Source organism: Capricornis sumatraensis, chromosome 21 (genome assembly GCF_032405125.1).
Source record: "Capricornis sumatraensis isolate serow.1 chromosome 21, serow.2, whole genome shotgun sequence".
Lineage (NCBI taxonomy): Eukaryota > Metazoa > Chordata > Mammalia > Artiodactyla > Bovidae > Capricornis > Capricornis sumatraensis.
In genome coordinates, this window is record NC_091089.1 from 61,741,493 (window position 1) to 61,885,671 (window position 144,179).

The following is a 144,179-nucleotide window of genomic DNA, read 5'->3' on the forward strand; positions in this document are numbered from 1 at the left end:
AAAAACCCCCAAACCCCAAAATACCCCAAATAGTTCTTTAAGACTGTTACACCGATTTATAGCTAGTGTGAGGTGCTGTGTAATTTATTACTTATACTCCTAGCCAGAATCAATCTTTTTCATACATTTAAGGCCATTAAGGAATATTTTATATAATTCCAGTATCTTAAATTATTTTACTGTTGATTCAAAGTTTAGATTTTTTTGTTATACACAGAAAATGTATTAACTGATAGAAAGTCTTTAAAATGCTATGACAGTTTCTCAGAATCCTTGTAATTATTTATATATAGCATAGTTTTTAATAGAAGAGTTTTGATCTTGCCTTTAGGCTACAAATTGGAGTTGTTCCCAGGAAAGGTTGAGAAGGAACTGATGGTTCAACTAAGCCTCAAATCTATCAGAAAATGAATTTTGGGTGTTATGTTGGCTCTTTACCCAGAGTTTTTTGCTTGCATATATTGAAATTCATTTATATTAGAATTTTTTTTTTTTTAAAGCAGGGACTTTTTCTTCTGCTGTAATGAGAAAAAGTTCAGACACTTCATTTTCACCTCCTACTTGGGGACTTTCTTAGTTATGATCATCACTTATATATAAAGTTTTGAGAATGTACAGCTCTTCCAATTAAATGCCAGTTGCTACATTAGGCTGTTTATTCATCTTGCAAAGCATTAAAAGCTAACCATAAAGTGATGATGTTGGTAATAAGCACAACCTCTATTATCACATGAATGCATCAATTTAATCTAATTTATGACAAAATAAACAAAATGATGATTTAGTGATGATTCAGTGGCTCCGTGGATGATTCAATGATCATTCAATTAAATGTGTTAAGAAAATTGGCAAGTGAACTGTGAAGGAAGTATTTAATTTTTTTTTCTCTCTCTTTTTTTTGTTCATACCCTATTTCAAAATCAATTCAAGATGCATTAAGTAGTCAGATGTTTAAAAAAAGAGAAGAGAGAAAAAGCAAAAATTCTTTGAAAGATGAAATTTTATCTTGAGATAAGATGCTATTGCCTAGATCATTTTCTTTGTGATTTCTTCCATTGTGCTTATGTATTTATATGTGTGACTGTTTACTGCATTAGAGATTTTCAGATAAGCAGAAGGAAAAGGGTGTGTGTGTGTGCATTTTTATATACGTGCATCATACATATAATATAACATATAAAATGGTGAGTAGACTCATTAAATGATTGTCAGTTCAGGTGCTCAGTCGTGTCTGACTCTTTGCGACCCAATGGACTGCATCACGCCAGGCCTCCCTGTCCATCACCATCTCCCGGAGCTTGCTCAAACTCATGTCCTTCTAGTCAGTGATGCCATCCAACCATCTCATCCTCTGTTATCCCCTTCTCCTCCTGCCTTCAACCTTTCCCAGCATCAGGGTCTTTTCCAATTAGTCAGAAATGATCATAGAGGCTGTGAAATCCCAAGATCTGCTGTCTATAATCTGAAGACCCAGAAAAACACTGGTGTTATTCAGTTCAAATTCAGTGTCCTGAGAACCAGGGAAATCTCAGTCCAAGGGCAAGAAAAGAAGAGATGAAATGTTCTAGCTCCTGCAGTGAGACAAGAAAAAAGGTTGAATTCCTCCTTCCTTTGACTTTTTTCCAGGCTTTCAACTGATTAGATGATACCCACCCACCCAGGGAAGGGAAATCTACTATGGCGAGTGTTCAAATGTTGATCTCATCTATAAACATCCTCAGATACCTAGAAACAATATTTAATCAGGGCATCACGTGGCAGGTCAAGTTCACTCATAAAATTAACAATCACACTTACCAAATGGAAAATTCACGAAATTAAAAAATCAAAAATATCTGATTGAAATTTTGATACAAACATGGCATACAATTTAGGAGGTTTACAGCTTTAATATATAAATGGTGCAGATAAAATTGATTTTCTTATTCAAAATATATTAATGGACGATAATTAGGACATAAGGAAAGAAACATACAAAAGAGGAAACACAAATGCAGAGAAACCTATGAAAACATATTTAAGCACCCTAAGAAATCAAGGGAATGTATTTCCAACTGTTATTTTTGATGGCTGTTTTGTTTATTAAAATGGCACCTTTGAATGAGATGGTTTCAATCAATACCAGTGAGGTTATTGACTGAAACCATCAACCTCTTCATGTTCTTCCTATGGAAATGTAAATTGGTCCAATCTTTCTGGAAAGCAATTTGCAAGATTATCAAGACACTTTAAAGTGTCTGTAGACTTTGGTTTCCTCTTTTGTACATTTTGTCTGAGGAAATAGTTTATGATAAGTCATAATTTATGTATAAAAGTGTTAATTGCAGTGTCATTTGTAACACCTCTAAACTTGATAAACTGCTAACTGAGAAAATAGCTCAGTACATTACTGTGTGTTCATATGATAGGATATTGTGAAGCTACTGAATCTGCCGCAAATAAAATTTGCAAAAGAATGTGATAAACTAAGTGGGAAAAAACAGTATAAATTTATGATAACATCTGCTAAGTGTTGACCGAAACCCACTTCCTCCTTTTTTTCTGGTGATAAATAGGTTATGTTTGTAGCTGGGTAGGGTCGAGTGGTAGGCCTCCCTGGTGGCTCAGAGTCTAAAGAATCTGCCTTTAGTGCAGGAGACCTGGGTTCGATCCCTGGGTTGGGAAGATCCCCTGAAGAAGAGAAAGGCTACCCACTCCAGTATTCTTGCCTGGGGAATTCCACGGATAGAGGAACCTGGCAGGCTGCAGTCCACGGGGTTGCAGAGAGTCAGATATGACTGACCGACTAAGACACACAGGGTTAGGTGACTAAATTCTAATGGAATATTTGTAGAAATTTCCTTATCCCAAAAGACATCCCAGGAAAGATGATCTGTGCTTGTCCCCCTTCCACTGAGTACGGCCGTGGTGACATTAGAATGAACTGGTTAATGACTCAGAAACTTCTCCCTGAATGAACACTCTCCCCATTCCTAAAGCACACACGTGCAGTCACGCAAAACTCAGAGTGAAAAATACACTTTATGTGGTTGTTACACATTTATGTTTTGCTTTTGTTTAGATAGCACTGGTTTTGCTAAAACTTACCAAGGATACACATGGGGAGATAACATTAAGAATAATAACATAATTCTCATGGATTCTTTCCATAACTGCACATGAAAAGTAGGATGCTGCTCAGGCCTTTTTTTAAGTCTCCTGGAGCTGTCCTCCCCTGTGTCTTGTGCATAAGCTGATCCTTCACCTGTAGTAGCATCCTCCATTTAGGCCCTTTCTGGAGTTCTGAGAATCCTCCAGTGTGCATCGCCATGGCTACCAGGTACCCTCCTCTCTCTTGGCGCATCTCTGAGGTCCAAGAGAGTGAGAAAAACTGAAACGATACTCAAGCAAAATCTGTTTTATTCTTTCAGTGTCAACACTGCAAATGAAAAAAGAAGTGTTTACTTTTTCGAAGATGTATCTTCTTTGGTGCAGTGAGATGTTCCCTTTGTTAAGGAATTAATTTTGCCATATAATTATTTTAATCAAATTAGGCTGCTCAATTAATATAGTGTGGTGATTTCATGGAAACATATCCAAGATTTCATTATTTCTACTTGAAATTAAAATGATAATTAAAAAAACATCAGTATTAAAAGTCCTTTTAATGAAGTGGGATGAGAAAATTTTATTGTGTTCATTTTGTTCTTCATGTAATTAATATCTATGTTTTATTACATTTTATCACATTTGATCTGTATAATCAAATTTGGCAATATTACAATATTAATTTTATATATTCCTAATGATAATATATATAATACATTAAAAAATTTTGATATTTATTATAACTTGAATAACCATATTCTTCAGCAGCACAATTATTCATATTGTTCACATTTCATAGAGAACCAAAGTCAAATAGTTTTTTACTTAACCAAGGCCGTGTAATTTTGGTGAAGTCAAGACATGATCTGTATTGTCCAGGCTCCCAAGAGGAAGCAGTTGGCATACTTGGAATAGGGTAATTCACAGAGAAGTTAATCATTAAAGAGGCTTTTTACAAAGACCTGCGCGTGGATAATGCAGGAACTGGCATTGTTACTTACTGGAGACCTGCAGGGATAATAGGAGGGAAGAGTTACCGGAGCCTGGAGGGCCAGCTTCCTAAGGGGTCAGCTGCCTTGAGAGAATCACTGACTTTTAGAGAAGACAACTAGTTCACTCTCACAGGGAAGGGGGTGGGAAATAAGTGTGCAAACCTCATCTCCTTCTGTCTGATCTCCTGCCAAGGTGGTCTTTGACCAAACCCAGCCAAAGCCAAGGGGAGCTTTCACAGGGTTCCTGGAAGTTCGCCCACCGACCCAGGGGGCGCAAGAAGCAGGGCGGGCATCCGAGACTGGAGCTCCGGCTGCTTCTGACGCGGTTGCTCCTCCTGCCTTCCCAGCAAGGAGGACTTGTCTTGTTCACTCTCAGAGATTAACTGATGACTCAGAAACGCTCTATTTCTGTCCTTTCTCCTCAGCGCGTTACTGCTCAGCCGTTGGTAGAAGAGGAGATGGAGACTAAACTCGTGGTTTCTGAGGATTCTACTGAATCCAGCGAGTTATAAATAAAACTCAGGAACTAGAGATTGAAGAGAACTCTGTGCGGTCTATTTGTTATCTGACAGCTCTGCCTAGGGCCTCCCTGGTGGCCTCCCTGGCTCCCAGTGCGGAAGACCCGGGTTCGATCCCTGGGTTGGGAAGGTCCCCTGGAGAAGGGAATGGCAACCCACTCCAGTATTCTTGCCTGGAGAATCCCAGGGACACAGGAGCTGGTGGGCTATAGTCCACGGGATTGCAAACAGTCAGTCATGACTGAGCGACACACACACAGTCTATTGTAAGTCAAATACATGTTTCCACTTAGAGTCTACAACTGAAGGAGGAGGACACACACACACACACACACACACGCAAACCCCACTGCAGTGGAGTCAGTCCTGCCAGTTGCTGTGGCTGTGCAACGATGTTCCCACCAACAAACGGCCACCAGGGGGCGCCACGGCAGCTGTACCTTATCCAGACAGGGGCCCTGGCATGACCCTGGCTTTCTTCTCTGCTACCGGGAAGACAATTTCTGTTACTTCGCCGATGGGAAAAATATCTTCTCAATGCAAGCGTTATTCTTCAAACCGCAGGTCACAACCAGTAGTGAAATAATAGGTAATCAGCAACAGTTTAAAAAAAAAGGATTAGAATGTGACAGAGGAGAAAAAAATATCACTTCTATTAAATTTACGTATTATTTCATGAGAACTTTGGAGTTTGTGTATGTTCGTTATTGTCTGTATATATGTGCTAGATTCGATGTAAAATCAAATTTTAATATGGAAAATGATGAAAGAACCTTGAAAAACATTCTGAAGTGTATTTTGAGAGTCTGGTTGTCCTTTTTATTCACATGACAGGTTAAGGAATCCATGGACTCACTACAATAAAGACACAATATCAATAATTTTTGAATGGGTTCTATAAGCTTGATGTTAAGAGCAAAAATTATGTTTTTTTATTATAAACAAAATTTTGTTAAGAACAAAAATCATATTCACCATGAACCAAACTGAAGTCTTAGATTATGTGCTTAAAAAAACCTGTATCCTAAGCTTTCACGTGGCATGGTAATTTTCTCTCCATCAAAAACTTTGAAAATAGGCAGAGAGGAAAATATAAGAGAATGTGTGAATATTAAGAAGGAAATCAACAACTGATACTGGTACTGTGTTATTCAGTTTACAAGCCATTAACAAACCTGTAAATAAGTAATGTTATCTGATATTTATGACAAAGCTAGGATTCAGAGGTTATACCTTGCCCAACTTATGTATAACATATGTAGAGATCAGAAGTGGCTTAGCTGGACTTCACATCATGGTCATATGACTATTCAATGAATAATTATTATCTTTAGAAATTGAGATGTATTCTTTCCTTTATTATCTTAAATTGAGTGTCATATGGACCAATTCATTCATTTTAATGATCTCTTCTCTAAGTCTGTTGTAACTCAGAAAATGATTAATTTGATTTAGACGTTTCAATGTTACTCTTTTGTATTGTGTCTCTCAGCAGTTCATGCCGATATTTAGATATATCTGGATTGCAGATGATTGAAGAAAGAAGATTTATTTATGATGAGACATGTAGAATCTCCTTAACATAATGTATTAAAGAGCATGAAAAATACAGATGCACAAACTTGGTCCAAAGAAGATGAGCTCATGTTGGAGGGAAGTGTGGATTCTGACTACACGACCATGGGTGTCACCGAGGATTTCCTTTATTCCAGCCCGTTTAAACCCATGTCCTAATCCCAGGGTTAAGGAGCTTCATTGATGAGTGCATTAAAGATAAGATCACTTGAGAGTTTTGCTTTCCTCTCTGTGATACAGGAAATACATAGGTTCTGTGTAGGAGTGTGTAACCCTGTCCTTGATGTGGGGCAACTGCTGGAGCCCATTGGGTGCCATCAGGCTTCCCAGGTGGCTCGGTGGCAGAGAATCCGCCTGCAGTGTTGGAGATGTGGGTTCGATTCCCTGGGTCAGGAAGATCCCCTGGAGAAGGAGATGGCAACCCACTCCAGTGTCCTTGCCTGGAGAATCCCACGGACAAAGGAACCGGGCCGGCTACAGTCCACGGGGTCGCAACTAGTCTGACACAACTTAGCCGCTGGGCATGCATTAGGTTTACTAGTTTAAGCCGATTCACGTGGGGGTGAAAACAGAGAGAGACTATCAGCTTGTGTTGAAAGGAGTCCACAAGAGCAGGGCGGCTGCTCTCAGCACGAGCACCTGCCGTGAACCGGGAGACTCGCCGCGGCCGCCGGAGCGCAGGCTGGGAGCGCGGGGAGCCGCAGGGTGCAGAGCGCAGCTCCCGGGAGTCAGGCGCCCAGGACTCTAGATGCGCGATGCGCTTGCTTACTCAGCAGATGCTACAACCGCAATGCCGCGTTAGCTACTACGGATATAAGGATAAGCCAGACAGGGCTACTGCCTCCTCACCTCCAACCCCATGCGGATTAGAGTCTCTCCAAGAAAACAGAAGTGAGGAAATAATGGCACCCCCAGAGTTGTTTGTGCATAATTGGGGTTGAGTGGACGGAGGAGCCTGGTGGGCTGCAGTCCATGGGGTCGCTAGGAGTCGGACACGACTGAGTGACTTCACTTTCACTTTTCACTTTCGTGCATTGGAGAAGGAAATGGCAACCCGCTCCAGTATTCTTGCCTGGAGAATCCCAGGGACGGGGGAGCCTGGTGGGCTGCCGTCTATGGGGTCGCACAGAGTCGGACACGACTGAAGCGACTTCGCAGCAGCAGCAGCAGCAGAATAGACTTCCTGTAATTAAGGGTCGGAGCAGAGCTGGAAGAGAGTGGTTTCTTCCTGGTAATACGGTCCTGGTGTGCTCTCCAGATTAGTGTGACCAAGGAGAGTTATTACAGTTCTGTTGCAGTGCTTGCTTCGTTCTGCATTTTACTATGGTGGTTTCTGTGTAGGTATTTTCTCCCCACTAATTTTGAATGTAGTCATGGGAAATAGATGGGGAAACAGTGGAAACAGTGTCAGACTTTTTTTGGGGGAGCTCCAAAATCACTGCAGATGGTGACTGCACCCATGAAATTAAAAGACACTTACTCCTTGGAAGAAAAGTTATGACCAACCTAGATAGCATATTCAAAAGCAGAGACATTACTTTGCCGACTAAGGTCCATCTAGTCAAGGCTATGGTTTTTCCAGTGGTCATGTATGGATGTGAGAGTTGGACTGTGAAGAAGGCTGAGAGCCTAAGAATTGATGCTTTTGAACTGTGGTGTTGGAGAAGACTCTTGAGAGTCCCTTGGACTGCAAGGAGATCCAACCAGTCCATTCTGAAGGAGATCAGCCCTGGGATTTCTTTGGAAGGAATGATGCTAAAGCTGAAGCTCCAGTACTTTGGCCACCTCATATGAAGAGTTGACTCACTGGAAAAGACTCTGAAGCTGGGAAGGATTGGGGGCAGGAGGAGAAGGGGACGACTGAGGATGAGATGGCTGGATGGCATCACTGACTTGATGGACGTGAGTCTGAGTGAACTCCAGGAGGTGGTGATGGACAGGGAGGCCTGGCGTGCTGCGATTCATGGGGTCGCAAAGAGTCGGACATGACTGAGAGACTGAACTGAACTGAAACATAGGAAAGAATATCTGCTTTAAAGTCTTTGTGTTTCCCGCAGCAGGATGCCTAGGATAACTTAGTGCAATGGAGTTTTGCTCAATTAAGTGATGGATGTTGTAAAGTGTGATCTCAGCAGTGCGTGCCTTTGAAGTGGACTTTAAAATTGTATCTTGATTATTTATATACCTGGTAAAAGAAGATTATTGCAGAGATGAAAAATGAGGCATCTCTTCCCAGGCTAGGATTCCTGGAGGACATGAGACTCAGTGCTTACATCCTTCCGTAAGAGAAGCAATTTTGCCATTGTTGTGATTAAGAGAAACTAGTTTTAAATGAAAAAACTCACAACATACAGAGGACTCACCTAATCTAAGTTGGAATTTGTTGTGCTTTATAGATGAGTCATTGAAGTTCCTGGTAAGTAAGATATTACAAGATCTTTGGAACACTTAAATTCACAGAGATAATGCCTAGAGTATTCTTTAGCACAGGCTTCCCTGGTGGCTCAGATGATAAAGAATCTGCCTGCAATGCAGGAGACCTGGGTTCGATCCCTGGGTTGAGAAGATCCCCTGGAGAAGGGAATGGCTGCCCACTTCAGTATTCTTGTCTGGATAATTGCATGGACAGAGGAGCCTGGCAGGCTACAGTCCATAGGGTCACAAAGAGTTGGACATGACTGAGTGACTAACACTTTCACTCCACTTTCATTCTTTAGCACACCCTACCTGTTTAACCAGAAAATGAGCTTTCCTTTAAAAACTTGTGGTCTGGAAAGATTTGGACATATTTCGAATGAAGCCATTGGAGTAGGTATTACATTTCAGTGAACTATGTCATAACTTAGCTTTATTTACTTCAGTTTTATTTAGATCTTATTATTTTTCCCTTGAGAAAAATCTTGATTCACTCAACAAAATTTATCACACGGCTTCTTTTTTTTTTCCTGCAATTTCAGTTGAGGCAATCATTTTCTTGAAAATTTGGCTATTATTTCTGAGTATATTGTCAATAAAGGCTATTTCATTTGAACTTTAGATTTTTATGTGTTAAGAATTGCCTTACTATTTCTCTTAGTTTAGTCAGTTTAATGATAGCTTACTGGGCTTTGATTTTTAAACCTAAGGAGTTCAGTTCAAAGTGTTCTTGTTAATGTTCTTAACCATTAGTGAATAAATTCACTTATCAAAATTTTCTTTGTAAATTAGGTAAAGAATAATATGATTTAAAAACTGTAGCTACTTTTTATAACCTCTCCAGAAACACATCATTACTTGCCAGATAATGTTGATTTGAAATTTCTTAGTTATGAACGTACTTTCACATGGATATTATTCTTGGTTCCATTTCAGTGATTTGATGTATGAACTCACTGAATTCTATTGTACATCTCCTATGCACAAAGAATGTGGGATTTTCTTTTCCATAGTGAGGTTTTATCCCATTACATTTTATCCTCATGAGCGGCAAATGCCATGAGGAAAGCACAAATAAAAAGCTAATAGGAGTTCAAGGAGCTAAGATTCATTTCAGTGAACATTTTAGAAACTAGGAGGTGTTTGATGTGGGTCTTATGAAGTGTCAGATTAAAACTGGCAGAGTTTAGGGGAGGATGGGTCCCTCTAGTGAGAACAGTATTAGACCCTCTCCTGAATCAACTGCTATTTCTCAAAGTATCATCAACATTCCAACCACCTCTTTTGGGATATTAACTGGTTCTCAAGTGTATTTCGGAGAAGGCAATGGGATCCCACTCCAGTACTCTTGCCTGGAAGATCCCATGGATGGAGGAGCCTGGTGGGCTGCAGTCCATAGGGTCGCGAAGAGTCGGACACGACTGAGCGACTTCACTTTTGCTTTTCACTTTCATGCATTGGAGAAGGAAATGGCAGCCCACTACAGTGTTCTTGCCTGGAGAATCCCGGGGACGGAGGAGCCTGGTGGGCTGCCGTCTCTGGGGTCGCACAGAGTCGGACACGACTGAAGCGACTTAGCAGCAGCAAGTGTATTTTTACCTTCACAGTTTCTGTGCTTCTGTTCATTTTTATTTATTTTCTTTATTTTTTTCTATAGTATTCATCATCTGTTGTTGCTGTTATGATTCCCTAACCTGCCTAGAATTCTTGTAATTTTTCTTTACTCCAGCGACGCCTGTTTGTATCTCCCATATGGCATTTTAATTCCGATATATATTTTTTAATTAGCTAATTTGACTAAGTCTGTTTTTTTACAAACTCTTAATTCAATTCTAAGCTATAAATATTATGACTTTATCTCTGCACTGTGTTTGTACAGTATCTAATATGTAGTACACATTTGATAAATTGGATAAATATAATTTTATCTTAAGTTGTTTGCTTAGGAGACCATCAGAATTTTAGAATGGTGTCACCTCATACACAATACGTACTCTAACATGGGGCCAAACACCTTGATATGATGGAGGAAGGACATAAAAACTCTCTTGGACACAATCATTTCCTACTATAGTGCTTGAAAATAACCATAAGAATTTATTCCAAAATCTACAATTAATGCATTAAATATACCATGTCCTCAACCTATAATTGATAGGTAACTTACAATTGAGGTAAGATAGCTTCAAAGGAGCCGTGTTTTCTTGAGGGGACTATATGTATATAGAAATTCTAGATTCTAGATTTAGTCTTCAGAATATATAAATAACTCTCGCAACTCAACAACAGTGCAATTAAAAAATGGGCAGAGAAATTTAACAGATATTTCTCCAAATAAATCATGCAAATGGCCAATAAACATGTGAAAATATGCTCAATATCTTTAGTCACTGGGGAAATGAAAATTAAACCCACAATGATATATCACTTTATGCCTGCTATGATGACTGCAATACTTACTTTCGAAACCCTGGAAAATAAAGAGTATTGGCAAGTGTGTGCAGAAATTGGAAACTTCCTACATGGATGGTGGGAAAATAAAATAGTCTACTTGCTGTGGAGAACAGCTTGGCCATATCTCTAAAAGGAAAACAGAATTATCATATGACCCAGATGTTCCAGTCTTAACTTTATACCAAAAAAATTTGTAAGGACATGCCAATCATAAACTAGCCAAAATTCAGAAACAACCCAAGTACCTACCAACTGATAACTGAATAAATTAAAATGATATACCCATTTGATGGAATGTTATACAACTATAAAAAGGAATTACTGATACATGCTACAGTGTGAATGAACTTTGGAAACATTATGCTAAATGAAAGAAGCTAGACCCAAAGGGCCACATATTGGATAATCCCATTTAAATGAAATGTCCAGAATAGGAAAATTCATGAATACTGAACACAGATTAGTGACTGCCAGAGACTGGGGGAAGGAGGAAATGGGACGTGACTGCTTAATGAGCATGTGATTTCTTTTTTGGCACAATGAAAATATTCTTAAATTAGAAAGTGATGATGCTTGTACAGCATTTTGAGTGTACTAAATGCCACTAAATCACACACTTTGCAATGGCTGGAATAGTGAGGTTTATTTTACGTCAATAAAGAAAATAAATTTGAAAACCAGTCAAAACACCTTGCCTAGTTACCTTGAAGAGGTAAGTGTGCTAAGATGAAGATTTTCATCACATGGGCTCTTAAAGAAATATACTAGGTTCCAATTCCCATGTTCAAACTCACTCCAAAGTGAATCCTAATAATCCTAAGGAAAATATTCTTTTGTAATGTTGGCAGAATTTTTTTTTTTTAAATAGTGAAAACTTTTATATTTGGAATTAGCTGGACTCAGTTTAGATGATCCCAATTTTGTGGGCAACATCCAAAGCATCACAGTCAGGAGCGAGTTGAACATATGCTTTCTTCTCTCCATCGGGCCGATCAGAGTATTGACCTTAGCCATATCAGCTGGCAGAATTTTTATGACTTGTGTGTAACCAATAGATTATGTCAAACATACAGCCTTTTAGGACAGTGAGAAGACATGGATAAGCCTTGGAGAATAAAAAGGGATTAATCATTATGTGACAACTGGTGGAAACTGGACTGTCCTGAGCAAACTGGAATGTGTTGTTGGCCTTAAGACTGCGTATTATCTGAACTCTGACATCAGTTCAGTTCAGTTCAGATGCTCAGTCGTGTCCAACTCTTTGCAACCCCGTGAATCGCAGCATGCCAGGCCTCCCTGTCCATCACCACCTCCTGGAGTTCACTCAGACTCACGTCCATCGAGTCTGTGATGCCATCCAGCCATCTCATCCTCGGTCGTCCCCTTCTCCTCCTGCCCCCAATCCCTCCCAGCATCAGAGTCTTTTCCAATGAGGCAACTCTTCGCATGAGGTGGCCAAAGTACTGGAGTTTCAGCTTCAACATCATTCCTTCCAAAGAAATCCCAGGGCTGATCTCCTTCAGAATGGACTGGTTGGATCTCCTTGCAGTCCAAGCGACTCTTGAGAGTCTTCTCCAACACCACAGTTCCAAAGCATCAATTCTTCGGCTCTCAGCTTTCTTCACAGTCCAACTCTCATGTCCATACATGACCACTGGAAAAACCATAGCCTTGACTAGATGGACCTTAGTTGGAAAATTAATGTCTCTGCTTTTGAATATGCTATCTAGGTTGGTCATAACTTTTCTTCCAAGGAGTAAGCATCTTTCAATTCCATGGCTCTGACATAGATGAGATAAAATTGTAGAGTAGACTTCAACCCGAATTTCATGCCTTCAATCCTTCTGCTTCATGGTTGTTTCAGTCATTTGTTCATTCATTCAGTAAATATCTATCTAGCCTCTATTTAGTGCTATGTGTGGTGTGTGGGTGTGATCAGCCGTGTCCGACTCTTTGTGACCGCATGAACTGTAGTCCACCAGGCTCCTCTGTCCACAGAGTTTTCCAGACAAGGATACTGGAGTAGGCTGCCATTTCCTACTCCAGGGATCTTGCCAACACAGGGACAGAACCCTCTGTCTATTGTGTTTCCTGCTTCGGTAGGTGAATTCCTTACCACTGAACCACCTGGGAAGCCCCAGTTAAATGCTAGACAGTCGATGTATTCTTCAGCGGTAAGAACCCTTCAGTGCTTCTGGTCTTTATATTCCACCCAAAGACTAAAGTGTCTGTCATAAAGTGATTCCAACAATACACAGCTCCCTAACTTCACACACACAGCTCTGCCGATGGGCGTAGGATGTGGTAGGGCTCTCTGCAGTTTCAGCTCGATTGTAACTTTGAAGGGTGCTTGTCAGTCCTGTATTAAGATGCGTGTAGTAGAGTTTCCGGGCTCTGTTTTGCCTTATGTTTGCAATTGTCCTTTAATTGTTTGCCTATCAATGGCTCTCACCGTCTCTGCTCTGACAGTGTCTACTGTTTGAGGAGTTACTACATTTTTGACTTTTCCTCTTTCATCTTCTCATTTCTGTCTTTCATATTGCTTGTATATTCTGCCTCTTGTTGCGTCTTTAAAGTGTGCTTTCGAGTGCTTCTGGGCTAGGGTAGTCCTAACAGTCTGAGATTCCTGGGCGCTTTTTCTCTGCGGATCCTATTTTATCTGTATCTGGGGGGAATGATCTAACATGCAAGCATTCGCGTATTCCATACGATCCAGGCACCACAGTGCTCTACGGACATCATCTCATGACAGTCTCATTAAATAAGATCATCATTTTTCAGATGAAGAACTTGCAGATCTAAGAATTAAATACATTGCAAAAAATTAAGTCCAAACTCAAATCCAAGTCTCGTTTGATGTTAGAGTCGTGCCTCCCACAATGCCTTGCTTTAAATACTAAGAAATCTAAGAACTCTCATGTTAACTCTATGCTTTCTTGAGTAAAGATTATTAGCATTTTTTTATAAGATTTTCCTGGGATCAAAATCAGAAAAATAATAAAAGAACATTAATTTAATATAATAAGTCTTTAAATTTCATTGAAGAATGTCTTGCCTTTTCACTTTTGTTTTTTTATGTTTGGAAATCCATGAATAGGTTTTAACATACTTTCGTATGCTATTTTTTTGTGAGAGCAAGTTATGTGTTGCACTTTTTGAATGGCCTGTACTCTATTACTTTCTTTTTTTTTTAATGGAAAGTTAAAAATGTAGTTTACTGAAAGATATGTATCTTTACGAAGAGTAATAGCAAACAATCCCATCTAGAAGTTTAAATAAATGTAGATGATTTTAAAACTAACAATATATATAAAGCTGAAGTCACTGCCTTGGATAATTTATACACTGCATCCAATATTTTATATAGGACATTCATTCCTAAGGCAGAACAATTGAATCTGACATGTAATGACTTGGCTCTTACATCCAAGGGTCAAACTGGGAGTAGACGTGAGCAGACAGATTCCTTGCTAATAAGGACATACCTGTGGTGACAACTTCATCCTTAGAGTAGGTTATGTAAGACACATACATTTGGGAGAACAGAAAAAGATGAAGTCTAAGACACATAAATATGTGTTTCCCACATGAGGTCCATGAGACTAGGCTTTCTATTATGAGGTGAAGCTACTCCCATAACAAACTAACAAACTTCAACATAGTCTTTCTGGTAGGGAACATAAAATGCTTAAAATATCCAAGTATTCACTTTTGGGGAAAGTGTTCGTTTAGACTCTGGTTTTCAAGATGCAGTATAAAAGGAAGCCTGAATAGTTAAGAGCAGTTGAATGTCAACTCACACTGCTACTCAGAAGGCTGCCACTGAGGGTGCTCCTGCCCCACGTACAAAATCCTGTGCAGGGAGGATACCGATATATACTAAAATAAAAATGAAGCCCCCCCCCCATGCATGTGCAAAAACACTTGTTACCAGCAAGAATATCTTTAACGAAAAACATCTTACTTACAGAATCAGAGGCATCGAGGCCAGACTGACATGAGAGTGCACCACCCCGTGGAGGTGGACGGATATTTGGGATGAAAGCCACCGTTCAGCGGGAACCTTGGGAGATGCGCTGATTGGAGTGGAAGGCGCGCTAAGAGCACCTGGGCTCGGGCACCTCTCACGCAGACCAAGGTCCTGAGCCCTTAGGGCTGTGTGCGCTCCTTACCTCTGTGCATCCTGGTGCCCAAAGGGTAACAAGGACAAAGACAAACCTGAAAGACCGTTCTTAAGCGGGTCATGGCGACTCTCACTGTGTGAGTACCTTCCTCTGTGCCTATGACGTGTGCCGTGGCTCGGGCAAGGGTCAGACGTGTACAAAGATTACCTGCCTAAGTTTTGAAGACATGATTTTCTTCTTTCACGGTGGCAGAAGTCCATGCAAGATTTGTAAACAGTGATACAAAATACTGTAAACATAACTTAACAGAGCTGGTATAAAACAGAAGAAGTAAATCCAAATTTACAAGTGGGTAAAAAAAACAGAGGGCAGCTTCATACAAAGTTCTCCCTCCTGCGCCAAGTGATTTATTTTGTTTTGTTTTGTTTTGTTTTTGATTACAAATATAATCCTGAGCTGAAAAACTGGGATTTGGGGGGAGAGCCATCTTTGCATACAAAATATCCAAAGGACGTTTATTCTTTTACTTTTCTCTAGTGATAGTCACCTGCCACAGACAGTTCTGAATGTGTGACTTTGGAGACGTTTATAGTTTGGTGTGGCGTCCAGGTCTGGAGCCTGCGGGGGTGCTGGCCATGGAGGCCGAGGCTGCAGCGTCCTCCGCGTCCTCCAGTTCGTCCTGGAGCTCCTGGCTGACGCTGGACTGCAGGGCTGCGGGCGTGAGTCACTCCTTTGGGAGGCAACTCTGTAGAACAGGTATGCAGGAGCTGAAGTAAGCCAGCCGATTGATCCAGCGAGGAATCTCTTTCCCACAGAGAATCTCTGACAAAGCCGAAGAAAAGTGATTGCAATTTTTATGCATCAAAGGATAGGCATTGCCTTTGTATTCTCCCAATTCTTCCACAATTTTTTCTATATCATCTTCTAGGAAGTCAGTGCTCCCTAAAACAACAGCTTCTTTAAATTTAAATGTTTCTCCTAGTTCAGAAGCATTTCCTGGGGAAATTTCAAATATTCCAGAAAAGGGATGAGGATGGCCACCATAAGCAAATTCTCTGCCATATACTTCAATTCCTGAATGAAAAACTCCAATTCCGACGGAAGAGGTGTATTCGTTCATCCAGTACATGTCGTACACGTTGAGCACCACTAACTGGTTAGCCCCCATCCTCCTCCCGCGGGCCGCCGCCTCGCGCTCCACCGCTCCGTTCCGCGGGGCCGAAGCCGTTGTCACCCACGCGGACGCCTCAGGGGGCCGGAGCCGGGCCCTAAGCGCACAGCCCGGCCGGCGGGAGCCAGGGCGGAAGCATCGGGAAGCTAGCCGCTCCCGGGCGCCGCCGACAGGACCTTCTGCACCTACCGGGCCGGACCGCTGGCGGCCCGCTCCGGCTCAAGCGCCTATTACTTTCTCTATGCTGATTTTCACTTGGTACAATTCTAGGTCATTGCCAAAAAGATAAGAATTGCTTTTCTTTCCAAATTTTAATGTATGATGGAATCTCAAACTTTAAAATTAATATGGTATTTGTTGGGGTAGTGGGATACTAAACTAAGAGGCTAGCCATTTAAAAACCCCATGAGTTACAGCAGACCTGTAGAATTCAAGGATAGTATTGTTTAATCCAAAAAATTTATTGAGCACCTATTATATGCCAGGAGCTGGAGATAGGGAAATTCTAGCACTGGAAATAGGAACATTTCTTGGAAATGTCCTTCTCACTCTGCCCACCACCACCACAAAAAAGACTACGGACGGGGGGAATATTTTGCAATACATGTAGTGACCACAGGTTATCTTCCAGAGGACCTAAGGAACTTGAATGAATTAATAAAAGAAGGGAAACGATGCATTTAAAAAATGGCTAAAAGACATGGAGTAATTCACAGAGGAAGAAATCTCAAAGGTTTATAAAATAATCTCAAGAAATTGAAGTGCAAATCAAAACTACAAAATACAATTTCACATCCATTGTCTTAGCAAGAGTTTTAAAAATGTATCTTACAAATGGTGGCTAGAAAGGAGAGGGATGGGAATTGCTGGTTGAAGTATGAAGTGACAAGATGACACAGAGTACTTCGGCAGACACTTTGTTAATAGTCTTTCTAGGTGAAAATAAAAGTAGACTTCCGCAAAGAATTCAGCTTTCAGATACATATTCTGATTCACATGCATAAAAATACACCGTAAAGCAGAAATAAAGATCACCCTGAGACACCAACAAGAAAATGGACAAATACACCAGAACATGTTTTTTCATTGAAATAGTACTTATCAAGTAATGTAAATAAATTAGAACTACATGTATCATCGTGAAAAAAATCTTAGGAACCTAATATTGTATGAAAATGAATTGCAGAAAGATAAATACAGTGGGATATCATCCATGAGGCACAAAACAATTCATTGCAGTGTTAAGAGTGCATAGATTCATGGGGATGTCTCAGGAGAAGAGTCCTTGGTAGAGAAAGGACTGGGAGGGCGTACACGGGCAGTCTGCAGTCACACTGCAGGCCTTTGCTCCTTGGCCTGGCTGAACAAAAACGTTCATTTCATTATTCGTTATGCATTGGCATATGTGAAGTATCACTAATAAAAATGGGAAAGTAGTGCTCAGATGATCTCTTTTCTGGTAGTATGATTTTGTATCTAGAAAACTCAGACTCCAGTAAGGCTATTATACTTACACAGTTTTGTAAAGTTGTCTGGGACCAGATAAACTTTATTCAACTCTAGCAGTTAATTACTAGAAGTGGAAATAGAAAAAAATTTCCATTCCCAGTGGTAACAACACTCGAAATTTAACAGGAAAGAAGAAATCTTAACAGGAAATTTAACAAGAGAAGAAATTTAGCAGGAAAAAAATCAGAGCCTTTAGGTAGAAAGCTATTAAATTGAACTGATGGCTATAAACTATTATATAAACACATGTAAGGACATGATGTGCTGTTAATAGGAGGTTTTATTGCCATTAAAATATTAATACTCCAAAATTGATATATTAAATAATGAAATTTCAATTATAACCCCAATTGATTTTTTACTGGAAAATTATATTACATTTTATATAAGTAACAAATGCTTTAAAGTTCCAAAAAAAGTATGAAAAAAAAAACCTGGTGGTTGAATTCCATTTTAGACATTCAGTTCAGTTCAGTTCAGTTGCTCAGTCAAATCTGAATCTTTGCAACCCCATGGACTGCAGTATGCAAGGCCTCCATGTCCATCACCAACTCCCGGAGTTTACCCCAACTCATGTCCATTGAGTCGGTGATGCCATCCAACCATCTCACCCTCTGTCGTCCCTTCTCCTTCCACCTTTAATCTTCCCCAGCATCAGGGTCTAGACATTAGATCATGTTATAAAATCAGTGTAACTAAGTCTCTTTTGTCTTTAAATAAGCAAACTCATTGCAGAAAAAAAACAAGAGTATTTAGAAATTAATTTCAGTGTAGATCAAAATTTGATATATGTAAAAGGATTAAATTTATTCATAATAGAATGTTTGAGTCATTAAATGGTGCTGGCATAGCTGGCTATGCTTCTGGAAGAATGAAAGTGCACACCTGGCTTTACTACACATGAAAACAAGTTCTGGATGAATTAAAGTTTTAATTGTTTAAAACATATATTAGAAAATATCTAAAAACTTATATTAGAAGATATCATCTGTAGGTGAAGGACGTCTTCTTTCTCCAAACTGGAAATCTAGACTCTATTAAACAAAATGACAGATATTTAAATCCCAAAAGATTTTTTTCTTAAATCCTGGGTACAGCAAAGGAATATATAACCTAGACCAAGAGAGAAATAGTAGGTTTTGAAAAAAAAGATAACCAAAACTAATACTAGGAGCTGTTGCAAAATGGGAAGAAACAAACTCTAATATCAAATTAAAGATGTGCAAAGAATGTAAGAAAACAGTTCACAGAAGGGCAGCTGTAGAAGTCCAGCATATAAACGTAAGGATGCTCAGATTCTCTAGCAGTCAGGGCAGGACTAGTGAATGTTACCATGAGCTATTTCTTTAAAACCAATTATACTGAGAAAATCTGAAGGAGCTTATGTGGATGTCTTGTGTTTGGCCTTCCGAATCGTCTCCATCCTTCTCCAGCACGCTCTGTGTCCCGACAGCCTTGTGTGAATTGGTGGATTTTTGACTCCATTGTCTTCCGGTCTCCAGTTGGGTTTGTCCAATGGGAAGCAGTAGCAGCAGAGGTTGAGCGACAGAGAGCAAGGCTGGGTGTTTATTTTCCAACTCCCTTCACCGGAGTGAAAGTGTTAGTCTCACAGTCGTGTCCGACTCTTTGCAACCCCATGGACTGTAGCCGGCCCGGCTCCTCTGTCCATGGAATTCTCTAGGCAAGAATACTGCAGTGGGTTGCCATGCCTTTCTCCAGGCAATCTTCCTGACCCAGGGATCGAAACTGAGTCTCCTGCGTTGCTCGCCCTTTATCAAAGTCAAGTACTAATCATATGGCCTTTTCTGCTCCCTCCTTTTGCTTCATCACTTTTAAAGGCGATAAAACAATCTACCTCTAACAAATTCTGGTTACAATTTCTTGTGAGTTTCCTTTCCTCCTGCCAACATCCTTGAAAATATCTCTTTACTATATTCTCCTCAAATGACCAAATTTGCGAGTGACATCTGCTTGCTATGAAGCCCTTGGCTGATGGCTGGCTATAACACTTGTTGCAAGGACCAAGCTGGGGAAGAGCACTTGCGTTTGCTGAGCAGAAAGGGAAGGAGAGATCGAGAGATTTACAGGCAAGAAAAGCTGAGCGTTCACACCAGGAAACCAGCTCTATGAGAAGGGTTAAAGGGACTTCTCTAAACCAAAAGAAAAAGACAAAACACCAGAAATAAGAAAATGATAAGAGAAAATCTCATTGGTAAAGGCAGATACACTGTCAAGTTACTACAGCAATCACTCACAAAGCCAGCAGGAAAGGTAAAGAGAGAGTAGTGTAATCCTTTCTATCCATAATATGTTGTTAAGGGATACACAGAACAAACAGATGTGAAAGGTGTAAAACATGATGTCAACAGAGAGTGAAAATGCAAGATGGTAAAATAAGTAGCTAAGAGATCAGCAATATATTGTATATAATTGTTTTTTTTGTATACTGTTTCGTTTGCATAGTCACTTAGTCATGTCCGACTCTTCGTGACCCCTTGGACTAAAGCCCGTCAGGCTCCTCTGTCCATGGGATTCCCCAGGCAAGAATACTGGGATTGGGTTGCCATTCTCTTCTCCAGGGGATCTTCCTGACCCAGGGGTTGAACCCAGGTTTCCTGCATTGCAGGCAGATTCTTTACCATCTGAGCCACCAGGGAAGATGCTATATATAAACCTCATGGTACCCATAAATCAAAAATCTATGACAGATTCATATCCAATTGAAAACGGAATTCAAACATAACACTAAAGAGTCATCAAGTCACAAAGGAAGAGAGCAAAGCAAGAATAAAGGAATGAAAGAACTACAAAAGCAACCTTCAAACAGTGAGCAAAACGGCAATAGACACTGTCAATAGTTGCTTCAAAGGTGGGTGGACTAAATGTTCCAATCAAAAGACAGACTGGCCGGTCTTCCTATGAACTGGACTTCTTGTGGCAATCATTTTGAAGTGTACAGAGATATCAAATCACCATATTGTGTATCAAGAACTACCATAGGGGCTGTAGGTCAACTTCATTAGGTTGGCCAAAAAGTTTGCTTGGCTTTTTCCGTAACACCATATGGAAAAACCCAGATGAACTTTTTGGACAATACAATACCTTTAAAAGCAAACTCATGAAAAGAGACCATATTTGTGGTTACCAGAGGCTGTTTGTTGACAGATAAATCTTGAATTAAGTAGCACCCAGGACAGCCTCAGGGGTGAATAATAAGACATATCCTTCTTTCATGGTACTTTTGAAATTTAGTTTGAGAAGTCCTATGTTAATTTTTATGTTTCTCCATATGCCCAATCTTATTACTAATCACCCTACTTAATTGCATGCTAAGTCACCTCAGTCGTGTCTGACTCTTTGTGACCCCATGCACTGCAGCCCACCAGGCTCCTCTGTTCATGGGAGTCTCCAGGCAAGAATCCTGGGGTGGATTGCGGTACTAGCTTTAATTTAGAAGGAATTATCTAAAAATGATGCACTATTCCTGGGGATGTTATGCTTCAGGTGAGAATCCTCTGGGAAGTGAACATCTGCAACCTGGGGGAAGGTCTTTTAATTCCACTGCGCTCCACTACCTGGAACAGGCAGTGCAGATTCGAAGTATTTTAGAGAAGTCAGACTTAAATCCTGAGGCTTCCCTGGTGGCTCAGATGGTAAAGAACCTGCTTGCAATTTGGGAGATTTGGGTTCGATCCCTGGGTTGGGAAGATCCCCTGGAGGAGGGTGTGGCAACCCACTCCAGTATTCTTGCCTGGAGAATCTCATGGACAGAGGAGCCTGGGGGGCTACAGTCCATGGGGTCACAAAGAGTTGGATATGACTGAGTGACTAAGCACACTACTGAGGCTAATTGATCAATAATTATTAAATCACCAAATTTAATAGCTGTTTAATCTAAAAAAAGTTCCTCTCTTAAAAGTTTCCTGATATTTCAGTCCAATAACTGGTATTCACTCCGAGTAAATGATCTGAATATACAGAGAGTAATTTATAAGAAAGAATAATTTCCAATTTCTTTATTTCTGTACTTGTTCTACATAAAACATCCATTATCACCTTACGTATTTCGTAAAATTTTTTTTTAACATGAATCTTCCTTCTTTTCTTTTTCCACTTTTGTTCTTTTCATTTTTTCTTTTCTTTTGTAAAAGAACATGTAGAAGGTAGGTATTTTCTCTTGATTTGGATTTAACAGTAGAAAAGTTTTCCACAGGGATGAAATGAATGAGAGAGAGATAACACTGCCGATACCTCTGAGACATTGCTGGGTGATGTTAGCCATAACATTTTATTTTCTGGCTTGCCTTGGGTTGGAAAATCACTTTCAGACCGCTAACACTAAAGATGCGAAGATGGTTATGGAAATTGCAACTGTATATTACACGTTCCTTCACAGTCCATTGAATTTCTGGTTTTTATGCTCTGAGACATTTTCTCTGTGTATTCTCAGATTGGAGGGCAAAGGAATTATAGGGTTTTATCTTCTGATAATGCTAAGCTATACAACTGACCCTTATCTGCTGTCTTGAAACTCAAAGTAGACTTCCATAGTCAAAGCTATGGTTTTTTCCAGGAGTCAGGCATGAATGTGAGAGTTGGACCATAAAGAAGGCTGAGCACTGAATGGATGCTTTTGAACTGTGGTATTGGAGAAGATTCTTGAGAGTTCCTTGGACAGCAAGGAGATCAAACCAATCAGTCCTAAAGGAAATCAAGCCTGAATACTCATTGGAAGGACTGATGCTGAAGCTGAGGCTCCAATAGTTTGGCCACCTGATGTGAAAAGCTGACTCACTGGAAAAGACCTTGATACTGGGAAAGATTAAGGGCAGGAGGAGAAGGGAGCGGCAGAGGATGAGATGATTGAATGGCATCACCAACTCAGTGGACATGAGTTTCAGCAAGCTCCAAGTGAAGGAAGGGAGGGCCTGATGTGCTGTCACAAAAAGTCAGACACAACTCAGTGACTCGACAGCATCTGCTATCTTGAAACTCAAGTAGGCTTCCTAAAATGCCTATCTTTGATATATTCTGTGTCTTTTCGATATCATAAATCAAGTGTGTTCCATTTTGATAGGTAGACAAAATAATCTCTTTAAATAGTAGGATAGAGGTACCAGCTACAATATAGAACTGTTTTATTGGCTTATACACTTTATATCAGTGTAATTCTATTATGGAAACTTATATAGCAAAATGGCTGTCTGAGCAGGCATTACAAATAGCTGTGAAAAGAAGAGAAGTGAAAAGCAAAGGAGAAAAGGAAAAATATTCCCATTTGAATGCAGAGTTCCAAAGACTAGCAAGGAGAGATAAGAAAACCTTCCTCAGTGATCAATGCAAAGAAATAGAGGAAAACAACAGAATGGGAATGACTAGAGATCACTTCAAGAAAATTAGAGATACCAAGGGAATATTTCATGCAAAGATGGGCACAATAAAGGACAGAAATGGTATGGACCTAACAGAAGCAGAAGATATTAAGAAGAGGTGGCAAGAATACACAGAACTGTACAAAAAAGATCTTCATGACCAAGATAATCACGATGGTGTGATCACTCACCTAGAGCCAGACATTCTGAAATGTGAAGTCAAGTGGGCCTTAGAAAGCATCATTACGAACAAAGCTAGTGGAGGTGATGGAATTCCAATAGAGCTATTTCAAATCCTGAAAGATGATGTTGCGAAAGTGCTGCATTCAATATGCCAGCAACTTTGGAAAGCTCAGCAGTGGCCACAGGACTGGAAAAGCTCAGTTTTCATTCCAATCCCAAAGAAAAGCAATGCCAAAGAATGCTCAAACTACCACACAATTATACTCATCTCACACTCTAGCAAAGTAATGCTCAAAATTCTCCAAGCCAGGCTTCAGCAATACGTGAAATGTGAACTTCCAGATGTTCAGGCTGGCTGTAGGAAAGGCAGAGGAACCAGAGATCAAATTGCCAACATCCTCTGGATCATCGAAAAAGCAAGAGAGTTCCACAAAAACATCTACTTCTGCTTTATTGAGTATGCCAAAGCCTTTGACTGGGTGGATCACAATAAACTGTGGAAAATTCTGAAAGAGATGGGAATACCAGACCACCTGACCTGCCTCTTGAGAAACCTATATGCAGGTCAGGAAGCAACAGTTAGAACTGGATATGGAACAACAGACTGGTTCCAAATAGGAAAAGGAGTACGTCAAGGCTGTATATTGTCACCCTGCTTATTTAACTGCTATGCAGAGTACATCATGAGAAACACTGGGCTGGAAGAAGCACAAGCTGGAATCAAGATTGCCGGGAGAAATATCAATAACCTCAGATATGCAGATGACACCACCCTTATGGCAGAAAGTGAAGAGGAACTAAAAAGCCTCTTGATGAAAGTGAAAGAGGAGAGTGAAAAAGTTGGCTTAAAGCTCAACATTCAGAAAACGAAGATCATGGCATCTGGTCCCATCACTTCACGGGAAATAGATGGGGAAACAGTGGAAACAGTGTCAGACTTTATTTTTTTGGGCTCCAAAATCACTGCAGATGGTGACTGCAGCCATGAAATTAAAAGACGCTTACTCATTGGAAGGAAAGTTATGACCAACCTAAAAAACAGAGGTATTACTTTGCCAACAAAGGTCCGTCTATTCAAGGCTATGGTTTTTCCTGTGGTCATGTATGGATGTGAGAGTTGGACTGTGAAGAAAGCTGAGTGCCGAAGAATTGATGCTTTTGAACTGTGGTGCTGGAGAAGACTCTTGAGAGTCCCTTGGACTGCAAGGAGATCCAACCAGTCCATCCTAAAGGAGACCAGTCTTGGGTGTTCATTGAAATAACTATACTGAGGCTGAGACTCCAATACTTTGGCCACCTGATGTGAAGAGCTGACTCATTGGAAAAGACCCTGATACTGGGAGGGGTTGGGGGCAGGAGGAGAAGGGGACGACAGAGGATGAGATGGCTGGATGGCATCACAGACTCGATGGACATGAGTTTGGGTGAACTCCGGGAATTGGTGATGGACAGGGAGGCCTGGTGTGCTGCGATTCATGGGGTTGCAAAGAGTCGGACACGACTGAGCGACTGAACTGAACTGAACTGTTACTACAAACTCTGAAAGGAAATTAGTTTCAAAGAAATTAAAATTAGTATAAAGTTAATAAGTACAGATAATAAGCCCAGCATCCTATCTTGTTCCAAAAATTTTATTTATTGTTTATTATCAGTGTAGTTCTACTTAAGAATTGGGAAAAAAAGAAAAAAAGCTAGCACTGATTTGGTGGGAGGAGAAGGGGATGACAGAGGATGAGATGGTTGGATGACATTACTGACTTGATGGGCAAGAGTTTGAGCAAGCTCTGGGAGTTGGTGATGGACAGGGAAGCCTGGTGTGCTGCAGTCCATGGGGTCACGAAGAGTCAGACATGACTGAGCGACTATACTGACTGACGGACTGATTTTCCCAGGCAGATGTATTTTCAGAGCACAGATATGGCACTGCTATAATTGGAAGATTCTCACGGGGAATGCATCTGAAGTCACGTCTACAGAACACCAGGCGCACGGGATTCAGAAAATGACTGGCCTCTCCCAGAAGCTAACAGACCAGATAAAAGGACTGATGTGTCCTGCTTCTCCAAGAATAAAAGCTGCTTTATTGAAAGACAGATCGATTCATAATCTTTCACTTCCTATTCCTTAACTACAAGTTCATTTGACACCTACAGTTTTTTTTTTTTTTTTTACTTTACAATATTGTATTGGTTTTGCCATACATCAACACGAATCTGCCACAGGTATACACGTGTTCCCCATCCTGAACCCCCCTCTTACTTCCCTCCCCGTACCATCCCTCTGGGTCATCCCAGTGCACCAGCCCCAAGCATCCTGTATCCTGCATCGAACCTGGACTGGCAATTCGTTTCTTATATGATATTATACATGTTTCAATGCCATTCTCCCAAATCATGCCACCCTCTCCCTCTCCCACAGAGTCCAAAAGACTGTTCTATATATCTGTGTCTCTTTTGTTCTCTTGCATACAGGGTTATCGTTACTGTCTTTCTAAATTCCATATATATGCATTAGTATACTGTATTGGTGTTTTTCTTTCTGGCTTACTTCACTCTGTATAATAGGCTCCAGTTTCATCCACCTCATTAGAACTGATTCAAACGTATTCTTTTTAATGGCTGAGACCTACAATTTTAAGTTAATCAAAACTTTAATTTTTCTAACTGTACATAATTAGGCAACATCTCCAACTTTGGCTAAGACAACTAGAGAATTCTCCAAAAATGTATTATTACTTAAATAATATTATAAACAATAATTATGTGATTATTGTGTGCAATGTATGAAAATTATATGGTGTTAAGAACTAGCGTATGATCTTTGCTAACTATCTTGAATGCAGTGAAGACTACTGTGTTAAGACATCATGGACAAGCATATTAGCGAGTGTACTGCTTTACCAGAGATATATTTTCTCTTACATGTGTGAGACTGCTTAGTTTAACCTACCTATTAGTATGAATGCTTTACTCATCTCAGCACTGTGTTCCACTGATGGTTCATGATTATGATTAGGACTACGTTTGTCTTAAAATCATTAGACTAGTTAAAGTATGTAGGCAGTTTTGGCTTGGATCAGACTATCATTCTGGAGCTGGGTTTTCATCTCTACATGAAATAGTGCTATAACCACACGTGGAAGAGGGAAATCATGCTTTTGCTCCCATTCTCCTGAGTGACGTCAGTTATTTCCCATCTCTTCTCTGCTTCCAGTAAATTTCACATTCCGTTCCAAAGCAGATTTTGTCAAGTTCAGACGGAAGAAGAACAAGGACGCTAATGATGGGGAGCAGAAGCAGAAGCGTGGCACAGTCAGCCCTGCCGTGATTGGGGCTCTCAGGCTCCAGCTGCGCCTTCTTTTGAACCTGGCTTGCAGACTCCAGAAGACACTCGAATAGCGGGTACTTAAAACTGTATGTCAAAAAGCTTCATAAACCACAAACATGCATGTAGATAGCCATGCACAATAAATAATATTTTGTTCAGAAAATAATGCTGGGGCCAAAAACAAAAATTGATCTTCGACCTATGCCAAGAAATGGCATTTACATGTGAGTCTATTTGTGGTTGAAGATTTTAGAGGTCTGTAGGTTGCAAAATAAGTTCTTTAACATTGTTTTCATCACTTTATGTGCCTAGGTATTTATTATTTCACATCCCTGTTTTTCCCTCATCTGTCTTTTAACAATTTTTTATTCTTCATTTTCTCTCTAAAATTGGTCATAATGCAGAAATAAAGTAGCATTTAAGCTATTTTGATTTTGTTCATTAAAAACACATTTATGTGCCCCTAAAAGTTACTGCTCCCTTTCGCGCTGCTTATTATTTTGTTCAGCATAATGAGAAATAAATACCTTCCATAGCTACTGTACGTACAAGTTTTTGTTTCAGATTCTCTCTCTGCCCTAGACAGACACATTCACACACACATAAGGAGACATAAGAGACGTGGGTTTGATCCCTGGGTGGGGAAGTTTCCCCTGGAGGAGGGCATGGCAACCCACTCCAGTATTCTTGCCTGGAGAATCCAAAGGACAGAGGAGCCTGGTGGGCTGCAGTCCGTGGGGTCAAAAAGAGTTAGACACGACTGAAGTGACTTAGCACGCACACACAAGCACAAGCAAAATGCAACTCCAAGTGTATTTTATTTTATTTTAATTATTTGTTTTCATTGGAGGCTAATTACTTTATAATGTTGTGGTGGTTTTCACTGTACAGTGACATGAGTCAGTCTCAGGTGTCCAAATGTATTTTCATCTAAATGTGTTGTGCCCAGCGATAAGACTCTAGTGCAGCTTTGCTGGACTGGTCATGTTTGGCATACAAAAATTTGAATAACTAAAATTATTTTGGTATAATCTCTGTGATACCAATTCCTAGTTGGATTTCTGTAACTACACCAGTAACTATTTATCGGCTACTCACTATGTGCCCTTGTTAAGCTAAGATTTGTGAAGAATAAGAAAATTTTCTTAGGGTGTGTATTAAACGTTAGAAAGATTTTCTAATACTAATTTCCTCAAGTATGTCAGAACTGCCCATAGTTATGAAAATGATGGTGAAATTGATCTATCTTAATATCTATCTACCCATCTATTATCTGTGTATCACACCACACAATATACCGCTCCATAATCCAGGTTTGAAAATTAATGACTGAAATTGATGTAATAAAATCCCACTGTGAGTTCTGTAATCAGCTTCAGTGATCTGCATTGGGTTATTAAAAAAAAAATTTTTTTTGCATTGGATTATTGACGTGCAGAGAGAACTAAATAGAACATCCTTCATTTAATGACCCAGATATTCTTAACACATTTTAGTCAAGGAAAAACTACTACACTTATATGTTTTTATAAATAAACTCTCTTCAGGCTTTGTGAGTTTCCAGACCCTTCAAGAGCATATTCTAATATGTTCGTTTCAATAAGGGAAGTGTGTGCTCTTTATGGTTTTTGAGTATAGGTTGTGCAGCCTTGCATATTAAGATAAGCCTAGAATCCTTCCAAAATCAGTGTGAATCCTGAGGTAAACTCAGAATTATAAGAATTATGGTGATTTTAATGAGTCCAAGCAGATACCGTTATATCTGAAATGGTCTAGGGAACATTTTGGGTTTCCCAGGTAGCTCAGTGGTAAAGAATCCACCTGCCAATGCAGGAGACTCGAATTTGATCCCTGGGTCAGGAAGATCCCCTGGAGAAGGAAATGGCAACCCACTGCAGTATCCTTGCCGGGACAATCCTACAGACAGAGGAGCCTGGTGGGCTATGATCCGATCAGACACCATTCAGCCCTAAAACAGCAGGGAAACTCTTCATGTTGAGCAGGGAAGCAGCAAGGCTGGCCTGTTTGTGTCAGGCACCACTTCCTCCCTGACGTAGGTGTGAGATATAAACTTAGCAAGGTTGTTATTTTTTTGTTTTTACTTTTAATTTTATGTTGGAGAGTAGCTGATTTGTCACCATTTTCAGAGTCTACAAATTGTGCCTTAATACAGCTAAAATTATTCACATAGGAAAGTTTTGTGTATGTTTAAGATTATGGGGACGTTTCCATTGAGAAAGAATAGTGGGATAGCCAGGAAGTAAAGGGGTTCCATGAGGTATAAGGTTCCTAAGAAGACAAGTAGCAGGATGATCAGGAAAACTTTCATGGGGACAGGACCTAATTAGGATGAAAAAGCTCTGATGGAATGTGTTAGGGTTACGCAAGTTTACAGGTGGGTTTTGGGGAAATTGTATAAGATCTCATCCTTTATTTCCTCTGGGGATTAAAAGTTTTAATCTGTGAGTTTAAGTTGGTATTTAATCCAGGGAGCAGGCATTGGCTAGAAAAAATTATTGTATTGGAAACTGAGCCAGTTTTGAAAGTCTGTTTGGAATGCGTGACTACAAATATCTTATTGTATGATTATTTCAGAGGGTGCTCAACTTCCCAATTGCATATCTGGAAAATTCGTTGTCTATATGAAAACGAAAACAGAAAAGATCAAGGGGTTTAGTTTTAAGAGTTTTGATAAACGATGCATCGCAGAATTTCACGGAGGGGAGAAAGCAAAGGGCTAATGAGTTAACAGAATTAAGAATCAGTAATAGAGGCCCGGGAGTTAAAGGATAGTCAGAGTATGTTGCTAAAGAATTGGGCTAGAAGGAGAGGAAGGTGCAGTCAGGGCCCGAGATGTTCAGATTAGCGTTGGTGACTGTGCAACAATGTTGGGAAACTGGGCTGTGTCTTAGTCGTAGGGTGAAGAGGAAGAGAGGAGAAGCTTGCAGAGATGACAGAAATAAAAAGCAGCTCAGGGCCAGGGTGCTGTGTGGCCCTCTACGTTGTGTTGAGTCACCCGAGGTGATGACAGAGCTTGGAACAAAAGAAAACTCTGAGTTACCATCACGTGCATGGATGCGGGGGTGGGACCATCAGATTGAACGTGACCACGAAGAGGCGATGGTGGTGAAGACCACAAAGGCAGGGTGTTCTCTTTTTCTGTAAAGAAGTATCAGAGAGTTGCCTGTTTCATACGAGAGTTGTAGTGATTTATCTTGCAATTCAAGAAAAAGAAGAGACGCAACACATAGATCCTACCTTCTGATCTTGAGACCCAAGGGTATGACTCGACCACATTTCAGAGGATACTGTGTTCTCAGGTTCAGCTGAAACAAACCAGTAGAGGGGGTACTCGGTGAAAGATGAGGATATTAGGGGAGTTTGCTGATGATGGAACTACACCGGCCAAGGCACGGTGAAAAACCTTCTGAAGGGGAGGGTGAGTCCGAAGCAAGGCCTGCAGGACTTAGTGAGAACAAAGGAAACCTTCCGAAGGGGTGGGTGAGTCCGAAGCAAGGCCTGCAGGACTTAGTGAGAACGAAGGTATGGGTAAGATGGAATGACCCGCGGGTTACTATACGTGCTGATGGATGAAACTCCTGAGGCTGGTGAAGTGGTTTCAATAAATCCTTGAGAGAGAATAAGCCCTGCACCAGCGTTAGCTAGAAGATGAACAGGGCATAAAATGATTTAAGGAGGCTCTTTCTGCCAGAGTTGGCGCCTGCAGAGCCCTGAGAGTGAGTGGCTCCTTAAATATTAGGCTCTAGACTCCAACTCTTCCTTCACCCTAATCTTTGTCAAGTTGACGTCAGAAGAATGATGGCACTTGAGCAGCTGGGGTAAGTATCTGTCACAGTGGTTACAGTCTCTGCACACAAATGTTTGCTAAATTATGCGCAAGTACAACCATGTGTGTATTTATTTTCTGGGTTTTGCCATTGATTTTTGTGTGTGCGCTAATATTACACTCTTAGCTTCAGTAGATTTTAGAATCAGTCATGGACTGGTGCAAATGATTTTCTATCACTATTCTTCAAAAATGTTTGTGGCTAGGCTGATTCTTCTCAATTCCAATTATCTTTAAAATGGTTTTGCCAAGACATAAGTGTAATACCATTGAGGGTATTGATTGGACTCACAATGAATTTATAAACAATTTTGTAAAAATGTTTCTCTTGCCAAGTCTTCCCATCAAACATGACTTGGTTCTCCATTTATTCAGGTGGGTTTTTTTTACCTTTAATAAAGCGTCATAATATGCTTTACATGGGTCCTGAACATTTCCAGTTGAATTGATTTCTAGACATTTTATATATTTTGTTGTTCATATGATGGAATAATTTTCTATTATATTTTGAACAGTTTTGGTTACTATATAAATAAACATTGTTGCTGTTTAATTGTACCAATTCCCATTATTGAACCATCTTATCCAGATTAATAAGGCATCAGTAGATTTTCTTGGATTTTCTCCACAGACAATAGTTTTTGTCTTTTTCCAATATTTGTACCAATTATTCAATTTTGTTTTCTTTTTGCCCTGGACAGAATGTCTAGTAAGATTCTAAATAGTAATGGCAATATAATATATTTCGTGCTTCTCTCGATTTTATGCAAATATTTCTACTTATCTAAGTTATATGTCTCTGAATTGTTTTTTATTGTAGTGCTCTTTTCAAGTTGCTATCTAGAGAATCCAGTCATTTTTAAGTGACAGCCTCATATTCTATGATATGGAAGTGCTAAGACTGAAATCTCTAATCTTTCTATGTCCTTTAAAGCTTATGTAGCTGTTGTTGTTTAGTCGCTAGGTCACATCTGACTATTTTGTGACCCTATGGACTACAGGAGATCAGTCCTGGGCATTCACTGGAAGGACTGATGCTGAAGCTGAAGCTCCAGTATTTTGGCCACCTGATGCAGAGAGCTGACTCATTTGAAAAGACCCTGATGCTGGGAAAGATTGAGGGCAGGAGGAGAAGGGGACGACAGAGGACGAGATGGTTGGATGGCATCACCGACTCAATGGACATGGGTTTGAGTGAACTCTGGGAGTTGGTGATGGACAGGGAGACCTGGTCTGCTGCAGTCCACGGGGTCGCAGAGTCAGACACGTCTGAGCGACTGAACTGATAGACTGTAGCCCACTAGGCTCCTCTGTCCATGGAATTCTCCAGGCAAGAATACTGAGCGGGTTGCCATTTCCTTCTTCAGGGGCTCTTCCTGGCCCAGGGATCAAAGCTGCCTCTCCTACACTGGCAGGTGAATGTTTTGCCACTGAACTACCTGGAACTCTTGTGTAGCTACCAATGATAATTCAGGGCAGAGCCATCTTAAAAACAAACAAACCACTCAGCACTGCATGCTCATTTTTCTCTCCCGTGCTGTGTTTGACAAGCCAACGATAAGCTGTTCATCTTTTAAAGGCATTACTTTATTTCTGGTGAAACAAAATCAAAATGCTCCCAATAATGAATGATGTAAAGTGGGAAAAACTTTTCTCTGTAGTAAAAGCAGCAAAGACTTTAGGATTTTAAAACTATGCTGTTGCTGTTTATATAACTGCAGAGTTTTTGTATATGACTACTGAACTTTTCCTTCTCTCTGTCAGAGTAAAATAAAGCAGTTATTTGCAAGGAGACCCACGAAAATTACACACAAGTGCAGAGTGATTGGGTTGCCTGATATTTTGTGTAATTTCATGAGCATCAGAGCAGAGTAGCCTCCAAAGATGTCCTAGTACTGGTCATCTATGAAGGATAATTCTTCATATCTCTTTCTCTCTTGTGCTGTGCATTTTCAGACTCTCTCTCCCCTCTCTCTCTCCTTGCCCCACCCCACTCTATAAAACTCCTGTGAGTATACCATTGCTACTATTACTAACGAAATAAAAACTGTAAAGAATAAGATTGCCATACATTTTGTGAAAGTGAAAGTGAAGTCGCTCAGTCGTGTCTGACTCTTTGCGACCTCATGGACTGTAGCCCACCAGGCTCCTCTGTCCATGGGATTCTCCAGGCAAGAATACTGGAGTGGGTTGCCATTTCCTTCTCCAGGGGATCTTCCCAACCCCAGGGATCGAACTCAGGCCTCCCACATTGCAGGGAGACGCTTCTGCGCATACCTTCTGCACTTAGTCATTAAATAGATGTCTATTTAAAAATGTGGTGGTCATCCTTAGAAAATCATGTAACCATTTATTTAATCAGCTCAATTCTCTTCACTTTGGAACTTTGGGGTGTGATAGTAGCTAGCATTGATTTAGTGTGTTCTGTGCACCGAGTGTTGTCACAGTAACCCTTTGAATAGGTCTTGACAGCCTCCATAAATCATAGATTAAATAAATGAAGCGCAGATTGGTTAAACAACTTAAGGGCACACATCTAATAAGTGGTAAAGTTAATACTGAAAATTGCTTTGTTACTCTATATGGGTCAAAACTTATGGATGGAGACATTCCTTGGAAATGTAGATGCATAAATCTGTGCTTCTTTTCTCCATGGAAGGGCCGTATAATACAGATATAAAATTTTATAATATTCTTCCAGACTCTTGCCAGTTTAATAACCCAGGAATACCTTTCTCAAAGACCTGGCTGTCATCTCTATGGCATGTAATCTCTAGAAAAGATAGGACCTTTCTTTCCAGTCCCTGCACTGGGGTAGGAGCCGAAACTTTGATAAGTGGCAATTTTGCAAACACAAATGGCCTCCACAATGAATAACATCCTCCAATGTGTCCCCATGAGCTCACCTCAGGATTTAAAATTCCTCCTGCCTTTTGTTTCAGCAGAGTGAAGTTTAATCTCTCTCCCTGTGGCAATTGTTTTGAATCATTGCAATTTTCTTGTATAAAGTCTTCTTGCCTGTTTAACTCTATCTGTTATAATTTTCCTTGACACCCGAAGAATCTTCTTTTTGAGAGACGTTGCAACAAAATATGGATGAAAGTCTTCCACTCTCTTCTGTCATCTGTGGAGGAATCTGGGCAACGTCAGCAAATCCACTGGCCCTGGCAGAGTGCATCTCATCCTGTACTTCTAGGATTCATTTTTTCCACCAAAACTTTAAATTCAAGGCTGGTGGATGCACTAAACAGGTGCCTATAAAAGATAATGTGGTGTGATTAGCGATAGAATCAAAGGTTTCAGCTCCATCAGATATTCTATTCTCTAGACTTTCCTTTTCTCTGCAGTTGGCTGGAGTGGGAACAAAGTAGTCCCAACTGCTTTCTGTGTAATGTTGATTGCTATTCTGATGTCTGTCTCACCATAGGCTTTTTATAGCCTTCACTTTCTAAATCCTCTGTAGTTTCCCTGAAAATTGGAACGAATATGATGATCCTGTGGTTACTGCTGCGGATTACCGATGATGGTAATGAGACCTATCATATAATAAAAACTGTGCCAGTCAAATGCTAACCACTGTATGCAAATTAGCACATTTAATTCTCACAAAACCATTTGAAGAAAATACTATCATTCCCTTCGCTTTATAGCTGATGAAACAGAGATAATGGAAAGTAAATAACTTGCTTAGAATTATAGTTAGAAAGTGGTCCTTTTCTGTCCATCAGGATCTTTCTTTGCCTAATTTTCTTGCAAAGAAACAGTCTATTTCAAATCCTGACTTACCAATTATGAAAGTTTTGAAGGGTGGTATTTATTTCTCTGTCTCCGTTTCTTCATCTTTAAGTGTGCATAAGAAATGCCACACAAGATCTTGTTACCTTTAAAGGAATGATGCCTATTAAGCTTTCAGCACAGAAATCAACCAAAATAAATATTAACGGTACCATTTAAACTTTCAGTGTTTGTATGTATTTGTTAATCGCTGAGTTGTGTCCAACTCTTTGCCATTCTATAGACTGTAGCCTGCCAGGCTTCTCTGTCCATGGAATTCTGTATTTTGGTTTATTTAGCATATTTGCTTCAAAATACTATAGTATTTTCCCCATAAGATATTAGAGGTCCAAAAACCATACACTCATATACTGTTATTCAGCTGACTCTCATTAACCAGGATGAGCTTAATCTATAAAAAAAGTTTTAATATTTGAGTTGACAAGCAATGTAGAAAACTTGATGAGGGAAATGAGAATTTTTAAAAATATACTCTTCTTGAGAAGGCAGTCAAGTGAAGACTGGGATACTGCAGAGGGGAGATCAGGACAGAAAGTCACACACAGTCCAGCAGGTAACAAAATTCAGTGGACCCAGTCCTGGTGTTTGTGATTCCTGTCTTCCAGGACTCAAATGGGAAATTGTCCACATTAACTGATGGAGGGGTTCCTCCTCATTTTGCTAAATTCCCCATTGTTGTTGTTCAGTTGCTGAATCGTGTCTGATTTTGTGACTCCATGGACTGTAGCCTACCAGGCTCCTCTGTCCATGGGATTTCCCAGGCAAAAATCCTGGAGTGGGCCACCCTTTCCTTCTCCAGGGGATCTTCCCGACCAAGGGGTCAAACCCTATCTCTTGCATTGGCTTCTTTACCATCTGAGTCACCAGGGAAGCCCCTCGCTTTGGCAGGTGGAATCTTGACCACTGAGTCACCAGGCAAGGGAAGGTTTGATATTAACTCAGATCAGAAGTTTCAGAGAGTTTAAGAACTAGGGAAATGTTTGATCTTTTACCAAATGTCAAGCCTCTTGCTGATATGTGAATTCCAGTTTTTCAAAGCTCATTTTCCTCTTCCTTTCTCAGTAGAGTCATTCCAAAGAAAATACTTCTGATTTTCAGTGCTGCTAAAATGCCACTCTGAAGGAAATGGGGACAGCATCATTTCAAATAGCATGAATATTACATCAGAATAGCATTGCACAAATGGGTTTTTCTCAAAGCTTCTTTTCGTTTGCTTGGGAACTGAATCTCTGCTTGATTTTTTTTTTCAAACATCTGTGAGCTACTTCAATAATTAAATAACCTTTCTTTGATTTTGTAATGTAGGAGATATTTGACACTCAGCTACTCTTAAGTAGCACTCTGCTTCCCTTGTGTCTGATCATTGAAAGAAGGTGATCACTGATCCAACACTGTTCTGTTTATCTGTTATGAAAAAACATTGTACATAAATGGATTTGAAAATGTTTTTAATCTTCAAAACACACATACATCTGTTAAAATAACCTGCTTTCATACACACTCACATATATACATAAAGAAAACAAGTAAGGAAAAGTAAGGACAGAATCTATCTTATTATCTTGTATTCTCTTGCCCTCATATAGTCTACAGGACCTTTGCTTTCTGAGAATTTTGATCTCAGGACATTAATGTTTGTTCATATACATAATTATATATATTCACATGTGTATACACACACATACATTTGTGGATATAATGTGTGCTTATATGTGATTTATATATTCCTACATGTTTGCACACAAGCCTAATTCTTCAAAAAATGTTTCCTTTTATCCATAAAAGTAATACATATTCAGATACAGATACACAATTCAGTTATTAGTTAACCAAATACTCTTTGGAATCAAGTTGACTTCATCTAGAGTCTAAGCTCTGACCTTCACTAGCTGGGTGACTTTGAGAAAGTCGCTTAATATCCCTTAGACTTAGTTTCCTCATTAAAATGCAAATAAGAACAGAACCTATCTAATATAGTTATTGGGAAGATTAGTTAAGACATTGTAATTAGATTACCAGTAAAATCATGGTATTCAGTGCAAGCTAGCTGTTAAAATCACCCTTAATCCCACATTCATAGACAGCTACTGTTCATATCGGGTAGAGATATAGTTATAGCAGTAATACAAACATGGATATAGTGATAGATTGTTTCAACTGTTTCAGACTTCCCTGGTGGCTCAGATGGTAAAGCGTTTGCCTACAATGTGGGAGACCAGGGTTCGATCCCTGGGTCAGGAAGATCCCCTGGAGAAGGCAATGGCAACCCACTCCAGTACTCTTGCCTGAAGAATCCTATGGACGGAGGAGCCTGGTAGACTACAGTCTATGGGGTCGCAAAGAGTCGGACACGACTGAGCGACTTCACTCACTTGTTTCAACTGTATTTCCTTTTGTATTTGTCTGTTTGGCGTTCATTCATCACAGGGCCAATTATATTATCTATGTGTGTGCATGTTCAGTCAGGTCCAAATCTATGAGACCCCATGGACTGTAGCCCACCGGGCCCCTCTCTCCGTGGGATTTTCCAGGCAAGAACACTGGAGTGGCTGCCATTTCCTCCTCCAGGGATAGGGATTGAACCTGCGTCTCCTGTGTCTCCTGCATTGCAGGCAGATTCTTTACCGCTTGAGCCACTGGGGAAGCCCATTTTATCTATGTTTTCTTATTTTCTGTATTCTTGAGATTCTGGCATCTGTGGCCTCCTTGACATCAGAGAGTCTGCTTCTCCCAGAGCTAGCCAGTTCTTAGAGATAGCAAAGGGTTAAACACAGAGCATGCCTTTTGTTTGCAAACCAACCACTAGTGTGATGCTAAGCTTCACTTTCATAATAATTTCTCTACCTCTGTTGGTGCAAGTTCAAGCTCAGTGACCTGGAAATTGTTCCAGAGGTTGAGAATCAGAAAACATTTTCCATCAGGCTTGTGTATGTATGAGTGTGCACTCTTTAATAATACTGCCTTGGAAACTTAGGCTGCTTCAGAGCTGTTGATTTCTAGATAATTTTGAAGGCGCTATGTGGCAGGGTACCCAAATCAGTGTTGTTGTATATATATGGTCTTCAAATCTAATAACAGGACTTAGAGATATAAAATTCCATTTTTTGATATATAAATTTCATTATGATTGTTATTGTTATTTTTGGTAGGTGATAGCAGGAGTCATTTAACCTAGTGCTATTGCAGAAAGAAAGGCATAAAGCACCAAGCAAATGTTTTGGAGAGCATGTCCTATAACAAACTGTATGCTGACCTGGGTGGACACTTATTTGGGAATTCTGACACTGGGCACCTCCGTGACTGTAGTCAGCCTGAGTACGTGGCAGTCATCGTGTCCAGGTCCTATGCTGGAGAAGCTGTTGAAGGGGTCATTCCCCAGAAAGCGACGAGATCATGTCCTTTTTGCAGGCATGATTACTTGGAAATGGCGAAGAGGAAGTTCACACCCAGTTTTACTTTTGCCACTAGAATTTAAATATGCTATGATGATTTTTTTTGACATTATAAAAGAAAGGGTCTTTTTTTTTTTTTTCTTACTTTGGAATTCCTTCACTTACTCCATACTTTGCCTCAGCATGAGTCACAAGAACAATCAACTCGTACAGTTTGGAAGTAATTTTGCAGCATTTTAATGATTCATGCTTTGGTTTCTCTTATCTCTGTTTTTATTCTCTACTCTTTCATTCATTGACCCTTTGGTTAAAACATAGCTCTCAGGCCCTGCCGAGACTGGGAGAAACGTAATTCAAAACACCTGACAGGCAGGGTGATCATGCGTTCATCCACAGACTCAGTTTATTCTCATAGGAAATAAGGGGTGTTTTAGCAAAGTGCAAAAACAAAGTTGTTTTGATTATTTATTAATAGCTGCCTCTTCTGCAAAGTATTTACGGGAGCATACACAAGAACATAAATACTAAAACACAGCTAAGAATACAGAATCAGACTGAGGGCAGAAATAAGATCCGGGAAAAAGGTGCATATATGGCAACCATGAATTTCACATGACTGCTACAGTGAACTTGAAATTTATTTTTGGAGAAATGGGAACATTATTGTCAAAGTCTCTTTATCACAGAAGAAGCAACATGCGAGTTCATCTGATGCTGTAAATTATTTTAAAAGCTCTTGACTCTCTGAAGAAAAAACTCGAACCAAGCCTCTGGCTGAAGCGGTGTTGAGAAGATGGCTTGCGTGGTGCAGAGACATATTGGAATTAGCAAGGTGAACGTTTTGTCATTAGGCTGGCAAAATTGTGACACACAGTTGTCACACACACTGAGGCATTTAGGTATTCTTAATGAACATGATAATAGCATAACAAGACCACACTACTGACAATAGCCCTTTCATAACAATTAGTCTTCTAACACACTATTTTAAAGCACTTTACACTTTAAAATTTGTCAAACTCTCACAGTGATCCTCTGATCCAAATATGATTTACAGTCTCTTGTTTTATGGGGAAGAAAACTGAGACCCAGAAAGGTCACGTATCTTGCAGGGATGATCACTCAGGCAGTGACAGAGCTGAATCATTATTTATCCTGTCTATGAGTCACAGAACCACTATCTGGAAGATGCTTGACTTTTACGGGATGGAGATGAAAGCACACATTACTGTGTACGTTATTATAGCTACTACTTTATAGGAAAAGAAACTGAGAGCAGAAAAGCGAAGGGAAAGCCATCGTCACTCTGCTTAGGTGCACAGAACACAGACTGTAGGGCCTACGCTTGTTTGGACCAGTTATTTCTGTTTCATTTTCCAACCTGCCCTGGATTTATAGAGTGAACAAACACCAGTGTGGATAGAGCATCCCCAAGAAGGAAGAGTAGCTTGGACTGCATGCCTGGCTGTGAGGAGGCGGCGTCTTCCCCGGGGCTGCAGGAGCACCAGCTATGGCCTTGTGTCTTCTGTGTAATGTTGCCCAATCTTTTGTCCACAGGTGAGCATTGTTGCTGTTACAGCAGTGCTGAGACAGGGGGCTTCGTGAAAGTTAGACTATAGGACGAGAAAATATGTTTGCAACAGGATACTAAGAATTTTTTTATTAACTAGTTTTTAGGTGGCTCTTTAAAATGAAGCTAGATCCATATTGAAGAGCACTGGGCTTTTTGCTTAATTAAGCCTAGATTTGCCTCTCTTAAAGAAATGAGGTTGTGGGTTATTTCCGTTATTATTCTACCACTAAACAGATTATATAAATTAAAGATAATGCCTCCCATTTAGTGTTCCACTTTCATTTTCTTTTCTATCTTTTAATACTCCCTTACTAGACTATTTCAATCCATGTGTTTATGAAATGTAATATCATTATTAAATACTGATGATTTTGTCCTGTAATTGTAAAAGAAGTTTAAAGAAGCAGGAAGTATCTAGTAAATGTTTTATAAATTTCATATTTTTAATGCAGTGCTTTAACTTTTTTATTTAATGGGAAAGGAAGATATATGATAGGATGAATTGAAGAGATAAAGTAAGATTGAGGGGAAGAAGAAGCAATTATGCCTCTGGTAAATGTTAATGTTGCTGTAATTGAGCACAAATTTAGTTCTTATCTCCTGTAGCTAAGGCAAAAATGGAAAGTAATTACTAACGGAACTTATCTTCTTGTTTCCATAGCAACTTATGTATATCTCTAGCATTCAGTTTATTGCATTGTTTTAGAATTAGCTTTCCCACTAGACTGAGTTCCTTGAGGTCACAGACTCTGCTTACCCAAAATAATTTCTCCAAGAAATACCTATGATTTTACCACCACAAACTGAAACTCATTGTCTGTAAAGACAGCTTATTTCTGTCTTCACTTCCAAGTTTTCACAACTATATAAATTTTTCTTACTAAATCTGAAGGGGAGTTTGCTGCTTGGAATATTATGAGAGGTCCATTGGGTAGATGGTTGGATGGCATTACCAACTAGATGGACATGAGTCTGAGCAGGCTCCGGGAGTTGGTGATGGACAGGGAAGCCTGGCATGATACAGCCCATGGGATTGCAAAGAGTTGGACACGACTGAGTGACTGAACTGACCGATTGGGTAGAACATCAGAGTGTGTCCTCAACAAGTTTTATAGCAAATCCAGTATTTGGAAGTGAAATCCAAATGTTCATTTCCCATGGTGAAATGTAATTGATTTGAGAGCCTAATATTAAAGCACCCATCAGAGTAGTGACTTACAAGAAGCACACTTAGGAACTGCACAGATGGAGATGTTGGGCAGTTTTAGTTAACTCAGAGGTGGAACTGTATACTTAGAGAACTGTGGGTTATGGGTTTACATGTGTGTTCCATGAACCTTGAGGGTTCTGTAGGACTTCAGAATTCACTAAAGAGTAAGGAAGAGATGGGAGCGTTTGATGTTCCAGATGACAAGTCATTTTCAAACAGAAGATGTATTCTGCAGTCAAGTCCAGCTCTTAGCAACGCCATGGACTGTAGCCCACCAGGCTCCTCTGTCTAATGACTTCTCCAGGAAAGAATACCAAAATGGTTGCCATTCCCTTCTCCAGGGGATCTTCCTGACCCAGGGATCAAACCTGGGTCTCCTACTTACAGGCCGACTCTTTACCACCGGAGCCACCAGGAAGTCCTCAATCTGACTAATGTATTGTTTCTGTATAAATGTAACTACAGAAAACTTGCATTGCTCAGCAAACATACAGGCAAATGAGTTTGAAAGATAATGAGCCTAAATATTTAGATGGATGCTATATACCCTGCAGGAGTGATTCTCAAACCTGGCTGGTCAATCTGTTCAGTTGGAGGTCTTTCTATATCTACACGTATGAAGGTCCTGCCCCTTAGAAATTCTGATCTATTAAGTACAAGTTAGAGCACACAAATTTGTTCTAAAAAATTAAAAAACAAAACAAAACAGAAAACTCTTCAGAGGGTCCTGTGATCACTCAGCTTCGTGGAGCCCACTGCTTCTACCACTTCCAAATCCATAGTCTCTATGGACAGCTGTTAAGAGGTGAAAGGCTGGATTGTGTTCATTTAAAAAATAGTCACAACCAAAAGCTGAGGTATGTTTTATTCAGCAGAAAATTGTAAAACTTAGGCCCCGGAGGCAGCATCTCAAGTAGCCTTGAGAGAACTGCTCTAGGAGGTGAGGGGAGGAGCCAGGCTACTTAGAAGTTCTGCAACAGAGGACAGGTAGTCTGAACATCAAAAGATCATTGCTCATTAAAGAACACCAGGTTTCCCAAGTTAGGGAATTTAGCGCTTTTCTGTGTGTGGGAAAATGCAGGAGTCTGGGCTCACTGGAGTCGTTCCTTTCGTGAGCATCTCATGTGCATCTCCGCTATCTGGGGCCAGGATCTTGTGTTTTTCACATTCTGCGCTCCCTTGGGGCTCACCACAGGGAGTGGCTGCAGTCGGCTCAGTCACAAGTATTCCTCTCCTTCCCGAGTGCCCTTAGGGCTCACCTGCTCACATTGGAGGACCGCAATTGACTGTGACATCTGTGTTTGCTGATATGGCAGGAAATATTCCATTTCCCAACTGTATGTGTTAATACCATCCCCAAGTAGCACATATATGGTATTTAGTATTAATTTTTAAGGAGGAAAACCATTAGTTTTGAATCAAGTGGAGACCGTTTCCAAAAGGCACAACACAAATGAAACATGGTAACTACCACATGAGAAAATGGAGCTAGGAGACTAAGCTCTGTCTTTTTTCTCTCATGACAAAGTTGTTTATTTCTGTCTTAGGGAAGTGAGCCAAAACTTAAGTTGGCTTGCATTGTCAGGAAAAACTGTAAATAATCAAAATAAAAGATGTGAAGATAGTAAAATTGCACTAAAAGTAGGAAGGATTTTCATCTGTAACATAAATGTTATTTTCAACATAATGTTGTATAGTATTTATCATTGTTCTGTATAATTAAGAGTTCTAATATTCTAAATATTTTAAAGGCATTGGTATAACATTTCTGCTCTTGACAAAGTCTAACCCAAGGACCAGTTGGTGAGTTAGCGTCAGTAATCAACATTTCTACAATGAATATATGTGCAGGTATAAGTGTCTTCTGTAAGAAGCAGGTGTAGATAGAGCAAATGAACATTGCTTTATGAAACCATGCAGGAAATTTAAAATTTAGGAATACCAGCCTCTAACTCCTAGGAGCCTAATGACTGAGCATTACCCAAAAAGATGGGACAAATGTTGTAGTAACACATGATCAGTAATACTAATGGCTAGCGTCTCCTGAGTTCTTACTGTGTGACCAACACCGTGCCAAGTGATACAGATATACTCATCCCTTGGTATCCTCAGGCATAGTGCCTCCAGATCTCTCACAGATATCAACATCGGTGGATGCTCAAGTCCCTCATATAACATAAAATGGCAGAGTACTTGCAGATAACCTATGCATACTCTCCTCTGCACTTTAAATTATCTCTAGAGTATTTATACCTGACTAAAGTAAATGCTATGTAAATCGTTGTAAATACAATGTAAATGCTATGGAAATGGTTGCTGATGCACAACAAATTTAACTTTTGCTTTTTTAAAACCGTTTGGAATTTGTTTTAGAATATTTTTGATTATTGTTCATTGAATCCAAAGGTGCGGAACCCTGGGGTTACAGAGGGCTGACTGCACAGGCTATCTTTAATATCACAATGACCAGATGACATAGATATAGTATAATTCTACTGGCTGCTTAAATGGTAAAAAATCTGCCTGCAATGCAGGAGATCTGGTTTCGATCCCTGGGTCAGGAAGATCCTCTGTTGGAGGAAATGGCAACCCACTTCAGTATTCTTGCCTGGAGAATTCCATGGGGGATTCCTGGACAGAGGAGCCTGGTAGGCTACAGTCCATGGGGTCACAGTCAGACACAACTGAGTGACTAACAGATACACACACAATGATAAGAAGTCAATCTTTATAGAAGCTAGTCGATAAATAGTAGGCTGGAACTTGAACCCTTGCAGTGACTTAAAACTCTTTGATCAGCTCCTGGGGGGGGAAATGAACACCTGAATTAGACACTTTCATTACTGCTGTGGTTGAAAAACACACATGAAATGGCCTAAGATGTTGTAGGTGCCCCCAGAATACTGCTCTATGCAATAGCAATAATAGATTGAGAAAGATTTGCTGTGTTTTTTAAAAAGATGATTCTGTCATATATATGTAATAGTGAGCAGTCCAATCCTTCACTGAGTGTTTATTATTTGATTTTTTTTTCCAGCACTTCAGAAAAATATAATTTATAGTCCTGAAAACCATTTGATGTCAAGTTTCTTTAAAATAAACTTAAAAGTAATCTTTTCACTTTTGATCTTAAATTTTTAAATGCCCTTGGAATGAAAACACAACAGTTTTGACTACATGAGACACACAGTCAATTGAATCTAACCTGGTTTTTAAACTTCCCTTCTCAAAAGGGAAAACTAATTTAATCATTCAAAGTGGGCCAATTTTGTGTTGAGACAAACTTTAATCTTTAATAGATTGAAATAAGTGTTCTGATGAACAAAAAACCGTGTGTCAGTATAAGACCAGTTATAAAAGAGGTGCATACATAGAGGATCTGTCTGATCAAGAAAATCAACAAGGAAAAATAGACAATCTAGCCTGTAGAAGGTACTTAATAAACATTTGTTGGATGATGAATTATTTATTTTATATGCGTGAATCAACTATGTGATGTCAAATTTTTTCCTACAAGGTCATACTACTGATGTTAACATAATACAGCTACTAACCTGGGCTTTCCTGATACAAGGAAGATGGAAAAAATTAAAAATAGTGTAGAAGAATTGAAAAAAAATAAAGGAAAAAAAAAGCCAGGGAATTTAAAGATTTGGTATGTTTCTGCAACCTCAGGTGCTTAGTTATGCCTAACCCTCTGTGACCCCGTGGACTGTAACACTCCAGGCTCCTCTGTCCGTGGGGATTCTCCCGGCAAGAATAACTGGAGTGGGTTGCCATTTCCTCCTCCAGGAGATCTTCCAGACCCAGGGATCCAAGGCTAGTCTCTTTCATCTCCTGCATTAGCAGTCAGACTCTTTATCACTAGTGCCTCCTGGAAAGCCCTAGCTATGTATGGTGAGTTTGAAAGTCAAAAGTCATATTCTGCAAACATGGAAAGCTGCTACCAGTCTGGGAGATGGTCAGTTTCCGTAATAAGTGCAGTGCGGGGGTGAGTGAGTAGCATGGGAAGGATCGAGTAGTGGCAGTGAACTCTTGATCAGTGATCAGAGAGCCTTGCAAACAATGAAGTTGCTGGATTTTCTGACTGTGATGATACCTACCAGAGTGATCTGGATGTGTGGAGAGTTGGTAAACATATAATGTGTTTCGTCCACCTCCATCATACCCCGTCAGTGAGCGGGAGATTCCTTCACTAGACATATGGGGATGGCTAACGCTTGACACCCAACACTTGACAGACGAGACCACACCAGCTTGTTAGTTGCATATACTCACAGGCTCGGGGAGGACTGCTCTTCCATGCAAGGCCACCCTGGGGCTGCTCTTGGGAACAGAGCTATCAACCGGGGGCTGGGGAGGCAGGTTTTGAACCATCAAGAAGGTGAGGTGACCCCTGGTTCTCACTCGAGGATGTGACTGGCTTTGAATAATTCCCAGCTAGCAGCGAACTAAGATACCCTAATCTGGAACTAAGCAGCAACTGCTCCAGGCCCCTTTGATAAGGAAGGTCATTCAGCTAAGGGGCCTTATTCTTAGGAACAGAGTCAGGAGAAACTGGGCCATTCAAAGCCCTCTCAGTTTCTCCAGGTATTACGGTAGCACTCAGTGTGTTGCTGCTCAGTCACTAAGTCGTGTTCGAATTTTTGCGACCCCAGGGACTGTAGCCGCCAAGCTCCTCTGCCCATAGGATTTCCTAGGGAAGAATACTGGAGTGGGTTGCTACTTATTTCTCCAGGAGATCTTCCCAATCCAGGGACTGAACCCTAGTCTCCTGCATTGGCAGGTGGATTCCTCACTGCTGAGCCGCCACGGACGCCTAGCACTAGTGAGTCTTAGTTTTAGTCTTTATACCATATGATGATATAAAGCATCCTCAGAGAATGAACACTTTATTCCACATTTTACTAACAGAGTGAATTGCGAAGAGGCCTTAGTTGGGTAGGAAACATTTCTTTTTCCCCTTGAACAGAGGTGAAGTGAAGGGAAGTAAATAGAGCTTTTGGCACGCTGTACCCAGAGCTTCCCCCGTGCCTCAACTGTAAAGAAGCCCCCTGCGGTGCAGGAGACGCAGGGAACTCAGCTTCAGTCTCTTGGGCGGGAAGATCCCCTGGAGAAAGGCGTGGCCACCCACTCCAGTACTCTTGCCTGGAGAATCCCATGGGCAGAGGAGCCTGGCGGGCTGCAGTCCATGGGGTCGCTAAGAGTCAGACACGACTGAGCAGACGTGTGCATTTCCCATCTCTGGGCCCCTTTGACCTGCTGTTGTCTTCTTGAACTGTTTTCGTCGTGTTTTCGTGCTATTTCTCTGGTTTACTTTGGCCCCTGAAAAGAGCTAGCTTTAATCAGATGTTTGTCTTTCATTCAAATGCTGGTCCATTCTTTGTGCTCATCAGAACTCGGTTTCTCTTGGGTCAGTATCTTCCATGTACGTGCTGTGGCATAAGGAGAGGGAGCTTTTGAACAACTAGACCTGGTCTCTGGTGTCGAGTCTGCTATTCACTGTGTGGACTTAAGCAACCTCCCTCATTGCTCTGGTGCTGAGTGCTTCCATTTGTCAGACTAATTAGTTGAACTGTGATCTCTAAGGTATCTTTCAGTTTCTCTATCTCATGCCTCTGAATCTGTTCATCAGAGGCCTGGGCCTCAGGCATAGTTTAAGATAAATTAAAAAGTTGGCTCCTATTCTATGAAGAATGAATGTAAGAGGCTTCCTTCTTGAGCTGAGGCTGACTCCAGTTTTGAAGTCTATGTACCCAGGGCATATCACCTGCTTCTACTGACTATTTGGACCTCATTTCGGATTTCATTCCAGATTTTCTATTCTGCCTTTGACAGACTCTAGCTTTGGTTTTTCTCCTGGAATGATTCTCTCCCCACTCAACTCCCACTCATTAAAAAAAAAAAAAAAGATTATCTTTCTTCCTGCTCAGGTTTCCAGTCCGAGAGTTTATTTGGGGTTTGTATTAGGAAAGGCAACTGTATTAACTGGTGGCTGGAAGGAAAGTCTCTAATTAAGCCTTGCGGGGATGAATAGAACTTGAATTGGATATAATTTGGAATAGCATCACATAGGTGCCTGCCGGCTTTGCTTCCTGATAAATTCATTTGTACTGGCAGTCATTATGGGGGGGACCAGTTTTCTTTCTTTTTCTCCACAATTATCATTCCCTGGTATCTCAACTGGTAAAGAACCCGTCTGCAATGCAGGAGACCCCAGTTTGATTCCTGAGTCCGGAAGATCCCCTGGAGAAGAGATAGGCTACCCACTCCAGTATTCTTGGGTTTCCTTGGTGGCTCAGCTGCTAAAGAATCTGCCTGCAGTGTGGGAGATCAGGGTCCAGTCCCTGGGTTGGGAAGATCCCCCGGAGAAGGGAAAGGCTGCCCACTCCAGTATTCTGGCCTGGAGAATTCCATGGACTGTATAGTTCATGGGGTCACAAAGAGTCAGACATGACTGAGCAACTTTCACTTCATTTTGCTTCACCATTCCTGAAAGATTTCACTAAATAGTCCTGGTTGGGTGTAGTAAAAATCAGCCTTGGTGTCTACTATTACTGATACTTAATTTTATTCAGCCTCGACTTCAAAGTAGATGGTTTCAAAGGGTCTTGTATAAGGAACTAGTCTTGTTTAATATTCTTTTTATCTTTTGTTGATACAGAGGAGAAACCCATAAGGGAAAAAACTAAATGTGATTAAATGAATTCTCATAGGAAACAATTTAAAAAACTGACCTTTTTAAAAAATAAACCGTTGAGATGTAATTGTATGTGTTTAATATTGTTGTTGTTGTTCAGTTGCTAATTTGTGTCTGACTCTTTGCTACCCCATGGATTGCAGTGTGCCAGGATTCCCTGTCCTTCACTGTTCCTGGAGTTTGCTCCAACCCATGTCCATTGAGTCGGTGATGCCATCCAACCATCTCATCCTCTGTCACCCCCTTCTCCTCCTGCCCTCCATCTTTCCCAGCATCAGGTTCTTTCCTAGTAAGTCGGCTCTTTCCATGAGGTAGCCAAAATATTGGAGTTTCAGCTTCAACATCAGTCCTTCCAATGAATATTCAGGGTTGACTGGTTTGATCTCCTTACAGTCCAAGGGACTCTCAAGAGTCTTCTCCAGCACCACAATTTGAAAACAGCAATTCTTTGGTACTCAACCTTCTTAACTCATTATAACTGGTACACTGGGATTGTTAATTGGATATAACCGATATTTAAAATTTAGCACTGTTATTGAATAATTGTAAAACTTTTTAATGATATGAATGTAATAACATGATAATTTAATAATAAATTTCACATTATTTAAGCTCCCAATAGAAAAATTAAACCTTGACTTGGTTTGGTAAGGCCTTTCTACAAAATTCAAAGCTAAGGAAAAGAGAGAAGTTTTAACAAGGGCAATGAAGAGCTTTGGAAATGCAGACCATTATTCTGATCAATACAGCTGAGAACTTCCTGTTCTGAGAGGAAGGCAGAAGCAGTGTTAAGTGAGTAGTTTGATGACTTGTTGAGACTTCCAGGTGAATCAGTCAAGGGGCCCTATAGGTATAAAGTCATTCAAAATATTGCACATTAGATTCTAATTTGCCTATCCCACTTTGGATCAGCTGGTGGAAAATGTACACATATTTTGATTTCAGAACAATTCAGAAGAACAAAACTCATGCTTCTCAAGGGAAAGATTTGACTGTCTCTGTGACACTTGAGGTTTCTGTTGCTGGTTTGCATTCCTGCTGCGCTTGCCTCAGAAAGTCACAGCAGGACTAGAAATATACATCACTGTGCCAAGCAGCCAGCATAGGAATAAAGAGTATGAGCTTCGCAGTTAAACAGATACGTGTGAAATCTGTCTTCTCTGTTTACTGTGTGCCTTTAAAACTTTTGCTTGACCTCTCTGAGTTCTGGGTATCTCATGATACTTACCAATACCATAACTTTGGCCCATGAGAGAAATACTGTAAAAGGCAGTGTCTAGAATATTTTAAGGCTTTACAAATGCTACTTAATATTATTTTACTCAAAGAAATTCTATCTATGATACTCCTCTCCATGAAAAACTTAGGCTAATTATCTTCTATTATGAGAATACTCTTAGCCTGCTGTGAAGCAATAACTTAGCATGAAACCCAATGGAGTTAATCATTACTAGACTGCTAGACTGGTTTTCTCCTTTATTCAAAATTTGATCCCCAAGATCACCTGGGAGGCAGCCCAAACGAAGGCTGAGGTTAGAGACTCTTAAGTTACTTTGATTTTGAAAAAGGGCAAGTTATAACATTATAAATTTATGAAGACCAAGAAAATAAATATTTTTATAATACAACAATTGTTTACTTCTCTGGCCTTTTTATGCTTCTAGATGATAATTTAACAAATATGCTTTGCATTTAGGGTCCATGCTACATCAGCATTTTTCTTTTCTAAACAGATTAATGCAATATTAGGAGTTGATAAAAGTCATAAACATTCATATCATTTTAAGCATACTGTAATAAAAACCACCATCTTGTGGGTCACTTTTTTAAATTACTATTTTATAGAATAAATACAGTTATGAAAAGTTGACTGCTAATCTTTTTAAATTAAGTGATACCCCGTAGATAAAAGTCATCTGTAGCTGTTTAGTTTGTCCACTGAAAGGTTAAGATAATGACCCACTGCAATGAAACATGTTCACAACCCTAGGTTATCCAAAAATCTGTTTTCCTTCTTCAACCTTTCCCTTGAGGTAAAGGACTATAGTCTTAAACTGAAGACTAGAGTACAAAAGTGGGTGCTGAATTTGGTGTTATAGCTGAGTGTTAGAGATAAACGAGGAAGCATAATTGGATGCAGAAAAAAAAAAGAGCATTTTTTAGGATATTTCTGGTTGTAGGACAAATGTTATATGAAATCTTTTAGATCAAAAGTATTCCAGGACTTCCCTGCTGGGGCAGTGGGAAAGCACCCGCCTGCCAACACAGGGGATGTGGGTTCGGTCCCTGGTCTGGGAAGATTCCACTTGCCTCGGAGCAACTGTAGCCCACCTGCCACAGCCGCTGAGCTGGCGCTCTAGAGCCCAGGCTCTGCTCTCAGGGAAGCCACTGCAAGGACAGCCCTCTCCCAACTAGTGAGCAGGCCCCACCAGCCACAACTGGAGAAAGCCCGCATGCAGCCACAAAGAGCCAGTGCAGCCAGAAACAAACACGTAAATAGATGAAAGTCAGCTTCCTAGAAAGAAAAGCAGCTGTGAGTGGGTGTTCAGAGACGTGGTGGTGAGCGCGGGGGAGGGGAAGCCTTCTGTGGTCCTGATCGATCAGGTCTCCATCTTTAGGGAGCTTATGCCTCTGGACTGTGCGCTTCACAAGTATTTCAGAGTTTTTTTTCCTCTCCCCTCTGGTCAGGTAGGATGGCTGCATTAGATTAGTGTTGGGAACAGGCATACCTCAGAGACACTGGAGTTGGTTCCTACCACTGTGATAGAGTGAATATTTTAATGAAAAAGCCACATGAGTTTTTTTTTTTTTTTTTGACTTCTCAGTGCATATGCAAGGTATACTGCTGTATTATGTTACTCAATAGCATTGATTTACTGGATTTGATGGGATTAGAGAATGTGGTAAATATATACACATCTGCGTGTACATTCCATTGACATGCATATCTCCACGTGCACACTGTGACTTGCTCCTGCGCACACACCATGATTCGCCCAGACATGTCACACCAGCCACAGTACAGGGCCCGTGTCACTGCCTGGACACACCACGACAGGAGTGCCCCTGCATCTCGATACACCAGGTGTGTCGGGACACAACCGGGCACACCAAGGGGCCGTCGCGACATGACTGGATGTTGAGCCGCTGCCTGGATTGAGGTGCACAAGCATGAGCCCCTGTCGGAAACGCCCGCCTCTCAACACACCAGGAAACGTCTCGACACCGCGCCCATGCAGACGCGCAGCTGTGAAAGCCTTGGTGTCGCAACCCATTCCTCCTATCGTGACAGAAGGAACCGTGCTGAGACGCATGAACGTGTTTCGAGGCCTCTCCAATCGCCGACACGTGACCACACCACGTGTGGTCCCTTCTCCTGGACCCGAGTGCCCCCTGGCCCGACCCCAGGCCAGGCAGGCCCCCCATAGGGACACAATGCGTATGGAGCCCATCCAGCATGTCGAGGCAGAAAACCACACCGCGGCCAAACCCTTTCTGCAGCAGCACGCTCACTATTGCAACCCACCACGCGTGCTACAGCACGCCCTCTTGTGCTGTGACCCAAGGGAGCCGTGAAACAGGGAGATGCTGCGACACAAAGCGTGTCACAACACGCACGCAGAGCCACGCCAGAGACGCCCGCACACCGCGATGTGTCAGAGCGTGCCGCGCGGATTGCGAGAGTGTGGCACAACGGAGGGAGTGTCACAAGCGCCCCCTGGGAGGTCAGCATGGATTTTCTATGTTGTGACACGCACCAGTATGATTTTTCCTTCTGGAAAAATGCGGTCTTACAGGCTAGGGGCTTAGGTCCAGGCAGAACCCAGCTAGGTCACCTGGCCCAGCTAGGTCTGCCCTGTAAAGGCCAGTGAACTGCCCTGGGAGCCTGAATGCTGCGGGTGCAGCTCACACAGAGAGGAGCTTACCACTGCCCCTCCTCCTGGCTCAACTGGTAAAGCATCCACCTGCAATGCGGGAAACTTGGGTTCCATCCCTAGCTTGGGAAGATTCTCCTGGAGAAGGGAAAGGCTCCCCACTCTAGTACTCTGGCCTGGAGAATTCCATGGACTGTAACCCATGCGGTTGCAAAGAGTCAGACATGACTGAGGGATTTTCACTTTCAGTAATGGGTAAGAAAGACAGTGAACGCTTGTCCCAGAATGTCACGAGAAGTTTGCTTTGGAGTTCCTCACTGCCTCCAGCCTGTTAACAAATAGAGTGAACGGCTTTGTTAAATGATTCACCCATTGGGCAACATCTCATATAGCATGCAGAGAGGTTTCCTGGTTGGGAAATTTATATTTACCATCATAAGGTAGAGAAGGGCCGTGTAACATCTGTTATATCCCAAGTCTTAATTCTACTAAGACATTTTATTCTTATTTAAATACAGTCTTAGAAAGACTTTATTATTTTTATCAAGTTTGTTTTTCACCAGTGTCTCGGGAGAAGTCCACTGGGAAGAGTGGCTTCATTGGAGTGGTGGTGTTGCTGTTTAGTCCCTCAGTTGTGTCTGACTCCTTTCCCACCCCTGCCAGGCTCCTCTGTCCATGGGATTTCCCACACAGAGATACTGGAGTGGGGTGCCGTTCCTTTTCCAGGAGGTCTTCCTGACCCAGGGAAGGAACCTGCATCTCCTGCACTGGCAAGTTAGTTCTTTACCACTGAACCACGTGGCAAGGCCTTTATCTAGACTGCAACTCCATATTCTTGATTATCTGCAGAGGTCACCTTCTTTTTCCTTAACAACTTATACCAATACCTTATATATAAATATATAAATCCTTGGTTAAAGGGGTGATAATTACAGTTTCTGGGTCCATAGCATAGGTCTTAGAGTAATTCATAAATGTGTTCAGTTAATCTCTGAAAATTAACTAGGTCTGTGATCTTGTGTAATTTATTTAATTTCAATGAAGCTGAGTATATTTATGTGCAAAATGTGTCTAAAAGTGTCAGAGTTTTTTTAGGGTGAAATTAGATTAACATAGTAGACAGGCAGACGCTTTAACCTCTGCACCACCAGGGAAGCCCCAGTAAATATTTAAATGGGATTAACTAATCTTTTTATTGGATTTATTAATATGTGTCATAATATATTTTTAATAAAAGGGTGGATTCATTTCCCTGTGGGTTCCTCATGAAGCCAAACATCCCATGGCTTAGATCTGATATTTTGTCTTGGTGAGTTAAAGCGTTTCATAACCTCTTATGCTTTTTATTAAAAAAATATTAAAAACCTACAAATTGAATTCATTTAAGATAGTATAATAGAAAGCTAGTTGAAATTATTATGCCATTTCCAAATATAAAATCCTTGTGAAAGCACAAAATTAAATCAAAGGGAAATTTTGCTTTCTACCATAATGGAATCATTGGAGCTAGGTTAGCCCTATTGTCATAATTCTACTAATATAAAATAGGGGAAAAAATGCTGGTTTTTACCAAAGCAAGTCTGTGGTAGGAGAAGCTGAGTTTGGAGGATATGGAAACTCTCTGTACTGTACTTGAAATTCTCCTATAAATCCAAAATTGGTCTAAAATTTTTTAAAAAATGATTGAAAAACACAATTCTCTCTTACATACTACTTTGCAACTTGCTATTCCCATTATTTATAATACAGAGTAATTTATTATATAATATAACCAAATTTATTGAACAACCCTTTATTGAACTTTATAGTATCTGAAATAATGTTATAATGAAATTTGTTGCACAAGCTTTTTTTTGGCCTAGTAGTTTGAAAGGATATACTTCAAAATGTCACCAGTAGTAACTGATGGATGGATAGGTGAAAGTGATTTTTTTATATGTTTATGAGTTTACATCGCTTCTCAATTTTCTTTCTTTGTTTTGAAGATGTATTATTTCTATAATCAGAAGATTTTGTCTTGGTTTCCTCAAGTTTTTCCTCTTTCTTTTCTTTTCTAAAATTCGTTTATTAGATAGAGCAGTACCATTTTAAGAAATATTATATAATTATTAAAATCCAGGAGAAAAAAATCAGAACAATGTACTAGATGTATTGGGATTAAGGCAATCAAGTACAATAAGCCCACCCATTACAGTTTCTGAGTTTATTGTAGCCCATGGCATGGTTTTGCAGTCTTCTTTCAGGTAACCCTGAAGGTCCATCGGATCCTTTCAGGGGGAATGCGAGGTCAGCCCCACTTTTATAATAAAACTAGTAAGTTATTTATCTTTTTCACTGTGTTCACATTTGCACCGGTGGTACAAAGGCAAAGAAGAATAACATTAGTGGTTCCTCAGCACAAATTGAGTTACGCCGAGCTGGCCTCCTAGACATGAAGACTTTGCTCTCGCAGTCAACCCAAACCAACCCCAACGCACACACACAGCTTCACAAAAGCCCAAAGCAGAACAAAGGAAGCAAACAAAAGCCTAGTTTTACTTAGGAATGTGTGGGAGGACGCAGTGGAGATTGTTTGCGTTAACAGATGTTGGTCTTTGAATGCCATGCCGTGCTCACTCCCCCAGTCGTGTGTCTCGGAGACGGCCTGGACTGCAGGTCTCCCGGCGCCTCTCTCCTCTCTCACTGGAGCAGGTTGTCTTTCCCTGCTCCAGGCGATCTGCATGGCCCAGGGATGGAACCCCTGTACCTTGCTTCTCCTGCAAGGCAAGTGGGTTCTTTACCACTTTGTTGCCTGGGAGAAATAGTCTATATAAGGCAATAGGAAATACACGTAAAGCAGCTGCTGGGCAGCGAACCACCAAGCTTGTCCTAAGGAGAAGCACTCGTTCCATTGAATGCTGAGCTGAACTGGCACCTTTTTTTCATCTAACACTGTTTTCACTTTAAAGAATGACTGACAATCTATGGTTCTTTTAGACGTGGGTATTTGGCAGACATTTTATTACCAATGAACAGAATGAGTCTGCCATTTAGAGGAAAACAATTAAAAAACATTCTCCTACATACGTTTAGGAGCCAGTCTTTCAATGTGTTAATTTTCTTATCTGGAATATTCAAAGACTGGCTCCTAAAGGTATGTAGGAGAATTTATTATTTTTTTTTTAAATTTTGAGAATAAAAAAGGAACTGCTAGAAAGAAAACGCACACACACAAACACACAGGCACACATAAACACAAACTAGTTGCAAAGGAAGAAATAACAGGCTTCTTGAACTGTGAGTTACACAAGTAACAAACACGAAGAAGCAACAGATAGTTTTCACAGGACATATTGTGACAAACAGCTCTCGTGCATCAAGCTGAGTTATTATGATATTGTAGTGTGAAGACATTTTTTGTTATTCAAAGACTCAGATAATGTATTACTTCTACTATTTTCATAAAAACAATGACACAGCAGCAAGCACAGCACTCAGAGACTGAACGAAGATAGAGACAAACAAATGCAGATGTAGGCAGAGACACAGAGGCAGACGCAGATACAGGTACAGACAGAGACACCGCAATAGCTGCTGGGGAGACGAAAAGCTTAATGCTATCTGACAGTCTTTCTTAAAACCAATTCATACAGTAAAAAACAGAGTAAAAACAGTCAAGAAAGACACTTCATACAGTAAGAGAAAGGACAGAAAAGAAGGTACCATGAAATACAAAGATAGCATAGAACAATTAAACAACAGGAATGAGACCGAATATATTCTTTTAAAATTTGAGTGTAAGAAAATAAAACATACCTGTTAAAAGATAAATGTTATTAGTGCCATGTAACAAAATCCAGATATTTGAGTGTTTACCAAGAAACATTCCTCAAATAAAGTGCTACAGAAAGTTACCATGAGGCATAGTTGCAGTGTAAGAGGTTAATGAGAAGAAATTGGATTTGGGATATATGGGAACTCTTTGTACAATGCTTGTTATTTTTCTGTAAATCCAAACTTGGTCTAAAATTGAAAGTTTATTTTAAAAAATAGAACACTACTCCATATACTGCTTTGCAACTTGCCCTCGTTTTGCATGGGTGTATGTTGTAGAAGGTTTTCCCATATTAATGATGGTGGATTTACAGTAGTATTTGTAATCTTTGCAGACTAATCCATCATGTCATACAATAGTGTTTCTTTTAAAAATCCTTTGCTGAATTTTATATATCTGAAGCAGTGTTGTAATGCTCAACATTCTCCAAGCCAGGCTTCAACATATACGTGAACCGTGAACTTCTGGATGTTCAAGCTGGATTTAGAAAAGGCAGAGGAACCAGAGACCAAGTTGCCAACGTCCGCATCTGTATATATATATATTTTTCTTTTTCACTGTGGTTCCTCACAGGACACTGAATACAGTTCCCTGTGCTACGCAGGAGGACCCTGCTTACGCGTTCTATGTTTGATGCTTTGTATCGGCTGTTCCCAAACTCCCAGTTCTTCCCTCCTCCATCCCTCACCTTGGCAACGCCGTCTGTTCTCTATGTCTGTGAGTCTGTATTTCATAGGTATATTCATTTGTGTTGTAGTTTAGATTCCATGCACAAGTGATATCATATGGTACTTGTCTCTTTCTGACTTTCTTTGCTTACTATGATAATCTGTAGCTCCAGCCATGTTGCTCCAAATAGCATTATTCATTCTTCTCACACTAAGCTGTTTCAATATCCTATATGTAATTCATAGTTTTAAATGCTGTTATTAAATCAGAAAAATCAGAAAATCAATATCCAATTAAAAATTAGGAAAAAGTAAAATAAGTGTAAGGAAATCACATCAAAACCATGAATGATACCTAATAGTAAAAATGCTATTCAATAAGTAAGTGAAATTGCTGGTCTTTGAAAACACCATTACAGTACACATCCTTCAGTGAGGGTAATTAAGAGAAAAAGACAGCAAGTCTGAATTCAAGTTTTAGATTAAAAAATATATTTCCCAGAATATAGAGTATCTAACATATTAATTAATATCAATGAGAATATCTTGGTGGAATTACTATTCTGCACTCTTCAAATATGGCTTAATTTACCAAATTAGAGTTAAGTAAAACATTATCAGAGTAGACTACTTTTCCATTTTAAATGACTTTGTAATCTGGACTTATAAAGTTCTATATTTAAGTTTACACAGACCTATAAGACTCTTTTCTTTTTTTTAAATTTATTTTATTAAAGTATTGTTGATTTACAATGATGTGTTAATTTCTGTTTCACGCAAAGTCGTTCAGTTACATATATGTGTGAATGCACACTTGCATGCACACGCATATCATACACATATATATTCAGTTATGTGTGAATGAATATATGTTATATACACATACTTTTCCATATTCTTTTCCATTATGCTTTATCACAGAATACTGAATATAATTCTCTATGCTGTACAGTGGGACCTTGTTATGAGACTGTCCTTTCTATACATTTACTCTTCTAGATCTTAAAGGAAGAATGCTTCCCAATTTTTTCCATTAAAGTAATATAACACTGATTTCCAAACTGCAAAAGACATAGTTATCTGGCATCCCATTTTCTTTACACAGCCGTGAATCAAGGCTCACGTGTATCCCCAAAGCGTGCTCTCTGCAGACCAGCTCGAGGGCAAGCCAGTTCGTAAACTTCTGTCATCCGGTGGGTTGTGACCACACCTTTTCCAATGATGTCTAATTCCTAACATCGGAATGAGGGTCTCCTTTCAAGATTTCCCTTTCTAGAGTGTGTGCCCTTAGTCCCTGCATGCTGTACAGAATTCTCTTACATTTGATAGTTACTCTTAAAGTGTTAATTGCTCAGTCATATCCGACTCTTGGCGACCCCATGGACTGCAGTCCACCAGGCTCCCCTGTCCATGGAATTCTTCAGGCAACAATGTTGGTGTGGGTAGCTGTTCCCTTCTCCAGGAGATCTTCCTGACCCAGGGATTGAACCCAGGTCTCCTGCACTGCCGACAGATTCTTTACCATCTGAGCCACCAGGGAAGCCCCACTCTTAAATCACGGTTTAATAATTCTTTATATTTAACTTCTCAGTAATATTAAATCACTACGTGGCTTCACGGAAGAACTGTACAAAAAAGATCTTCACGACCCAGATAGTCATGATGATGTGATCACTAATCTAGAGCCAGACATCTTGGAATGTGAAGTCAAGTGGGCCTTAGAAAGCATCACTACGAATAAAGCTAGTGGAGGTGATGAAATTCCAATTGAGCTGTTTCAATCCTGAAGGATGATGCTGTGAAAGTGCTGCACTCAATATGCCAGCAAATTTGGAAAACTCAGCAGTGGCCACAGGACTGGAAAAGCTCAGTTTTCATTCCAATTCCAAAGAAAGACAATGCCAAAGAATGCTCAAACTACCGCACAATTGCACTCATCTCACATGCTAGTAAAGTAATGCTCAAAATTCTCCAAGCCAGGCTTCAGCAATACGTGAACCGTGAACTCCCTGGAGTTCAAGCTGGTTTTAGAAAAGGCAGAGGAACCAGGGATCAAATTGCCACCATCCGCTGGATCATGGAAAAAGCAAGAGATTTCCAGAAAAACATCTATTTCTGCTTTATTGACTATGTCAAAGCCTTTGACTGTGTGAATCACAAGAAACTGGAAAATTCTGAAAGAGATGGGAATACCAGACCACCTCACCTGCCTCTTGAGAAACCTATGTGCAGGTCAGGAAGCAACAGTTCGAACTGGACATGGAACAACAGACTGGTTCCAAATAGGGAAAGGAGTATGTCAAGCTGTATATTGTCACCCTGCTTATTTAACTTCTATGCAGAGTACGTCATGAGAAACGCTGGGCTGGAAGAAATACAAGCTGGAATCAAGATTGCCGGGAGAAATATCAATAACCTCAGATATGCAGACCTTATGGCAGAAAGTGAAGAGGAGCTAAAAAGCCTCTTGATGAAAATGAAAGAGGAGAGTGAAAAAGTTGGCTTAAAGCTCAACATTCAGAAAACGAAGATCATGGCATCCGGTCCCATCACTTCATGGGAAATAGATGGGGAAACAGTGGAAACAGTGTCAGACTTTATTTTTTTGGGCTCCAGAATCACTGCAGATGGTGACCGCAGCCATGAAATTAAAAGACGCTTACTCCTTGAAAGAAAAGTTATGATCAACCTAGATAACATATTCAAAAGCAGACATTACTTTGCCGACTAAGGTCTGTCTAGTCAAGGCTATGGTTTTTCCTGTGGTCATGTATGGATGTGAGAGTTGGACTGTGAAGAAGGCTGAGTGCCGAAGAATTGATGCTTTTGAACTGTGGTGTTGGGAAAGACTCTTGAGAGTCCCTTGGACTGCAAGGAGATCCAACCAGTCCAATCTGAAGGAGATCAACCCTGGGATTTCTTTGGAAGGAATGATGCTAAAGCTGAAACTCCAGTACTTTGGCCACCTCATGTGAAGAGTTGACTCATTGGAAAAGACTCTGATGCTGGGAGGGATTGGGGGCAGGAGGAGAAGGGGACGACTGAGGATGAGATGGCTGGATGGCATCACGGACTCGATGGACGTGAGTCTGAGTGAACTCCGGGAGTTGGTGATGAACAGGGAGGCCTGGTGTGCTGCGATTCATGGGGTTGCAAAGAGTCGGACACGACTGAGCGACTGAACTGAACTGAACTGACGTGGCTTCTGTCTCCTGATTGGACCCAGACTGATACTAGCTTTCTTGGTTTTGGTATGTCATTCAATGGACCCTGTGAAAATGAGTGGGTAGCATTGCTTCCAGCACAGGCTTTTTCTTAAAAGACAGCTTTATTGAGGTTATAACAGACATACGAACATCATATATGTTTAAGCTGTGTGACTTGATGTTTTGATATGTATACATTGTTAAATGATCACCACATCAGGCTAATTATTACATCCATCACCTCTATATAGTTACCATTTCCTTTTCATGTGTGATTGAAATTTTAATTTCATAGTTACCCTGTTAGCAAATTTAAAGTATGCAATATAGTATTAATGATAGATACCAGGCCACCAGGCTGTATATTAGATCTCAAGAACTCACCTTCCGTAACTAACTTTTTGCCCTTTGAGCAGTGTCACCCTTTCCTGCAAGTCTTTGGGAACCACTATTCTACTCTCTGCTTGTATGAATTTGTCTACACCAGTGCCCCCTTGGGCTTCCCAGGTGGCTTAGTGGCAAAGAATCGGTCTACCAATGCAAGAAGTGCAGGAGACCCAGATTCCATCCCTGGGTCACGAAGGTCCCTTGGAGAAGGAAATGGCAACCCACGCTATTATTCCTACCTGAAAAATTCCATGGATGGAGGAGCCTGGCAGGGTACAGTCTATAGAGTCATGAAGAGTCTGACGTGCCTGAAGCGACTAGGCATGCAGTCCCTGCTTGTCTGAGGCCACTCTGTCTGCAGTTTGAGTGACTCTCAATGAACCGTGATGTGATGATATTAAATGGAAGATTCCAGGAACAAATGATTCCTAAGTCTTGTATTGAACCCCATTATGAGTAGTGAGATGAAATCGTGCGCTGACCAGCTCCATCTCTTGGTGTGAATCTCCCCTTTGTCTGATGTCTCCAGGCTCTTAAATGCTTGTTATCAGATTGACTGTCAATGTATCAGTTTTTTTGTACAAGTAACCCTTATTTTACTTAATATTGGCCCCTAAAAGCAAGAGTAGTGATGCTGGCAAGTCGGATATTGTCTTATTTTACCTAATTTATAAATGAAACTTTATCATAAGTAAGGACTTCCCTGGTGGCTCAGACAGTAAAGCGTCTGCCTACAATGCGGGAGACCTGGGTTCAATCCCTGGGTTGGGAAGATCTCCTGGAGAAGGAAATGGCAACCCACTCCAGTATTCTTGCCTGGAAAATCCCATGGATGGAGGAGCCTGGTGGGCTACACAGTTCATGGGGTCGCAAAGAGTCAGACACGACTGACCGACACGCACTCACTCGTGCACGTATAAAGAAAAACACAACACACGTAGGGTTTGGTATTATCTATGGTTTCAGATATACAGTGGGGGTCTTGGAAGGAATTTTCTGTGGTTAAGGGAAGACTACTCTATTTTAGATTCCGTATCTAAAATGAGACCATGCAGTATTTGTCTCTTTAAAGTTAGCTACAAAAAGGGACTATAATTTATCACAAAATATGTCTTGAATTAATTGACTCTTGAGATTTCCTCTCTTCTAACTTCCAAATTTCAATCCGTTTCAATTTCATACTGTTCTCAGTTGGCAGGAATCTCAATGTTAACTTCTCAATATTTCCAGCTCAAGTGTGTTCAAGGTCCCTGGCAGAAGGTGGGGCTATAGTGGAGGGTCTTATGGACACAGGGCTTCTGCTATTACATCAGTGTCTTCATAACCTATATGATATTTCAGAACTGATTGAATATAAGCCCTGATGATCACCAATATTATCCCTGTAGGGAAATGCATGAATTTGGAACTAGCAGCAGGAAAGACACTGAAGCTTACATTTGTTTAAATAAACCTCAAATATACGAGATTGGGTTTCAGGCATGAGCTGGGGATCCTGTAGTCCATCGGGCTGCAAAGAGTCAGACACAGCTGAGTGACAAGAAAGCCTAATGAGCAGTAAATGGAGGAAGAGAAAGTATCTGTCCAGATGAATGAAATCTTTTCTCATTCCTATCTTAAGATTATAAGCTATATTTATATTTTCTAAACTTTAGTCTTTATAAATTTTCTGAGAAGCCAACAAATGTTTTTCAGTAGAAGAATTGAACTATCTCACAAGAACAGAGGAAATCCTGATCTATACAAACATGCTTTTTTGATTTATCCTTCTGGAATCCAAAAACATCAAGTGCTTAACATGTCGAATCCAGGAAACTAAAAGAAGAAAATCTCTGTTGTCTAGTAGAAAAAAAAAAAATCAGTGCTTATAAGAGAAAAGTGGTTGGTGATTTGCGACCATGAAATTAGAAATTTCTTTGTTCAAAGATGGAAGGTAGAAAATAATTGATTGTATCATCAATAATAAGACTCACAATTTTCCATTTTATTATCTTCAGACTACTGAGAGTCAGAAAGTTGATTCATAGGACTAAGCCCATAAATGACATAAATGTCTCTAACAAAGGAAAACACCAGTCTCCCCTTCTTCAATATTCAGTATCACCCTTTGATTGAACTGAACATTCTTGTAAGTGAATAGAAAATAAGCAAAGTGATTCTATTCTTGAGGTTTCTACTATGTCCTTCAATTGAAATCAACTAAAGGCCAGTTTATCACTGACATAAAGCAACCAAGAAACCATGCAACCGGAAATAAAGAGCACATTTCCAATACTGTTATCTATCACACACATTGTTTCAGAAATCAAGAATTTTACTAGAAGACAGAAATGTCGGCAGGCGGTCAGCATGGGCATGTTCTGGGGATAGAAGAGTACCCTCATGCTCTGCACTATTAACTCACATACCCCATTTCTTGGAATCGCGTAAATGCTATGTATTTACCGCCTTTGAAGGTGATTTTGCGAGTTGTCATCACGTTGTTCCCTGAGATTCAGTCTTAACATCATCAGTTTCACCACATTAGAGTGATAAAATCGTTTCTGCTACATCTCATCCTATTGCTTTACCCAGATGCATTCCCAGAGGGTGACATGGCTTATTTATGAATTTATCTACTCATACAAACCATTAGCCATTGAGATAAAATGATTAGTCTTAGCACAGTCCTACTCACTCACTTCATGGAGTTTTAGGTCCTGTAAACATCAAATTGTTTTCCATATATATATATATATATACACTTTTGATGTTTAGAGAGGCAAAGCATTTTTATTATTACTGACCCTCCCAAAGAGTTACCAATTTCTTTAAACTTTTGTAGGTGTACCTCCTGTAAAGGGAAACGTCCCAGGCATTCACAATCGCTTAAAAGAAAGAGTGTGTGACTTCATGCATGTGAGAACCCCGAGCATGCACTCATGAAGACAACCGTTTCTTTTTCAAGACATCACTGCTGCACAAAGAACACTAGAAATGTGCTCTCCTTCAAGAGTGTGGACATTACAATGCTTTGAAATTAAGTAAAGCCTGATTTTAATCCAAGCTCCACATCTTACTTACACGAATAGGTTCATCTTTGAGCCTCATCTTCAAAGTGAAGAAAAACGGCCCCACTGTTATAGGACTGTTTTGAAGCCCTGTAAACGAGAAGCCTAGGGCGTGTGAATGGATTCATGTCTCAATGGACATGAGTTTGAGCAAGCTCTGGGAGATGGGTTAATGAGCAGCAACAACAGGGGCATGTGAAAGATACATTCCTGCAAGTAGTGATGGGAGATTAGACACAGTGTCCGTGCATCAGTAGTATCACTACAGAAATGTATCCACATTATCCCTGAGGCAACGAACCTTAGCCAGTCGCCACAGGCCATTTCTCCTGTTCTATACCCAACTGATGTGCAAAGACTTAGCGTATAATGATAGTTACTGTAACTAGGGAGAATAAAGGTAGGAAACTGAACTCCTGCTCTGTGCCAGGCATTTTTCAAGGCTTATTCTGTTAAAAGTACAGTGATAATGAACTTCCATGACTTTTTTAGAGAAACAATTTCCTGTCGAGAGAACTCCAGCTCTTCATGAGGAAATTGTCGTTTGATCACTTAGTCGTGTCCAACTCTTTTGTGACCCCATGGACTGTGGCCTGCCGCATTCCTCTGTCCATGGGATTGCCCAGGCAAGAATACTGGAGTGGGTTGCCATTTCCTTCTCCAGAGGACCTTCCCAACCCAAGGATCAAACCCACATCTTCTGCACTGACATGCGGATTCATCACCACTGAGTCCCCTGGGACGCTCATGACGAAGAAGTGCCTTTTATTTCTCTGCAGACTTTAGCTCTCCTACACCTGGTGTATGCCCAGGAAGATCCTGAAAGAGTTCCCAGACGGGGCAAGACTTCAGGCTTTGCTTTTCTTTCCTCTAGAGAACCATACAGCGAGGACTGAGGCACGATGTGAACGAGCGTGATAATGTCTGGGGTGTGCGTAACCGTGCGGTGAAGCTTGGTAGCACTCGCGTGACATTCCTCTTTCCTAAGATTTGCAGGATCTTTTCATTGTCCCTCTATCTTCTTGCCCTTGAATATCACACTTATAGGCATATATTCAAATATAATGATGATTTTGTTTCAATTTAGTAGAATGGTAGAAAAAATAAATCTTCACACACTGTCCATTTGAGTCATAGAAGAGTATTCAAATTTGTACTTTCCTTTACTGGATTGTGTTTCTTGGCTTCTCATAAAAAAAGAGTTCTAAGATATAAGGTGACAATCTCATGTTACATTGTATGATTTTTACTATTAACTAATATAACTATTTGCTAATAACTAATTGTTATTAGTTATTATATTGTAACTATAATATAATATATTTTTCAGGACTTGAAAAGGTCAGTTTTCATTCCAATCTCAAAGACAGGCAATGCCCAAGAATGCTCAAACTACTGCACAATTGCACTCATCTCACATGCTAGTAAAGTAATGCTCAAAATTCTCCAGGCCAGGCTTCAGCAATATGTGAACCGTGAACTTCCACATGTTCAAGCTGGTTTTAGAAAAGACAGAGGAACCAGAGATCAAATTGCCAACATCCTCTGGATCATGGAAAAAGCAAGAGAGTTACAAAAAAACATCTATTTCTGCTTTATTGATTATGCCAAAACCTTTGACTGTGTGGATCACAATAAACTGTGGAAAATTCTGAAAGAGATGGGAATACCAGAGCACTTGACCTGCCTCTTGAGAAACCTATGTGCAGGTCAGGAAGCAACAGTTAGAACTGGACATGGAACAACAGACTGGTTCCAAATAGGAAAAGGAGTACGTCAAGGCTGTATATTGTCACCCTGCTTATTTAACTTCTATGCAGAGTACATCGTGAGAAACGCTGGGCTGGAAGAAGCACAAGCTGGAATCAAGATTGCCAGGAGAAATATCAATCACCTCAGATATGCAGATGACACCACCCTTATGGCAGAAAGTGAAGAAGAACTCAAGAGCCTCTTGATGAAAGTAAAAGAGGAGAGTAAAAAAGTTGGCTTAAAGCTCAACATTCAGAAAATGAAGATCATGGCATCTGGTCCCATCACTTCATGGCAAATAGATGGGGAAACAGTAGAAACAATGGCTGACTTTATTTTTTGGGCTCCAAAATCACTGCAGATGGTGACTGCAGCCATGAAATTAAAAGACACTTACTCTTTGGAAGGAAAATTATGACCAACCTAGATAGCATACTCAAAAGCAGAGACATTACTTTGCCAACAAAAGTCCGTCTAGTCGAGGCTACGGTTTTTCCAGTAGTCATGTATGGATGTGAGAGTTGGACTATAAAGAAAGCTGAACACTGAAGAATTGATGCTTATGAACTGTGGTGTTGGAGAAGACTCTTGAGAGTCCCTTGGACTGCAAGGAGATCCAACCAGTCTATCCTAAAGGAGATTAGTCCTGGGTGTTCATTGGAAGGACTGATGTTGAAGCTGAAACTCCAATACTTTGGCCACCTGATGCAGAGAGCTGACTCATTTGAAAAGACCCTGATGCTGGGAAAGATTGAAGGCAGGATAAGGGGATGACAGAGGATGCAATGGTTGGATGGCATTACCAACTTGATGGACATGGGTTTGGGTGGACTCTGGGAATTGGTGATGGACAGGGAGGCCTGGTGTGCTGTGGTTCATGGGGTTGCAAAGAGTCGGACATGAATGAGTGACGGAACTAAATAACTAATTGCTATTTATTAATAATAAATATTGCTATTTAAAGAATCAATGATTTAGTTTTTTGTTACTGTTGCTGATATTCACTAGAATGTGAAATAATAAATATCAATGTCTCCAGCAAAACATAAGACAGCGCCAAAATGGATCCTTTCCATTATAAATAATAAAATGTTGAATAAAATATAAGAACACTTAAAATATACAGATGAGGTGTAAAGAAAAAAATTTTGAGTACTAGAAATAGACAAGACCCTCTATGCCAAGTCAAGAGACTAAAACTGATGATTTTGAAAACTCCAAAAATGGGAAGAGGGGACAACGAGACCAGATGTAAAGCCTAGAAATTTGGAGCAGAGGTTCTGGCTCCACATGGAGCCTTGGACTTTTAATTAAGTCTCATAAATAGATTTAAAAATCCTCAATAATACCACAAGACTAGGACTTTGAGATGTTCCCTCTTCAGTGAAAACGAGACAGGAAAAAATCTTGTAACCAACCTTGAAAAGTAGAAAGAAGCTTGTAATTTGCCCCAGGTATAGGCTGGCCTACTGGGGTGGAGTATGCCTTTTAAAATTGAAAACAAAAAATGTGACCCATGAGTGATGTTCAAATTAACTATCAAATGATACAGCATATTTAATCATTAGAATAAAGAAGAGAAACACATGATCATCTCAAACGCTGCAGAAAAAAGCATTTGTGAAAGACAAGCACCTTTCACAGTAAAAACAGTCAGCAAACTAGGCTTAGAAGAGAACTTCGTCAAACTGATGAGTGTCATAAATGAAGAAAAACCCACAAAAATTATAGCTAACATCATACTTACACATAAAAGACCAGATGTTTTCCACCAAATCAGGAATAAGACGAGGATGTTCACTGTCCTACCTCTACTCAACAATATACTGAAAGGGTGTAGTCAGTACAAGAAAAAACAAAGGCATATGGACTGGAAAGAACAAAGATTTTCTCTACTTGCAGATGACATGCCATGATTTTGGATCTAGAAAATACAAGTGAATGTACCCCCACAAGTCTGTTAGAATTAATGAGAGAATTAAGCAAAGCAGCATGACATGAGATCCACATTAAAAAAATCAATTATATTTCTATAAAAGAGCAATCAGAAATCCAAAAATAAAATTTAGGAAATGATTAAATTTACAATGCTATTAAAAGGAATCACATATCAATACTTGAAAATAAATTTAACAGAGTAAACGCAAGATTTTACATTGAAAATTGCAAACCCTTGTTGAAAGAAATTAAAATAGATCTAAAGAAATGAAAAGATATTGTGTGTTCATGGATTGAAAGACCTAATCTTGTTAATAAGGCAAATCAAATCCCTATAAAAATGCCAGTTTTTTTTTGTTGTTGTTGTTGTGAAAATTAACATTCAGATCCTAAAAATTCACATGAAAAGGCTGGGAACGTAAATTAGCGCATAAACAATCTTGGAAAAGAATGCAGAGGGAAGCCCCACATAAACAAGGATGAAGGCTAGAAAACAGTTTTGAATATATATGGGAATTTTTTAATGTAATAGAGATAGCAGTATAAAAAACAATGGAAAAGTGAAAATGTTAGGGGAAGCACACTGATTGAAGCCGCCCGCCCTGGCCAGGCACCACAGTAACCATCTGCATGAGTTGTTTTACAACAGGAGGTCTGGGTGAGGAACACGGAACTAATAAGCCTCCCCCAACCGGAAGAGTTCAGGAAAGGTTAAAAGGAGACACCACCTCCCAGAAGCCTTCACTCTGGCATCCATCTTGGCTGAACAAGGCGTGCACCACCAGGAAGGACTCGGAGTCAGAATGATTGGCTAAAGACAACCCAGAAACTAATCCCATCACCATAAAACCTGAGACTGCGAGCCATGTGGCAGAGCTGATCTCCTGGGTTCTCTTCCCCAACTTCTCTCCACCCGGGTGCCCTTTCCTAATAAAATCTCCTGCTTGGTCAGTACATGTGTCTCCTCGGACAGTTCATTTCTGAGTGTTAGACAAGAGCCCAGTTTCGGGTTCTGGAAGGGGTCCCCCTTCCTGCAGCAAAAAGATGGATTGCTTTATAAGAGTGATGTTTACCATTCAGCTATATATATATTTAAAAGCTTAGATTCCTGCTCATAGCATAGAGAACACTGAAAATCTGAAAGTAAAAAGTGAAAGTTTAAAACTTAGAAAAGTACAGATAAACTAGCAAGAGAAAGTAAGTCGATTATGGAATCAATAAAAAACACAGGCGTTCACTGAAGGGGAGCCCCAAGGGCCAATAGACAGACGAGAAACACCCGATCTTACGGCTTACTAGGAAAATGGAAGACATGACAGCAGGAAAATACCGTTTTCACATAATCGGCACACCTTAAAACTCTGATAATGTAGAGTCTCAGCTAGAACATGGTGAAACAAAGCCTCTCCCACTGGGCTTGTAGGAATATAAATGTTTGCACTGTTTAGAGGAGGAACTGGCAATTTCTAGTAAAGCTGAGCTCTGCCTGTGTTTCGATCCTACCATTCTACTTACAGAATTAAAATCTATTTAAAAGACCTGAACACGTGTGCAGGTGAGCATATTAGTATAATCATTCTAGCCTTATTTGGAAAAGCAAAAACAAATGAAAAAATAAATGTTTATCAGTATATACAAGGAACACCTTACTATGGTGCTTTTATACAGTAGACAGAAATTTAATTAGTTCCATTCAGAATTGATAAATCTTAAAATCTAACATTGGGGTTACAAAAGGAAGGTAAATCATATTATGGTGTAAATTTTAGAAATACACAGAGGAATTGTGTTTGTTATTTATAGATAGTGAATATGTTACGATGTTATAAATCATAAAGAGAAGGGTGTGCATGGTTTACTCACGAGAGGTCAGGTCGATGGTGAGATAGACATTTTTAATCCTTTTCGTAACACTTTATATAAATTGTATTTTTATATATTCAAAAATCTGTATATAATAGAGTATATTATTGTTCACATATACACATTTTATAGTAAATGTATACATATAAAATCCCTAAGTAAATACAGCAAAGCAATTTTAAAATCTGGGTAGTCCGGGAGCTGGTGATGGACAGGGAGGCCTGGTGTGCTGTGATTCATGGGGTCACAAAGAGCCGGGCACGACTGAGCGACTGAACTGAACTGAGTGAGTACATTGCTTCATCGTTCTCTGTACTTTTATCATGTTTGAAATCTTTCATAATTAAAAAAATATATATGAAAGACTTCTTTTGAAAGTAAATCACTTGCTTCTGGTTCTATCAAGACTGAGTAAGCATACGGCATGTTTTAGTTTAGCATAAATATGTAATAAAGGGCAGAGCTTCTTTTCTCTCAGCTCTGAGGAAGCAATTAGAAACCAAACTGAGTAATAATATGTTCTTACCATCTTAAGTTGCTTCTAAAATACTGAAAACCAAATATCTTTAAAATGGCCATGTCTAAAATAATATTTACCTTTTCTTTCATATCTGTAAGATTTAATTTGGATGTACCCCTCTACTAAATCGGTGGTCCTGGGTTTATGAAGTAAAGATTATGAATTTATACTTTGTATATACTAGAAGAAATGTAAGCATTCTAGGGAAACAAATCTGGGCCTATAAATCACTGCTATTTACAGAAAGAACACTATTCATTAGTAACTCAGTGGTCAGTACACTAATACCAATTTTTTTAAAAGACAATACCCTTAATGCTTAGAATGGTAAATAGCACTTAGTAATCAATTAGTTATTAATTTTTTATCAAGTAAGTGAGAGAATGAGTGAGTGGAAACATTATCACCTTCAGAATGATCTTAATGAAGGTATTGATCTCTATGAAGTTAATGAGGTTATCTAACTTACCCAAATTCACACCATAAATCACTGCTTCTTTCACAGTGTCCCTTGAGCCATCCTCCAAGAGAGGAATAAGGATTCCCCTCCTACAGAACAGGTTTCCTGTGGATATATTAGCAGTAAAATCTCCGATTGGGCTGTTTTTATAGCAGGTAGACATGCTGTGACCTCCAGAAGTGGGTTCTCCTGCCTCTTTCCTACAAATTAGCGGTGGGAGAATCGGAAGATTTCCTCTTTGGAGAGAAAGCCTGCCCTCATCTCTGTATTCTGTTCTTCTTCTCAGTTAAGAGAAAACTAAACTCAAAATTCAATCGCTTCTATCTTCCATCATTTCATAGAAATATATCTCCCTGAGGACCTCTGTGTATGCACATAGTGGGTAATTGAGGCTGTATGATGATGGACCAATAACTTCTCTTTCTCTCATATGTGAAATTATCCTGCTAAACGTCATTCAGTTTGTTAATGCAAGTTTCAGGTCTGTGTATTTTAGTAGTAATCTTTCTATTCTCAAGCCTTTAAACAGAAAATTTTATATTTACCTTGGTCAAGAAGCAATGTAGTTCAGTCTGTAAAGAATCCGCCTGCCAATGCAGGAGACCAGGGTTCTATTCCTGGGTCGGGAAAATCCCCTGAAGAAGGAAAAATCTACCCACTTCTGTCTTCTTGCCTGGAGAATCCTATGGACAGAGGAGCCTGGCAAGCTACAATCTATGGGTCGCAAGAGTCAAACACGACTGAGCGACTCAGCACACACACATATGTTTACCTTGTCTAGGGAGGACCAGCCCAAGTGACATGGCAGGGTGAGATAAAGGCTGCTCACCTGCTGGGGGAGAGAGGAGAATGTGATCACGGGTGGGGGAATGGGGGCTGAAGATGGAAGCTGCGCAAATTGTTCCACTTCTCCAAGTAGGCCCTTGCTGGGCCTTTGGTTGGAGGCCTCTCACCTATGACCAAGAAGGACAGGTGGATGGCTTTGGTTCTGGGGTCTCTAGACTGGGGCTTCGTGACCGTGGGTCTCGAGAGTCTAGCAAGGGGATAACACATGCTCACAAGCGACTGTGATATGAGGTGTGATATGGCAGGATACAGAATGCCCCTGTGGGGAAAGGAAGAAAATGATTAGATTTCCTTTCAGGAGAGAATGTGTGGGTCACAGGTACCAAAAGACTTGGAGATTAAGGTGAAATTTCTCATGACTGCTAACAGTTTGGCAGCATTTTTGATGGAAGGAGAAGAAATGGGATAAAAAATGCACTTATCTCAATCAAAAGAGGCAATTAAATGTATATGGCCTGCATCAAAAAATGAGTGCTATGAACAAACTGAGGATTATTGAGTGTGGATAAAGAAATACTTTCTCTTATTGTGGAAATCCTGGATAATCACATCTAAAGCATACTTTTTCTGTAAATGTGATCTCCCCAAGCCAACACATATGTTCCCCAGAACTGAAAAACGTGTACCACTTGACCCATTATAAATTTCTCCACTTCATTTTAAGTAATTTTATTAATAATTTTGCTATATTTGTAAAAAAAAAATCCTGTATGAATAATTCAGCAATGCGATTTTCTTAATGCACTGAGAAAGGGAAAAGCTCAGGTTGGACTATCAATAGTTAAAAGATACTTTTGTCTCTTAATACACTGTGAGAGGGGAAGCAGCATGTAGTAGAAGCTATTAAATGGTTTTAAAAAATAGTTTCGGTAAACAAAGTGAGGGAAGTGGACCTTGCCGAGCTAACTGCTTGAATTCCATCCTGCACAGGCTTCCCACATCTGACTGCAAGTCCAAGAGTGCCATCTACTTCCCATTTTCTGTGCAAAATTCCAGCGTTTGGCAAACAACACAGAATGATCAAGAAAACAAAACTCTGACCTCAGATTTATGATTTACATCTGCAAAATAAAATAGGTATAGCAAGAAAAATTTAGTCATATAATCTTTCATATAAAATACATAACTCTCACTGTTTTCTATTTCTAAATCAGCAATATCTTTTGCTCTTTTAAGAAGATAGGTGTCTGGTACAGGTTGCTGGAAAAAAATAAATCTTGCATATTATGACAGTTTTAAAGCCATATCTGAATTTTAAGTAATTTTGGAATTTCTTTTTTTGTTTTTAATGTGATCTCTAAAGGTTGTCACTGCTTGGAATTAGATTTCCGGAAAACTCGCTCCTGTACTATGTTTATCTTTGAGATCAAATAACTCTTCAGTTGCCAGCTGTTAATTGCCATTAGTCATCTTCACTTGATAGCTTCATATGTTTAGAAACAGCACCCTTTTCTAGATGATTTCTCCTAATAAAAGTAACATAGCAATTTCTTTTGAGGGACTCCACTTTTGTTAATCAGTGTTCTTATTCAATCTGATGGTTAAGGGTACTGCCGTGTGAGGAAGCGGTTTGTTGAGCAAGGCTGACTCAGTTACCTCTGAGCTTGGTACATGGTCACTGTGGCCTAATTAATATGAATCAACAGTTTTCATTAGATGAAGAATTTTATTTTGTCATTAAAGGTATTATTTCACAGGTAAACATTTTGAGTCCCGACAAAGAAGTTCAGGACTGTCAATGTTTTTAAGGAAAAAACAATAATTGATTTCTTCCAGATCATGATTAGCTACTTAATAAATAACATTGGGAGGAGGGCACAGCAACCAATGCCAATGTTCTTGCCTGGAGAATTCCCATGGACAGAGGAGCCTGGTGGGCAACAGTCCAAAGTGAAGTCACTTGGTCGTATCCAACTCTTTGCGACCCCATGGATTGTAGCCTACCAGGCTTCTCCGTCCATGGGATTTCCCAGGCAAGAGTACTGGAGTGGGGTGCCATTTCCTTCTGGGTCACAAAGAGTCAGACAGACTGAGCGACTAAGCACAGCACAGCATATACCACTGGGCTTCCCTGGTGGCTCAGCGGTAAAGAGTCTGCCTGCAGTACAGGAGGCGTGGGTTCAGTTCCTGGGTTGGCGAGATCCCCTGGAGGTGGAAATGGCAACCCACTCCAGTACTCTTGCCTGGGAAATCCTAAGGACAGAAAATCCTGGTGAGCTACAGTCCATAGGGTTGCAAAAGAGTTGGACACGACTCAGTGACTAAACAACAATATACACCGTCCCATCTTGGGAACCAGGGATACAGAAGTGAGTACATTGAGAGCCTCGTTCTCATGGGGACGTTAGAGAGGGTGTTCAGACAATCAAATGGTCAACAATTGAATGAATTTTACACTTTCAGATAGTTTTGACTGCTCTGAGAAATTACAGCCCAGTGACATGAGAGTTACAGGTCAGAATGATGAGGAATGGATAATTTACAGAGGGAGATCTCACTGACTTGTCTGAGAATATGAGGCAGTATCAGTATTCAGGATTGCACCAAAACTCATACAACTAACACCATTGGTGTGAGAACGAAGAAATTCTTATTCTCGTCTCTACAGCATGAAGGCAAGGAAAAAAAAATGGGAACTGACATAAGGAAAATTCAGGATTATAGCTTGGTGCTATTTTTGCATTGGATTTAACACTTGACACAATTTGGAATTAGAATGTTTTAGCAGTCCACAGGATAGAGTCAGACATGACTGAGCGATTTCACTTTGACTTTTCACTTTCATGCATTGGAGAAGGAAATGGCAACCCACTCCAGTGATTTTGCCTGGAGAATCCCAGGGATGGGGGAGCCTGGTGGGCTGCCGTCTCTGGGGTCGCACAGAGTTGGACACAACTGAAGTGACTTAGCAGCAGCAGCAGTCTTTCAATTACCTTTTTTGGGGTGTGAAACAATTCTTAATTATTATTAAGAATTAACAATTCTTAATTATTTAAATCACATGTAAGTGGCTAGTCTGAGGTCTTTGCTTTATACTGACTTTGTGTTTTAACTAAAAGTTTGATACTGTAACATACTTAAAGTTAGGTGAATTTAGATAATCGATATTAAAACATATGTGCTATTTATTTCTCTTGTTTTAGTTACCTAATATTTATGCTTTCCTTCAAAACAGTCTTTTACCCTGACTATTTTTTGAGCATAAAAAACAAACTGAAATTAATTGCTATTGACCACACCTACTCCCTGATAAGGCTATAAGGAAGGTTCTACTGTTCATATGCAAACATTGAGCTTGATATCTGTGAAGTTTCTAAGTAAAACAATTTGCTGTTCAGGTGCTAAGTTCTGGACTCTTTGTGACCTCACACACTGTAGCACGCCTGTCTCCTGTCCTTCACTATCTCCCATGGATTGCTGAAACTCAAGTTCACTGAGTCAGTGACAATATCCAACCATCTCATTCTCTGTCACCCCCTTCTCCTTCTGCCCTTAATCTTTCCCAGCATCAGGGATTTTTCCAATGAGTCATCTCTTCACATCACATGGCCAAAGTATTGGAGCTTCAGCATTAGCAACAGACCTTCTAGTGAATAATGGCTGCTTGTAAATACAATTCTGTAAGATTCCTGGTTTGTATTCTAAGGCAGGAGAAGTCTAAATTAAGCCCCAGCATTTTTAATAGATGTTGAAATTGCAGGTTTATAAAAATCATGCCGCAGTCCTTTCATGAAAACCAATAACACATTCTATATTTTTCTTGGCTGATAAGAAAATTGTTGCTAGTCTCCAAAATAACTGTAATCCATCATGTGGAAATTGGAGGTTTCAAACGGAAGATTGATCCAGTATTTTCACTTTTGCAGGCAGGATGAAGTTATTCGGATCCCAGAGAAACTAATACGAAGGCAGATTCTAGTTTAAGAGAATATGATGTATCATTTGACACAGATATTTCAGAAGAGATGCTCTACCTTTGGTAGAGTAATTAAATGAGATGACCTCATGATGAAATGAATTGCTAACCTATTTATACTATAGATGATTGCTATAAAAAATTAAGTTGAAAAACTTGCTGAGTTCTTTGCTAACATCTTGGCTTTCTGTGCCTCTGTGCTAAACAGAAATACAGAAACAGTTACAGAGGAGAAGGAAAGAATGGCTTCATTACTTTCCAGGCAAAGAGAGAACATAGTGGCCTAGTGCCCCAAGAGCTGCGCCCCTCTCCCTGGTGAGTAAGGAGAGGCTATATAGTCAGGCAAGGCTATGTGATAAGGATCAAGGCACTAACAGCAACTTTGCATTCTTTCTGCTGCAAAGTTCCAAAAGGAAGAGATTGCTGACAAGATTAGAATGTGTAGAGTCATGCAAAATGCCAGGCTGGATGACTTACAATCTGGAATCAAGATTGTTGGGAGAAATATCAACAACCTCAGATATGCAGATGATACCACTCAAATGGCAGAAAGCAAAGAGGACCTAAAAAGCCTCTTGATGAGGGTGAAAGAGGAGAGTGAAAAAGCTGGCTTAAAACTCAACATTAAAAAAACTCCATGGTATCCAGCCCCATCACTTCACAGCAAATAGAAGGAGGGGGAGAAGGTGGAAGAGGCGACTGATCTCTGCGGCTCGGCTCTAGGATCACTGCAAACGGCGACTGCAGCCCTGGAATTAGAAGATGATTGATTCTTGACAGGAAAGCTATGACAAACTTAGACAGTGTAGTAAAAAGCAAAGACCTCACTTTGCCGACAAAGATCTGTATAGTCAAAGCTGTGTTCTTTCTAGGAGTCATGTATGGATGCGAGAGCTGGACCATAAAGAAGGCAGAGTGCTGAAGAATTAATGCTTTTGAACTGAGGTGTTGGAGAAGACTCTTGACAGTCTCTTGGACTGTAAGGAGATCAAACCAGTCCATCTTAAAGGAAATCAACCCCGAATACTCACTGGAAGGACTGATGCTGAAGTTGAAGCTCCAACACTTTGGCCACCTGATTTGAACAGCTGACTCATTGGAAAAGACCCTGATGCTGGGAAAGACTGAGGCAGAGAAGGGAGCAACTGAGGATGAGAGGGTTGGATGGCATCACAGATTCAATGGACATGAACTTGGGCAAACTCTGGGAGACAGTGAGGGACAGGGAAGCCTGGTGTGATGCAGTCCATAGGGTCCCAAAGAGTTGGACATGATTTGGCAACTGAACACACGACATAGAGTGGTGGCTCTCCTAATCTTAATGAGTCTCCCTGGCCTTTTTAATCTTGCCCCAGGTAGTTTCATTGCTTGAGCTTCCTTGATTAGCAACTGACCTGCCCCTTGGAACTCAGGAAAAGTCATGGAGGCCGGAGTCTTGCCTGTAAGAAATGCAGGACATGCCGGGAAGTCCAATAAGGTACTGCTCAGCATCAAGTTGATTATAAGCCATCTAGTCGAGTTATTCAAGTTTATTCTGCCTTTTTTTTTTTTTTTTTTGCTATTCTCTCTCTCTCACTGTCTTTCTGGATACAAGTCTTCAAAAAATTAATGGAAAATAAAGCCAATTTAATTATAGTATATTAATGCCAATTATATCTTTCAACTGGAAGACATTGTACTTCCTTTCCATATGGTAAATTTTACAAAAGAACAAAGGAATAGTTCAAACAATACTTGAATGAACAGTAATTGAATTTCATGCCCCATCAGCCAAATTTAAGGATATTCCCATTGTCTCAGAGCACAAAGCATGGATTTCATTATATTCAACATAGAACAATATCCTTTAGAATGGCCGACCTTCTGAGTTTTGAGAGACTGTGTGGGCGCTTATGTGTGCTCAGTTGTGTCCGACCCTATATGACCCCAAGGACTATAGCCCAGAAGGCTCCTCTGTCCATGGGATTTCCCAGGCAAGAATACTGGAGTGGATTGCTATTTCCTTCTCCAGAGGATCTTCCCAATCCAAGGATCCTGCAATGCAGGTGGATTCTTTAGCCTCTGAGCCACCAAGGAAGCCTGCTGACCTGATCTTTGAGAGGCTAAATAGAGACAAACATATTTTTTTTTAAAAAGCAAGTTTCTTTCTGACAGTTCATCTCACAATAGCTGCTGGTTAAATTAACTCCACCTAACATTCAACTTTCCCACACATGACCCTGAAACACTTTAGATAAATACCTGTACTTTTCAGCATTAGCGGTAATTTGGAGGTAAAATAGTTATGCTTTAACTCAGCTCTCTGACTGTCCACGTTGTGTGTGCGTGTGTGTGTGTTACAGGTTGAATCACCTGTAGTCACCTTTTTCTTGGTCTTCATGGTAAGAAAATAATTGGCCCTTGGTCTTGACAGAACAGCCTACTGGACATCTGACCGTAGAGTAGGGAGATAGCAAGTCAAGGTCAGAGGGGAGTGAAAGTTCGAAAATTGGAAATTTACTGGCTGGACCCCTGCAGAGAGCTGAAATAGTTTAACTGGCAATGCTCAAGGGAGAATACAAAGGCTCCTTCCCCTTCAGACAAGTTTCTATAACTGAGCACTCACACGATGGGCTTCCCTGATGGCTTAGATGGTTAAGAAGCTTTCTGCAATGCAAGAGACCTGGGTTTGATCTTTGGGTCAGGAAGATCCCTTGCAGAAGGGAATGGCCATCCACTTCAGTATTCTTGCCTGGAGAATTCCATGGACAGAGGAGCCTGGTGGGCCACAGTCCATGGGGTTGCAGAGTCAGATATGACTGAGCGACTAACACAGGTATCTGGGACCAGCATCCTACATTTTCCCATCCTCCTGTCCATAGGGAGTGGCAGCAGCTGTATCACAGGCAGGACTCACAAGACCTGGGGCTTCCCAGGTGGCACTGGTGGTAAAGAACCCGCCTGCCAGTGCAGGAGACGTAAGAGACGTGGGTCCAATCCCTGTGTCGGGAAGACCCCCCTGGAGGAGGGCATGGCACCCCACTCCAGTGTTCTTGCCTGGAGAATCCCATGGGCAGAGGAGCTTGGAGGCCTACAGTCCATAGGGCTGCAAGGAGTCGGACACCACTGAAGGGACTCAGCACACGCACACGCACGTGACCCAGGCGAGGACTGTCTCGGAGCTGGGTGAACGCAGATAGCTCCGGTCTGCATTCCTGCTTCCCCAACTTTAGGTCAAAGCGCTCAACACGCTGTGGTGCGTATTCATAACTGAGGCCTTCAGCCGTCTATGTTCAGATCACAGTTCCATTTGCTTGAGATGCTCTTCTACCCTCCTTTACAATTTAACTTATACATCTAGTGAAAACTACATTTCCTTCCGAAACCTCCCAGCTCTCAAGCAGAGCTGGCCTTTCTCTCTCCATGCTCCCATGCTGCTTCACGTCTGTCTCTTTTCTATCTGTCATGGTTTGTATTTTTTTAATAAAATAGAGTTAATTTACAATGCTGCGTTAATTCCTGCTGCACGGCAAAGTGACTCAGCGACTCACACATATGCATAGCATTCTTTTCGTTTCTATTACGGTTTATCCCAGGCCATTGAATACAGTTCCCTGTGCCATAGAGTAGGACCTTGTTGCCCCGCTATTCTGTATGTAACAGTTTCCATCTACTCTCTAGTCTACTCTGACTATTGATTTCAAATTATTTGATTACAGTTCAGTTTTCCAAGTCAAAGTGCCTGAGCACTTTTAGAAAAATCTAGAAGATGTTTTTCCAGAGAAGGCAATGGCATCCCACTCCAGTACTCTTGCCTGGAAAATCCCATGGACAGAGGAGTCTGGAAGGCTGCAGTCCATGGGGTCTCTGAGGGTCGGACACGATTGAGCGACTTCACTTTCACTTTTCACTTCCATGCATTAGAGAAGGCAATGGCAACCCACTCCAGTGTTCTTGCCTGGATAATCCCAGGGATGGAGGAGCCTGGTAGGCTGCAGTCCATGGGGTCACTAAGAGTCGGACATGACTGAGCAAATTCACTTTCAGTTTTCACTTCCATGCGTTGGAGAAGGAAATGGCAACCCACTCCAGTATTCTTGCCTGGAGAATCCCAGGGATGGGAGCCTCGTGGGCCACCGTCTATGGCGTCGCACAGAGTTGGACACAACTGATGTGACTTAGCAGCAGCAGCAGCAGATGTTTTTCTCCCTTACTCCCATAATTAAGCCTTTTATCCTGGCCCATAGTAGACAGTGTTTGTTTCTTGCACTTGGTTTTTTCTTTTTTGTAAGAGCATCCACCCATGATTTAGTTTGATATTCACAATTTTGTGTGATTTTCTGAGATTTTACCAATTATCACTAAACCAATCTCACCAATGAGAAACTTGACTTTAAAAGTTTTAGAAACTTGACTGCATCTCAAAGGTTTTGCAAACACCCATCAGTCTCTGCAGTTTCAACCGCTCATGTATGTAAATAGCTTTGCAAATACTTAGCATTTCCTGCTGCTTCTTTGTTGACTGGTTTTGGCTGCTGACTATCATTCTTTCCTCATTCACTCCTTCAAAGTCTGGAATCTATTGCTGCCGCACCTTATCGTATTTATTTTTGCTGTGTATTTTATTTTTATAACATGCTTTTAGCTAAGTAAATACATTTCTTTTTCTTTTATTGGAAGACACATTGTTTTGTAAAACATTTTCTCATGGATGTCACTGACACACCCTAGCTCTTTGAATTCATGTTAAGATTGAAAGTTAGCAATTTTCTTTACCCATCATAAAGAGCCTAGTTCTATGAACATGCCTCTATGTAAGAAAAATGGATTTTTGAAGTCATGTGAGAGACTTGTTGCTATTTATTTTATCTACAGTGACATGTTAGGAGACACAAATATAAGACTGACAAAGTCACACCAGAGGACAAGAACACAAGGTTGTGTCTGGGGTATTATTAATGGGACACCAGAGTGGCATGTTTAAGAAATGTCACTGCTAAATCTCAATAATTTTCTTCCAAAATATTTTGTCAGGTATTCCCTAACAACATATATCATTGTTAATATAGAAGCAGCGAAGCTAATTTAAAAATACTTATATTTATTAGGGTTTCTTTGTTTTTATCAAGTTCACATTGTCCTTAAAAATTTATAATATGCCAAGCTCCATGCTGTGTGGAACACAGTAGGGATATGTTGAAAATAATTTTTTTTTTTTTTACAAGCTGTGTCAGTCTTGCTTAAGAAATATCCTCTAATGCAAAACTCAAACATTGACATATTATTTCCTTTAATAGATATTTATTGTCTCTTAAGAAGTCCAGAAACTGATGTGAACTGAAAGACGACTGACAAATGAGCAGTCAGTGACTGCTCACCTGTCTAAATACCACAATATGTTAGCATAAAATGCCAAGGAATTGCATAGGAAGGGAACCTAATTCAGTTTTGTATGCTCTGGGAAGTTATGGAAAATGAACATGTGTAATTTACGACCAGAAGGATGAATACCAATTAGCTAAGCAAAGGGTTAGGGAGCAGGATGCAGGCTAAAGGGATTACATTTTAAATGGACCAGATCAGAGAACATGGAATTGTGTTAAACATCTTACCCCCTGGGGGGTAAGAGTCCCCTTGAAAATAGACTATGAAGGCTGCGGAAAGAGAAGTGTTAAACTTGGTGGCATAGACAGAATCAGAAAGGACTTTATATATCATACTAAGTAATTTGGGCCTTTGTACCACTGAAAGATTTTAGGTAGGATAACTTTAAAGTCATATTAATGCTTCAAACTGATGACTATAAATGCAGTGTCTGTCAAGAGTGGAAGTTAGGGAATCAGATAGTACAGATGTAATTAAGAGAAGTATAAAAATATAGAACTACAGAAGAAGTAAAGCCAAAAGTACTTATCTATTTCATGGGAGATGTTGGGGAGAAGAAGGAGTAAGGGTCGACACATTTCTCATCTGGGAAAGCGAATATACACTGCTGTCATTCACAGGAATAGGAGAAAGGTCAGGAAGGACAGAAAATGAGTCCTGGCTTAAATATGTCATTTTAGAATATTAGTTTATGTTTCCAATGAGTTTAAAGCCTGGCAACTTGAACTAGAACTTTGAAATGATGAGCATGGTAAGTAAAATAAGAATTGAAGAGAGTCATGGCTTGAACTCTAAATAAATATCAAAGAGAAACAGGAGTCCAGTAGAGCTGAAGATGGTGTGATCATCAGTAAGAGGTGGAGAGAAAAGCAACATAATATGATATTATAAAAAACAAGTTAAGGAAGCATTTGAGAAAGGAGAAAGTGGTCATCAGGATTAAAATTTAGAGACAGGAAAGGAAAAAAGTTTCAATATCTGCGAGGTAGAATGCAAATGGTAACGAGTTGAATAATTGCTAAAAGTGGAGGAAACACGGGTAAAAGGGCCTACAAGTGAGGAAGCCTGATGCTCAAGAGGAAGAAAAAAATTGTATGATAACAGTGAATCATATGGGTTCACAAATAGAGGAAGTTTTGAAGTTGGAAAAGTTTTGACTTTCTATAAGGACGAATGAAATCTGTATTAGTTTATTAGGGCATCCATAACAAATTGCCATAGGTTGAGTAGCTGAAACAACAGGAACTTATTTTCTCTCAGTTCTAGAGGCTGCTGCTGCTGCTGCTAAGTCACTCCAGTCGTGTCTGACTCTACGGCAGCCCACCAGGCTCCCCCGTCCCTGGGATTCTCCAGGCAAGAACACTGGAGTGGGTTGCCATTTCCTTCTCCAATGCATGAAAGTGAAAAGTGAAAGTGAAGTCTCTCAGTCGTGCCTGATTCTTCTCGACCCCATGGACTGCAGCCTACCAGGCTCCTCCTTCCATGGGATTTTCCAGGCAAAAGAGTACTGGAGTGGGCTGCCATTGCCTTCTCCGATTCTAGAGGCTAGACGTCTTGAGATTAAGATGTCAGTAAGACCGGTTTCTTCTGAGTCTGCTCTGTTTTCTTGGCTTTGTAGGTGGCTGTCTTTCTCTGTCTCACTTGTTCTTTCCTCTGTGTATTTCTGTGACCTGAGATCTTTTTCCTATGACAGCACGAGGTATATTGGATTAGGATCCATCCTAATAACCCCGTTTAACTCAATCAGCTATTTAAAGACCCTATTTCCAAATGCGGTCGCATTCTAAGGTACTGGGGGGTGAGACGTCAACATATGGGATTTGTGGGGACACGACCCCACCCCCAAACCTTCTGTTGGAGCTTTGTTTCCTATAAAGGGGAAGGAGTTGAAGTCAGAGGAGAGAGAAGGGAACCAAGAGGGAGTGAAGTCCCCGTGGGAGATAGGATGGAAAAAGATGCAGGTGAGGCTTGGCCATAGAGGAGGGATCTTTACGGTAACAGAAACTGAAAACCAGAGAGATGCAGCTGCCCTTAGTGTACACAGGTACTGGGGCTCGATGGCTTTTATCATCGCAGGAAGAGATATGGTAGAGGAGTTGGGCTAAAATTTTGAGGAAGATTTGCTGGGTGGGAAAGAGGCTACAAAACAATAAAGCAAGATGTTGAGAATATTGACGAGAGACTGCAGTAATGAACCATGGGGCCTCTGCTAGCTGGGAAGGGACTAAAGACAGGAAGCAGTTAATGGGAAGGTAGTGAAGCAAGTGCTGAGAACTTGAAGCTCTCATGATTTAGTGTTGATTCACTTGAAAAATAAAATCTATGGGATTTTGCTTTTCCTAACTTTTTTTATTAGCTAAATCCATCAGTGTTTTATCATCTCCAAACATCATTAAACTCTCTATATAAGAAAGCTGTTTGCTCTTTCATAGAGGTCAATACAATCACCCAGTACCTCCTTTTATACCAGGTATGGCTTATTTACAGTACAAAGCATATTTGCTTACTATCTTATGATGTTTTGAAAGACAGTGCCCTTGGATTTAAGAATATAATACTTATTTTGAAGGAGTAGAACTGAAGGTTTAAACGTCCATGACTACTAATAAAATTGTTCGTTGCAAAGGATGAGAGATTGCAGAGGGCACTTACAAGTGGAAGGCAGAAAAATAATTTTTTAAGAAATCTCTGGAACAGAAAACAATGGTGGGTGTGGGGTGGGGGAATAAATCTCCCCTGCAAGAGCATCAGAGTAAATGAAACGAGAGCTAAAGAGAGTGACATAATTATGGCTGGGTTGTAGATGTCTATTTTAAGTCTGCTTCATGTAGTTCAAACTGTTTTTCAGCTCCTTACTTGTAAGTCAGTACTGTACAATTATTAAAGTCTGTTAAAATTCATACCTTTAAAGCAAGAAAACTAAGATATGAATTTATTAGGCATTCAGGTCAAGTAGTGTATTCTTTAAAATAAAATTTATTTTCCAAAAGTACAGCTAGTGTGCCATGTGATACAAAAACCCCGCTGATGGTTCGTCACTTTGACCACCTTTGCTGACCTCTGTTGCTGGTGTAATGTAAGCTTACAAATGTCTCTCATGAAATATGAGGCTTCCTTCAATCTCCTGATTTTGCAGTTTCACTCCTCCTCCATCTGTCCCTTGATGACAAAGAAATAGGTTATTTGGTGATTTAGAAAGTGGAATTAAATGAATTGTACATGGTTATGCTCACCCAGGGAGAAGGCAATGGCACCCCACTCCAGTACTCTTGCCTGGAAAATCCCATGGACACAGGAGCCTGGAAGGCTGCAGTCCCTGGGGTCGCTGAGGGACGGACATGACTGAGCGACTTCACTTTCACTTTTACGCATTGGAGAAGGAAATGGCAACCCACCCCAGTGTTCTTGCCTGGAGAATCCCAGGGACGGGGGAGCCTGGGGGGCTGCCGTCTCTGGGGTTGCACAGAGTCGGACATGACTGAGGCAACTTAGCAGCAGCAGCAGCAGCAGCAGCAGCAGCGTGCTCATCCAGTCTTTACCTCAAAGAGTTCCACTCATATTCCTCACCGTTTTTCAGATTTCTTTCTCAGCTACATTCCTTCAGCCTTCCATGGATGCAAGGATCCTGCTGAGATGAACTTAAGTGGAACCTGAACCTCAGATTGGAGTAAGTTTTGAGTGTCAGTGTTAATTTCAAAAGTTAGAATTTGGGTTCAAATTTAGAATTTGGATTCATCAGCTGGACTCATTCACATTTGCTTTATGGGGACCAGTATGAGCAGATGGAAAATCTGTTTTGGGATGGATGGAGAAAGCCAGGTAAAATTCAGTAAAAAGAGGATGATGTAGGGATCCTCCTCACAGCTTATTTGAAGGGAAGCAATCCAGTTCTGATCCAGTTCTGAGGCTGAAATAATATTTTTGTTCATTTGAAAAGTCTTAATTGAACATGTACCAACTCCTAGGCATATGGCGGAGCCCAGAGATAGGGAATGAAGCAAGCACTATCGCTAACACTGAAAAGGCCACAGTCTAGTCGAAGATACGACTCGGTTCGAACTTACTGGTTGCCATGGCTCAACCAATTACACAATTGTAGGGGTTCATATTGGAGCAGGGAATGGCAGACCATTCCAGTGTTCTTGCCTGGAGAATCCTGTGGACAGGGGAGCCTGGTGGGCGGCTGTCCATGGGGTCACACAGAGTCGGACACGACTGAAGCGACTTAGCAGCAGCAGCAGTGGTTCATAGGTATCTCGGGAGGAGTAAGCTGTTAGTAGTACTCTAAGAAGTAGGGAATCTTCATAAATAAGATTAGAACTGACTTTGAAGTATAAATTGGCTAGGTATGAAAAAAAGAAAGTATTCCAGGCAAAGGGAATAATCCAAAGACACACAGAGAAGTGTGTAAGTGCTTAAACATAGTTCACATCTGCTCTGAATAGTGAAAGTCTTTCCCCCATGATTTTTCTCCAGAAAGAAATAACTAATCTTTATGTGGCCATTTAAGACTAAAGAAGTCCTTAAGATAATTCAGTTTTGAAGAATTAAGCATAGCAGAAAAGGGAAATTGTTGGGGTGCTACATAATATTGAAAAAGTATATGTTGGATGATTAAGTGACATTTGTAAACAAGCATCTCCAATTGTATTGGTTTATAGTACATTACATCAAGTATGCAGCCAGGGTCTTCCCTGGTGGCTCAGTGGTGAAGGATCTGCCTGCCAAAGCAGGAAACCTGGGTTCAATCCCTGGGTCAGATCCCCTGGAGTAGGAAATGGATATCCACTCCAGTATTCTTGCCTGGGAAAGTCCATGGACATAGGAGCCTGGCAGGCTGCGGTCCATGGGGTTGCAGAGTGTCAGACACGACTGAGCATGCCCACATGCACACATCCCTGGAAATTCTCATCAGTGGAGAAGGCACTGGTGCGAATCTGCACAACAGCCTCAGTCTTCTTGTTCCTGACAACTTCCCACAGCTGGTCTCCCCTCAGGCTTCCGACATATTCTTTTATCTTTAGCTGAAAATGGTATTTAAGGTGGTAGCTTGGGCCATTTTGGGAGTTACAAAGGTTTTCCTGGCTAAATCTTCTGTATGCAGAAGGCAAACAAGTTATTAAACTTATTATTGTTTTGACAGGGGGGCCTGGCGTGGTGCGGTTCATGGGGTCACAAAGAGTCGGACACAACTGAGTGACTGAACTGAACTGAACTGAATATGTCTTATTACAGGCGAGTCTCAGCCAAGAACCTAGAGTTTTCTGGAAAGAAAAACATGTTTTCCTCCCCTACAGACACATTATAGTCAATAAATGTCCTTTTAAGAAATCAATGAACTAACATAATACTCACTTTACTGTGGTTTTTAAGCGTTGAATAAAATTTAATTAATGTTACTTTGTTCTGAATTTTCCAAATCTCCTGTAAATGTGTTATCATCCCTTCATAATTTAAAAAATGAAAAGAAAAAAGAAAGAAATATAATTACAGAGAATAAATTCAGTTAGGAAACTTTTGAAATCTTGCTGGCAACTTAGAACAAAATGAGACAAAGATATGATTTAAATTGACTCCCAAAAATGGAACCTTGGTGTCACAGATGCCTGAATTCTATGTCTATATTTTGCATTTATTCCAAGACTTAAAAACATGCATTTTATATTTCTTCTTTCATGGTAAGATATGACGTGTTCTTAAATTCTTATTCAATAATCATATAAAATATAATGATGGCATTCTTGATGCTTTATTTCCTTGGTTAAAATTTAATTTTTGGTCCTCACACTAGGTGATTCGGACTAAGCTGATAGAATTTTCTGAGGTTGTTTAATTCACTTCATTAACACAAAATAGCCATCTACTAAGTTTTCAGTTTTGCACTACATCAATATAGACAAAGGTGAGAAAGACACAATAGCAGTTACTTCAAGAAACTGATAACGTAGTCAATGAAGCAGAATGTATACAAGCAAATAATTACATTGCAAGATAATCAACAGTCTAAGGTGAAATCCCAGAATACTGAAAAAACATTCTGTATCAATAATAAGGAAACAGAAAACGATTTCATCTTATGCTGTTGAGAAAGAATAAGTGAGTCCTGTAAGAATAAGTAGGACTTTTCAAATAATAAAGGTAATTTGGGGAAGACATGCAAAATTGAGTTTACAGCAAAACAAATACATTTAATAATTAATTAACTCAAGTGACTGAAGTCCTCTCATCTTGTATATAGAGTTCACACTGTAGACTAAGTGAATGACAGTTAATAGATAAATAGAACTCCATCCTCATTCCTACTGCAGACTAGAAAGATGAGAGATAAATGTATTTTCCTCTGCTCTTTTCTGGTTAATTATGGCTATCTCGGACAGTTTTAAAGCTTTCTAATGTGTAAACAAGAATCAAACTAATATCTCATTTTCAAATAGTGTTCAGTTATGCAAATCTCTGTCTTTCATCTTTGCTTTTTATTAGCACAGTGGTATCCAGTGATTATAATGGCAGAGGATTTTTAAAAACTATTCAAATGTCATTTATATAAGGAGAAAAATTTTTGTATCAAGCATCTTCTACAAAAAGATGCATAGATAAATAATTCAGGGGATATTTATGAGTTTATTCATTTGTTTTATCCATAGGAGAAATAATGCACAAATAAATATTCATGAGCCAATTTGTGTTACTGGTTTATTTTGTGATACCCAGAGGTTATTTTTTTCCTCTTTGTATTCAGTAATGATCATTTGAGATTCAAATGCAAACACTAGGTGTAGTTGTCATACCTGTCCATCATTAAAAAATGAATAATACATCTTCATGAGGAAAAAAAATAACTTATTGCCTCCTTCTCAATAAGACAACACCATTTGAAACCCTGCTGTGTATTTCAGAACAATTTTGTATCTACACTGAAGTTTACAAACACAGCACTTTATAACTTTTTGGTCTCAGGATCCCTTTACATATAGTCTTAAAAATTAGTGAAAACCTCAAAGACTTTGCTTTATGTGGGTTATATCTAATAATCTGGTTCTACTAGAAATATTCCAAATTAAATTAGTAAATTTAAAATATTTATCAGTTTATTTAAACGCAAAAATTGAAATCTATTACATATATTCCACTTCACTAGTGGCTCAGATGGTAAAGAATCTGCGTGCAATGCATTATATATTAACAGAAATAACATGGTTTTTTATAAAAAATAATTCTATTTCCCAAAACCAATCTACAACTCATCGTAACAACTATTTGTAGCAAACTGGATACTATTAACACTTGGCTGTTTCCGGCTTTTGTGACCGGGATAACCTGAGATTTGCCTTTGTTTCCTAAAGCTGCTGTCAGTCATTTAGCGCAGATGTCACAAATCTGGCTCAGGCCAGGTTACACTAAACTCTCTGAAATTCAACTTGGAATTATTTGCTGCTATTAGTCCGTATTCTAAAATCATGCTTCAAAATGTAGGCTTTGAGAAAATATAGGAACTTCTGAGAAAAGAAACATAAAGTGCATGTGTTAACAAATAGAAAGTAGCAACATGAAATAGCCATTCACTTCCCCCGGTGAGGGGCTGACCTGGCGGCTCAGATGGTAACGAGTCTGCCTGCAGTGCAGGACACCCGGCCTTAATCCCTGGGTTGGGAAGGCACGCTGAAGAAGGGGGTAAGTCAGGAATTTGCAAAGCCAAGCATCAGTATTACTTTACATATTCATATTTTATGCTGAAGTGAAAACACACACCAACTGAATGCAATATAAAATACTGATAACATGATAGGCTGGATTTTAAAAAATCACTAGGTGGAAAGAAATGGGAAATGGTGTGCTATGTTGTTTTAATAAAATGAAGAGATTAAAGTTGGAAGATCTGCGTTTTAGTCTGGGGTTGAATCTCTGTTCTGAAAGTTGTTAGTTATACTTTGTAGGGGGCAAACTCCCTAAGTTTTCTGGAAAATAGTTTCTATACTGTTGGTATTTTGTTAGAATTATATATCTGAATAATGGGAATGGCATTTGTTTTGCTTTGCTACAAAAAACAAAGCAAAACAAAAAAAGCTCTTTTTCTGCTTTACAAAGCAAGCTGATAAAAGAAAGATGTCCTGTAGTCTAGACACAAAAAGTACAAAGAAAAATATTGGTTCAAGTATATTGAATGATTATAATCTTTTCTCCTTACAGTGTGTAAACAGTAGGTTTGCAAGTGCAAATAGGAAAACTAAAGTGAAATGTAAGATGAAAGAATCACATAATTGTAAAGACCAGATTGTTCCATAAAGCAAGAGCTGTTCTCTCTGTCCTTTGTATATTCAGAACATTGTGCTTCATGGTATTGTTAAAATCGTTTCTCAAAGACAAAAACAAATTCTCCCAGAAGAAATCAGTGACTAATGAAAACAAATGAAGTCAAACCTTACAAAGTAAACACACATCAATATGTCTCCTGGGTGTTATTTGTATCTTTCTATTCCACAGTCTTAATTATTTACTCTGTCTTCAAATGTATCTTTCTATTTGAACCCAGATAATCAGACATTATATGGAAAGAAAGGCTAATAAATATTTCCAGTGAAAGCAGTGACAATTCTTCTTTGGACTTTGTAGTATGACTAAGCATCATATAGATATGAAAATAATTAAATGATTTTCTGAAGACAGAAAAAAATACTCTTAAATATTGAGTGCAAGTGTAGTTGAAGAGATAAATTTCAAATTTTACTTCCTTATAGTTAATTTAAATATAAAAACTCATACTCAATTTAGTTAGTGGAAAGTTTTAAGTATCTTTGAAACAATTTATATATGTTCATTTATTTTTTAATTGAAAATTGCATGAAATCTAAATACAGACTAAGTATTTCAAATGAAATCTAACATCTTCATTGAGAAGCAGTTCATGCTTGAAATGATAAAACTTAAATATATTATTAAAGTTAATTCACCTGTTTTTAAAATTTTTGAATACGCTATTTTTCTGAGCATTTTTTTCTTTTACTTTTAAGCGCCATATAAAATGAATAGCGCAGATCAAGGGAATGGCGGTGCCATAGGGAGACAAGAACTCAGGTCTTTGGATGAACTCATGGAGCAGAACTCTGAACACCTTCCATCCAGTTTAGATTTCTTTGTAAAAGAGAAAATAAAATTATTGGTTTAAATCACTCTTATTTTTGTTTTTGTTAAGGCAGCCATACACTATTTTAACGAATAAACTACTTCATAGATTTGTTGAGAGGACTGAATGAATGAATGCCTCTGAAGGGCTTCGACTAGAGCCTGCCATATACTAAAGCCCGGAGCTTCCCAGGTGGCTCAGTGGTAAAGAATCTGCCTACCAACGCAGGGGACGAAAGAAACGTGTGTTTGGTCCCTGGGTTGGGACGATCCCCTGGAGTAGGAAAAGGCAACCCTCTCGAGCATTCTTGCCTGGAAAATTCCATGGACGGGGAACCTGGTGGGATACTGTCCATGGGGTCCCAAAGAATCGGACACAACTAAGGCCGCATGCAGAGTATACTAAAAGTTGGAAGCGTATAAGATTTACCATTCTTAATATATTTCCAAACTGAAAGAAATTTTCTCCCTCCATAAGCCTATAGCCCATTTTATATATTTGTATTACATAGTGCCTTCATCACTCAATTTCATGCCTTTAATTGGGATTCATTTTGAAGAATTTGTCAGAGAGCCTACGCTCCTGCTTCTAGCATCTCCACTAGTCTCACAGACGATTAAAAAAAAAACAAACTCTTGCTCTAAGTTTTACCAAGAGACTGACTATTTTCAACCACAATCCCTTCACAATTGTTTCTACAACCATAAGGAAACCACGATCACGTCATTCCATGGCCCAGATCCTGTGTGGTTTTGTCCGCTAAATGCCAAACACATTTATGGGTCTTTCCCACTTCCCCTGTTGATAACTTCTCCCCGCTGGTTTCCTGGGATGTCACATACACTTATTTTTCCTTATTTCCTCAATTAGCACCTCAAGATACTGTGCATTTAAAAAATTTTCTTGGATGCGATTTTCCTGTCTCATCACCTCGTTCAATGTCATTCAGTTCAGATTTCAGCTCACACACACCCTCTTCAGAGAGCTGCAGATGGCCTTTCAGACTGTTAGTCATCTGTTAATTCTCTCAGAGCAACTTGGTGGCACATTCATGGAGCGCCCCGTCCCAGGTCACTACTATAATTCATTATAATTTTATTAGAAGTGTGGCATTTTTCATGTCATTAAAATATGGAGAGTTTTGTCCTGTCTGTTACTCTCTTTTCTGCTAAATTGTAACTTCCTTGAGGGTCGATTTGATTGTACTTTTTGTACCTCCCCTCCAACACCAAGATAGAACTTCTAATAAATGCCTTAAACTGCCAAAGGAGCTGTACAAAAATTGAAAAAACGTTGCTCTGATAATTCAGAGGGAAATAAAGATCACTTCAGCTCAGTGGTGGAAATATGCAAATATTTATGGAGTTGCTAAGCTATGACAAGAGGAAGGATTAAGAGAGTGGACTCTACAATGAGAATGATCGAGTTCGAATCCTGGGTTCGCCACTTACTAGCCGCGTGATTTCTGGAAAATAGCTTGACTTCTCTGTGCTTTAGGTACTTCATCTGTAAAATGAGGGAAGTAAATAGCGTTTTATAAGGTTGCAGGGAGAATTAAACAGGTTAATGTGAATCTCTCTTACAAGAGTGCTTGGCACATAAGTACTCAGTAAACGTGTGATCCATGGGCTTCTAATTAGGAGAAAGAAGGAGAGAAGTCATTTAAAATATATGAAGTTGCTCTATACAAAGTGCAAGGAAGTAAGAAGAGGTGAAGTTAATAGAAGAGAGTGAGGGAACTATTTTTGAGATGCAAAAGGTTTCTGTAGGTGAGTGGTAGGAGGTAAGGCAAGAAAAGTGTCAACTTAAGGAGTTTATAGTAGATATCATCATTAGAAGTTTTAGGTCCAGGCAATGGCATTATCAGAATCATTTTTGATTGTTTTTTTCTGTCTGTCAAGACTGTCAGGAAAAAGAATTCATAGTTTGTTATAAACACTTCAAAAGCATCATCTCTTTTTATATTGAAAGCTCATGAGTAGGTATTACTATGGTGCCCACTTTATTGATGGGAGGGCTGAAGTAAAGAAAGATGTGAAACAGAACACAACAGTAATAATACCTAAATCACTGAAGTTCTATGAGGAGTCAATATATGAAATATATTTAGCACTGTATTAAATACAGTAAGTATCCAATAGGAAAAAAGCTATAGGTTTAACCTCGAGTGACTGTTTTTTAAGAGTATTATCCCCATTTCCTCTGGAAGTCCTATCTAATATAGTGTAATATAATACAAGAAATCTTGGACATGCTTTGTAGATAAAAATTATTGTTTTCATTTCAATTTATATATGTTTTACAAATGCATAAAATTAGAATCAAGTGAGAAAAACAGCAACATTAATTTCCCCTTGGGCTGGGGCGGGTCAGCTGTGTGTTTAGATAAAGGTCTCATTGTGAGGACGTGAAGGGGAAGAAATAGAGCGACAGAGAGGACTCTGTGCGGGAGACCCGGTTGCTCAGAACCGGGACTGTCCGAGTCCTTCAGAGCACAGAGTGCCCGCGGTCAGTGTGTGGGGAAGGAGCGGGCGAGGAGGAGGAGGAAGCTGGGGACTTCGTGGGATGAACTGTGCACGGGAGGGGGTTCTCACGGTGCGAGCAGGGCAGGGTCAGAGCCGGGTTTATGAGCAGAAATGAGCGGGGGGTCCAGGAGTCAAGAGCAGAGCCGACCTTCGAATGAAGATAATGAGATCATCTTCCCTAGTGGATGTAGAGACACGAGCGGTGAAGAACCGCCTGCCAGTGCCGGAGACCCGGTTCGATCCCTGGGCCGGAAGATCCCCTGGAGGAGGAAATGGCAACCCACTCCATCTTCTTGCCTGGGAGTCCCACGGACAGAGGAGCCGGGTGGGCTCCATCCATGGGGTCGCACAGAGCTGGACGCGACGGAAGCGGCTTAGCACGGCCGGGTGGATGTGGCGGTGAAGGTTTGCTGACCATCGAAGGAAACGGAAGAGCGGCTACGGACTCGGGACTCCGGGGAGCTTCTGTTTTCCATTTTCCCGCTTCTATGTCACTTTCCAGTCATCAGTCAGTTCTCCTGGAAGCAATGAAAACAGCAAGAAACACACAGAGAAAATGGTTTTCAAATCATCCAATGTGTTTTTTGTTTATTTGTTAGAGGCTCTAGTGAACTCCTTGATGAGGAAAAGATTGTAATAATGCGTCCAGATTAGGTTGGAATTTGTCAATGGCTTTTGACAGCCCTCATTCCCCCCCCTCCCCCATTATTATCAGAGTGAATTAGACATCACTGAATCTTTTTATCCTGGAGAAGGAAATGGCAACCCACTCCGGTACTCTTGCCTGGAGAATCCCGTGGAGGGAGGAGCCTGGTAGGCTACAGTCCACAGGGTCGCGGAGAGTCGGACATGAAACGCAGAGAAGAGAAGCTAACATATTTCCAGGCCCCTTTGTTTTGTGAGCCACCCATCTTTTCATGTTCTTTCATTAGCACGCTCAAAAGATGCTTAATTTTAAAAAATAGCAATGTTGACCAGCACGTTATTTAATAGTTGTAAATTCCAAGGGACTAGTCGACAAACTCTTGAGAAAAGGTTCACCTGGAAATGGGGCTCAGAAATGACGATCATTATGTATTTTTGGATTATTTTAGAATTTTCAATCCAAAAGTAGAAAATAATTCCTGTGTTACAAACATTTGAATTATACTATTAATATGCCCATGCATTATTTTTGTTTGTACCCTAGAATATTAATATACCTAACATATTTGTCGATCTATAGATAAAAGTTGTAATTGTTAAAGGGAAATTGAAATTCGTTTTTTTCCCAGTAAATCATACTTGTAAAAGGCAAGTGATGTTTAAACACGATACATACAGTTATAACTTCCCTGGTAACTCAAATAGTAAAGAAATCACCTGCAAAGCAGACCCAGGTTTGATCCCTTGGTTGAGAAGATTTCCTGGAGAAGAAAATGGCAACCCACTCCAGTATTCTTGCCTGGAGCATCCCATGAACAGAGGAGCCTGGCGAGCTACAGTCCATGGGGTTGCAAAGAGTTGGACATGACTGAGCAGCTAGCGCTTACATACAATTCTCTCTCAGTAAATTCTCTAAACAAACAGGAGCATTGTATTGCAGCCTGTTTTACAAGTAATGGAATTGCTCCAAATTTCTATGCCATCAAAAAAAAAAAGAAAAAAAGGACCTTGAAAGGGTCCCTTATAAATTATAGCAGTTACTCATCTTTAATAGTCAAGTTCTTTTCATTACATCAAAGTGAGCTCTGGGTGCAGGAATTCTCTTAAAGTAGATATTATTTTTTCATGGACCTCGAGGAGTGTGGGTATAGCCTGGCAAGTAAGTTGAAATTTTGTGAGAAAAAGTGAAAATTAAAAGTTCAGACTCTCAAGTCTTGTTTATTTTCTATGATTATTAGTTATTAACATATTTTGACAGAACATATTAGCAATCTTCGTCTTATGCATTTAAAGCAAGCATTTTGTTATTAAATATTAATTTAATTTCAGGTTGTAGAGCCAATGCATAGTTGAACTGTTAATGGAGTATAATTCTTATTCTGCTATATCAAATCTTTTAGTTGCTACATAACTTTTTAATAAATGTTCTGTAATACTCTTTCATGTATAGAATTTTTCTATTTCACTTTTCTTGTGATTTTTGTTTCCTCTATTTATAAGAAGTGATGCATTTAAAGCTTTAGTACTTTAAAATTTATTTATTATCAATTATTACTCACTGTCTATAGCACTGAAACTTGGAAAAAGCAATTTTCCTCTAGAAAAAAAATTGTACAAAACATTAATTTATGTCTACTGGATCACCATGTAATATGAAAATCTGTTTTTAAGTACACTGAATTCTCTGCAAAATTATCTCACATTTCTGTAATTTATGTTGTCTTTTCTTATGTGCAATTTTCTCATGTATTAGGATTTTACTTACAGAGAAAGCTATACTGAAACACTTTTGTCTATTATGCATAAACATTTAAAATGCTTGTGTTTTACAAACTGATAAATGTATCAATGCTTAAAAGTTAAACCAAATTAATCTTGCTGCAGTCTTAACAAATGCAATCTGGATTATATAGGGGAATAGCTTATTTTATTTCAAGAAAAATCCAGTAGAACTTGAAACAATACTGCTAAGCTTACGAAATAGAAGCTACAAAATTCAGCCATACATTATTTTCTGACTTGCTGTTGTTTTTTAGTCGCTGACTTGTGTCTGACTCTTTTGTGACCCCGTGGACTGTAGCCCACCAGGCTCCTCTGTCCATGGGATTTCCCAGGCAAAAATACTGGAGTGGGTTCCCATTTCCTTCCCCAGGGCATTTTCTGATTACTTCGTGTTTTTTCTATAAAGCTATTGGCAAACAATCGATTTTATAAATTACAGTTTGTACTTTCTGTATTCTCCTACGTTGTTCAGGACGTGAAATGATATTAACAATGAAATAGCTGGCTTGATGGGATATTTGGTTTAACAATTTTATTGAAGAAGACTGTAAGACTTATTATTTTCAAATATTAATTTTTAAAGAGGATAATGTATTGATCTTTGGATTTAAACACTTATCTATAAATTCTAGTCCAACCATATATAAAGCTATTTTGGTTAATAATAGTATCCATATCATAAGCCTGTATTATGAGGATTGAATAGAATGTCACAGGTGAAGTACTTAGAACAGTGCCTGGGCCATAAAAAGTGCTCAACAAGAGTTTGTTTATTACTATTATTTAACTTCTTTAAATCTGTTTATCGACATACTGGGGAAATGTACCTATATTGGATGGTTACTGTGAGGATCAAATTGTGTGCACAGCACTTAGGACTCTTAATATGTAGTAGATATGGTTATATGTACTTAAATGTCAATACACATGCAAGGACCTTACCCCGTAGCAGGCATTGTTATTTATAGTTAAAGATAACAGGTCTTCCCTAGTGGTTCAGACAGTCAAGAATCAAGTTGCCATGTAGGAAACCAGGGTTCAGTCCCTGGGTTGGGAAGATCCCCCGGAGAAGGCAATGGCAATCCACTCCAGGATTCTTGCCTGGAGAATTCCTAGTGGACTCCAGTCCATGGGGTCACAGAGTCAGACATGACCGAGTGACTAACACTTTCACTTTACTTTCATGAATGGTCTTTATTATTAGATTATCAATCCTCTATGCTAAGCTGACATGAAGCTAGCGTGTAACAGTTGTATCATTGTTCTCTGTGTGGTGATAAAAGACCCTTGCATAATTTCAGTAGAGCTCATGCTTCTCTCCAGTTTATCCCGCTCCACCAGAGATCACATGTAAATAAAAATTTCAAATGTTATGAGTTTTTTTCGAAGCATCCATTTGATTACAGATTTGATTACAGTAATACATCTTATTAGCATGTTTTAATAATTATAAATATTTTCTTTCTCAACTTAGATAAAAAACAGATGAGAAAAAAATCCATTCATGCTTGTCAATCAACTGACAAAGATGTGATAAAAGAAGCTCCTGCTGAGAATCTAATGACTAATTTATCAAATGCTTATGCTTCAGGTATGGATGCTGTTAACCAATGTTGTTTCATTTTTTTAATAAAAAATTAAAAAATTTTATAAAATTCTATGTTATATACATATTATTGAAGTAATTTTGATTTTCTTAAGATCTATAGACTAACTTTTATAAGTATACTTTAGCTGACTTTTAAAAGCACAACTTACCAGCTCATTTTTGATGACAGTCAAATAAGGACCACCTGGTAGAGCTTAAAGGGCCAGTTACTTTCATGGCGTTTATTTAAATTGGCTTGCTTTTTAGTGAAAATTGTTATTCAGTGGGACTTCAAATGAAGATTATTTGTAGGATTTGGACAGATGTTGCCTTATTTACTATTTGGCATGGCCTCCAGATGTCTTTGATTTTCTCTGATTAAAATTCTGAGAGTGAGTTTCTTCGACTCTAGATACTGGCCTTGTTGTTTACCCCTTTTTTCTCTAGACTTGCTGCCATCCAAGGAGGGCGAAGATTTAACTAAATGTTTCCTGCTGCGAGTGGTGAATATTCTTCTGCACTACACTGAGAAAACTTTTGATGTTAAGAGCAAAATATTGGACTTTCATCATCCTCATCAACTTCTTGAAGGTTTGGATGGGTTTGACTTAGAACTGTCTGACCATCCTGAGTCTCTGGAGCAGTTGCTTGTTGATTGCACAGACACCTTAAAATATGGTGTAAAAACAGGTAATTTTCAAGTTTGTTTGCCCGAACTGGAGACTGAATGAGTAGCCTTAAGTTTGAAAAATACCCTCATTTCATTCATTTTTATTTAAAATATTTGTCTAGTTTATTTTAAATTGGTATTTTCACATATGAATTGTTTATTAATTAACAGAGAAAGTAAACCAAATGATTTTGGTTTGGAGGGATATATCCTAATGGCAAATAACATACAGTTTTTATTTACCTTTTTCATTTTTTTGCTTTATTTGATCATATTCATTACTGGATGCTTGATTTATTATCTCTGCACTTCAATAAAATATAGAATGCTAAAATTAGATATATATGTAATTTATATATACAGCCTATATTTTGGAAAGTGTTTTCTGATTAAAATAACATTATTGTAACTGAACGTAATCTCTTAAAACAATGGTATTTCCAGGAGCAAGTGATATCTGAACAAAACTGTAGAGGCAAAACAGATTCACAAAGAGCTATCACACATGTTACCTTTAAGATAGAGTGTAAAGCCAGTGTACAGAACAATCCATTGTGGGGCTAAGGAGGAGAAGCTTAATTTAACCTGAGTTGAATATGGAGTGTTCAATTTGACAAGCAATGTTATCCTTCATAGAAAAATTTGAAAAATCATTATAAGAGGAACCTGGTATTTTTATAGTTGAAATTATTTATCTTTTTTTGCTGCCTGTATTTTTACAGAATTCTTTTCCATTTTGGTTTCTTACAGGATGTCGACTATCCCGTGCCCTACACTAGGACCTTGCTCTTTATCCATCCTACATGTGACAGTTTCCATCTGCTGACCCCAAACTCCCAAACCAGTTTGCCCTCCACCCCTCTCCTCCTTGGCAATCACAAGTCTGTTGTCTGTGTTTGTGCTTCTGGTTCTGTTTTGTAGATAAGCTTATTTGTGTCGTATTTTGGATTCCACGTATCTGTTGCTCAGCCGCTAAGTTGTGTCTGACTGCGACCCCATGGGCTGCAGCACGCCAGGCTCCTCTGTCCTCTATCGTCTTCTGGAGTTTGCTCAAGTCCATGTTCACTGAGTTAGTGATGCTGTCTAACTATCTCAGCCTCTCCCCCTTCTCCTTCTGTCCTCATGTTTGCCAGCATCACAGTCTTTTCCAACGTGTTGGCTCTTTGCCATCAGGTAGCCAAAATAATGGGCTCAGCTTCAGCATCAGTTCTTCCAGTGAATAATCAGGGTTGATTTCCTTTCAGATTGGCTGGTTTGATCTTGCAGTCCAAGGGACTCTCCGGAGTCTTCTCCAGCACCACAGTTGGAAGCATCAGTTCTTTGGTGCTCAGTCTTCTTTATGGTCCAGCTCTCACATGGTGTTTCTTGCTTAGTATATGATAATCTCTAGGGACCTGATATTTCATCCAAAAAACGTATAAGCAGCTTTGGAAGGAAAATTATTTCATCTTCCAGGTGATCTTTCCCCCGTTCACTGAGGTAGCTTCCCACACCCCACCTTCGGTCTTTCTACTTCAGCTGGGTTCCTCACTCTGGTATTTGAGCCCCTTCTCATTTTGGTGCCTTCTGATAGCTGCTCCTCCTCCTTCACTGTTTGGAAATAGACTTAAGACCTTCTCTGAAAGATCACTTCCTCCAAAAGCCTTCTCTGGAGACTGCCTCTCCTACTCCTGACCCCTTAGAAATGGTCTTATAACATGCTGATCCTTTGCTTCATAATTTTTGCTTTTTACTGTACTTAAATACATTTTTGTCATTATTTGATTATGTCTCCTTCTTTCAATAGCAAGTGAGACCCCCATGTAGCAGCTATGTCCACCCTGTATGACCGCTGGGCCCTAAAACCCAGAACACTCCCAGCATAGGATAATCGCTCAGGAACGTTCACTGAATGAAATCGTGTACTTGATCCATAACACCTGTTCACTGACAAACTGCTATAAAATTTAACCACATTTCAGCCCTGTGTTTACACTTTGACCCATGTGCAATTTTGTCTTTTTTTCCCAGGACATCCTCGCTATTTTAACCAGCTCTCCAGCGGGCTAGATGTGATTGGACTTGCAGGGGAATGGTTGACAGCCACTGCAAATACCAACATGTGAGTGTCCTTCTGGATCTAAGGAACGTGAGACTGTGAGACACGTGAGCAAGAGTGAAGCTGTCAGTTGTTGAAGTTCCGTGTTGCTGGACAGGATGTTTGCTCTATCAGTAACAAATAGGTGATACCAGAAAGATATGCAAAGAAAATGGTTCCTGTTCCCAGGTGGACATTTTAACTGGTCCTCTGGACTGTCTCTCTTCTCTAGAAACTCTTAGGATCCGAATTTCCTGATAAATAGTAAAGTTCAGTTGATTAGCCTGAGTCATTAGTGTGCAGACTGGGAGTCCAGCTCCAGGACTGAAATCACTGCAATACTACCCAAAACAGCCCAGAGCATACAGTCCGAAAATGACGCACACCAGTGTATGAAAAGTTGCCTGAATATTAATTGGAACTTCAATCTGCTCAAAGGTGAAGAAAGTAAACTATTAAAGTGAAATCGAACTCCAATGTGACTCCTTAAAAATTTTGACCTTTGTCACAACAAAACTTTCAGTTATATGAAAATGAGATACACCGCTTGTACTGTTTTGAAGTAAAATTAATTTCAGGGCAATATATTTCAAGTTTAAAGGAATAGGGAAATGATTGGACATGAAATTGGAAGGAATAGTCTGTCTCAGATGTTAATATAATTTAACTACAATCAAAAGAGATAGCTGGTAGAAATTTAAACTTTAAAACCAGGAACTAAACATTTATGAGAACTGACTGCTTTACTGTGTAGGAAAGCTGTGGTTTATTTTCACTGTTTAGTTGTCATTGGGATCTTAATGGTGCACACGGTTTTATAAATGTGAAATGCATAGAAAAATAAGCTGCACAGTTTATTTCTAGTTTTAATTTTCATTGCTTGATTGTAGCTCTCTATTTGAACACACATAGAGTAACACTTTTGGGAGCTTCTCTGATAGCTCAGTTGGTAAAGAATCTACCTGCAATGCAGGAGACCCTTAAAGAACCTATATCATTTGTGATATATAAAATGTGATGCATTTTATATAAATTATTACATAAAATCATTTTACAAATCTTACTCAATTATTTGGAATCCTATTGCTATGAAGCAATCATTCTCTGTACGAAGGAAATATAGATTTTTGGTTTGAATAGAGAAATAGTAGAGAAACACAAAGAGAAAGCATTTAAGAGATGGTTCTATATGTTTGAATTGTTCTTACTTGAATCAACGGATGTGTGCATGCATGCTAAGTGGCTTCAGTCATATCCGACTCTTTGGATTATAGTTCAGCAGGTTCCTCAGTCCGTGGGACTGTCCAGGCAAGAATACGGGTGTGGGCTGCCACTTCCTCCCTCAGGGGGATCTTCCTGACCCGAGATCGAACCTGTGTCCCTCGCACGCTCTGCGTTGGCAGGTGGATTCTTTACCTCTGGAGCCGCCTGGGAATCCCAACCATAATGTGAGATAATAGAAAAGCATGTGAGATGGAATTGATTAGAGAAACAAATTTAAGTCCTAATGCCACCCTTTAATGGGGCTCTGGTCAGCAAAACAAGACTGGGAGCTGACTGTGGCTCAGATCACGAGGTCCTTATGGCCAAATCCAGATTGAAATTGCAGAAAGAAGGGAAAACCGCTAGACCATTCAGGTATGACCTAAATAAAATCCCTTACAATTATACAGTGGAAGTGACACGGAGGTTTGTGACATTGTACCGGAGGCAGGGATCAAGACCATCCCCATGCAAAAGAAATGCAAAAAAGCAAAATGGCTGTCTGGGGAGGTCTTACAAATAGCTGAGAAAACAAGAGAAGCTAAAGGCAAAGGAGAAAAGGAAAGATACACCCATTTGAACGGAGAATTCCAAAGAATAGCTGGGAGAGATAAGAAAGCCTTCCTCAGTGATCAGTGCAAAGAAATAGAGGAAAACAATAGAATGAGAAAGTCTAGAGATCTCTTCAAGAAAATTAGAGATACCAAGGGAACATTTCATGCAAAGACGGGCTCAATAAAGGACAAAAATGGTACGGACCTCACAGAAGCAGAAGATATTAAGAAGAGGTGGCAAGAATACATAGCAAAACAACACTAAAAAGATCTTCATGACCCAGATAATCACGATGATGTGATCACTAACCTAGAGCCAGACATCCTGGAATGTGAAGTCAAGCGGGCCTTAGAAAGCATCATTACGAACAAAGCTAGTGGAGGTGATGGAATTCCAGTTGAGCTGTTTAAATCCCGAAAGATGATGCTATGGAAGTGCTGCCCTCAATATGCCAGCAAATTTGGAAAACTCAACAGTGGCCACGGGAGTGGAAAAGGTCAGTGTTCATTCCAATCCCAAAGAAAGGCAATGCCAAAGAATGCTCAGACTACTGCACAATTGCACTCATCTCACACGCTAGTAAAGTAATGCTAACAATTCTCCAAGCCAGGCTTCAGCAATACGTGAACTGTGAACTTGCAGATGTTCAAGCTAGTTTTAGAAAAGGCAGAGGAACCAGAGATCAAATTGCCAACATCCACTGGATCATCAAAAAAGCAAGAGAGTTCCAGAAAAAAATCTACTTCTGCTTTTTGACTATAACAAAGCCTTTGACTGTTTGGACCACAATAAGCTGTGGAAAATTCTGAAAGAGACGGGAATACCAGACCACCTGACCTGCCTCTTGAGAAATCTGTATGCAAGTTAGGAAGCAACAGTTAGAACTGGACATGGAACAACAGACTGGTTCCAAATTGGGAAAGGAACATGTCAAGGCTGTATATTGTCACCCTGCTTATTTAACTTCTATGCAGAGTACATCATGAAAAATGCTGGGCTGGAAGAAGCACAAGCTGGAATCAAGATTGCCGGGAGAAATATCAATTACATCAGATATGCAGATGACACCACCCTTATGGCAGAAAGTGAAGAAGAACTCAAGAGCCTCTTGATGAAAGTGAAAGAGGAGAGTGAAAAAGTTGGCCTAAAGCTCAATATTCAGAAAACGAAGATCATGGCATCTGGTCCCATCACTTCATGGGAAATAGATGGAGAAACAGTGTAAACAGTGTCAGACTTTAGTTTTTGGGCTCCAAAATCACTGCAGATGGTGATTTCAGCCATGAAATTAAAAGACGCTTACTCCTTGGAAGGAAAGTTATGACTGACCTAGACAGCACATTAAAAAGCAGAGACATTACTTTGCTCACAAAGGTCCGTGTAGTCAAGGTTATGATTTTTCCAGTTGTCATGTATGGATATGAGATTTGGACTAAAGAAAGCTGAGCACCGAAGAATTGATGCTTTTGAAGTGTAGTATTAGAGAAGCCTCTTGCGAGTCCCTTGGACTGCAAGGAGATCCAACCAATCCATCCTAAAGGAAATCAGTCCTGAATATTCACTGGAAGGACTGATGTTGAAGCTGAAACTCCAATACTTTGGCCACCTGATGTGAAGAACCGACTCATTTGAAAAGACTGTTTCCTGATGCTGGGAAAGATTGAAGGTGGGAGAAGAAGGGGACGACAGAGGATGAGATGGTTGGATGGCATCTCCGACTCAATGGACGTGAGTTTGAATAAACTCTAGGAGTTGGCAATGGACAGAGAGGCCTGGTGTGCTGCAGTCCACGGGGTCACAAAGAGTCATACATGACTGAGCGACTGAACTGACTGGCTGACTGTTGTCTGAAAAGAATAATGTCTACTCCACGGAAGTGAAATAGGATCAAAAGGTAATGTGTCTAAGAAGCTGAAATCGACACAGCACTGGCAAAAATGAGCCTCATTGAAAGGGAAGTCTGTAAGGCTTGCTTTGTAAACTTTGTTCCTCTTAGAACTAGCAGCTTAATTCTAATAGGCAGTGGGTTTTCTCAGTCTGGGTTTTTGTACAGAGCCCTGCGCCAGAGCTTATGTATTATCACTGGATTAGCGCATGCCATCCAGAGGAGCAGGCTTGATGGGGAATGAAGGGAGTCAGGACAAGGCAGAGGGTAACACGAGGGCCCTTTTAGACCTGGTTACCCCTTAGAATAAGCAGAAGCGAGTGCACGGTCTCTGGGAACGTACACCCCCCTGTAGAGAACTGCTTTGACCATCAGGCCCTCTGTAGGGAGCAAGGGAACAAATTTGTTCTCCACCAGGTCTCTTACGACCAAAGGACTACACAATAGGATGGTAACGTGCCCCACCCATCATCACCGGGCATTCTTGGGACCCCCAGCTGACTCCATGGCTCGTCATAAGGGCGAAAGGAAGTCCCAGGGCTGAAGGGTAGGGACTGCAAGCGTGTGATTCTCTATCGTGTTATAGGTGAACGTGATCATGGTGGCTGGGCCTGAATCGTGTCCGAAGACCTGAGAGAGAGCAAGCTGAGCACCTCTGAAATGGCACATACCTGGTGCCTGGTACAGGGATCCACATGGAACTACACATAAAGGAATCCTTAAAATTGTTTTGAGGACAAATAAAAAGGATTTCTTGAGAATAACTGGGCCCACTCTTTGATTTGGGAGTCCTTAGTACATCCATTGGAGAAGGTGATGGCACCCCACTCCAGTACTCTTGCCTGGAAGATCCCATGGGTGGAGGAGCCTGGTGGGCAGCAGTCCATGGGGTCCTGAAGAGTCAGACACGACTGAGCAACTTCACTTTCACTCTTCACTTTCATGCATTGGAGAAGGAAATGGCAACCCACTCCAGTGTTCTTGGCTGGAGAATCCCAGGGACGGCAAAGCCTGGTGGGCTGCTGTCTGTGGGGTTGCCCAGAGTCAGACACAACTGAAATGACTTAGCAGCAGCAGCAGTATATCCATTATTATTTACTGCATTTTGGTATTTATAAAGAAAAGCGTCAAGCCTTCTGTTTTAATCTCAACTTCTTTCTGTAGAGCTAATTTCGCAGGGTGACTCAGAGGAGAGTCCCCCACAACAGTCTTCTTTTTTATTTATTTATTTATTTTTATTTTGCTTTACAATACTGTATTGGTTTTGCCATACATCAACATACATCACGGGTGTACATGAGTTCCCAATTCTGAACCCCCGTCTCACCTCCCTCGCTATACCATCTCTCTGGGTCATCCCAGTGCACCAGCCCCAAGCATCCTGTATCCTGCATCAAACCTAGACCGGCAATTCGTTTCTTACATGATATTATACATGTTTCAATGCCATTCTCCCAAATCATCCCATCCTCTCCCTCTCCCAGAGTCCAAAAGTCTGTTCTATACATCTGTATAGAACAGTCTTCTTTGAATTCTTTTCGATGAAATGTTCTTGCCTGTACCATCTACTTGCTGTCACTGGAAACAACAGTTTTTAGCCTTTTTTTTTTTTTTTTGATGTGTTTGCTTATAATACAATCTTTAGCTCAATAACATTTATAAACCAATTTTTAGAAAAAGCTCTTTCATATTCTGCAAATCATTATCTGTAGCTGTAAATATGTTGACCCTCAGGAAATGTGTATATATTTTATTGATAACTGGGCATTTTCTGTCCCTAACAGTGTTGTGTGTGTGCTGAGGTGAGGGGGCTACTTTCAATTTCCTTTTGGTGGCAAATGAAATTCCCAGGTATTGCACAAAACAATAGGAACCATGACACTTTGTAGAACTAACATACTCTTGATCAGGGGCAAGAGCATATAAAATTTAACCATTTCTTGCACAGTCTGTTGTAGAATACAAAAATCTGTATAATCTTACCTAGCACATGACTTTATTTATCCTCTTCCATTTAATATAATTCACAGTGGAATTTCTCTCTATATGTTATAGGTTTACCTATGAAATAGCTCCAGTATTTACTGTCATGGAAACAGTTCTTCTTAAGAAAATGTGTGAAATTATTGGCTGGAGAGAAGCAGAAGCAGATGGAATATTTTCACCTGGTAAGAAAAAGGTTTATAAGTGAAAAGAAATAATAGGAGAAAGTAAAAATGTATTTAAATTAATATGATTGAGTCATTGAACTAATTTGAATGTTTATAAGCCATATTGTTGGTTATAATCATAAACAAAGTTTTTTGAAATCTAAAAGTTGTGGATTTTGTTGTTTGTGATTTCTTTTAATACTTTCAAGGAAGACTATTTTAAAAATGACATCAGTGATTTGCACCATTTTACTTTCAGAAAACTCTCAAATCAGCTCAATCAACATTTCAGATTTTTGAAATTAGATTAACAGTCACAATTTCTCTTCCATAGGTGGGAGTATATCAAACCTCTATGGTATATTAGTAGCTCGTTATAAGCAATATCCAGAGATAAAAGCAAGAGGCATGGCAGTCCTTCCATGCATTGTATTGTTTGTTTCCGAACAAGTAAGTATCAAGTCTAGATTTTTCTAAGCTTTAAGAATCTTCTAAGATATACTGATAGAGTAATTTAGACATTGAGAATATTAGCTTCATTTTTATGTTAAAAATTCTCTGTAATCCCTGTTTGGATTTATATATCGGTATTGGAAAGGAGAAAAACAGCTTTCCAGTCAATACAGACTATACAGATTAACAATACAAATAATCCAGGAAAAATTTTATTTCAACATAGGAGAAACTAACAGGAAAAAAATATGATTGTAAATATAAAACATTCTGCCATCTTTACCAAAAAAAAAATCAAGGCATAAAACTTTCAAATATTTAATGCTTCTTTTTAACATTGCATGAAGAGAAGAAGAAAGTGATTAATGTTCTGCTTTTCCAGTTAGGCCGGAAGGAGTTGGTTGAAGAGAAAGCTTTGTTTTTACACGCCCTCAGCCAAATGTTTATGAAATTGACAATAGATCCACTGAGGTCCCCTTTAGCTTTCATGTTCCGACTCTGTGTATAGTATCAAAACTTCTTTAAAAAAATCAATTAATCCCTCTGATAAATCTGATCACTTTTTCTTTTCCACCCTGGTAACATTCATAATTGTAAAGTGTAATTGAAGTCCCAGCTTGAGAATTGTACCTAAAAGTACTTGGAAACACTGGATTTTCTAAAAATGTCCTTATGTCTGCAATGTCCTTCCTTTACTAAACTAAATTAGCATTATATAAATACATATTACCAAATTGGGACCATTGCTGCATTGTTTTGGTTCAGTGGCTAAGTCTTGTCTGACTCTTTTTCCACCCCATGGACAGTAGCATGCCAGGCTCCTCTGTCCATGGGATTTCTCAGGCAAGAGTACTGGAGTGGGTTGCCACTTCCTTCTCCAGGGTATCTTCCTGACCCAGGGATTGAATCCGAGTCTCCTGCATTGCAGGCGGATTCTTTACCACTGAGCCCCCAGGCAAATTCCATTGTTGCATACTTAATGTAATTTACTATAAAACAATATAATCAAAGATACTTGTTTATAAATGTCATTTTTATCATTTGACATATACTTTTTCAATATTATGGGCAAATAAGCTGAAATCCCATAATGTCATTTTTAAAAAAATCATTTCCTATTTAATCTATGTATTGATACTCTCCATTAAAATGAAAACATCGTAAGGGTTTTAAATTTCTCTTTTCTCTCATATATGTGGTCTTTTCCAGACAACTAAAAATAACCCAGGAAAAGTTTATCTTTGAGCTGTCAGCTCCATCTTACTGATTCTGTTTATATTATGCAAATTATGCTGAGATAGTAGTCACCCAGAAGGCAAGAAATCAAAGTTGATATCAAAGTCAGAATTTAAAACTACAAGCAGAGGAAAAATTGATTCCTTTCTTTAGGCCTCTCCTAAAAAAAATTTGGAAATTCAAGATTTAAAGCTGTCCATAACATGCAAGGATTTACCTGGAGAATATTGTCAGTAAATTTATAAATGACACGATTCATGTGGATACAGAAAACTAGAATAAGAATAATCAAATCCCTGCGGTCAAAGTGCTGTGCTGAGTGACAGTGCCTCCTAGAAAGAGGTGCCTCCTAGAAAGAGGTGCCTCCTAGAAAGAGGTGCCTCCTAGAAAGAGGTGCCTCCTAGAAAGAGGTGCCTCCTAGAAAGAGGTGCTACAGCCTTCCTCATCTCAGCTAACGTCATGGTAAGGGTCTGGAAGTGTGCCTGGAGAACTACACTTCTGTATGTGTGTGTGTGTGTGTATATGTGCACAGATCCATTCAGACGTATGCATATATGCCCTAATTTGAGTGATGCACTAGTGTAAGTGATGATTTAAGGCAGGAAAATTAATGCCTTTCCTGTTTTCATTCTTGCCCAAGGGTCATTATTCCATAAAAAAAGCTGCAGCAACTCTTGGTATTGGAACAGATAATGTAATTGAAGTAAAGTGTGATGAAAGGTATGTTTCTTAACACATTCTCAAGATTTTTATTACCATTATCCTTCATATAAAGATTAAGACCCCATTTTTCTATTATCCAATTTTTAGCAAGAATACTTTTCCCAGATTAGTTTCAATAATTTTAACTGGGAGTAATTGTGAAAGAAGTACCAAAGTTATCCTATACAGTATCCTGTACTGAATACAGTCCTGTGCAAGTGAGAGTGTCGCATACCTTTTCTTTAAGTATATTGAAGTAGCAATATAATGATGTTTGATGAAAAAGTCAGTTGCATCAGAAATTTACAGTGTGAAAATATATTTCCATTTCTCTTGAATCTTACTTTTCATGAATAAGCTATATTATAAATACATATATTCTGGAAGATCATTTTGATGCATATTAAATATATGTATGCATATCAAATTCTGTGTTACAATCTGCAACTTATTTTTTAAATTTTTTTGGCTTTAGAATATATCTTAGAAACCTTAGCCTGTGAATTTATACAAGACTTTCCTTATTCTTTTTTAATTACTTTGAAGTTTTCCATTTTGTAAATATAATTTCACATATCTTATTTAAAAGGTTTTCACCTAGATTTAAGTATTTAAAGACAATGATTAAATGAGTGTGTGTGTGTGTGTGTGTGTGTGTGTGTGTGCTCAGTCATGTGTGACTCTGTGACCCCATGGACTGTAGCCTGCCAGGCTCCTCTGTTCATGGAATTTTCCAGGCAAAAATACTAGAGTGGGTTGCCATTTCCTCTCGAAGAGATCTTCCTGACCCAGGGAACAAATCTGAGTCTTTTGGGTCTCCTGTATTGGCAGGTGGATTCTTTACCACTCACAGCACCTGGGAAGCACTGATTTAATGAATATAATTATAGAAGTATACTTGACTGTCTGTATTTGAATATTTCTCACATGAATCCCTAGAAGTTGAATTACAGGTTCAAAGACTGTCTGCACTTAAAATGTCATATAGATTTTCATTTGCCCTTCAAATATTTTTGAGTTAACTGACGATTATCTACTGGGAGAAACTTGAATATTGTCGATACTTCTGTACTTGAAAATTCTGATAGATGAAGATGACCTTCAGTTGTTTAGAACTATTTCTGTCCAGTATACTGACCAACCAGCTGTGTGTTACCGCAACACGTCTGTTCATTTCTGTTTGCCAATTTCTTATTGGTAGTTTATTATTTATTGGCTTGTAAAAATATTTATATATTGAGATATTTTGAAATGTAAAATATATGACTGTAAAATATTTTGCAAACATGCTTTATAAGTTTGTCATTCTATACTTCAAGTTGTTTGGTTTTCTTTATATACACCCTGTACATTTGCTGAGAATCTCTTTCCCAGATATTTTGTATCTGTTTTTACTACTACGAATAGGATATTTTCTACGTTTATTCAGAACAATTAGTTAAAAAAAAATAGGAACCTAATTTACTATTGTAACCCTCCCATTGCTCAGCATTCTTATAGTTTTCAAAAGTTTTTCAATAAGCAATGTTAGGTATTCCAGGTATACAACCATATGTACTTAAATTAGAGATTTTTCTTATTTTCGTTTCTATCTATCATCTATTATCATCATGATTACTTCCCTAGATAACAGGTATTTCTTCATAAAAAAAGATACTGTAATATTGATGGTGGTAGGCATCCTTACTTGATTCTGGACTTTAAGAGAAATGCTTCCAGTGAAGACAGTGTTTCAGTCTGATAACGGGATGGAGCAGGAAAATACTGGCTTTTGGTTTTTTGTCCCAGAAATTTGCTGTGAAGAAAAATGTGAGACCACCTGAATTTTTGCCACATTCCCCCCACCAATTTGTATCTTTGATTTTTCTGTCTTAATGCCAAGAAGTCTTTATGAAAGTGAAGGTCGCTCAGTCATGTCTGACTCTTTGCGATCCCATGGACTATACAGGCCAGAATACTGGAGTGGGTACTGTTCCCTTCTCCTGGGAATCTTCCTAATCCAGGGATTGAACTCAGGTCTCTCACATTGCAAGCGGATTCTTTACCAGCTGAGCCACCAGGGAAACCCAAGAATACTGGAGTGGGTAGCCTATCCCTTCTCCAGGGGATCTTCCCGGCCCAGGATTCGAACCACCAGGGTCTCCCGCATTGCAGGTGGATTCTTTACCAACTGAGCGAGCTATCAGGGAAGCCCCAAGAAGTCTTTATAATTAAAGGTTAATCAATAGAGAAAGGAAGAAAGAAAAGAGGGAAGAAAGAAAACCATTATGTATCTTAGGAAAATCAGAATCTTCTGATATGTAAATAGTGCAGATTTTAAGGTGATTGAATAGTAAACTCAGCTTCCTTTAATTTGAATAACATGATATTTTATCTTGGTTTAGGGAACTGCTTATTGCTTGTTTTCCACATCTATAAATACCTTTGGGAGTCACTAAGAACTAATTTTTTAATCTTGAATATTATTAATTCTTCTAACTGGTAAAATCAATATGTTTATTCACTCATAAGAAAACAATGTGTATTTGACTTTTTAAGGGGAAAGATGATTCCAGCTGAGTTAGAGAAAAATATATTACAAGCGAAAAGAAAGGTAAGTTCTGAAGTTCCATATTTAACTTGCAAATGCATCTGTATTTTCTTTACTGACTTTCATTAGTGGCAAGCAACTGATAAGAATTTCACTTCTAAAGCTGAAGTGAAATAATTAAATGACATTGCAATATTTCCCTGACCATTTTGTTTCTATTAAATATCAAAAGAAAAGTTATCACCAAAAGTAAATAAAGTAGTTTATTTACTACTAAAGGAGTTTAGTCATCTTTATTGTTGTGGTATGATTTTCTGAAAATAAATTCAGAGAGAAATAACAATAAATGAGATTCAGAGGCAATGATATTTGTTCATCTTATGGTTAAGCTGCTTTTTCCGTTACTGTAGGTGCCTCTAAATGTTTGAAGTTATTAGTTATCTAATGTCCTTACTCAGGGGCTTCCCTGGTGGCTCAGCAGTAAAGAATCCTCCTGTCAGTGCAGGAGACGTGGGTTGCACCCCTGAGTTGAGAAGATTGGCTGGAGCAGGAAACGGCACCCCACTCCAGGGTTCCCGTCTGGGAAATCCCATGGAAAGAGGAGTCTAGTGGGCTATCGTCCGTGGGGCTGCAAAAGATTCGAATGTGAGTTAGCAACTGAGCAGCAACAACGGACTTCACGAGACTGTAAGAATGATGCCGCCTTTGCCATCCCAGGGCCAGACTCCTTTCTGTGTGGTGGCCACAGCTGGCAGCACCGTGTTCGGGGCCTTTGACCCGCTCCATGACATCGCAGATATTTGTGAGATACACAGACTCTGGATGCACGTGGATGTAAGTCATGTCCTAGAGTTTGGCTCATAATTTCCCTTTTGTAAGAATGTTACCTGTGAACAGCCCTCATAATTTCTTAATTGACATTACAAGCAAGACCAAAATTTCTCTGTAACTCTAATTTTTATAATGAATAAATATCAAGGAAAAATAGTCTCAGTTGCATAAATTACCTTAAAATGGACAATGCACTCCCATAGAAAGAGCTACATATGTATCAACATTTTTTTTAAGTCTAAATGCCTATCAATATTCAACCAACAGTTTAGAAGATCAATTGGAAGAAACAGTTAAACCTGATTTTAAATCAAAGAGACTTAGCCCCTTACTCTAATCTATATTTCTTAATTAATAGCTGTTATGGAAGTAAAAACTTTTGATGTTATTGGTACAATGACTGTGCAAAGATGTCTTTGGCTTTGATTAGAGTTGGACAAATGTAAAGTTATATAATATGGTAGATACTTTAATTTTTCTGTAGTATTGCCAAATCTGATGCCAAGTTTAAAACAATTCTGTCTCTGGAAATCATACAGAAGGTGTCTCTTTGCATCAATTGTCAATAGAAACCTAAAACTTTACTATGTCATGAATAGATAATGAGAATCCATAGGAGGAAAATTCTAAATGCATGGCCCTTTTAAATGAGATAATTATAGCCCAGTTTATAGTTATCTAGCATAGCAATCAAATCTTCATCAACTTTTGAAATAAATATAACATAGGAAAGAGCAGTCAGTGCTATGTAAAAAGAAATAATTAACGTAAAAACACAAATCCTTTGTGTCTATTGTAGGCAGCTTGGGGAGGTGGATTGCTGTTGTCCAGAAAGCATTCCTATAAACTCAGTGGCATCGAAAGGTGAGAACTGGGCCGCTGCTCGTGCAAGCGGAAGGGTTCTGTCTTGTCTCCTCAGCCTGTGAGCACTGCTGTTTTATCGCCTAGGGCCGACTCCGTGACCTGGAACCCCCACAAACTCATGGGTGTGCCCCTTCAGTGCTCTGCTCTCCTGACCCGGGAAAAAGTAAGTGACCCCTGTTTTCGAGTAGTGATGTAATGGAGACCCTGGTCATGACTAGGTTCTTTGTGCATGTTCAAAACCAAAATCATTATGGCCTCATTGAATTCATGTAGTGCAGGACCATTTGCCCTCTAGAGGAAAGCTGCTCCTTAATTATCAACCACTGGTCTTCCCTAGTGGGTCAAATGGTAAAGAATCTGCCTGCAATGTGGGAGACCCGGGTTCGATCCCTGGGTCAGGAAGATCCCCTGGAGAAGGAAATGGCAACCCACTCCAGTACTCCTTCCTGGAGAATCCCATGGACAGAGTCCATGGAGTCGCAAAGAGGCGGACATGACTGAGCAACTAACACTGGCGGCAGGTAACTAAAGGGTCACAGAATCCAATGACCATAGGGCCGGAGGTAGTAAGTCAACGTGTGAAAGCGATCTGGGATAAGACAATAGACAGTGATGAGAAACAGAATAGATGACAGAAAATGTGGTCGTTTGTGACCTCCCTTCTAAACACACCATGAACGAACGTAAGGCCTCTTTGGAGTCAGATTTGGCCTGCTGACCAATTTGTTACCTCGGAGAGTAAGGCCAAAACAAGACTTGTTTTAAGTAGGGATAACTATCAGTAATGGTGATGTACATTTAGCATAAAAAGCAAAAAATTACGGGTTGTATGAAATTACTTTTTGCTTAGGCTTCCCTGGTGGCTCAGAGGTTAAAGCGTCTGCCTGTAATGTGGGAGACGTGGGTTCGATTCCTGGGTTGGGAAGATCCCCTGGAAAAGGAAATGGCAACCCACTCCAGTATTCTTGCCTGGAGAATCCTAGGGACAGAGGAGCCTGGTGGGCTACAGTCCATGGGGTCGCAAAGAGTCGGACACGACTGAGCAACTTCACTTTTTCACCTGTGTATTTTATCTTTGCCAATAGTAAATGGAATGCTACACAAGGAGATAAGCCCGTGATCTCCTGCAAGAAGAGATACAATTACAAAGTTCAATTTGAATGTTCCCTGTCTCTACTTAGTTCTCAGAGGTGCAGACACACTTTACGCAGCTGTCATTTATAGCTTTGTTTTCTTCCTCTCTTACTCACAAGCAATCCAGTGGTTTGAACGTAAAAATAAAGTGCTTGTCTTCCTATGATAAACCTCCTGAGCTGGTACTCCCCACTTTCTGTTGAGTGAGGTATGAGATCACACACCTCTTCTTCTCTAGCTCTAAGACCATCTTCGTCCTCTCCTACCCTGAGGCATTCTCAGCAGTCCAGGCTGGGACCAGGAGCTCTGCTGCAGCTCCTGCTCAGCTGGCTGCATGGCAACAAGCCCTCCACTTGGCTCTCAGGTCTATAGTCCACTTGCCGATTTCTGGTACTTTTATATTTAGGGCTCAAAAACAAATTTTCTGCAGTCTTTCTTCATTTCTTCACTCATAGTGAGTATGTGGAAGTAGCCCTGCCCTTCACTGCTCAGCTTCCTACAACCCAGACTGTAAACTGAACTAGGCTAGAGTTTTTCCTTGCCACAAATCCACAGTCCCAGCACAGAGTATGACAGATTTTAGGTGCTTAATTTTTACCTCAGAGGCTTCCCAGGTGGCACAACAGTCTAAAGCATCCAGCGGCCAATGCAGGAGAGGCCAGAGATGTGGGTTCAGCCCCTGGCTTAGGAGGATCCCTGGGAAAAGAAATGACAACCCACTGCAGTATTCTTGCCTGGGAAATCTCATCGGCACAGGAGCCTGGTGGGCTACAGTCCATGGGTTTGCAAAGAGTCAGACTCAACTGAGCATACACACAATCTTTATCTAAGAACTATAGTTAAAACTCACATTGTTTACACTGTTTTAAAATATTTTAGTTTCTAGTTCTAATGGGGCTTCCCTGGTGGCTCAGAGGTTAAAGCATCTGCCTGGAATGCAGGAGACCCGGGTTCGATCCCTGGGTTGGGACGATCCCCTGGAGAAGGAAATGGCAACCCACTCCAGTACTCTTGCCTGGAGAATCCCATGGAGGGAGGAGCCTGGTAGGCTACAGTCCATGGGGTTGCAAAGAGTCGGACACGACTGAGCAACTTCACTTTCTTTCTTTCCTGTCTAACAAAATATTAAAGTCGAAGTTTGAAGTAAACTAAAGGGAAGATATTTTTCATGTGTAAATTGGACCCTATAGTGTATAGCGTATTAGTCATTCAGTCATTTCTGATTCTTTGTGACCCCAGGGACTGTAGCCCACCAGGCTCCTCTGTCCCTGGAATTCTCCTGAGCCAGATGGCAAAGAATCGAAGGGTGTGCCTGCAAGGCAGGAGACGCAGGAGACATGGGTCAGTCCCTGGGTTGGGAGGATCCCCTGGAGAAGAGAATGGCTACCCACTCTGGTATTCTGCTACTTGAGTATTTTGTTAGATAGGGACTGGAGACTGAAATATTTTAAAACAGTGTATGTAGTATATATATATATATGTAGTATATTGTGTATACACACACACTGTACACACACACACACACACACAAAGTACTCTCCTTTGCAAGGTATCATTTCTTCTCTATTTCACCCCAGTACTTCAAATCTTATCACCAATTGTGATCCTTTCCTGAGACCCATAAGCTGCTCCTAAATAAGAGTGTGAGTTTTCTTCCCTTGGAAATTGGATTGCCACAGACTCCCGGACGAACTGCCCTCTTGTTAGCTCTCAAACTTAGCACTGTACAGATATATGATCTTGAAAATTCCTTACTGTGGTGAAGTTTCTGTTTCTTCAATCTATAAAAATGATATAATAGTAGCGCTTATGCCCTAAGTCTGCCATGGGGATCAGATGGTATGTTTGTGATGTGTCCAGTATGTAATAGGCACGTGATAAATACATTCTTATTTGCTTCATATTCAAAAGGTTATAGTTGGTATGGATTTAAACTCTACCCAGTCAGTGCACACAGGTTTAGCCTTTGTTATGCTGTGGCAATGCATATCTTTTCAGAAAAGCCTCTTTTCAACTGGCTGATGGAAAACATTTCTTTTCTCTAGTGATTATTATTTAATCATTCAAAAGGAGTATTTCTCCATTCTTCAACACCAAGGAGGAATGTTTTCGACACCTTTTATGTAAGAGGAAATGGCTAGGAAAGGGCAAAATTAAATAAGTGGACTGTTTTATTCTCCACCTCCTGTGGCCATCAGAGCAGTTTGCTTGACTGGCGTCTAAATGGTTGATTCATGAGAAAGCTTAAAGTGAACCAGACACTCAATTCTAATTAACTTCAAGGCAGGCTGGTCACATAATTTCAAAAGAGCAGCAAAACTTCAAGGTTTTTAAGAAAAGTTAAAGAAATATAGACAACTGGCAATCTAATTACACCATCTACTGTTTCAGATAAATCCAAAGAACAACTGAATCCATGAAAATCCTAAGAAAGTAACATATTTTTATATAAACTAAACAAAAATTCTATTTAAATGTGCCTATAAAATAGAAATGCTAAGTGAACTGAAATAAATAAGTGATTGTGGCTTCTTATTGAGATGTGGATGACTTACACAGTAGATATACCATTCCTTTTTCAGGGTCTTCTGGGAGCATGCAACCAGATGCAGGCTGAATACCTTTTCCAGCCTGATAAAGTCTACAATATTAACTTTGACACCGGGGATAAAACTATTCAATGCGGCCGACATGTTGATGTCTTTAAGCTCTGGTTAATGTGGAAGGCAAAGGTAGGAATTCGCCATCTTTTAAGAGGTCCTATGTACTTGGATACCCGATGTAACTAGTTCCATATTTTAGAGCTTACTTTGGATGTCTTTCCCCAGATTATGGTCCTTTCATTTTAAGTTTTTCTCTTTTTAAAATTTTATTTATTTGTGTTTGGCTTCACCGCTGCTCGGGCTTCTCTTTAGCTGTGGTGAAGCGGGGCTGCGCTCTAGCTCCGGGCTTCTCCCTGCGGTGTCCTCTCTGGCTGCAGAGCGCAGGCTCTGGGGCGCATGGGGCTTCCGACCTTGCAGCACGTGGGCCCGGTAGCTGCAGTTCGCAGGCTCCAGAGCGCAGGCACGGCAGTCGTGGCACACGGGCTTATTTGCTCCGCGGCAGGTGGGATCTCCCCAGATCAGGGACTGAATCCCTATCTCCTACATTCGCAGGAGGTTCTTTACCCTTGAGCCCCCAGAGGAGCCCTATGGTCCTTTTATTTTGTTAAACTTCTGTCAACGAAACTGCTCTAACTGCAAATGGCAAGCTTGGTTCTGAGCTCAAAATCCCACTGAGGTGGAGAAGATTTTAGCTTCTTTTACCATCAATATGTATTCTGTCAAATGGTAGGAGTAAAATCTGTTAGGAATATAAATTTGCCTGCAGGTTTATTTTTATTTATTTATTTTTTCTTGGTGTTAGTTTTTATTTTTTTATTTTTTTTAATTTTTATTTTTACTTTATTTTACTTTATAATACTGTATTGGTTTTGCCATACATTGACATGAATCCACCACGGGTGTACATGCGATCCCAAACATGAACCCCCCTCCCACCTCCCTCCCCACAACATCCCTCTGGGTCATCCCCGTGCACCAGCCCCAAGCATGCTGTATCCTGCATCGGACATATGAAAAGAAACTTTTTTTTTGTTCTAATTGGAATTGGAAATAGGTCAAGCCACTTGAAGTCAGTATATATTCCCAGCTGTGAACACTTATCAATTACCTGAATATTCAATCTACCTTAGAGTCAAGGTCGGGGCTTCCTAGGTGGCACAGTGGTAGAAAATCCATCTGCTAAGGCAGGAGATACAAGAGACCTGGGTTTGATGCCTGGATCGGGAAGATCCCCTGAAGAAAGAAATGGCAGCCCACTCCAGTGTTCTTGCCTGGAGAATCCCACGGACAGAAGAGCCTGGCAGGATACAGTCCATGGGTCGCAAAGAGTCGGACATGACTGAGTGATTAATAAACACACACACACACACACACACGCACACACAGGGTCAAGGCCAACAGATACAGTCTCTCCGAAGATCACAACAGCAGGACATGCTCTACACCCTCCTTCTGCTATTTATAATTTTCAGCTCAAATAATGGAAATGCTTTTAGGAAGCTATTTCTATCACCTCCTTCCTAATCCTCTATAGGAAGATAGGCAGTAGGTCCTCTGAAGATGAAAGCTTCGACATGAACCAACAGCTTCTTTAATACAGTGGGAACCTGATCACAACGCATCACCCACCCTCTGCATCTCAAGGGGACTCTTCTGTGTATCACAGGTAGTTATCCTTCTCCAGAAAAATTGCTTAGATTTTTATTTGGTGGATATAGAATTCCTAGTACAAAACACAAATAGAAAAACATGTTCTGTAACATGAATCGCAGAGGCAAATTCATGAAACTTCTTTAGTAATCTATAATACATTGGCAGCATTTTCTCTTACAAATTTATCTTTCATCACCTGCTTTTTCTTAACCTGATAATCACCTTGTTTGAAATAAGCATTTAAAAACCCACTTTGAATAGTGTATATATATTGATAACTCACCTTAAATTCTTTCAATAATAAGGCATTGAAATAATAAATATATCTATTCAATAGTATAGATCTTCAGTAGTCATGGGTTTACCATACGTTGAACATATATTAGGCTACAAAGCTTCACTTATGTAATTTAGCTTACGTGTCCCAACAGTTGAGCTGGTTATATCTGGTAAATAGGTAAAGAAATTAACTTGCTGATAGATGAAGAGAACTTAATCTAAGAAGCACAGCTGACTCTCAAATTCAAAATCTATTTTTCCACAAATCCATATTATCTTTCTTAACATAATTCATAGCACCATGGGAATGCTAAAACTCATCTAGAATAGTGATGAAGAGGCAGGTTTATCACTATTTGCATATGGAAACTATGTTACCAAAAAAAGGTGTATAAACAGATATTATGTTAACAAGGCCATTCCTGAGAGTAGGGAAACAAAATTCCAGTATACAGCAGAATGGAAATTATTTTCATATTTAAGAACATGTTTATATGTTAAAATGCAAGTTCGGGTAAATATCCATGGCAGGCTTGAACAGGAGGAGTTGACTTGCAAGTTTGTTGCCTGACCTATAACTACTAAATATTTAAACATTTGCTGGGTGAGTCTCCATCAGTACTCTTGACAAGATGATGGGAATTAAGAAGAAAGTCTAGAGATATAAGTGAAAATTTTATACTTTTTTCCTCATTTGCTGTAATTACAGAATGAATACCTCATTGATTACAGAAAAGAGGAGCCATTTTTAATGAAATTCATATTTCCTTGAAGTAAAATTAATTCCATAAAATACTGTGGTAGGTTATAAAACTAAGTAATGAGAAAATCATATAGAAATATAAGATTCCACAAACGCTGATTATTGTCCAAAAGCAAATCTAATGAACAAGCTTCTCTTTTTGGATGGATTTTCTACAAAAGTTGGACTAGTTTCGTATTCATAAAATGACTGTGTTTGGCCAGGAGAAAGCTATCGAGCTTAACTGCGCAAGAGCCCATCTGCTTCTTCTAAAGTCACGATTGCATTTGCCCTGAGGCTGGGGTCCCGGGTTTCTCTCGTCAGTGACTGACAGTGCCTGCCAGGGAGGCTAAGGCATACAGCTGCTGAGAGACAGGAGACTGTTCCTAATAGCTGAGCTGATGTGAAGAGGTCTTAAAGGCCTTCCTACATCTTAGATTTCCCTGTAGTCTAGGATGCTTCCACTCCACCTTTGCCCATCTTTTCCCTTCGCTTGGAGTCATATTTGGGCTTGCCTGGTGGCGCAAATGGTAAAGAATTTGCCTGCAATGTGAGATTCCAGGGTTCAATCCCTGGGTTGGGAAGATCCCCCGGAGAAGGGAATGGCAACCCACTGCAGCATTCTTGCCTGGAGACTCCCATGGACAGAGGAGCCTTGCGGGCCACAGTCCCTGGGGTCACAGAGAGTCAGACGTGACTGAGCGACTAACACACACACACAGAGTCATATTTATTCACAGTCTGAAAGCTTTCCCAGTCTGCCTACCTCCTTCCTACTGTCTTTCACACAGGTATGTGTGTGCGCTCAGTTGCGTCTGACTCTTTGCGGCCCCGAGGACAGTAGTCCGCCTGGTCACAAAAGCTTAAGTATTGAGAAGATGCTGAAGTGCCACCTCATGTTGTTGTAAAGGCCCTACATTGCATACCCTAAAGTGACCAGTAATGGGTACCCTCAGCAAAGAATATCTGGGATGCACAGACAGAAGCAGAGATCATTAGAAAGCAAATTCAGTAATGCAGGAGAGGGTGATTGGTCCAGCATAGTGGCAACAAATAGGTTAAGATATATTAGAATGTAATTACCTTTTGAAGTTAAATCCAACGGCATTTTCCAAAAAATTCTACTGGGTGTGGGTGTGAAAAAAGAAGAAAATCAAGGATAAGATGCTGATGGTTTGGACCTTGGCAACTAAAGGATAGAATGGAGATTGGGAACACTGGGAAGTTTGTGGAGAAAGGTCAGGAGTTCGGTTCTGGGCATGTCATTTTGAGATGTTAGTTATATTAACAGGGAATCAAACATATGAATCTGAGGTTCAGAGATGAGGTCTCAGGTGGAAATATAAGTGGGAGAGTCATCAGCCTTTCCATATTGCTTGGAGCCATGAGACAAGTGGCAATCATGGAGGGAAAGAAGGCGAACGGAGACAGAGATGGGTCGGTTTCTCCGTGCCTTTGCAGTCCACTTTATAGCTCTCTAAGAGCGAATTAAAGCAAGAGTGCAAAGCACTGGACTACTTACCTGGGCTCCAGCTAAAGGTCAGCAACTCTCAGTTCTAAGACATCCTATGCCAGCCAGTATGCCAAGGGCTTTATTTGCCATATTTCCCCTGCTCCTCACTGCATTGTATGAAAGTTTTGAAACATATTGCTCTGCATACTAGACAGATAAAAACCAGATGTCAAGGGCTTCCCTGGTGGCTGAGTGGTAAAGGATCCACCTGCCAATGCAGGAGACGTGGGATCCACCCCTGGTCTGGAAAGATCCCGCGTGCTGTGGGGCACAGGAGGCCGAGAGCCACAACTGCTGGGCCTGCGCTCGAGAGCCCGGGGCACGGCCACTGAAGGCCAGGCACCCTAGAGGCCACGCACGCTAGAGCACAGGCACCCGAGGGCACACGCACCCGAGGGCACACGCACCCTAGGGCACACTCACCCTAGGGCACACTCACCCTAGAGCACATGCTCCCTAGAGCACACTCACCCTAGGGCACACTCACCCTAGAGCACATGCTCCCTAGACCCCACTCACCCTAGGGCACACTCACCCTAGAGCACATGCTCCCTAGACCCCACTCACCCTAGGGCACACTCACCCTAGGGCACACTCACCCTAGGGCACACTCACCCTAGAGCACACACACCCTAGGGCACACACACCCTAGAGCCATACTCACCCTAGAGCCACACACATCCTAGGGCACACTCAACCTAGGGCACACACACCCTAGGGCACACTCACCCTAGGGCACACACACCCGAGGGCATACTCACCCTAGAGCACACTCAACCTAGAGCACACTCAACCTAGAGCACACACACCCTAGGGTACACACACCCTAGAGCACACCCACCCTAGAGCCACACACACCCTAGAGCCACACACACCCTAGGGCACATGCACCCCAGAGCACAGGCACCCTAGGGCACACTCACCCTAGGGCACACTCACCCTAGGGCACACTCACCCTAGAGCACATGCTCCCTAGAGCACACTCACCCTAGGGCACACTCACCCTAGAGCACATGCTCCCTAGAGCACACTCACCCTAGGGCACACTCACCCTAGAGCACATGCTCCCTAGACCCCACTCACCCTAGGGCACACTCACCCTAGGGCACACTCACCCTAGGGCACACTCACCCTAGAGCACATGCTCTACAGCAAGAGGAGTCCGTACCCCACAACTAGAAAGTAGCCCTGAGTCACCACAGCTAAAGAAAAAGCCCTCCCAGCAAGGGAGAACAGTACATTCAAAAACAAACAAATAAGTACAATTATTTTAAAAACTCATGTCAAATATTTATCAAACATTTGTAGATCTAGGCAACATAAGCTTAACAAGGCTAAGTAACTTGCCTCAAGTTCCGCAGACAGTAGGGAGTAAAAGCCGATTGAGGAGACAGAAATAAGAATGCAGTGGAATAGAGGATACCCGCTGTTAGTAGATAATAGTCACACTTATTTAAATAAGTTCATTTAAATAAATTTAATACATTTCAAGAGCTTCTTTAGTTTAATTTAAAGGTACTTACTTAAATAAAGCTTTTGATGTTTTTTTTTTAAACTACAGGGAACCTATGGCTTTGAGGTACAGATTGACAGATATATGGAACTTGCAAAATACTTCTATAAAGTTTTAAAGAAAAAAGATAACTTTAAGCTTGTATTTGATGCAGAGGTAAGGACTCTATTAGTGGACTTTTTTTGGTGATACTTTAATGTATCTTTTCTTTATTTGCTGAGTATTTTTTCTTGAATCTATTACCTGTCTAAAACACTTTGAGATAATTCAAAAGTTATATGCAATAATTATCACACACATTTTATTTTATCTAAGTGCTGCAAAACATTTAGATCTTAAAAACTTTTCCATTAAATTCTCTTTTTCTATAGGCTTAGGGCCTAATAGAGTAATTTAATACTTGCCTTGCCTTTCTTTGTGCACGCTTAATTGTGTCTGACTCTTAGTGTTCCCATGGACTGTATTCCACCAGGCTCTAAATTTAAAAAAAAGAATTAAGATAAAACTATTTGGTTATAATTGCTTTTCTGATTTTGATAGCACTTAATCAGAGACATTTAATTTTTCCTAGCATTTTTCATGTAAGTTAGACTATGCAGTTGGATTTCTGGAGAGTAGGTGACATAGGAAAAAGTGGTCTTTAAGTTACCTGATAATCCTTGGTTAATTATTATTAAGATGCTAAATTATAGATATTAATGATAAAATTGAGAGTTTTGCTAGTATTATATCCATCTTCCTCTTCAAGGGCCAGTCAGCCCCTTGGCAGCTTGATGGCATGGGTAATTAAAATACTTCTGGGATAATTCAGAAATTAAGTAGGGCTTTAAGAATACTCATGAAATTACTAGAGAAGTAGATGAAACTTTAAGAATACTTGTAAAGTGTTAATTTTTGATTTAGCCTGAGTTCACCAATGTCTGCTTCTGGTATTTCCCGCCAAGACTTAAACACATGCCAAAAAGTTTTGAAAGAGATCAAGAACTGCAAAAGGTAAGTTTGCGTGTGTGTGAGATGGGGGTTATCATTTGAATTCTGCATTTTAAACAGCGTGTGAATGCCCTCTGCGTGTCCCAATCTCAGTGCCACTTTGTCCTGTAGTTTCCATAATGACCCCAGACTGTTATGTGATCTAATAGCACCCATGTGATATTGCTTTAAGAGCTGCGCAAGACATTAAACAGGTAGAACTTTCCTCTGTAGAACTGACAAAGAAGCCATGTTTTGCTGTGAAACAGTGACCTTGTTGAAAAACTCAAGTTGCATTGTAATAATTCAAAGAGTGAAAGTTAGAATACCAGAAGGTATTCCGACTTTTCCATTCTCTAGTTCATTTTACCTCTCTCCTGGATATGTCTGTTTAGACTGGCATATAAATGTGAACAAAATGTCATACAACCTTCTTTAATGTATTCTAGTACACTTGCATTATTTTATGAGTTTGGTAATTGTGAATCATGGACTAGCAAGAGCGTTAATGTGTTTAGAACATGCTGCTTTTTTTTCTGTAGTAAGCTGCTCCTTAAAAGTTATCCCTGACAGTTTTAAATTGCATGCAATTTACCTCAAGCTAATGATAGTCATGTAGTCATCTAGGAGGTAGAACAGAATTTATTTGTAAACCTTCTTTTTAATGATATTTGCATTTATACACAGATTGCTCCAAAGATTAAAGCACAGATGATAGTGGAAGGTACAGTCATGCTCAGCTACCAGCCCTGTGGGGACAAAGTAAATTTTTTCCGAATGGTCTTTTCTAATCCTGCCACAAGACAAACAGATGTTGACTATCTTATTGATGAAATTCAAAGACTTGGGAAAGATTTATGATACTGCAGTATAAACTTGAATACCAAATGTAAAAACCAACTTGAAAAATCTATTGCTGAAGATAATAAAGGGATATTATAAATGGTATCTTCTCTTTAGAATGTTTGATTCTTTTTTATCCTGTTATGTAAGATGATGACAGGGGAGTGGGCTCACTGCAGACAGATATAGAGATTCAAGTTTATTTATGTATTTGTTGTTTTCACTAATTCAGTAAAATTTATGGAAAGTCACAACTTGTCTTGGGCTTCAAAATCACTGCAGATGGTGACTGAAGCCATGAAAATAAAAGATGCTTGCTCCTTGGATGAAAAGCTATGACAAACCTAGATGGTATATTACAAAGCAGACATCACTTTGCTGACTAACATCCATCTAGTCAAAGCTATGGTTTTTCCAGTAGTCATGTATGGATATGAGAGTTGGACTATAAAGAAAGCTGAACGCCGAAGAACTGATGCTTTTGAATTGTGGTGTCGAAGACTCTTGAGAGTCCCTTAGACTGCAGGGAGATCCAACCAGTCCATCCTAAAGGAAATTAGTTCTGAATATTCATTAGAAGGACTGATGCTGAAACTGAAGCTCCAGTACTTTGGCCACCTGATGCAAAGAGCTGACTCATTAGAAAAGAGTCTGATGCTGGGAAAGATTGAAGGCGGAAGGAGAAGGGGACGACAGAGGATGAGATGGTTGGATGGCATCACCGACTCAGTGAACATGAGTTTGAGCGTGGTCCAGGAGATGGTGAAGGACAGGCAGCCTAGTGTGCTGCAGTCCACGGGGTCACAGACAGTCAGACATGACTGAGCAACTGGATAACCACCACAGCTGTCAGGGACATTTCTTGGTGCATTAAAATACACCAGTAAATTAAAAAGACAGAAATCCCTCTGCTTATAAAAAAAGAAATTCCATTGTAAAATTTGGTAAGTTAATATATATTTACATGATTGATTTCATTGCATAAAGACTTGCCAAGTTCAAATCATTTTCAGTATCATATGGTAGCATTCTGTCTCTGTAAAAAATAAAGTAGCGCATATGATGTTTCTCTATTTCAATAAATCAGAGGAAGAAATGTTCTGAATTCTGGAGCAGAGAGTCAGAGAAGAGGATGACAGGGCTGACAGATTGGCCTTTTGCTCCTTGCATTTTTATTTAGAAGGAATTGTGGCTTCTACCAAGCTTACATGCAGTGATTCAATTAATTGTTTCTGCAATGCCATTTTTAATGTCTCTGAAGATCAACAACAGTGATATTTAATGTCCATCTAAACATATCTGCTCTTTTCCTAATCCCAATCCCCAGCATGATGTGGATACAAATTCAATAAGTGTTTTTACAGAAATATCAGAGTTGATTTTCTCAATCTCATGTGAGGCTTCTTGTCTCTAGGTCCCCATTTTAGTTTTCCTTTCACAAATACAAGAAGAGATGTACATTAAATCTTTCTGACCTTCACTCTCACATGGAATGTCTTTTCATGTAGAAAAAAAAAAAACTTTGCAAGACACTTCCTTCATAAAGTAGTGATAGTGGCTATGCTGATATGTTATTTAAACTCCATATAGGAATAATAGACAGCCCATTAAACCATACCTGTATACTCTCAAACTAATGAAGCATTTATGAGGAGTACCGTTGTGACTTAAATTCTGCAATTCATTGGATATTTAAACAGTCTTACCATCTAGCAACTTCCACTCAGTATTCTGAACTATCCTATTAAGAATAACTTAAAATTTTCTTTTAAAAAGTAGCTTTGGTACATCTAGATGCATCTCTGTGTGCGTGTGTGTGTACTCAAGTCACTCAGTCACTTAGTCATGTCCAACTTTTTGTGACCCGATGGGCTGTAGCCCACCAGGTTTCTCTGTCCATGGAATTTTCCAGGCAAGAATACTAGAGTGAGTTGCCATTACCCACTCCAAGGGATCTTCCCAGCCCAGGGATAGAACCTGCATCTCTTGTAGCTCCTGCATTGACAGGTGGATTCTTTATCACTGGCACCCCCTCGGAAGCCCAGAGGCATACCTTACCAGGTTTTTAATTATGAACAATGGAGTATCATTGTTTATAAACTGTTTCCTCTTTTTTTTAATATTTTTATTTTTAATTAATTAACTAATTTGGCTGTACCAGGTCTTAGTTGTGGCACACGGGATCTTTGCTCTTCATTGCAGCATGGGGGATCTAGTGATCCTCGTAAACTACTGCTTCTCTGGACTATGTGTGTGTGTGTGTGTGTGAGTTGCTCTGGAGTGTCTGACTCTTTGCGACCCCATGGACTGTAGCCTACCAGGCTCCTCCATCCACGGAATATTCCAGGCAGGAGTACTGGAGTGGGTTGCCATTGCCTTTCCCTTCTCTGGACTGCATACATTTCCACACTATTCTCCACTGATGACCCTACTACTGTGCTCAGTATACAATTATTACCAGCTTGATGGTTTTCCGGGTGCTTGTTCATCTGCAGCAGAAGAGAAAGTTCTTGCTTAACTGGCCTGGAGAAATAATCAACCAAGCTATGAATCTTAATTCTGTCTTTACATATATATCCTTATTTACAAGATTTTTTTCTAAAATAATGTTTCTTTCAATAATAGATACTTCTTATATTCAATTAGACAATTATCTCTACAAAGATGAAGATGACCTATAGGACTACCATTTTGTAACCAGGACCAATTATGTGACTGTCAAGAATATAATTGTAAGAAAAGCTATGATAAACCCAGACAGCATATTAAAAAGCAGAGACATCTATTTGCCAACAAATGTCCACAGAGTCAAAGCTATGGCTCTTCCAGTAGTCATGTATGGATGTGAGAGTTGGACCAATAAAGAAGGCTGAGTCCTGAAGAATTTATGCTTTCAAAATGTGGTGCTGGAGAAGACTCTGGAGAGTCTCTTGGACAGCAAGAAGATCAAACTAGTCAATCTTGAAGGAGATCAACCCTGAATATTAGAAGCTCAATACTTTGGCCACCTGATGTGAAGAGCCAACTCATTGGAAAATACCCTGATGCTGGGGAATGTTGAAGGCAAGAGAAAGGGGTGACAGAGGATGAGATGGTTGGGTGGTTACATGACTCAACATGGACATGAGTTTGAGCAAACTCTGGGAGATAATGAAGGACAGGGAAGCCTGGCATGCTGCAGTTCAGGGGGTGGCAAAGAGTCAGATATGACTTAGTGACTGAACAACAGTAAGAATACAATTAACATATGTTTACTGACATGGATAGAGAAGGCAATGGCACCCCACTCCAGTACTCTTGCCTGGAAAATCCCATGGATGGAGGAGCCTGGTGGACTGCAGTCCATGGGGTTGCTAAGAGTCAGACACGACTAAGCAACTTCGCTTTCACTTTTCACTTTCATGCATTGGAGAAGGAAATGGCAACCCACTCCAGTGTTCTTGCCTGGAGAATCTCAGGGATGAGGGGGCCTGGTGGGCTGCCGTCTATGGGATCGCACAGAGTTGGACACAACTGAAGCGACTTAGCAGCAGCAGCAACTGACATGGGTAATACTGAATACATGACATGGCATTGATATGCTTGGCAAACTGGCTCTCTCACTGGACAGTAACCTCTTTTGGGCCAAGGATGACACTATTCTTCACAAGTGATAGGTATGCAGTGATGTCTAGTACATTGCTGTGTCATGCAATTAACTGTACAAAGGCAATGCTTCAAGGTTTAGGTAACTATAGCATAATGAAATTTAGGACTGTTCTTTCTCTATGGTTTAACACGTGTCATTTCTTAGTCCCTGTCCTGTAGAGAAATGGTACAGAAGAAAGTGGTACAGAATAATTTAATGCAAAGAGCAGATGACACATAAACCACACACATATAAAAATTACATAAAGTCAGGAGCAATTATATAAAACAAAAGTTAATTCATTCATTATTATAGATGGCCCTAAGCAAGACTTTAGTATGTTGAATTCCAAGGCTATACATGGGTGTATCATGAGGAGGCAAAACCAGAATTTTTAAAATATAGTGACATTATTTGATCACTCTTCACACATTATATTGACAAGGACTTAGTGGCATTCTTTCTCATTTTTTAGTAAAACACAGTTTTCTACAGTGTTCTATTAGAGAGAGATTACTTGGCTGGAATTCAGCACTTCGGGTGTTTGAACCTTATTTTGCCTCTGGTGGTTTTTAAACTCTGGGTCAGGACTCTGTCTGTTCATTCAACTCAGTTTTCTCTGGGGGAGCTTTTTTTTTTTTGGTACAATGCAAGGAGCCACCCAGACAAATTAAATGAGAACTTCTGGGATTGTGATCAGAATAGTTTTAAAAACATCCCCAGTGATTCTAATAAGCAGTTATAGTTGAGTCTCTGACTTATCAGTCAATAAAGTTAAATAGAGAAATCTGACCTCACTGAGTTCTATTCTCTGTACAGCCATCAATAAACTGGCTAGTTTTTTGAGGGAATGAATGTACACATTTATTGTACACAGTGTTTTGCTCTACCACAACGTCTAATGAAATATCATGAGAAATTCTGGGCTGGATGAAGCACAAATTGGAATCAAGATTCCTGGGAGAAATATCAATAACCTCAATATGCAGATGACACCACCCTTATGGCAGAAAGTGAAGAAGAACTAAAGAGCCTCTGGATGAAAGTGAAAGAGGAGAGTGAGAAAGTTGGCTTAAAACTCAATATTCAGAAAACAAAGATCATGGCATCCGGTCCCATCACTTCATGGCAAGTAGATAGGGAAACAGTGGAAACTGTCAGACTTTATTTTGAGGGGCTCCAAAATCACTGCAGATGGTGACTGAAGCCATGAAATTAAAAGAAACTTACTCCTTGGAAGAAAAGTTGTGACCAACCTAGACAGCATATTAAAAAGCAGAGACATTACTTTGTCAACAAAAGTCTGTCTAGTCAAGGCTACGGTTTTTCCAGTAGTCATGTATAGATGTAAGAGTTGGACTGTGAAGAAAGTTGAGCACCGAAGAATTGATGCTTTTGAACTGTGGTGTTGGAGAAGACTCTTGTGAGTCCCTTGGACTGCAAGGAGATCCAACCAGTTCATCCTAAAGGAGATCAGTCTCGGGTGTTCATTGGAAGGCCTGATGTTTAAGCTGAAACTCCAACACTTTTCCCACCTGATGTGAAGAGCTGACTCATTGGAAAAGACCCTGATGCTGGGAAAGATTGAAGGTGGGAGGAGAAGGAACGACAGAGGATGAGATGGTTGGATGCCATCACCTACTCAATGGACATGAGTTTGAGCAAGCTCCGGGAGTTGGTGATGGACAGGAAGGCCTGGCGTGCTGCAGTCCATGTGGTTGCAAAGAGTCGTACACAACTGAGTGACTGAACTGAACTGAAAGTATCCAGTTGACCCAAAGAGCTCATTATCTGAGCATTTAATGTATTCTTAGAAAGATCTCTGGTATTTGAATAGATGTCTGGCTTCCCTGGTGGCTCAGACTATAAAGAATCTGCGTATTACTCAGGAGACTGGATTTGATCCCTGGGTCAGGAAGATCCCCTGAAGAAGGGAATGGCTACCTGCTCCAGTATTCTTGCCTGGAGAATCCCATGGACAAAGGAGCCTGGTGGGCTACAGGGGGCGGGGAAAAAATAAGGATATGGCAACAACTCCTCTTGTCTCTATAATTTATTCAACAAGTAGAGTTGCCTCAGGATTTTTTTTCCTCTAGATAAAACACGCAACCAAAAAAGAATGAATCCAATTTTTAATTTCAACTAGCCTTTCAAGAGCATTTCAGAAAATATCCTTTTATTTTCAAGGTATAAAGAATAAATCTAAATTGGAAAAGTCTGAAATGTATGTCATCAGTCTGTATCTAAAGGTCAAAACTTTAATATGAGGTTTTGATAAATGCTTATATAAAAACGTTTGCCTCCAAAAGTTCTTGACTTCTATACTGCTGATATAAGTTTAGTATTATAAAAAAGAAATTATTTCACTAAGTGGTGTATTCTCATATTCTAAATAAAGAAAACAAACCTCTGGCAAAATGATCAATAAATGGATAGAAGTACATGTTAACACTTAAGATGAAACAGGGCCTCAAATACAGATTTTAAAAATGATAATAAAATTCAAAGCAAAAACTAATGTTAATAATTTTGAAGAACATATTCCCATAATACTCTCAATAAGTATAAAAATAGAAGAAAGCAAAAACATTAAATCACTTGACACAGTAAATTTGCTACCCTATAGTGGAGACAGATATTGGGTCTTGGTATTTTTGTAGGTGAGTTTTTTTTACAGCCTCAAGAAACAGATAGTATAATTTCATCACAGAATAAGAAAAGAAAGTAACCCCTAATTCCCAAATATACATGTACTCTGTTTTAGTAAGACCAAAATAGAATAGTATAATAAAACTACATTTTGTACCAAACACTCTTGTGACCACTGAGTTGTATATTTTAAATAAAATACCATCAAATCGTATTCAGCAGTGTTTGCTCACCTGAAAGAAGACTCAGTGTCTTAAAACAGAAGGCTTTCTTAAGTAATCTTTACATTCAAAGCAGTTTCAATCAAATTCTCAACAGAGGTTTTGTGTTTATTTTTCAAAACTTCATAGCCTGATCTCAAACTTCTGATAATGGAACAAAGAACCATGAGTACCTAAGTCATTCTGAAGCATAAGTATCAGCATAAGGAAGAAGAACTTGCCTTACCGGATATCAAAACTTTCTGTAAAGCTCAAGTAGTTCAGACGCAGGCAATGACAGAGGAGCAGATCAGTATCTTACTGGACGGCTGGAGCTGAAAGTGAGAATTCATTTACATGTAACGGAAAAGTGAAATATGGGTGAGCAGGATACGTGCCAATTTCACGATTAATAACTTTCTTCTTGACACAGGAAACAGTCGAAATAGCATTTCAACAAAACATGGAAACTGCTATTTCTTTTTTTCCCAGTTTTATTGAAAAATAATTGGCATATATCCTTCTTTAAGGTTTACAGCATGATGGCTTGATTTACGTACATTGTGAAATGATTACTAACATCCATCATCTCATGTAGATACAATACAAAGAAAGGAGAAAAGGAAAGGAAAAATTTCTACTTTTGAAGAGAGCTCTTAGAATTGACTCTCAATTTTCCTGTATATCATGGGGCATTGTTAACTATTGTAGGAAGGTGGTAAAAATGTCTAAACTTCCAGTGGGAAGCACTAGGGATATAATATCTGACAGGATAACTACAATTAACACTGCTGCCCAGGGTACAGTGAAGAAACCAATTACATTTCTTTTTTTTAATTTTACTTTACAATACTGTATTGGTTTTGCCATACATCAACATGAATCCACCACGGGTGTACACGTGTTCCCAATCCTGAACCCCCCTCCCACCTCCCTCCCCGTACCATCTCTCTGGGTCATCCCAGTGCACCAGCCCCAAGCATCCTGTATCCTGCATTGAACCTAGACTAGTGATTCATTTCTTATATGATATTATACATGTTTCAATGCCATTCTCCCAAATCATCCCACTCTCTCCCTCTCTCACAGAGTCCAAAAGACTGTTCTCTATATCTGTGTCTTTTTTGCTGTCTCGCATACAGGGTTATCATTACCATCTTTCTAAATTCCATATATATGTGTTAGTATACTATATTGGTGTTTTTATTTCTGGCTTACTTCACTCTGTATAATAGGCTGCAGTTTCATCCACCTCATCAGAACTGATTCAAATGTATTCTTTTTAATGGCTGAGTAATACTCCATTGTGTATATGTACCACAGCTTTCTGATCCATTCATCTGCTGATGACATATAGGTTGCTTCCATGTCCTGGCTATTATAAACAGTGCTGCAATGAACATTGGGGTATACGTGACTCTTTCAGTTCTGGTTTCCTTGGTGTGTATGCCCAACAGTGGGATTGCTGGGTCATAAGGCAGTTCTATTTCCAGTTTTTTAAGGAATCTCCACACTGTTCTCCATAGTGGCTGTACTAGTTTGCATTCCCACCAACAGTGTAAGAGGGTTCCCTTTTCTCCACACCCTCTCCAGCATTTATTGCTTGTAGACTTTTGGATCGCTGCCATTCTGACTGGTGTGAAATGGTACCTCATTGTGGTTTTGATTTGCGTTTCTCTGATAATGAGTGATGTTGAGCATCTTTTCATGTGTTTGTTAGCCATCTGTATGTCTTCTTTGGAGAAATGTCTGTTTAGTTCTTTGGCCCATTTTTTGATTGGGCTGTTTATTTTTCTGTAATTGAGCTTCAGGAGTTGCTTGTATATTTTTGAGATTAGTTGTTTGTCAGTTGCTTCATTTGCTATTATTTTCTCCCATTCTGAAGGCTGTCTTTTCACCTTGCTTATAGTTTCCTTTGTTGTGCAGAAGCTTTTAATTTTAATTAGATCCCATTTGTTTATTTTTGCTTTTATTTCCAATATTCTGGGAGGTGGGTCATAGAGGATCCTGCTGTGATTTATGTCAGAGAGTGTTTTGCCTATGTTCTCCTCTAGCAGTTTTATAGTTTCTGATCTTACGTTTAGATCTTTAATCCATTTTGAGTTTATTTTTGTGTATGGTGTTAGAAAGTGTTCTAGTTTCATTCTTTTACAAGTGATTGACCAGTTTTCCCAGCACTGCTTGTTAAAGAGATTGTCTTTAATCCATTGTATATTCTTGCCTCCTTTGTCAAAGATAAGGTGTCCATAGGTGTGTGGATTTATCTCTGGGCTTTCTATTTTGTTCCATTGATCTATATTTCTGTCTTTGTGCCAGTACCATACTGTCTTGATGATTGTGGATTTATAGTAGAGCTTGAAGTCAGGCAGGTTGATTCCTTCATTCTTCTTTCTCAAGATTGCTTTGGCTATTTGAGGATTTTTGTATTTCCATACAAATTGTGAAATTATTTGTTCTAGCTCTGTGAAAAATACAGCTGGTAGCTTGATAGGGATTGTGTTGAATCTGTAGATTGCTTTGGGTAGTGTACTCATTTTCACTATATTGATTCTTCCAATCCATGAACATGGTATATTTCTCCATCTATTGATTTCTTTCACCAGTGTTTTATAGTTTTCTATATATAGGTCTTTAGTTTCTTTCAGTTCAGTTCAGTTCAGTCGCTCAGTCGTGTCCGACTCTTTGGAACCCCATGAATTGCAGCACACCAGGCCTCCCTGTCCATTACCAACTCCCAGAGTTCACTCAGACTCATGTGCATCGAGTCAGTGATGCCGTCCAGCCATCTCATCCTCTGTCTTCCCCTTCTCCTCCTGCCCCCAATCCCTCCCAGCATTAGAGTCTTTTCCAATGAGTCAACTCTTTGCATGAGGTGGCTAAAGTACTAGAGTTTCAGCTTCAGCATCATTCCTTCCAAAGAAATCCCAGGGCTGATTTCCTTCAGAATTGACTGGTTCAATCTCCTTGCAGTCCAAGGGACTCTCAAGAGTCTTCTCCAACACCACAGTTCAAAAGCATTGATTCTTTGGTGCTCAGCTTTCTTCACAGTCCAACTCTCACATCCATACACAACCACTGGAAAAACCATAGCCTTAACTAGACGGACCTTTGTTGGCAAAGTAATGTCTCTGCTTTTCAATATGCTATCTAGGTTGGTCATAACCTTTCTTCCAAGGAGTAAGTGTCTTTTAATTTCATGGCTGCAGTCACCATCTGCAGTGATTTTGAAGCCCCCAAAATTAAAGTCTGACACTGTTTCCCCATCTATTTCCCATAAAGTGATGGGACCAGATGCCATGATCTTCGTTTTCTGAACGTTGAGCTTTAAGCCAACTTTTTCACTCTCCACTTTCGCTTTCATCAAGAGGATTCTTGCTTCCTTCATAAGGGTGGTGTCATCTGCATATCTGAGGTTATTGATATTTCTCCCAGCAATCTTGATTCCAGCTTGTGCTTCTTCCAGCCCAGTGTTTCTCATGATGTACTCTGCATATAAGTTAAATAAGCAGGGTGACAATATACAGCCTTGACATACTCCTTTTCCTATTTGGAACCAGTCTGTTGTTCCATGTCCATTTCTAACTGTTGCTTCCTGACCTGCATATAGGTTTCTCAAGAGGCAGGTCAGGTGGTCTGGTATTCCCATCTGTTTCAGAATTTTCCACAGTTTATTGTGATCCACACAGTCAAAGGCTTTGGCATAGTCAATAAAGCAGAAATATTGTTTCCTGAATTTCTTTTTCTACTTTCTCATTATTAGTGTATAGCAATGCAAGGGATTTCTGTGTTGTGTTGATTTTATATCCTGCAACTTTATTATATTCATTTTTTAGCTCTAGCAACTTTCTGGTGGAGTCTTTAGGGTTTTCTATGTAGAGGATCATGTCATCTACAAACAGTGAGAGTTTTACTTCTTTTCCAATTTGGATTCCTTTTATTTCTTTTTCTGCTCTGATTGCTGTGGCCAAAACTTCCAGAACTATGTTAAATAGTAGTGGTGAAAGTGGGCACCCTGTCTTGTTCCTGACTTTAGGGGAAATGCTTTCAATTTTTCACCATTGAGGATAATATTTGCTGTGGGTTTGTCATATATAGCTTTTATTATATTGAGGTATGTTCCTTCTATTCCTGCTTTCTGGAGAGTTTTTATCATAAATGGATGTTGAATTTTGTCAAAGGCTTTCTCTGCATCTGTTGAGATAATCATATGACTTTTATTTTTCAATTTGTTAATGTGGTGAATTACATTGATTGATTTGTGGATATTGAAGAATCCTTGCATCCATTGGATAAAGCCCACTTGGTCATGGTGTATGATCTTTTTAGTGTGTTGTTGGATTCTGATTGCTAGAATTTTGTTAAGGATTTTTGCATCTATGTTGATCAGTGATATTGGCCTGTAGTTTTCTTTTTTTGTGGCATCTTTTTCAGGTTTTGGTATTAGGGTGATGGTGGCCTCATAGAATGAGTTTGGAAGTTACCTTCCTCTGCAATTTTCTGGAAGAGCTTGAGTAGGATAGGTGTTAGCTCTTCTCTAAATTTTTGGTAGAATTCAGCTGTGAAGCCGTCTGGACCTGGGCTTTTGTTTGCTGGAAGATTTCTGATTACAGTTTCAATTTCTGTGCTTATGATGGGTCTGTCCAATTACATTTCTTGACTATCAAGCAAATGTAAAAAACAATATTAAGCTTTGTTTATCTGAATGATGGATGAATGGAAATTTGTTAAATCATCTTCTATATGATTAAAATATTTCATATTTAAACAAATTAGAAACTCATTTTTGGAGTAGTTGGAAAATATGAACTGAAAATCAGAAAACTTGAATTTTCATCCCTTTTCAGCCTTTAATTATCTCTATAAGTAAGCTGTCAAGGAACAGTGTTCTCCTTAATAAAATAAAACCACTAGAAGAGGTCTGTGCCTTCAACCACCGAATGGTAATGGCCCTGGCTGCTCTAACCCATGTATTTCCCAGGAATTTCAATGAGCTTTGAATTGTAGCAGAATTTATCAGCCAGCCTGTGTTTGTCAAGCAGGTGACTACAGTTCTTAACTCCTGCTCCTTAATTCTCTGAGGAGCAATTATGATAATATCATCAATGTAATGCACTAACTGGCTCTTAATGTATATCATTTCCAAGTCCTTCCTCATCTAATTATGACAAATGGCCAAGTATTCAAATATCCCAGTGGGAAAATAGTCAATGTCTACAGAGTTCCATCCAAAAGAGTGGAAAGTGGGCCTGGCTTCAAGTTTGCATTGAAAAGAAGACCTTAGCCAGATCTGTGAGGACACAGCTCACTTTGAGTCATTCGTTCTTTTTCCCTTTGCATGGAGCGGGAGCCACCAAAGATGCCGCCTATGTGATTCTCCATACTCTTAACCTCCAGAGTATCTGCTTTGCTTGCTGACCCGACAAGCCTGTTAAGTGGGGATTTAACGGGACTTCCCTGGTGGTCCAGTGGCTCGAGACCCCAGTGCAAGGGCATCAGTTTGATGCCCCTGGTTGTGGAACCAGATCCCACATGCAGAACCTAAGGCCTGGCACAACCAAAGAAATAAAGAAATAGAAGTATTTAAAAAAAGGGGGGGAGGGTAAAAAAGATACAAAACGATACTTCTGCTGCAGTTGTTGTTTTAATAAGAGTAGTGATCTCTTGCTGCCTCCCAGGCGGGTCTCAGTGTGGTCATTTAGTCCGGTTAGTTGTAACTAGGCACAGGGCAGAACTAGACCATAGGAAAACGAGAGGATAACACGGTTGTTCACTCATTGTGTCTGCCCCACTCATGCGTTCAGAAAAAGGCAACGGGACTTCAGAGTAACCTTTCCAGCTACATTTTCTTTGCACTGTGTGACACAGTTCACACCTTTCTATCCTCTCCAGCACTGACTCGCCATACTGGACCGCCCCTCTCCATCACCAGGCCTCTCAGAACGTCATCGCTGCCCCTCGTAGCCGCAAAGCCAAAGCATTTTGCCCGTGACGCTCCCTGCCTGCTTCACTCAGAGGGTGGCCTGGGATCCCCACCAGGGGTAGGATGGTTGGCCAAGCAGATCGTGGGCTCTGAGCTTTTTTTTATCAGATTGTATCACTTAAAACTGAGACAGTGAACTCAGCTCTGGTTCAAATATTTTTCATTCCGGACTGAAATCCTCACAGGTGAATTGAAATTCCTCAAGGTCTTGGAGGTATAAGGAGAATAGATCCTGTCACCCTTTTTTTTGGGGTGGGGTTGTTTTAATTAATTGCTACTGGGGTATAGTCGCTTTCCAATGCTGTGTTAGTGGCTACTGTACAGAAAAGTGAGTCTGCCATGTGTATACACACCCCTCTTTGGGGATTTTCTTCCCTTTAGGTCACCACAGAGCACTGAGCAGATCTCCCTGTCATCTTCATTGATTGACAGAGCACTCAGTTTTGTGTGGACAGGCACTAAGGTTTGAGTTTTGTGTGGACAGGCACTTAGGTTGCTGGAGTTACCCTGTCAGGCCTGAGAGTGGACACCTGGCTGTCTTTTTCCCAGGACTTTAAAAAGCATATTTAAAAAGGCAAAGGAGTATAGTTTCATGAAAGTGCCAGCAGATGTCAGCAAAAGGCAAGGCAATCACACTTGACTTCTATATTGGGACATCAAATATTTAAATATCAAATTCAGAGCTTAACAAAACATATCACGTTTTTATTTTTATTTACCTTTTATTTATATTTTAAAAATTGGGAGTAGGGGCAGGGAGTTGTGCTTCACAGCACACAGGATCTTGGTTCTCTGACCAGGGATGGAACCTGAGTCCCTTGTAGGGGTGGTGGTGGTTTAGTCACTAGGTTGTGTCCAAATCTTGTGAGCCCATGTTCTGCAGCCCTCTGGGCTCCTCTGACCATGGAATTCTTCAGGCCAGAATACAGGAGTGGGTTGCCATTTCCTTCTCCACGGGATCTTCCAGGAATCGAACCTGGGTCTCCTGCATTGTAGGCAAATTCTTTACTGACTGAGCTACGAGGGAATCCCTTGTAGTGGGTGGAGTCTTAATCACGGCCACCAAGGAAGTCCCGAAAGTTTTCAAATGCACTGTCTCTACCTTTAATTCCCTTTTTGGGGACAGTGGACAAGGGGGATAGCAAAAAGAGAAATTTGATCTTCCAGGGTAGAAGTTCTACTGTTTGATGCCAGGAAACATGCTACAAGTCACTCAGTGATTCTGGCCTATCAGAAAGCTCTGAGAATTCAAACTGAGAAGGTATTCACAAAGAAATCTCACACCTGGAAGGGGCCAGCACCCATTATACCTTATACCCGATGAAGCTGCCTGAAGTTTCCCTCAGAGTGACCAAACTTTAGACAGACTTCTTCCTGATGCTCAGTCAGACCCTGACCTTCCTTCTCTGAAAACATTCGTTTTAGGAAATTTATAACTGTAAATTCATTGACTAACCCTTTGAGATATAAATCTTTTTAAAACTTCTTGCCATTTTTACAGTCTAAGAATGTCTTTTGCAAGGACCTGGGAACCATGCCTTTGAAATATCATGGCGTAAGCTTACTAAACATTTCTTTAAAGCACATTTTAATATTTAAAACTATAAAAAAAGTCATAGCAACTTTTCAAAACGGTGTGTTGGATGGTCATGATGAATAAGGGATGGCTAAGTTATCCTTTAGGAAATTTTTTATTTAAAATTTTTGAAAAATAATTATTAAAATAATATTTTATTATAAAATGCTGATGTACAAAGAGCTCTCAACACAAAACCACACTTCCATAGACAGTGTATTCCTGTATTAGATATAAAATCTAAGACTTTAACTTTTAATTTGTCTCTATAAGTGACTAAGCAATGTATAAAATTATACCAGATAATAGCAAAAAATACTTCCTTAATAATGTAGCTAAGAAAGTTCAGCTTGTATAAGAGCTTGATTGGGAACACAATAATTCCTTAAATCAGTTATAAGTTATCTAATAACCTATTTGAACAAATAAAACCAAAATCTTCTCTTTTTACCAATGCTTAGTCCTACTCTAAGGGCCATGAAATTGACAAGATAGATGTGCTTGAAAATTGCAGCAACCAGGTTCAGTTCAGTTCAGTTCAGTCGCTCAGTCGTGTCCAATTCTTTGCGACCCCATGAATCGCAGCACGCCAGGCCTCCCTGTCCATCACCATCTCCCGGAGTTCACTCAGATTCACGTCCATCGAGTTGGTAATGCCATCCAGCCATCTTATCCTCTGTCGTCCCCTTCTCCTCCTGCCCCCAATCCCTCCCAGCATCAGAGTCTTTTCCAATGAGTCAACTCTTCGCATGAGGTGGCCAAAGTACTGGAGTTTCAGCTTTAGCATCATTCCTTCCAAAGAACACCCAGGGCTGATCTCCTTTAGAATGGACTGGTTGCAGATAATTACAACTGTAAAAGCACATTTAATTCTATGTGGATGAAAATAACATTCCATCAGTGTAAAACCAGGCATTTTGTATAAAAAGCAAAACAATGTGTGAATAAAAATATCAAGAATAACTTGATATGGGCTATTACTAATTTCTAAAAGTTCAAAATGATCAGTTACCAGAAACTTTATTTGCTTAAACTTTCAACCACTATAAAACATTTCAAAAGTGTCTTGATTGGGGTAAGACATCGTTTCAAAGACAAAGCACTTTTTTATTTGCTGATATTGTACTAGACGATTGAAGAGTTAAGGGCAGTGGTAGGTGCATGCCTGCGTGCTAAGCCGCTTCAGTCTTGTCTGACTCTTTACGACCCTATGGACTGTAGCCTGCCAGGCTGCTGGGTCCATGGAATTCTCCAGGCAAGAATACTGGAGTAGGTTGCCATGCCCTCCTCCAGGGGATCTCCCCCTGCCATGGATACAATCAGCATCTCCTGTGACTCCTACACTGAGGTTGGATTATTTACCACTGAGCCACCAGAGAGGCTCCTTAAAAAAATGAAGAGTCCAACTTGCTCATGAATCATGGTAAATGCAAGTTTAATTGGCTTTCCAAAGTTATTTTACCCATTGTATTGAAATATGAATTTGTACGTATTAAATATAAAGGTAAGCTTGTTCTTTATATTAAAAAAAGAAGATAAAGAATGAAAGAATGATAAGCAGGTTTGGATGCATAGATGTTTCTACTATTAGTTTGCTGCTACTGCTGCTGCTAAGTTGCTTCAGTTGTGTCCAACTCTGTGCAACCCCATAGACTGAAGCCCACCAGGCTCCCTGTCCCTGGGATTCTCCAGGCAAGAACACTGGAGTGGGTTGCCATGCCCTCCTCCAGGGGATTTTTCCCACCCATGGATTTAATCCTGTGACTCCTACATTGAAGGCGGATTATTTACCACTGAGCTACCAGGGAGGCTCCTTAAAGAAATGAGGAGTCCAACTCACTCATCAGTTCAGTTCAGTTCAGTCGCTCAGTCTTGTCCGACTCTTTGCGACCTCATGAATCGCAGCACGCCAGGCCTCCCTGTCCATCACCAACCCCTGGAGTTCACACAGACTCACGTCCATCGAGTCAGTGATGCCATCCAGCCATCTCATCCTCTGTCGTCCCCTTCTCCTCCTGCCCCCAATCCCTCCCAGCATCAGGGTCTTTTCCAATGAGTCAACTCTTCGCATGAGGTGGCCAAAGTACTGGAGTTTCAGCTTTAGCATCATTCCTTCCAAAGAAATCCCAGGGTTGATCTCCTTCAGAATGGACTGGTTGGATCTCCTTGCAGTCCAAGGGACTCTCAAGAGTCTTCTCCAACACCACAGTTCAAAAGCATCAATTCTTCGGCGCTCAGCCTTCTTCACAGTCCAACTCTCACATCCATACATGACTCACTCATAAATCATGGTAAATGCAAGTTTAATTGGCTTTCCAAAGTTATTTTACCCATTTTATTGAAACATGAAATTGTACATATTAAATATAAAAGTAAGCTTGTTCTTTATATTAAAAAGAAGATAAAGAATGATAAGCAGGTTTGGATGCATAGATGTTTCTACTGTTAGCTTGCTGCTGCTGCTGCTGCTAAGTCACTTCAGTCGTGTCTAACTCTGTGCGACCCCATAGACGGCAGCCCACCAGGCTCCTCCGTCCCTGGGATTCTCCAGGCAAGAATCCTGGAGTGGGTTGCCATTTCCTTCTCCAATGCATGACAGTGAAAAGTGAAAGTGAAGTCGCTCAGTCGTGTCCGACTCTTAGTGACCCTATGGACTGCAGCCTACCAGTCTCCTCCGTCCATGGGATTTTCCAAGCAAGTGTACTGGAGTGGGATGCCACTGCCTTCTCTGCTAGTTTTTCCTATAAAAATATGAAAGCAATCTGTTAGGCTTGGAGGACCATATGGTCTCTGTCACAATACTCCACCCTCCTACTCTAATGTGAAAGCATCAGAGACAACATGCAAACAAATGGGCATAGCTGTGTTCCAATAAAACTTTATTGACAAAAATAGGTAGTAAGCTGAATTTGGAGACGGCAATGGCATCTCACTCCAGTACTCTTGCCTGGAAAATCAGTCCATGGGGTCCCGAAGAGTCGGACACGACTGAGCGACTTGACTTCACTTTCACTTTTCACTTTCATGCATTGGAGAAGGAAATGGCAACCCACTCCAGTGTTCTTGCCTGGAAAATCCCAGGGACAGGGGAGCCTGGTGGGCTGCCGTCTGTGGGGTCGCACAGAGTCGGACACGACTGAAGCGACGCGGTAGCAGCAAGCTGAATTTAGCCCAGAGGCCAGAGTTTGCCAACCTCTTTTCTAGAATAAAATCAGAATGTTCCATTTGAGTAGCAATTTATCCGAGTCATCTCAATATGGTATGGATATTTCCTCACCTAAACTCGAATGCCCGTTAATACAGCGACTGATTTTAAATGTAAAACAAAGAAGAAATTTAATACATTCCTTAATGTGCATAAGCAGTGAGTTCTCTATTCTTTTCTATTGGTTTTTCCACTGCCCTTAATGCTGTTTTATACTATATTTTCCTTATTCAAATGACACTGCTCAATATTGTAATCTCTTCTGTTCTCCTGTAATATTAAATTATAGTAGAAGACATAAATTTGGTTTTGGTTGTTTATCCATTGAAAAGTATAGTTCAGTTTATGTTGCTTTTCCTTCCAAGGAAATCAAAGGAAAAATCATATCAATTATTTACAGGAGAGAATTTATTTAGGGTACCTAAGGGGACTCTAATAATGATATTTAATTTATAATTTTTACAGATTTAAAGAATTATCTAAAGATGTGAGAAGATGCATGATTATACTAAACGAGCATAAATATTTTTAAAGCCATGTAGGCAACGTTATAGATCATATAATTTATATCTGTCCAGAAATGGACTCTGAGAACTGTATTTGAATTTATATGGGAAGCGAAGGCAACACCTACAGGGGTGTGGGAGAGGCAGCCAATAAAAGATCTCTCAGCTAGCCAGCCACCACCATGAGCAAACAGACCTTAATTTAACCCCACTGAGACACAATCGAAATCAACAATCACAGACTGAGGGCTGTCCCGAGAATGTTAATTCTCCAGGACCTCTGACTTGCTATACGCACACTAGTCAGGCTCCAGTGGCGGGATGAACCCCTCAGGCAAAGGTGTGCTGAGTGCTCAGTATAACTCTCCTGCAACCCCTTGGACTGGAGCCCCCCAGGCTCCTCTTGCTTGGAATTTTCCATGCAAGAATAATTGAGTAGGTTGGCGTTTCCTCCTATAGGGAATAGGCGCTGGCAACAAGGAGTGAAGCCCAGGGCACTGCAAAGTGGAACGAGACGGGGTTTAGGTGGGGCACTGGCAGTATCTACTATGGTGCATCTGACTCGGTGACCAACACCAGCTTTGTTGCTTAGAATAGTTTCAATGTTATCTTTCCTACTCTTTCGGACTTAGTCGAGAGCAAGTTTGTCTAATGAAATCTTTTTTATTTTCTTATTTTTTTAAGTTCCTATAAGTTTCATTATTAAAAAAACTGATCACAGAGCATCAAAGAGATGTATTTTCCATTTGACTTGAATCTCCACTCGCAGCTCATTTCCAAAGCTTCATTTTCTTGGCTTAGTTGAAAAAGGACTTTCTTGTTGGGGAGGACTGCCCAGGTCAATGCATTTACGGTGGCAACGGGCTGAGGAGTCCTTCAGAGCAGTTCTGCAGACAGCGCGTCTTGTGGCGACCTGAGAGCTGGCAGAAGTGGACTTCGCCAGCACAGTCTCCAAACTGGACTCTGAACCTGCATCTACAGACTCTGCCCCCTTGAGCTCATCAGAGTCACCTGCTAGGACACAATTTACTTTGGGTGTTGTTGGTATCCGTGCATCCAGTTTTTCTTCAACACACTTAAACTACAAGTGCACCAGAGGAAGAAATAAATTAAAAGCTAACCAACTTGAACCATTAACTTGTTACTATACTTTTTTCTTTATAGTAGATTTGAAGAATTTTTAAATAAAAATTAATAGGGGAAAAAAAATGAGTCTTGATCTGATTCTTGAATACCTCTGACATCAAAGATCAGGTGACGTCTGAGCCAACAGAGGATAAAAAATAGCAAGAGAGATACAGCGGAAAGCAGAAGAATATGATGTCACTGAAGCTAAGGGAGGAAAGTGTTTCTAGGACAATGGAGCTGTCAAAGTGTTCCGAGCTCCTAAAAGATCATATAAGATGAGGGCTAAAGAAGAGTCATTAGATTAAGTAACACGGTGGTCACTGCTCATAACATACAGTTCGAAACTGAGTTTGTTGTTTGAAAGAAAGGAGTGAAGTATTCACTGTGAATTCATTTAAAACAAAAATGGAAAGAGTCCCATGATGGAATACGGGAAAGAGATAAGATTACTCAAGATCAGGAAAACTGGTATCCCTAGAGAGGAGCACAGAATTGAAAATGCCCCCAAAAATAAAAATTCTGCAAAACTGGACAGTTGTTCTCATCCTTGGTTAAAACTGTGCTATGAGTTCAGAAGAAGTGCAAAAGGGTGCGGAAGGCCATTGTGAAGATCTTAAATCGCCGGTCTTGGATCTCAGCTCACTAGGCTGCGATGTGTGCACACGAGGAGTCTGAAGGATATAGATGAATGTACTGGATGAATAGAAGGAATTGGGATTCTGTTTCTTGAATAAGAGATTTGGAAGTGGAACAGTTTTCAATAATAGCAAAACAAACAAAAAAAAAGAAGTACAGAGTAGGTATGAAACTATACGAATGAAAGAATTTCAGAATTAGAGTGCCTCCATTAGTTAGGACTACGGCAGTTACTCTCAGGGGCTACCTAAGAAGAGTCCACTAGCAAGTGAATTATTGACAAAGGCATTGCATTTTGTAGGAATTTAAGAAAAAAAATTGAATAAATATAATCAGAAATTTTGAAGGAAAAAAGATATGGGAAAACATGAAGTACAAAGACTGCTCTTTGGTTGAAAACATCATTTGCTCAATCTTTGTCTATCGAAATTTGAAACAGATTATTATAATTCCAATAAAATCTTTCCTTAGGTTGATTTGTAAATTTAACCAAAATATTTTGTTTCAAGGAAGGAGATAATTTACAGTAAATTTCTTATCAGTGAAGGGCAGGTAGGGTAAAAGCATGCACTATATTGAAAATACAGTGTATATTTCTGCATGTAAAAAAATACAAAAAGAAAGCACTTTAAACATAAAACAAAGGGTGTGAATGAAATCAATCTTTGGGATTTTTTTAGAAAACAATTTTATGTTAATTAAATCACTTAGATTTTAACTTTCAAGTGTAAATAATGAACAAAATTGGAGTGTCAAGTCTAGGTGAAATTCAGCCATATGCATTTATGTATTTATGGGGTTTCATCTTAAAATCTATGTATTTATGGGGTTTCATCTTAAAATTCTTTTAACCTTAACAATTAGATTGTCTCTGACTACAGACAATCTAATTAGCAATAGCCACAATGTTCTTAAATGTAATCTCTCCATCTTACTGATTAAATCTGTTCTTTAATCTACAGAAGCACAAAATATATTTATTTTTGAAGCTCTAGAGCATTTGGTTAATCCAGCATTGGAAAACCAATTAATGTCATCTGTCATATCACCAGGCTTAAGACGAAAAATCTTATGATCATATCAAAAGATGCAGAAAAAGTTTTTGACAAAAACCAACACTTATTCATGATAGAAACACTCCACAAACTACAAACATAGTTCGTACTTGATAAATAACTCAACTTGATAAAGAACTTTTACTCTATAGCTAAAAAGAATGAGAAGAAACACCACAGACAGTGAAAAATATATTTGGAAAAGACGTATCTGTGGACTATTAGCCAAAACATACAAAGACCCACACCCTGAGGGGGTGGAGACGAAGACTCCACGGTGCAGCTTCCGCCTATCCAGTGGTCTCAAAAGCCCTGCTCAGGCCAAAGGCAACAGCAGTTTCTCATTTTCCCTTTATCTTCCTTTTCCACAAGGTGGCGCCTTTTCCCCTAGAAACTTCGGCTTATTGTAGTTTATGTTCGAATGGAAGTCATATGCGATTGCGTGGTGTCTTTCTTTGCAGAAGTTCTACGTATGTACGATAGATTCTAAGGGTTTCAAAAGAAACAGACGATCATGGGTTTCTGTGTGCCATTTAACCAAAATTCCAATAAATGAAATGATATTCAAAGGGTTGATAAGCCAGAAGAATTACCTGCTGTAGAATGCCTAATTTGTTTCAAGCCATAGGATATTTCTCATTAAAAAATGAGAATATTAATATACTCCTTGTAATCTTCTCTTGTGAAAATTAACTGATATTATGAATGCAAATTAAATGAGACTCAGAAATTAATGCAGTTTTCTTAAGTTTATCCTGCATAACTGACCAATAGGGGTTTGGCACTACTCTGTAGAACTTGTTAGATATATTTGGGGCAAGTTTGAAACTAAGATCATGGCATCTGGTCCCATCACTTCATGGCAAATAGATGGGGAAGCAATGGAAACAGTGACAGACTATTTTTTGGGGGGCTCCAAAATCACTGCAGATGGTGACTGCAGCCATCAAATTAAAAGATGCTTGTTCCTTGGAAGAAAAATTATGACCAACCTAGACAGCATATTAAAAAGCAGAGACGTTACTTTGCCAACAAAGGTCGTCTAGTCAAGGCTATGGTTTTTCCAGTCGTCATGTATGGATGTGAGTATTGGACTATAAAGAAAGCTGAGTGCCAAAAAATTGATGCTTTGAACTATGGTGTTGCAGAAGACTCTTGAGAGTCCCTTGGACTATAATGAGATCCAATCAGTCCATCCTAAAGGAAATCAGTGCTGAATATTCATTGGAAGGACTGATGCTGAGGCTGAAACTCCAATACTTTGGCTACCTGATGGGAAGAACTGACTCATTAGAAAAGATCCTTATGCTGGGAAAGATTGAAGGCAGGAGGAGACGGAATGACAGAGGATGAGATAACTTGGATGGCATCACCAACTCAATGGACATGAGTTTGTGTAAACTCCGGGAGTTGGTGATGGACAGGAGGCCTGGCGTGCTGCAGTCCATGGGGTCACAAAGAGCCGGACATGGCTGAGCAACTGAGCTGTACTGAACTGAATGCCACTACTTAGAAACTGATCTTTTTATAGTTAGAATTGAATATGCTACTTTATTTCCTAGTGTTTAATACCATCCCTTTACTACTTTCCATCACATACACATACAGGCACCAAGAAACCGTCCTTGCATTTACTTAACCTGTCCGCCAGATGGCATGATTAGCCCAGAGGCTGTGAAATAGTCTAGAAAAAAAGTGCTTGCAAAACTTTGACATTCTTTGTTTGCAAGAAGTTAGACAACCTCGACGCTGCTCCCGGCTGCAGGTTAGGTGGGTGTCATGGCGAGCTGCGACATCCCGGGGCGCGTTTGGCCAGTGCTGCAGGCGAGGGAGGCGTGCTGCACCAAGTCCTGGGAACGCAAGCGTCGCCTCTTTCCGGGCAAGATTACCTCTTTTCGTGCACGACTTGCATCAGCCAGAACCGAATAGAGGCAGTGGTTGTGGGATGATTCTGGCTTTGTGAAATATTTGCATGCATATATAAAGGCTTGAAGTGGTGATATGATAGTGACTGATAAGAGCCTGAAAGCCACGGGGGCCCGCTTCAGTTCAGTTCAGTTCAGTCGCTCAGTCGTGTCTGGCTCTTTGTGACCCCATGAATCGCAGCACGCCAGGCCTCCCTGTCCATCACCATCTCCCGGAGTTCACTCAGACTCACGTCCATGCAGTCAGCGATGCCATCCAGCCATCTCATCCTCTGTCGTCCCCTTCTCCTCCTGCCCCCAATCCCTCGCAGCATCAGAGTCTTTTCCAATGAGTCAACTCTTCGCATGAGGTGGCCAAAGTACTGGAGTTTCAGCTTTAGCATCAGTCCTTCCAGTGAACACCCAGGACTGATCTCCTTTATGATGGACTGGTTGGATCTCCTTGCAGTCCAAGGGACTCTCAAGAGGCTTCCCCAACACCACAGTTCAAAAGCATCAATTCTTCAGCGCTCAGCTTTCTTCACAGCCCAACTCTCACATCCATACATGACCACAGGAAAAACCATAACCTTGACTAGACGGACCTTAGTCGGCAAAGTAATGTCTCTGCTTTTGAATATGCTGTCTAGGTTGGTCATAACTTTTCTTGCAAGGAGTAAGCG

The 144,179-nt window shown here is 40.0% G+C and overlaps 1 protein-coding gene, 1 non-coding gene and 1 pseudogene across 2 annotated transcripts; 2 read left to right on the forward strand and 1 right to left on the reverse strand.

Moving 5' to 3' along the window:
- Window positions 1-15,751: 15,751 nt before the first annotated feature.
- Window positions 15,752-16,333, reverse strand: LOC138097682 (deubiquitinase DESI2 pseudogene; annotated as a pseudogene).
- A 34,562-nt stretch (window positions 16,334-50,895) lies between these two features.
- Window positions 50,896-121,047, forward strand: LOC138097496 (glutamate decarboxylase 1-like). Its single transcript, XM_068993674.1, has 14 exons — window positions 50,896-50,969; window positions 94,977-95,254; window positions 97,245-97,335; window positions 103,070-103,182; window positions 103,499-103,614; window positions 105,494-105,573; window positions 108,094-108,148; window positions 108,803-108,919; window positions 109,716-109,780; window positions 109,865-109,943; window positions 113,497-113,646; window positions 119,266-119,373; window positions 120,121-120,210; window positions 120,874-121,047. Exons 1-14 carry the CDS (start codon window positions 50,896-50,898, stop codon window positions 121,045-121,047), a joined length of 1,590 nt encoding a protein of 529 aa, XP_068849775.1.
- Window positions 111,814-111,885, forward strand: TRNAS-GGA (transfer RNA serine (anticodon GGA)). The gene has a single exon. It is a non-coding gene; the product is annotated as a tRNA-Ser (tRNA).
- Window positions 121,048-144,179: the final 23,132 nt, after the last annotated feature.

Coding starts and splice junctions, on each gene's coding strand:
- LOC138097496 (XM_068993674.1), top strand. CDS start 50,896: ATGTGTCAGAGCGTGCCGCGCGGATTGCGAGAGTGTGGCACAACGGAG. Junction 108,149..108,802: donor TATTACAAGCGAAAAGAAAG/GTAAGTTCTGAA, acceptor TTGCCATCCCAG/GGCCAGACTCCTTTCTGTGT. Junction 113,647..119,265: donor GGTTAATGTGGAAGGCAAAG/GTAGGAATTCGC, acceptor TTTAAACTACAG/GGAACCTATGGCTTTGAGGT.